Below are 144,179 nucleotides of genomic sequence, written 5' to 3'. Positions count from 1 at the left end.
TGCATATCCCAGCCTCTCTTTAGCAGCAGCTTCTTCCAGCTACTCCTGAGCTCACATTAGAAAGACATTTCTATGGCTCCCTATCTGTAGGAGGAATCTTAAAACACTGAGAAAACAATTATGTTCAGTGACATATGTGAGTAAAATAATTATAGCATGAATAAGATATGCTTGACATTATTGTCAATTATTTCAGCTAACCTCTGGGTATGCAAATGTGGACAATAGAGATGTGTTTGCAGGCATCTTTAATAAGTACTGCTTATGTCACAACTTTTCAGCCAAAATTTTGGTATTTGCTACCCAGATTTAAAACTTCTATGAATATAGTCCAAATCAGAGCATCCATTGTTTATACTTAAGATTCTTCTGTTAAGGTCTTTACAGAACAATGGGCAACAGGGATATGTAGTGAGTGGAGGTATTGCTAATGAGACTACTACTTATTACCAAGGCAGAGATTTTTAGACCTGTACTGAATTACCTGCCTCTTGGGGAAAATTCTTCACTCTGTCTCACACAGCTGATTTTGATCACATGTTCTGTGCTAGATCCATTTGCAAGTCTACCAAGATGTCATCTTGCACTTCCAAGAGGGGAAAAGACATATATTAATCTCTAGATGGATGGATCCATGGTGCAAGCCGGACAATTTTGCATTTAATTTCTTTTCCATCATGTCTGGGAGTTGGACCCAAATGGTGTTCTTTCAGCATGGTTTTCCTTTTCCTTTAGTCATATAAACTAGAATTTATGTTGCATTGAACGGGCTGATTGATCATTGGATCTAAATATCCAATAACTGATAAAGAAATCTGTTTATTTTTCTGACATATAATCTTGGCTCACTGGAAATAACAGACAAGTATTTAATTGTTATAAGAACTTCTATATATTTTCCTAAAAATAAATGATTTAAAAAAATACAGAATGCTGTACTTCACAAAGTGCCCTTGTAGAATAGAATGTATTTGAGTGGAAAACCTGCCCAGAGTTTTCCATAACACACCAAATTAAATACTAGCTCTGTCTGGAAAAAACTTACAGTGTGCCTAAGGCTGTTTTTAGTACTGCTCACATAGAAACATCACCCCATGCAACTTGCCATTGTAAGTCATGCAAAACTGATATTGCTCCCCAGGAATGCAGTCTCACAGCCTGTGCTGGTGGAGTAATTAATGGATGTCAGTCTGCACAGATAATTGGGATATTCCTGGATCTTTAGGCCTCTGGAGCAATGCTAGCCTCAAGTTGCATCTAGGAGAGATTCTAGTAATTCGCTGTCTCTTTGGCTATGGCAGAACTACAGAGGTCTATACACAAGAGATAACTTTTGGAGACTAGTGTTGCTAATGTATATATATCACATGTATCTGTCCTGAAGTTTTAGATGAAATGATTCTGCCATCTGATTTTATCCGTACAATAAGAGGTAGAACTAAAATAATTGCTCAATCATGACAGAAAAGCCCGAAGGTGATAATATCTGCCAATTTAATGTGAAAGTTGCCATGAGGAGTTCCTGGGTGACGTAGCGCTGGGATGGAAGTTCCCCCTCCCAACACTGAATATGAAAGCTACTGACGCTGAAGAAGGGCACAAAGAATAGCAGTGATGCAGTGTCTGGGCCATGAAGATTGAGCCTGTTGAAATTATTTTTATATAAATACATTAACACTAAGGAAATATCTGAACAGTGACTGACAGCTAGTGTGGTGCCAAGAGTCAAAAGTGGAGCTGAAGTGTGAGCCAGTGGCCAGCATCAATGCAAGGCAAAGGAGAGTTGATACAAACTTCAATTAATAAAGATAATTAATTAAAATAATAAAGTATAGAAATATAATTAACACCAATAATCGTTGTTTTATTGAAAACAGGCCTCATCACATAAATCTGATGTCATTCTCTGATGAGATTACAAGTTTGGTTGATAGAGATAACTGCATAGATGCAACACACTTAGACTTTGGTGACTCATAGAACTCAGCAGAACACAACATACTGATGAGAAAAACATTATGAGACATCTGTATAAGAGAGCTTGTGGTTGTGGTGAGCCAACCACAGTCTGGTTGCAAAGCTTCAGCAATCTGACATGCAGGAATCAGAAAATAAGAGGTTAATCACTGAGAGCAATGTACATTATTTAGCCATTTGGGGCACTTAGAACAAGATGCATTTTGATCCAGTCAAATGCAAAGTTTCACAGCTATCGATGAGGAACACAGGCCATACTTGCAGCAAAGAGGACTACATAGAAAGTAGTGAGTTGGGAAATAGTTAAGCAACTGAATATGTCTTCATTCTAGGAAAAGAAAAAAAAAAGCAAATAAGAAAATTTGACCTTTGGATACACCAAAAAAAGAGAACCGGGAGGTGGATTTTTACCTCTTCACACAACACCAGCAAAACTATCCTGGTTTAAAACTTGCATTTTTAAGGCCGCTGAAAATTGGAGTAAAGAGTCTAAAATAATTTAGTAAAATGTTTTACATATTTTTCATTAGCCAGTAAGACAACAGAGAGGTGACTTCATTACATTTTGTGTTTGTACACACAAAAGAAGAAATAGTGGGTATCAAAGGAGCCTTTCATCTAAAGGAGCAAATCATAACAAGAAGCAAGGTCTGAATGTGAAGCCATACAATTTTAAGCGAGCAATTAAGAACACATTTTAATGGGGAAAATTATAAATTGCTTGTGGAAAATACTGAGGAAATGGTAGATTCTGCAGACCTCCATATATAAAAATCATAACTAGATGCTAGTTGCTTTTCTGGAAAAAAAAAGAACCAAAAAAATCCCAAACAAATATAAATTTTCAGGCTAAATATAGGGGTAACTGGCCTTCATTAAACAAAATATCAAAGTAAATGATCTAATTGTCCTTTCCAGCCTTAAACCAAATAAATCTCTAAACAGAGACTGCTTTTTCTTTAAAAATTCACATGATTACTTCTGGTTTTCAGCCAGTTGAAAACATGCTTTATATTTTTCCGTCTTGTCTGGTTTTCCCATTCTGTCCTGCGTGTTTGAAGCAGATCAGTATAAATATTGATAAAACATATTTCCCACCAAAAAGGAGATTTTTCAGTCAATAATTTCCATTGGCCTTCATATATTTTTCTATATTTATGACTGGCTTTACAAAGTGCTGGGTTCCTCTCACCATTTCCAGGTGAAAACCAGAACACTTTGTCATTGAAGCATCCATGCAATTTTGTTTTGTATTTTTTTTCTTACCTGTATTTAATATTTTGTGAGTAATCAATGAAGTAAATGAACTTGACGTATGAAGTCGTTGTTTATTCCTATCTTTGCAGCCAGAAAGAGTTACATCAGTGCCATCTGCTAAAGTTTTTAATTTGTGTATCACATGATGGGCTCATATTAACGTGGAGCAGTTTCTCACTGCAGCACCGTATGTGGTGTCACATTTTTTGCATACCTCTATTGCTATGTGATACGTTAGCTTAACAGACAACTATGTGAATTTGTGCAAATTTGGATCCAAAACACAGGAAAGAAAATGGAGAAATTTAGTTGGCTTAACGGGATGGGACCTCCAGGACCAGTTTTACCCAGCATTTCTTATGTTATGTCTTGGTCCTTCCCATCATTTTCCCATCACGATGGGAAGGCGCAGTGCTGCTGGACCACGTGGCACTGCTTCATGTGGTCTGAACTGCTCGACAGAGCTCACACCCACGTAGCAAAAACTAAAGAAACAACATCCTTTTGTCTCACCAGCAAGGTCAAGGCTGGGTGTTTTTTGCGATACCGCCAAATAGAGTTGGTTTATCTCGCTGGGGAATTCTACTTTGGGAAAACAAAGGATGAAGTGATATTTTCTAATGAAAAGCATACACTCTGCTGCGACCTACAGGCCACAACCGGTATGCGTTTGCCAAGAAATGCCTATTTTTTTTAGCAAGAGATTTTTTTACTCGATTTTCTTCTCAGTGCTCTGCTGATTGTAATGGAGTTATTCCTGAATTGTTCAATATCAATGAAAAGAGAGCTAGGACCACTCTGTTTCCAAAACCCTTCCCTAACAACCGCCAACATGTTTTTCTCCATTTGTCTCCCACCCATGCTGAGCATTTACAGCTACTCTCTATCTTTCTAGTATTATATTCAAAAAGTAAAAAAAAAAAATTAAAAAAAAAAATCCTGCTCCATACATTTGCTTAAGGTATATATGAAACAAGTACACAGCAGAGTCACAGTCAGAGCTGCACACTTCATAACAACCTTCCTCCAAATGAAGTGAAGAACTCAGGGGGCCAAATTATATCTGAGGTGTCAGTTTGCAGTAACCTTGGGCACTTTCACTAGATCTTCCCCATCTGCCAACTTTGAGAAGATGATTTGTCAAATAGCCAAGACTGTATTTCAATTCCTGTACTACAGACTTGTAGTAAAAAAAAGCCAAGGGGCTTTGAGCTTGGAAACATCTCCACCCACGGGGAGCTCACAGCCCCTTGGTTTTGCTGATGACAGTCAAAACTCATTCCAGATCCCTGGTCAAAGCATCAGTCGTAATTATGGGAAAAATCAATTTGGGACCCCAAGGAGCAAGCCACAGGCTTTGCCCGGCTGGTAGTGGTCTGTCTCACCATATTTTCTTCCATTCACATCATTTTCTTGTTGGGGGATTGTTGCAACCATCAAATTACAAAGTAAAAGACAATGTGGTGACTACACCACAAATAATAAACAACCAAATCACCTAAAAGATGGTACACATCAGACATGGAAGCTGTGTTTTTCCAGTCTTTTAACATTTGTTTGTCACTCACTTATCCTTCGTGCTTTTGAACATCTCCCTTTGTACATGAACACTTCACGTGCTGTCAATGATTTGCTTGAATCATACACCTTTCCAAATAAGTACATTCCCCAGCACCTAATGGCAAGGTCAGAAACCAGAAGCAGTTTGTAAATCATTCACAGATCGACCAGAGAACAGAGCCTTGGAAAGAACTATTTGAACAGCTATAATATACTTAACAATATTGCAATAAAATGTTGATACTTGGAAATCAATAGGGTCTGACAGACTAAGTATAACTCTGTGGTCACAAATATGAGTTTAACTAACTTCAGAAATATTACCTAGGCTGGATGAAGATGAAAATTGGCCTTTTCCTTTATTGAGGGAAGAAAACAACAATTTCCTGCACTGTGGTCATGTAGAGATTTCACCTCTCTGCTGCCACACCGTTGTCCTGATAAGAACCCGTTTAATCTGCCTGACCCAGGGAACACTGATTCTGCTGATTCTCTGAAGGAAGTCAAGACATACAACATGCCTTCATCTCAGACGTGTCCAGAGCCCTGAACGAAGCAGCATGACAGGACGTGCACCAGAGCTGCAGTGAGGCATGAGTCAGCCTCCTCCAGCCATAAATCTAAGTCATTGCAAAACTCCCTTCCATTTATTCCATCTGATCCTCTCCCCTGATTAATTTTGCAATGGTGTAATTTTAAAAGAACAGTTACACTCTCTGAAGGAGGTACAGGATCTCTCGGGGAGTCTTGGAACAGTGTTGCCAACTCACATGATTTTTATCTCGAGTCTTATGATTTTTCAGCATTGTTTAGCTTTGGCTGCCAGAAGCGTGCAATGACATGAGAAACTCAGCTTAGTTCCTCTCTTGATTTTCATTAATAGTAATTTTCTAGACTTTATGATTGTACCCTAAAGACCCAGAAATCAGAACACAAAGAAAAAGGGGCCAATTTAGTAATTTTAACTGTGATTTTTAAGATTACTGTGCAGTTCATGAAAACCTGACTCAAGATATTTCTCTGTTAAAGTTGGCAGCACTGTTTGCTTTTCATCCTCACTAAACTGCCCCTTAATATTATTCTAATTTAACCGTCTAGGTTATTAAAAGAAATAGGGAATACAAACTCTCTGTATCTGGAGGCAGAACAGCAACTTGAGTCATATTTTTCAGGTGTTTGCAAAGGGCTTGTTGGTACTGGATGAGGAACGGGGCCATTGGGATGGTGAGGAGAAGGGAAGGAGTTAGGTCCTAACTAGAAAGGCAGAGAAGAAAAAGAGAAGATGAGTTTGCCCTCACTTAAGGAAATGCCCCTCCATAGAGCCTCCTGGAGGCAGAACAGCCTCTCTGGCTACTTCCTCCAGGATAAGACAAGATGGGTTGGAAAAAACCAAAGCCACCTCTGCAGAGCAGGTCCCCATGCACATGGCTGACTCTGCTTTTCCTCTGGTTTCCACAGGACTGCAACTAGAGCCAGCTCAGTGCCAATGACATGCTGTTCTTGGGGCAAAGAGGAGTCCGTATTTAACCAGCTTTGAACCCAGAGGGGCAAATGATATATATTCTTGTAGTTACTCAGCTTCCAAGCTGGGCTTCTCCTTAGTCTTTCCAGATGCCAGGGTCTGTATGCACAGTGGGTGCATCCACACTATTACTGCTTTTCAAAACATAAAAGCTTGGAAATAAATGGGGGGTGGTGGGTGTTAATTCTTTTCTCAGGCATTCAGGAAGGGTTTTGCTGAAGCCTATTGTGGCCAGACCATGTTGCTGACAGGGCCAAAATCTCTATGTCGTTAATACAGCAGCCAAGCTCCCATAAAGGGGAGCTTTGTTAGGGACAGCCTATTTTGACCCTGAAGAGGTATATTGGTTTTTAGGGGAGGGCAGGAAGTTGTGAACAAGTCACCTTTTCCTCTCTAAGAAGAGCTGCTTTGACAGCAGTTAGGCAATGGGGACCGTTGCTCAAAAAGGAAGTGCCTCTGCCCAAAAACATTGTGGCAGAATATTCTGTGGGTGTATGTTCCCTTGCTGAGCTGTAACACAGTCACTAGCTGGTGGCCACAACATGAGTCCTGTTATACTTGGCATCTTTCTGAAAGTGTTACCTACTGAAAGCATTTAATTAACTGATAATTTTAACCTTCAGAATAAATAAAACAAAAAGCAACTGTTTAGCTCTGATGACTTTAGAGAAAACCTCAAAAACATAACCCGGGCATCCCCTGCAGGCACTAAAGGCAAGTGGAAAGGTTGCCAGACTTGGTATTTTGCTTTCAGATACTGTGATTGTAAAGTCAACCTCCTAATTTTACAGGACCTGACATAATTTTTGCATGGGAGGAGGTATTAACAGCTTATCTGGGCATTATCTTTGAGAGAAAAATAATTTAGAAGATATTAGCTATCTTTGGATAGTAATGGGCCAGTGAAGAAAAATGTGTTTTGCTTAAGTGTTCATTACCATTGCAAGTTTCACTTGCTTTAAAACAACTTGCATATTAAGTAGCAATAATATAAGCCTCATTAGGGACTGCCCATATATCTGGCATTGAAAGGATACATAGCTCTGGTACTGTGAAAAAAATAGAGACTTGCACTGTAAGATGTTCCCGACCTTTTCCACTGGCAATCCCACCCTGTCAAACTCCTCATCCAGGTGAAGGCTTCCACTTCTGCTGCTGGGTTGACCTCCAGTGACTCCTTCTCTCCTTTATGAATAACTACTCACATATCTTTCCATCTGTCAAGTGGTATATTACTCTGTGAGTGAAAAATAGATTACTGGTATGTCCATTACTAGGTTGGACTACTAGCGAAATAAAGTGATACTCAAGGAAGATGAGTAAATGTATCAAAATGCAGCACTAAGGAAGCATTCATCCCAGTACAAATGGAGAATTATGCTCAGTTGTACTGAGCTTTGCCCCAGAGAGCAGGAGAGAGACCCGGAGAGCTGAGCCTTATAGCTTGATAATAAATATCATACTACTGGGATAAGGGTTTTGACAAATTGAACATGTAAATATGCAAATCTGAATTTATAAATTTGCACACAAAGATGTGGATTTCTAAGTGTACTGAATAATCTGAGAGTGTGGAGATATGACTGAGTAAAAAAAAAAAAAAATAATCAAAATTTGCTGTATTAATAGCCAGATCCAAACCAATAATGGAAGAATTTCACCCAAAACTGTAAGATGTATTCTACTTTTCATGCCTCTAAACAATGAATATTGGTATTTCCTGCAATCTGTAATACAAAATAACTTTAATTTCTTCCAAGCATGCATTTTTATGAAGTTAAAGACCTTGAAACACAGTCATACTAATAGTAATAAAAAACAAAATATGTACGATCCAGTTTATCATTATGCCTCAATTAGATGAGATTAGCTAATCATCCATCTTATTTTCCAAACATCTATATGCTCTTATTGTTTGTTTGTAGTTCTGGCAGACAAGCCTCAAAAGGATGAAAAACATGATTAAGGATTTATTTACATTTTCTTTAAATACCAGCAACATTATATTATGAATGACGCTTTTAATCACCTACTCAATTCTGTGTTTCTAATGTTGCCCATAAATTCTGAGCACTGATTTCTTTCTTGACAAAACATTACTGGGTTTATGTGCAAACCTACAGAGCCTGATCTAACCCTCATCAGAGTCAAGAATCAATGGCTCTTATAGACATCTGGGCATTCAACCAGGTCCCACTGGTGTCTTTTCAATCACTGGCAATCACATAAGAGCAACAGACAACTTGCAGCTTTATCTCAAAATCTAAAGTCACATTAAATCTATAGTTTTAAAGCCAGTCCTTGGAGAGGCAGAGGTGAATGCACTTGCTTTTGCAAAAAGCAGACCTACTCTTGTGGATGTTTTTTTATCAGTAGCTCTGAAATCAGTTTAAAGAGGAAGCATCCTTATCCCTAAATTTCAGATAGGCAAACTAAGCATGAAGTCACATGGCACGCCTGAGCAGATCCATCAGTTTAGCACTGCTAAATCTAGGAATACTGCTCCCTTTGCCATCCCTGCTCCTTCCTCCCCTCACACCCTGCTCTTGCCTGTGCAGGTCCAGCCTCCTCCTTGCACAGCCTGTCCTTCAAGAGACACCCCACTGAGCCAGTTCAGCCCACTAACACGGCAGAAAACTATCCACTTTTCCCACCTGGTTAGCAAGTTTGCAGCGGTTACCTTAAACCCACAGTTTTGCACCTCCAAAGCCAACTTATTGCAGAGGACTACCGTGATATTATCACAGCATTACGTAAAATTATCAGCATCAAAAGACTTGAGCCTGATTTTACCCCCACTCACACAAATGAAGAACCACACTAACACGTAAAAGAGCCATAAGTGAGAGGAGACTCATGGCGTCAAGATCCCTGCGCACCTCAAATTGCTCCTGCCTTTATGGGCTGGACACAGGACGTGCACTCAGCACCTTGGATACTGCCTCTGAGAGGGGAGGGGAAAAATCAAAGGCTGAGAACAAAGAAGGTCCATTCAGCAGCTGTTTCAATCCCATCTTTATTTTAACCATAGCCCCCAAGAACTAAGAGCTGGAAAGACTTATTAGGTCATCCTAGTCAACTGCCTGCCAAAACTCTGTAGGCAAAGCAAGTAGGCAGACAAAGGAACATGCTCCGTAGTATTTTCTTGAGGGCTTTTATCCAGCTTACATTTAAATGATTCAAGTAATGGGGATTCCATGATCGACCAGACTTTGCTGTTTGGAAAAACAAACTGACAGCCAGCTTACATTTCCTTCTGCTCACTTCATGCCATTCCTACTAGCTGTGCCTCCTTCTACCAACCAACAAAACTTTCCCTGTGCTTTTGGGGCAGCTTCCCTGCCCTTGCCATGCTGCACTCAGGGTGGGATGGATTGAGGGGAAAGGCTGACTCATGTGAAATGCTGCTTTAAGCACAAATTTATCTGCAAGATTTTGGGAGTATTTGCTCCTTGGCTGCTGGCATAAAACACAGCAGTCTTGGGAATGTCCTGAGAGGTTTAAAGCACAAACTGGTGATCTTAACAAACTAGATACCCTGCCCTGCCGGGTGTCTCCAATGTCTCTATTGACAGCTGAATTATACCCCTCCCTTGAGCTTTTATTTAAGCCATTCAGCCTTCTTTTAAGTGTCCCTCCATTTACAGCCCCCCGCCCCAACTGACATCCTTCCAATCTGTCCAAGGGAGCCTTTGTTCCCCCGACCCACTTCAGAGAAACGAAGCCCTTTGCAAATTGCAGACCATCCTTTCAATTATATTTCTATAGTAATGCTGGCACATTAGTTCCACTTATCCTTGGTTAATAGTTCAGCTTATATTCAAACAGTCATTAACATAAAATCAACACAGCAATTTTGTATGAATTCTCATATCATTAATCCATTTAAAGTGGATACACAGTTCACACTCCAAATTCACTTAATTATTGACTTAATAACATTTAAAGAGGCCATGGTCTTTGGCTCCATTGAAATGCAATCTTTTTTTTTTCTCTCTCTCTCTCCCTACTTTTATAGGTTTTCTGCAGAAGTGAATTTTACAAGGTTTGAGTAATGCTTGGACGCGTGTCACCTGTGTAAGAAACCCTCACCTAATTATAGGTTCAATCTCATGAGAAATAAATCTACAGAATCCATTGGCTGGTTGGCTCAGTTAGGGGAGAGAGGGGAAGTGTCCATGAAGGGCTGCCAAAAAGGGACCCCATTTGCCCAAACCCCTCTGCAGGAGGCAGCCCTGGGCATCCCAGACTGGAACATCCCAGGGAAGGATTCTTTCAGCCTCCTCCATTGCCATGGGCTGCAGGAAGCTCTCACATTGTCCTGCTCTGGTGGCAGTCATAAGCCCTGCTGAGGAAGGGGAGATAATTACATCTTCCTCTGTATCTGATATAATTAGCTCTCTAGCTCTGGCACGGACAGTGGATATATAATGATAATTTCTAAGCACTACACATGAAATTAATAGTTTCATCAAAATTGCCTACGGAGAAGCTTGTTTTCCTCCATAATTTGATCCAATACTTTTTTCTCACTCCTTCCCCATCCCTCTCTTTTCTCGCCTTGTCATCATCCATGGCGAATGATGTTGTTTGTGCTTCAGCTGCTGTTACAGGGCAAAAGCAATCAGCAAGCAGCAGGTCTTGCGTTTCACTTTGAAAAATGTCAGGTTAGGACTTGTCTGAATCCTCGCACAATTTGTGACGCTGTTGGAGGCCCTTCCCAGAGATTCGTCTTCCTCCAGTGGCTCCAGTGGGACTTGGGAGCACAAAGAAAGGTCTGGGGAGGATCAGAAAAACATCCGAGAGCCATGGGGAAGTGTGTGCATGGCTGACAGACCATTGTCCCTTCCAGCCTCCCTGTATGGTCTGGGTGCTTCCCTGAAGGACCCTGGTAACAGCAGAGGAGGGTGCCCAGCACCACACAGTGTCCCAGGCTGGATTCCACCTTGTTGTCATGCAAGGCAGGGCTATCAGTCTCAAGCAATAGGTAAGTTTGTGCTGGATATGTTGTTTGCCAAATGACCTTCACAACTACTTTGAGCCAGCCCTGTGATTATGGCAACTCATTTCATTACCTTAAAGCCACTTCTGTTTGCCCTGGCTACACGGCAAGCTGCATCTCACATACGGTCATATCCTAAACATCCGTTCTCCTCTCCAAGGTATCAAGGCAAGCCAGGCACCCCTGTGGCCTCTAGTACATTCATAGCACTATACTGGCAGGAAAACTTCATTATAGTAGACACAAGTGGAGACTAATTGCATTAGGCTTTCTGCTGGAGAAGGGTCATTGAAGCCTATAAGGCTGTTCTGCTTTTTGTAGAGAAGTGAATGCTTGGAGAATCATATCAGTGGAGAGGAGCCAAATTTTATAAATGTGCTCTTGCCACAGACATCAGCAAAAGCAGAATCAGATGCATAGTGCTGCAGGTTATAAGCAAAGTTTTTAATTTGGATATTGTAGTAAAGAAAGAGCAGAACATCCCAGGACAGACAATAACCATAGTGCTTTCTTCTTCTCAGCTGGGCCTTAGGGTGTTTCCCACATCTTCACCACGCTTAACACCGTTCCCTCATAATTCAGGCACATGGGAATTCCCAGGTAGTCTTTGCTCGAGACTGCCTTTAAAAGAATGGGTAGGTACTTGATAAAACTAAGCGCAGCTTTGCATCCATTTTATTGCTTGCTTTGTTATTGCTCTGAGAATAAATGTTGTTTGCTATTTGAGATTCAAGACTTATCTACACCACTGAAGCATTAATGTTTAATGTCTACTAATGCATCTACTTATTTTATAAGGTAAAACTGCAATTCTGCCTTTACTATAAAACAGAATAAAAACATTGAAAGGAGTTGTAAAACTTCCCCTGCAACTGTGACATTTCACAAATACTGGCAAACATCTCCCTGTTCTTCCTAAATTTGCCACAGATTTTTTTAAATGTTGTGTTTAGAAAACATTGTGTTTAGAAAACACAGTCCTCAAATAACAGCTTCTCTAAACAAGGTCCAGAGCCTGGTTTCAGTCATTACGCAAATCAGCACTCTCGCTGCAGGCATTTATTGTTCTTTGGGACCATGGTCCCTCTTGCAATTGCTGGGGAGATAAAGCAGTTGAACACTTTCTGTCCCTATCTGCACATGTAGATCACAACTCTTGGCAATTTGAAGGGTACGACAGGAGAAAGTCTACTGAAAATCACAGACTTGTCCTAAACAGCCAGATCCACTGTAGGATATTCATTATGTAGCCAGGTAGTACATAGTGTGCAGCACCCGGGGCACTGTGACTACAGCAAGGGCTGGACCTTGCAGTGGCCTTACGTCTTGGCCCTGCGGCTGAGCTTACTGCTCTACAGCACAGACATCATATGGGGGACTTGAGAACACAACAGGCTTTGTAACCAAAGTAGCTATATTTGTATTTGTATTTAAGAGGAAAAAAAAAAAAACAACAAACAAAAAAACAAACCTCAAACTGTTTAGGTACAACACATGAACAGGTCAGGGTGCAGAGCACACCCACAGTCTGCCCAACAAATCTGCATCATACAAATCCCTATGCTCAGACAGCACGTCCTCCGAGCTGCGGGTCGGTGCATGCGCTGCTGGCACAGCCGAGCCTTCCAGGCAGGCAGCCCTGCCAGCACTAATGGTCTCACTGCGCTGCTGCTCATCCTCAAACGCCCAACCTGGGACGTGCCTGGACAAACACGGCTGCTGAGCTCTAGCCTCAAGCCAGAAGGGACTCAGCAGTGAGAGTGGAAAAATACCTCTTTCCCACGTGTATCCATTCACTCCTACCAGATGCTGCTCCTTCCTCCGCATTCCTCTCCATACTATGCATGAGTTAATATAAACTAACTTGGAGGGCTGCCCTGCTTTGGAGATTCACATCATGCTTCCTGTTGGGCCCCTCGCCATCCTCATAAATATGTACTAAATCATGGTCATTATTCCCAGAATAGATCATGTAATAATCAAATCTGAAACAATGCAGTTAAATATTTTCTCCATCTTACCAGGTCCAGCTATTTGCTGTGGAGAAATACTGGAGAGAACAACTTAAGGTTAAGAGATCCCAGATTTAACACACACACACCCTTTCATGAAGACACTTAAGAGAAAGAAAATAATTGAGTCACAACTGGGCTCCTCTGGGGCATCTGCCAGCAATACTCAGCTGGAGGGATGTACCTGTGGACACCCCAACTATAGCCAACTCCTGTACACAGCTTCTCCCTTCCAAGGCGCTGCCTGAGAGGAACACTGAGATGCTCAGAAATACCAGTCTCAGAAATAAAAGTAATTTCCAGCAAGCTAGCTGTCTACATTGCCATTGACTTTAGCAGAATGAAGATTCAGTCTAGTTGCAGGCCTGGAGACCACAAGAAATTTCAGTGAGGCACAGCTACAAATCAGAGAATGAACACCAAGAATTGTCTTCGTGCCTGGAAGGTGGAAGTTATGCGGACACATTCAGACACACCCTGATGACATTTGCACATAGCAGGTATTAAAAGTATGACACTACTGCTTTGTCTTTCTTGCAGAAACAGAAAAGAGCAGCAATACTTTTCATATCTGTATGAAAACAACATAATCCTGATTACTGTATGTGCTTCTTGAGAGGTATGACACACCTATGCTTATATATTAATACAGATGAAAGAAAAATGAGAAAATTTTTTCATATCAATCAACAAGACAGTTTAGTATTTTATCCAGTGTATATTTTAGACAGATTAGTCTTTCTTAATGCTTGAACTTTCCCTCTTCCCACTTTTTGCAGTTAAGATGCCCAGCTAACTATTGAGACTTTTTCTATCTGTGCTGAACCATGCCTTCTCCCCTGAAAAAAACACCCAAAACCCCATGTCTAGGTCCTACTTCCCAGAAATGAGAATTCACCCTACTTTTTCTAGAATTATGTCTCTTTGGTAAGTCAGCTATTCCTGAAATCTTTAGATCCTCTCATGATTTTCATCTAGAGCTCTATGATCTACATAGTCCTGTTCATTTCCGCAGAGATAAATGAGGTACAGAAAGACTGAACTACTTGAATATGACATAAGAAAGTCTGTGTTAATGAAAGGACTTAAAGCCATATCCAACAAATCCTTGACAGTGCTCAGATCACTGGAATTTTATCTGTAAGAGCATTTTATTGCAGCCCTGGGTCACAAATGGACATTTTGTTTCATGAAGGATATATTCAGATTAATTTCTCTTCCACGTAAGAAAACACCAACATTTCAAAATCTCTTGCAATAGAAATTTTGGAGAAAATAGTTGCTTTGCATTTATCAAAACGTTTGGTTTCTGCATGAATTACTTAATTTTATTTTTGACAGTTTCCATGACAGTAGGAAAAAATATAATTTTAAATTCCCTCAGGGGGAATTGAAGTTTCTTGTTTTACTACTGCAGACCTAGACCATCCTGATACTGCTGTAATTTTTTTGTCCTTTTCGTTTTCCTCTACAACAACAAAAAAACAATTGACTAAACAACATGATTCCACAAATCTGATTCTGGTGAAATTCAGTCCCTGGTAGGAAGATAATCCATATGAACATCCCTATAGACAGTTCTGTCTTGTCAGAGGTACCAATCAAATGAAGAAGTAGATTTTGCTCTGCCCTTTTTGCTTGCAGAGCTGCATGTACTGCACGAGCACAGAGTTGCTGTAGCATCACTGCAGCATTGCTGCTTCTCTCCCACATTTTTCTCTTCCCCTCCTTTTGCTCCATCAACACAACTTCTCTGCAGTAGAATAAGGCTTGAGTCCATCAAACTGCAGTTCGTGCAGGATCCTAGAAGTGCTGAGTTTCTCAGATTGCAAACAAGGATTTCAAATGAGATATTTGCTGTAACACGAAGCAGATATAGTTTAAATTGACTTTTTGGAGATGAGCAGGGCTCTCAGCTACTCTTTAAAAAGGAAGGTACATCTAAATTGTTACATCACTTCTGCCGTGGGGTTCCACAGTATTCGTGACCAACCTTAGGGGTTTGGGTGGATTTTTTGTGCATCAGGTATGCATTGCTGTCCATATGGAGTTTTGTTGTAGGTTGCCACATACTTTGCTATTGTCTCTTCCTTCCCCCAAAGCCATTGAACATTCCTTTACCTCGTGTTTTATTTAGAAATTTGTGTGATTTTGTGTTTTATCAGTTTCAGGGGGAGGAGTAAAGTCAGCTTTATGGATTTTTTTTCAGAAAGTCCAAGAACAACTCTCAAAACCTCACAGTAATTGTTTGCAATTTGTCAGGGGCTATCATGTTTTATAGAAGATAGAACATACGTTCCTCCAGTTTGGGTCCTGAACTGAAACAAACTTCCCCCTGAGTAAGCTGCAACACCAAGTGCTGAAGTCTGAACACCAGAGAAGAAAAAAAGCCAGCACTGCAGTTCTGGTCATGCAGTAACCTGTGGCTGACAGCTTGTTTTCAATGTACTTATAGGGTCAGGGTAACGCTCCTCCTGTGTTATTCAGGAGTCAAAGATGGGAGGCAGATTTCTATCCTCAGTATCGAGATCCAAGGAAAGATCAAATGGAAAAAGACAACACCTACATAAAAAATAAAATACGTATATGAAAGGTTCAGAAAATACAGTGGTGCACAGCACTTTCCTTCTTGGATAAAGATTATACAATGATTATTTCCTTTCTTGACCCAATCTATTTTAACAGAGACCATGGCTCCACCTCAGCACGTGGCACATCAGGTGACAGGTTGGACCAACCCATCCCTGAGTGATCCTTCCAAGATCCATGCACTGAAGAGTCCTCCCCAGCCAACACAGAGGAAAAAAACAGCTGTTAGACCCTCCAGGGGCTGGGAACAAGCCACCCTTAGGACCAGAAACATTCGCATCTTGGAACTAGCAAGGGGAAGAGGTCTGCATGAAATGTTCTGTTTGTGCAGGTGAAAAGAAGCCTTGCTCTAGCTGAGAAGCCACCCATATTTTTTCAGCTGCACTCAGCATAATTTTATATTTGCATTTAAATCAGCACCCTTGTAACAGGGTGGAGTCCAGGTTTGAGAGCCAAGAATAACTTGGAAACATCTTTTGCCATGAGCCAAACTTTTCTTATTTGATATGGCCAGAAATATGGGAAATGGTTTAAGGGGGTTCTTGGAAGATGCTCAGTGTGAAGCATCCTTTGAGCTTGCATTCACACAACAGCTATGCACTGCTCACAACACCTGCTGCCTGGGGTGGGTGCCTTTACACCAGCAGCAGAGTGCCTGTCCTAGTGCAGCTTATTCCTCCAAGCCTAGGACTAGCTTGCATTAGGAAGGATGTGCTGGTACAACTTGACCACACACACCCCTAAGGAAAATACAGCTCACACCCATAAAAATTCATTTGTAGGGAAAGCTTCAGTTGATTCTCTGAGCAAACAAGCTATTACAGAAAAAGGATGTTGTTGGTGTATAAGTGTGTCTTTACTAAGGCTTTTCTCCAAAAGTAAAAAAAAAAAAAAAGTAGAAAAATCATATTTCTGTGAAGTAGTAAAGTAAGGGTCACCATTTAAGTAAGGATTTTTTAAAAAAGAAAATATATAACCTGATCATTTTTCACTTCATTGAAAGAAATCGTGGGCGGATACTTTATGAAACAGTTTTGAAGAAAGGTCACAAAAAGGTGATGGATAATTAGAGAGAAAAACTCATGTTTAAGTACAGCACAATCTTACTCAAGTAACTAAGGTAATATTAAATAACTCATAATACTATTATTTTATTATTTATAATACTTGATACAAACATGTGACAGATCTGAAATAGGAAATTACTAGTAATACAAAGCTCTAAACTCTGCATTAGCTGCAACCAGTACAGTGCTTGATTCCACTAACTGATGTTAATTGATTAAATGGATGCACTTCATCTTTAGATTTTATTACCAGCACATTCTGCCAGCTTATTACAATCCATTTTGGAAGATACCTGAAGATCATACCTGAATACCCTTCCATTTCATTCTCACTTTCATCCTCTGATTAATTATCTGGTTTCAGCAAACCCGGAGCGCGCGTGTCCCATTTCTCATGGAAAGATGGCCCCGTTGGCTGCCAGCCAGCTGCTGACAACCCAGCTTCCTTGCAGCAAGGGACTCCAGCACATCGACACATTTAAAACACGGCACATCCAACCTGACCAAGAGCAAATACTTTTTCTACTCGAGTCTCTGCCTTGATCAAGTGTTGCAGCACATAGAAGACCCCTTCAGTTCAAGTATTACTTTCCATTAAAGAATCTTTGAGCATTTTTTAATGAGGTCTTAATATACACCTTCTTAACAGTTTTGTATGTGTTTCAAAATTCTGTTTTAGTTAATATTAATATGCTTTTCCTCAGAAATTTACTCTGAGTTTTATGGTGCAATTCTCATTCTCTAGAGAATCTGCAGAGTTCCTATATGACGGGAACGGTGGTGGAGAAAACCCCAAGAATTTGGACAATGTGAAAATTGCAACTGCATTATTCATGTTAGAGACAAAAGAATTTATTCACCTAGAAGGGAAATATTCCCTGAGATAGCAGACAGTGGAACACCTAAATTATATTTTGCATAACATTAATCATGAAAACACATGTACTCAAGCACTCACATAATGAGCACTGTATTACAACCAAGTTACTAGAGGAATACAGGCCTATATTTGGGTTATTTGTCCCTAAGGACTTCACTCAGGGCTCATCTTGAGAACTCAGAATACGATCTGACCCATATATGCTATTAGAGTATTGCATGTAGCCCCGACTGGATTTCTGAATGCAAGGAAAAATGTGTTAGCACAATCCCTAGGATCTATATTCATGAGAGCAAGTGAGGTAGATAATATGCAGAGACCAGCAGTGCAGATAACAAGAAGAAAATGAAAATAAGTTCTGCAAGGGAGAAAAATGGACAATCTCTCACTCTGTCACTGTTTTGACAAGGCAGTATTCCAAGAAAAAAACAACCAAACAAACAAACTGTGCTGCTTGATTTTGAGTTATCCTAATGACTGGGGATGCTGTCATTACAGTGATTAGGTAAGGCTGAAGAATAAAACTGCAAAAGGTCTTTTTGTCATCACCATAGAACAGAAATTCAAGAAACTCATCCGCATAAGACACAAGCCTTTGTAGCCTGCTAAGGTCAGCAATTTTTGCAAATGATTGCCATGCATGTTAACACAGCATGAAGGCTATCTCCGAGCAAACAACTAAACTTTCCAACCTCCAAAAGCTCCAGAGGGGAGAATTACAACCTGCAGATGATGTCTTTGTTACAATCCATAGTCTCCAACAGAAAGTACATCTGGAGCCAACAACTGGGATTTGCTTTTACTACCAGTAACATAATTCCTCTATAACACAGTATAAATCAATGTCTAATTCTTTTTCAAACTGATGCCTGCTAAGGTTTGTCTCCTAGAAAATGGCTCTTCCAAGTTCCTGCTGCACTTATCTTATATACAGATCTCTATCTTATCTACTGCATGAGTCAAGAAGGGGAGGAGGCTTTCTTATCTTTGTCAACGGGGAAGAGCTTAATGAAAAAACCCCTATTGTTCTTCTGTGACAACCTGCTTTCAGCTTCCAGCGATGCTCTGATACCTGATGGCGATACACTGATACCCATTGCACTGCTACAAACATTTCTTTAGATCCAAATCACACATCTGAGTTATTCTACAAGAGTCCAGACAGCGTTTCACTGTATTTTTTCCTCCATCTTCTGTATTTCTGAGCATGCAGGTATCACTATATTGTAATCCTTAGCTGGAAAGTTTCTTTATTAAAGATTGTTAAGTATAATAAAGTTAACTATGTTTACACATGAAAGGTGATTCAGATTAAGACAGCATTCTTCATACTGTCATGGCTGTTTCTCAATAACTCCTTGTACAGACAGCTGTAATTCCAACACATCCTCTCCAGAGCAGACCTTTGAGGCATTCATTGAACTCAGAAGTTAATATCTCTGCTGCCATAGTTTCAGGAGAACTTGAAGACAATCTTTCTAAAGAAATGCATTAATAAGTTTAACACCTAAAGCAGAACCACCAAAAGACTGTTCTTGCTGAAGTGCTAGGAAGTATTTTGACATTGCTAATTTATTCCTGCAAGGAAAGGCAAGTAAGATATCCCAGCATATGTTGACTTTTATGTTTTTAAAAGTTTCACACACGGATTCATGCAGATAAGTTTTTCTTACTCTTCTTGAATTCGCAATCAATACGTCAGGTGTACCGAGGGCCACAGCCCTGATTGGCTTTGTTTTCCTTTATCAAAATGCAATTAAAATACTAATTCCATCTTCTCCTTCCATCAAATTTGTGAAAATAAACCATTTTCTTGCAATAAATTCCTAAAGATTTCATGACATGAGCAGCAGAGCATGGTAGAAGTGCATAATAAATCTGTCCAAATTCTAGCTGTGTCTAAAGGGTTTATAGAAAGCTCTCTATCCGTTTTTCACACTCCAAAATCTGAATTATAATTAATTTCAGGAATCAACCAACCTACCCTTACTTTAAAAATGTCAAACTGAGGAGTGCATTATGCGAGATTACAATTAATCAGAAGTGCAGGCGTGCACACACACACATATCTTCCCACTTAAATTCTTTGGCCAAAAAATATTACAGCAGCCTTGACAGATACTAAATGATCTTTTCAAATAATACTTGCTGGTGATAAATGTTACAGTTTTTCAGCCTCCTGCTAATACAGAGCTTTTCGGCAGAAAACAGGCATCATTTGACAACTCTTGCATTAACTCTAACGACATGCTGATGGCCATGACAGCTTTCTTTCTCTTGCATTCGCTGTCCCATCTGGAAAGAACTCCAGGGATAGAAGAGCCCAGCACGCTAAATTATATAAAAAGAATTACCAACATTCACAAAATATTAATGAAACATTAAACATAACTTTTTTAGGACAATGTTGTTATTTACTCATTTTCTTGCACAAATTAAATGAGTTATGAATAACTGTTGATGCTGTCTTTGGCCCTAGTTGTGCTTTCTAGTCTTACATTGCCCTGATGAAAGGTAAATGGGGCTTTCTCTGCCTTGGTCTAATACTCTTTAAAATAGGTGACTGCAACCCATGTTACCTGGATGTCCTCACAAAAAGCAACTTTGCATTCAGAGCGGAGCACTGATATGCTTTTACCTATATGACAGGAGTGAACACAAGGGACAGGCCTGTGTGGGCACCCAGGAGGCATTGCCTCTCTCAGGGCAGGGTCCTTTCCACGCCCTTCTTGCTCCTTCTCTGCCCTTCTGTGGCTAACCAGCCCTACATGCTGGGAGAGAGGAGATCCAGGTCTAGAACACCACCCATAGTTAAAAGCAAACCAAAATATGAGTGTTCATGAGCTTTCCCTCCCCTTCTCTGCAGCAATACCTGACCTTCCCTCTCCTCCTGTCTGGGCATCTCCCCAAATCTTCCTGCCTGGCAATCACACTAAGGAAAGGCATCTCCTTTCCCCTGCCTCAGCTCCCGAGATGCTAATGAAAAGGCTGGACATAGTCTCTACAAGGTAATAGTCCCAGAAATATCATTTTGGTTCACTGTCACCTGCAAGGGGCGAGGAAACAAAAATAACTGCTCCCTAATTTAATATGGACTTTAAATAAAAGCACCACCTCTTTCATTTATCTACCCGCAGAGCTATTTTTGTCCAGTTCACTGGGAGAATTGTTACATTCTGTTGTGCCTAAAATATTTTGCTTCTTTAATCACTGCACAGGGCTCCTACCTGCAGTAAATGAACTGAGCTGACAAGAGAAATTTATTACAGCCACCAGCCAGAGATCAAATTCTTCTCTCATCAATTATTTGGGCCACTATTGTTTCTAGCAGTTTCTCTTCTTAATAAAACTGATCACAGCTGAATGTTTGGCTGCTTCTGTAGGAAATGCCAAGACTTGTTATTTCATTATACATGTATTCTCCTTACTTGTATATTCTCTGGAAGGGTTTTATATATAAGTGATGAGCATTGTCTGGTTGACAAAGTATGACTAAAGTACAAGCCGAAGAGCTGGAAGATAAATTTGTTCTCGCAGTGCTGCCATTGATTTTCTATGAAACAATTAATAAAAAGCACTTTTCTTTTGCCCCTCTATCAGAGACAGGGCTGGTAGTTTGGTTTTGGCGAGGAGAGGAAAACATGTAAAGGAGAAAATCTGGGCAAAGCCATCCCCCTAGTCAAGCATTGAAAGGAGGACATGGCTTCTGTACAGCCCTCCAGGATAGGGCTGAGAGCACTGGACCATCTTGTCCCTAAGAAAGCTCTTCCACACTCTGGGAACCAAGTGAAGGGATTAAGTGATATGGACTTAGGTCTGCATTACTTTTTCCTTGTCTTGTAGGGCAGTTAGGACACCCTCTTCCAAAAACTCCCTTTGCAGTCCCCCACTCAGCCTCTAGAACAGCTCCAAGGGTCTGTGGATGGGAAAGCAGAGCCCACCATAGCAGAGACTAGGAGCAAAACAGGAGAGCTGAGAGTGATACTGCTCTGGCAGGGAAGATGCAACAGCACTAACCTGGGAAGGACTGGAGAGGAAACATGGGGGGAACTTCTGTTAACCCAGAAGGGGTGGAAAACCAAATCAGGAGTCACAGTTCTACAGCAAGAAGACCTGTGTGAGCTGGGAGCAGGGAGCTGGAGGCAAATGCATCCCTAGCCCCTTCATTGGGGGCTTTGGCAAGGTCATTATGCAGACAGGGACTTTCTCATTTCAAGAACCAGCCAACATGTTTCTAAGACCCAAGTTTCTAAGTTGCTGGATTGAAGGATTTATCACTGGAAACACAGGTGATGCATTTGGAGCCATCCTGACAGCTTCATGGAAACAGGAGATCTCTGTGGCATGTGGGGAGATGAGTAAGGCCTCCCTGCCACGGCAAACTTGGCACCAGTGGAAAGGCAGCAGCAAGGGAGCTGCTGGGAACAGGCCGATTTCCATATGTTTCTTTTTGAGCATGGCATCACCTCAGGAGGGATTAGTGTGTGAAGTCAGGGCTCTTCCCTAGGCTAACAAGAGTTCAGCATTTCATAAAAGAGATGCTGGCAGCTTTGGGGATCCTTGGCACGCAGATGCAAATCAACTTGCCACAGGAAGACTTGCTTGTCCTTGAATAAAGGGCTTCAGCATATTTCACACTGTGCACACAGGTGAGATGCTCCTGCTGGAGGACTAAAAACCATGCTCTCGCCTCCCTAGAATGAGAAGAGAAACCAATGAAAAGGAACTGAGAGCCCACAAAAGAACTGAAATAACAGAACATGGTAGGACGGTTATAAGCCTTCATTTTGGAGAGGTGCCATGACAAATTCTTGCCAGGGATGGGCACAGAGCAAGCTAAAGCAGCACAGAAGTAGAGAGGCCTGGTTGTATCTCAAGGACTCTCCTCATTCAGCCTAAAAGCAGCTTTTACAGCAGTTTTTCTAATGGCATTAAGGTAAACATCTCACAGCCACTGTAGCTCAAACTTCCTTCATGTATTTGCCCTGAAATCTAGTTCAGCAACCTTAACTAGGGATCACTTCAGCAGTCTCTAAAGGAACAAGTCTCCACAATCCATATGGAATCCTCCTTCCACTGTCTATACAACATATACTCAAAGGCAGTTGAGATGTATCAGTTAAAAAAGCAGGTGCTATAAAACTTTTTTTGCCCTGTGCTTGCAAGCCTCATCACCCAAGCAGCCAGGAGGAAAGACTTCTGTTGTGAGAGACAAAGCAGAGAAGGTGACACCAGTGGGAAGATTCAGGGCTGACCCATGAGGGCCCTTGGTGCTACACAGCTCTGCCAGGGCACGCGAGTTCAGAAAAACAGGATTCAAAAGCTAGGAGATTTAACATCTCTACCATTGAGTGAACTGAAATTTTATTCCCATAAGATGACTTTCAGGTCCTATTCATGTTTCTGAAGACAACTCTGGGCTGGAAGTGAAGCTTTTAATAACAGTGTAGATGCAACCCTGCTAGTAAATGCCATGTAGTGACTTAGTCTGCTAGTAAAGTCATCCGCATCCCTAGCGGTGTAGCACAAGATATTCTGAATCTCGGTTTCATGGATTGTAGGACTCTCCACACAAAGATGAGAGTATCTTATTTTAGACTTCTTGTTTGTAGAACCAGATTTCACAGTTGCCTTGTGACGTGAAGTGGAGAGAGAGGTTACAGTGATCTGCATGTCTGATTCCTGACAGAACATTTTTATATTTGAAAATACATCTTTCTGCAGCCCCAACCCAGGATTTCACTGAAGTCAGTGAAAAGTCTGATTTGAAGAAACTGTCATTCACTTGATCACCTAAATTTTCCTCCCACGTTTCTCAATCATAAAACTTACTCCCTTGTTTTCAGCTATGGTTCATGGAATTAGTTGTTTCAGAAGTCAAAGCCCAAAACACCTCCGAGCTCCAGGTTTCTTGTTTCTAACCAACTAGAAAAGCAAGGAAGAAGTAAAGGCAAGACTCAGCTCTCATTCACCCAGAACACAGAAGGTGGGCCTCCCCTTCGAGCAAGCTCACTTTGCCTGGCTGTGCACCTGCATGCACATAAGCAGTGCTAAGAGCAGTCAAATTAAGCTAGAGAAAAAGGTTTGTGCACATTGTCCACTGGCTCTGAAGATACATCCACTGAGTCTCATTTGCCCTGATTCAGAAGACTAGCTCCAAAACCACTGAAATGAATGGGGTCTTGCCATTCATAATGAGGACTTTTGGATTACCTCTGTTATCTTGCACAAGTCATTTCATCACCCTTTCATTCGCTTTATCACTTTGGAAAGTGAGAATAAAAGTCTTCCTCTACTGGACTGAATTACCTTTGAGATATCCCAGTTTGCCTTTAAGGATCCCAGTGGAAATTACCAGCTTGTCTTACTACAATTAGATCAGTCTAAGACCAGCAAAGCGCGTTGGAAGACCTCAACCTTGGAGGTCTAATTAGAACTCCAGGTTATAGTGGGAACAGAGTTCTTAATCTAGAATATGAAGAAATTGTCTTGAATCTACAATATAAATTGATTTAAGAGATAAATGAAAAATTAAATGATGTAATTACAAAGGTTAACAAACTCGAGGGAGTCATTAGACAAACTGTAAAAAGATCAGTTTTTAAAAAAAGAATCAAAGACAACGAAATTAAACTGTTTCCACTCAGTTTTCCTCATTTTCCTCAGCTGAGAAAACATTATAAGTCCATGTCAAACAAAAGTGTGAAATGGTAATTTCTACAACATTTATCTTTGAGTATTAGGTTTAAATGATGCTTTATAAAGTAAAGGCTTCTGACTATTTAACATGCTGTAGTGGAAAAGTATTTAAGATATTAAACATGACCTAAAATTATTATTGTAACTCATCATTTCCTAATCCCTTAACTCTTAGGGAGTATTTAAAATTATATAAGCTTTAGTAAACAAATAAATATACCATATAGGACACTAAAAATGAAGCAGACTACCTGAGAAGGAAATGTACATATTGCAAGTGAGGTTTAAGGGAGAGTTTTCCAAAGTACCCTGGTGAATTAAGAACCTAATTCTCTTTTATGGGAACGCTTTGGAGCTATGATAAAGGAAAGATTTTCTCCAGGAAAATTTTTAACTGAAGTTACATGGCAGAAGTACTTATTTTATGATTTTTATGACAACAAAAACACACAGTGTAAAAAGGCTCCTGCAGCTCCTGATTGCTTTTATTTCATTTCTCACCACAGAAGTGAAACAAGAGAATGAAAGGAAGATTATATTGCCAGGTTTCTCATTATTAATATTGAAGGAAATAGTTGCTTTAATGCATTTGATTACATCTTAATAATCACAGTTACCCAGTTCCTTTTCAAACATACCAAATTCTGTAACAGAAAAATATCTTTACACCAACCACGATCTGTTCGGTCCTGACCACTGACAAGTTGTGACAACTGCACTGAGCCTTCTGGGAGAGTGTAAATATAACCGGCTTTGCAGCCACATGAGTATCATCTGTCAACACGAGCGCGTTATCAAAGCTGCAAGGAAGGTAGGGCCATGCATTGCAGAATTTTCCTGATGTGCTTCGGGAATAATAAAAAGAGCAGCGCACATGCATATATAAGAAAAGGTTGCTCAGTAAAAGTGTGCAATGCAAGAACTGCTCTCTGAATCCCTGATGTTTCTAGGCTGTCCTCAGGGATATTCCTGGGAAAAAGTTCTTTTTAATACTGGTAGAGCTTGTTGAGGATAATTCTGCGCCTAAAGTGTGCCCAAATGCTGAGATTGGGCTCAAACTGTTAAAAACCCTGATCTTTAACAGAAAAATAAAATCACTGGAACATAATTGAAAAGTCCCAATCCTGAAATGGCCTTTCTTGGATTTGAGGTAAAGTGGGACTTGCAGGAGCTGCTTCCCTTCTCCTCTTTTTCTGTTTTATACCTCTCTCAAGCTTTCAGGTCTCTCATGAAGGGCTGACCAGCCAAGGCTTGCAGAAATTGCAGCGTGGCTTGTAAGATGCATCAGTCTTAGCCTTTTTTCTGCTTCCGAACAGAACCAAAATTCAGCATCAGAACTGAGACTCCTTTGTGAGGAGTCAGCGGTCACACAGAAAGAGCAAGAATGCAAATCCACCACCTGGCTTCCTTGGGAAAACATAGACCTTTCAGCAACAGCTGTGTCTGACCACAGCTTTGTCTCCTCTATCACTTAATGCCAAGTAAAAGAAATTAGAAGTTTGAGAATAGTTTCTTGAGTAAGACAGCCATGTCAAAGTCACATGCACAGGCTGATACACTGGGACTTGGCACCCTGATACCCTCTGGTGAGATATGACAAGGCAGAGAAGCAGAATTTCTTCTTCTCAGACTTTCTTGTTGCCTAAACCCTAAGAGCAGAGTCTCAGCTCCCTTCTTAGTCCCTCACAGGTGGTTGTCCAGAACAAGATCCAAGAGGGATGGAAACAAGGGAATTGTGAAAATTTGCAAAAAATATGCAGTGAGGGAGACACACGTGGAGGAACAGTAGCTCAGCGCTGCCCTGAGACTGCTGTAAAAGGATGCTGCAGATGGGAAGGGAATAATCTATTCTTCATGTGCATGGTAGGTTAGACAAGAAATAATGAGATAAAATTACAGCTAGGGAAATTTGGACATCAAGAAATACTTTCTAATGGTAAAGGCTGTTATGCTGTGGAACAGACAGCTTAGGGAGACTGGGGAATATATGGTGCTGGTGGTTTAAAGAAGCAGATGAACTAAATGACCTCCTGAGGTCCCTTCCAAGATCATTTTCTTTAGTTTAGGGTAAATAGTTTTAAATTTCTCCATAGACTCTTGCGCCTGTATGACCTCTAACTTCCCAGACTTAATGGATGTGCTTACATCTGAATTAGCAGTGTCTTCAGGTTTAAGAATAGTATATAAATCAAGTAGTAATAATTATAATATTTATTATGTAGTTTTGTCACAATTTTACACAATTAATCCAAGAATGTTATTAGGCATCTGGCTACGTGGCCTACATTTAGTCAAGAACATCAGTCATTCCAAATAATATTCTTCAACTGCTCCCAAACAACATTCACATGTTACAAGGCATCAGTCTGTATTTAACTGCCTCAAACACTTTAGTGTTAAACAGCTCAGTTTGTCAGAAACTGTTCAGCCAGACTAATGCCAACACACACTGTAAAAATTCTGTGAAAGAAGCAATTTTTGGGGGCAATTTAGTGACACCACTTATTTGATAAAAATCAGAACTTGAAGAGCAGGTCTATAAAGAAGCAATAAATGAAGCCATACAGACCTCCTGCATGCAAAAACCAAAGCAAGGCTCTGGTGATCACTACAAATCCAGTCTTACCACCCTTCGCACACACTGGCATCAACCCAGAAAAGCACTTAAATGCATGCTTAATTTTAAGCACACAGGTAGTGCCGTTTAAGCTAATGGAATCACTTAAGTGCTTTGTTGGACCAGGGCCAGTCTCCTCAGCATCTTGCAGTGTCAAGTACACAAAGCAAGGCCTTCATCTAATTGCATCAGACTTTAATTGACAAAAATCAAAGTAATGCAGCATTCAGACTGAACCCATCTCTCTAAGGCAGCTGTTATAATCACAGTGAGTAGGACAGGGTTTGTTTTTGCTCTCCCAGTGCCTGAAGTGTCCTGTTGTATTTGATCCACCATGCCTCATCTCTGGTATAAACTCTCTCTCAGCAACTCTTGTCCAAGTTTTACATCCAACATGCTCTCATTAAAACAATTGATTTGTTCACTTGCCCCAAATGATTATACTAGCTTCTCACATTATGCTGTTGTCTTTCATACCATGTATTTTCTATAATTTGCCATTATTTCCTCTTGATGTGCACTCACGCTTGGGCTGTGGACTCTTTTAGAAAGTGTTTTTACTTGTGCTTTGATACTCTTCATGCATCTGTGAAACTAAAAAAATATTCAGGAGAAACACTATTGAAAGTGTGACAAGTGAGGAAAGCAGATCATGTAATGGACAAGCTTAACATCTCCATAAACTGAAGAACAATACTCCTTAGGTATTCAATTTATTATTCAACTTCCAAGCAAAAGAATAGTGTGTACATAATGACCCATTAGCTTACACAGTCTCACCTCTACATAAGCTCCCATAACAGCAACATTTCAGTTCTGAAACAGTCCATTTCAGAAAAAAAAACCCAAGACATCTAATTCAGCATGGATATAGAACTTCTCATGACAGCATATTCCTATATACAGTTATGAAAGGGAAAGAAATTACACATCTGGGAATTTGTTATACTACCGAGTCTAGTTAATAGAATTACTGAAAAACAGTAGTTGAGAGCTTTGTTAGTAGTGTGAGTAGAGCATGGTGACAGCAAAGCACAAGTGTTCCTGCATCTGTATGACTCCACTCACATGATCAAGCCCTTTGTTTTAATTGCCTTTATCCAAGCACAAAATAAGTGCAGGGCTGAGCCACCAGCCAGAATCAAGATACAGCAACCAAAACCATTGGGAAAGAGGGGAAGAAGTTTTCAGAAATGCAAGGGGAGGTTTGTAACATCTTTTGTCATTGTATTTTTCCATTGTCACAATTAGAAAATAATCATCTTTCATCCATAGCTACTGAATAGACCTATGTCTGAAAGGCACATTTCCCTATCAGGCAGGGAAATAAGGAGGTGGGGAGGGTCACATAGTTGGACATTGCAATGGCAGTATCTTCATGGTAGAAATGTAACTGTGCCTTCAGAAATGCAACCACGTTTTCCTGTGCCTTCTTGCAGGAAGCAAATTTATGCAGATAAGAGCTCAGGAAGCAGTTTTTCATACCGCCTAGAAATGATATGCCACTGAATATTGACCATCCTCACAGCAGCTGAAGGAAGTGAAATACCCCAGAGCTGCAGCATCTCAACTCCATGCTGTGGTAGTACCTGTGGTGCAATCATCCTGTAACAGACAGGAAGGCAGAAATAATTCAAATAAGGGTAATATTTAACACAATAACACATTTAAGTTAGTATGTTTGCAAACACAATTCATATTCTTGCGTAACCTGAAGAAAAAAATGTCTCCCCTGTATCAGAGAAGTTGTGTTGAATTTCTAAGTTCTTACCCACTCCAGATTCCTGTTGAAAGTCATTGCAGCAAATTGGAAGATGTGAAATCTCAAAACCAGCTTGAAACAGCTCTTTCTGAAGTGCTTGTTAGCAACTTCGTGAAGAATTTTTTCTTTTGTAATGACCTTTTAGCATTTGATCTCTTGTATGCACTTATAAAACAGGTAAAAACTAGTGATCCTCAATGAATGCACTTAAACACACATGAATTTGGATACAGTAGCAATTTTGAAACTCCAGATTGCAGGTGTCCCTTCACATCTCACTGACAATACACAAAGTCATTGGGACCCTTCTGCAAGATAGGTATGTAATGCAAGAGCTTTCCAATTGCCTTTTGCAATTACCTCATGTGTAAGGATCACTTTCTAAAATGCATGGCCAAGACAAATGAGAGGATATAAAAATCAATTCAAGGAAAAACTGATTTTAAAGTGTCAACAAGACTATCTCTCAGCATTTACTCAGATCTTATATCAAAATGTGCAACTCCACAGGGGATCTCTCTACCAGGGTGTTTTCCCTAAAAAACACATCCTAGCTGAAAAAATATTCCAAACCCATTTTTCTCTTTTGTGCCTGTCCCACAGGAAAGGACTTGTAGCTATTAACTCAAAATTTAGCTTTTAATCATATCTGTTCAGAGCAGGGTTGAAGCTGTGATGCAATGCACAGCTTTCCTGCAAAGCATATGGTATTTGAAAAGCAAGTAGAAGGGAAAAACGACAGACAGGAAAAGGTTCAGACTTCTGTAGCCTCGGTTTTGCACTGTGTGGTAATTATACTGAAGAATTCATGACTCACTTTGGTGCACTACTGTGCGCTGCTAAATTAGAAGTTTGGCAAGGACACCAGACAAATGATGAAAGATATAATATTGGTTTCTCCAGCATAACCCATCACTATAGTCTCATGGTGTTTCAAAGGTCTTTTTTTTTAGCACTCTAAGAAAACAAGTTCTTTTTTAAACAAGAACAGCATATTGAATCAAAAATGTACTGTATGGTAGTTGGCAGAAATAGGTAAAATGCCACTTAAACCTCAGCCTTTCAGGTAGTTTAACTGTTCCCTAAAACTTACTTCCAAGTCTACACAGAGGATCTTACATAGAGATTATTTTAAACTGCTGTGCATTAAAGCATAGATGTGATGTGGAGATGAAGCTCTTCCGCTATATAACATTCATAAAGGAAGAAAGGGTTTTCTTCACACCAGTTTACAAATGTGTATTGTCAAAATAATTTACATAAAGGCTCCCTAGTCATTCGACAGCTGCAATAAGACCAAGCACACTGGAAGATGTACACATTGGGTAGTACTTAAATTAACTCTTAAAGACAAATCTTTTTCTCACAAGGACTGCAGTCAGCCTGGTGTTATGCAGCACATTGGAATTAATCCAGTTTTGCCAGATGCAGCCAATCCTCCATGTAATGTTGAACTAGTTATTCCAATTCGTAATGAGAAAGAATTGGTACCAGTCATAAGAAAGAGGCACCAGCATTAAACATTTGCTGTGTGACCCAGAATTAACTTTTCAATTTAGCCAGATACAAGCCAAATAAAAAGTCAGCTATCCAGTGGTGCAGGAATGGGAACTAACTTCTATTAGGCGTTTGCACATCTTTTCAAAAGACTTACGGTAACATGCAAGTGGTCATAAAGACTTTCATAGTTCACAGCAGTCAGAGGGTTTGAACATGGAGAAAGTGCTTAAAATGTTAGCAGAAATCCTATCTATGAAACTTGTCATTAACTTCAAGGCCCCCCTGCATAAACCTGGCAAACTCTCAGAAATAGTGGAGGCAATTATTAATATTAAAGTCTCCATATGCTAAACAACCACTGCTCTCTATATTATGTATTTTGTTTAAAGGCAAGCACAGAGATGGCAGTTATTTTTAACTCTTTTCAGTATACAGTACATCTGCTGTGGTTTTTTATTCCCATTAAAAATCAGAGTCATTTACTGATCTGGCTGTCATCCAGATTTCTACATGAAACACATGGACTAAGCACAAAATAATGCTGTTTTATGTGCATGGGTGCATGTGCTGTATTTATTATCTGCTACAATAATTAGAAATGCAGTTAAAAATGCTGGGGGGGCTTTGAAGGAACAGACTATCATACTTATCTTCTCATTTCCTCTAAGTCTCTGGGCTTAAAAACATTAAGAACAAGACAGTGAAGCCTTTCTTCATGTTTACATGCTGCTGTTGTGACATACAATCCCATTGACTCACTTGAGAAGGGGATGCTGAAGCTGGCTGTAAAAGGGACACAGATCAGGGTGTACCAGATACCTTGAACATAGCTTTAAAGAGCACACATCAAGAAAAGCCTCCAACAATAATGAGCTACTGAAATATCTGCCAACATGGACCTCGGCCAGTAAGTTAAGCAAATTAAAAGCTGCAATCACTTCTCTGACAATTCTCCAGCAAAACTTGTCCTGAGTTCTGTTTTTCACCAGGGAAGCAAAAGACGATCAGCATGCACTAAAGGTCAGTAGGTTCAGACTGAGACCAGCAAAGAGAGGAAATTAAAATGCTGCAAGGGCACCGCAGAGTGCCTTGCCAGCAGGCTTTTACGAGCTTGCTCCAAAGCCTGCTGAAGTCAACTGGACTCTTTGTAGATGCCACCAGCTTCAGGTCACATCCTGGTTCATTGCAGAGCTCCAGTGCCCTCCTCTCTGCTGATTTCAAAGGTGGCAACACAGCATTAGAGAAAAGAGGGACTCTTTCAGATAAGCAGTGAATTGAGGCTAGAGTGGTCAACACAACAACACTGGTCTTACTGAAACTTTGAGCTAAGTAGAGAAAATAAAGATATTCACTTGAATTTGAAAATTAATTTCAAGGTCATTGTCTTGGCAACCTTTCAGTACTTGTTTTCCATGCCTGCATGCACAGAGACCTATTTCTAACCAGGACTCTTATAAAATTAGCAGGCCTAAAACACAAACGGCCAGATGTTCAAAAAAGGTGAAATCCAAACTGTATATTTGATTTCTGATGTGATTACATAACCTGTCCAGGAGAAGACAAGCTGATATCCTGTGGCTTATGTAAGCGACCCAGATGGAGCTTTGCTTGCAAGGCAATTTCTGTTATTATTAGAAAATGCACATCTGGCTAGCCAGGCCATCCCAGCCACAGCCAGCCCCTAGCACATTTAAGTCCTAGCCCGTTGCCATTAGGAGAAACTCCTCAACAGGGTGAGTTACAAAGCTCATCTACCTTCTGTGGCAGATCAGGATGCAGAGATGCTATTGGGTTCCCTCACCCTAATCGGGGCAAGCACTTACCATGTGCCCACTCACCCCCCAGGAAGACGAGAAAGTACAGTTGTTTCAGATGTGCGGAATCTCAAATTTTTCCTCTTTAAAGGACAATGTGATCTTCTCTTACTATAATTTATTCCCCCAGCCTTTATGTGCTGGCTGCATATGGTACTAATTTCACACCCATTTTCAGATGATGCAATGAAATTAAATGACATGGCCATAGTCACATAGGGATGGCAGCATTAATGCAGACTCTGGGAAGAGCTCCTTGTATTTTGCTCTAAATATGGGTGTACCATTTCTTTCTCATATTGTGTTACTGCTCTATGGCTGTTAGACTTGCCAGACTGACAATACCATCTTATGTTACAAAACCTACAGTTCAATTTAATTTTAGTGTCCTCCAGAGGTTAAACTTCCATGGGAAATTATTGTTGGAGAAATATGGCTTGCATATGTTTGTGCCAGAAAGCAGTTTCTGTTGCTTTTCTTCACAACTGTGATTCCTGCCTTTTTTTTGGAATCATGACTCAGAAAGACTAAATAAAAGTTCAGCTTGGGTTTCAAGCATGCAAATGTGCATATTCAGCACCCAGGGCAAGTTTTCCCACTACTGGCATTAGCCTGCCCAAGTCAAAAGAATAGCACTTCTGGAGGATCCAGCTGACAACAATCAGAGTTGTCGCCTGCCCTTTGAATGCTGGGGTCTGTAGAGCAAAGAAAAGGAGAAAATAATTTTCCACAGAACCTTCTATTAAAAGACTTCAGAAGTGATTGTCACTTCTGTGTGTGTGTGTCACCTCTCTAAGCCTCAGTCTTTTTTTTCTCCTTGCTCTTTCTGCTGTTTGTTTCTCAGCCCTTCTGGCCATCAGGTGCCAGTAAGTGAAGAACTAAATTACTTTAGATGGCACTTACTGTGGGGTACAAAGAAGAGCACGTTCTTGCTGCCACCGCAATGAAGGAGTGGATGAGAAAGTGCTGCTGCTTTGGAACATAGCCTCTATAAATTGAATGGCAGAAAAGAGGCTACAGGGGCATAAAACCTGCCAATATTTCCCTCTGGGGTAATGCTATTTGTATTTCAGTGCCTTACAGCATCCTTACCCCTTCTGAACTATTTTGCAGCAATGCTGATGTCTCCCTTCTGAGAATAAGCCAAAATGCCAGACCAAGTATAGAGGGGGAGTTTCAGCCAGTTTCTTTGAGGTCCTTTATGAGGAAAACAGTTTGGGTCTGGCTGGACTCCTGAGATCCATTGGTTATTTCACTCCCATTTTGCCACAGGTTTATAACACCAAAACAGGTGGAAATTAGAGTGATTAAGCTCTGACTTTTGTGCTGCCTCTAACGGGTTCACTCTGGAGTGTGCTTGGGCATCTGTTACACACCGTACACCCGCAGCAAGCCTCATCCCTTACCCCAGTGCTGCTGTCCCTGTGCCTTGAGCATCAGCACAGAAGAAGCACATATGGAGCAGCTGCACAGCAGGACCTTTTGGCCCTAATTTATATGCTGATCTCCACATCAAGTTTTCAAGTAACAGCTACATGCCAAGAGTCTGGGAAATAGCATCTTCCTTAGTGCATAAAGTAACCCTATGGACTTTATTGGCAGTGGTAACTCATATATTCTACACATCTCCATAGCTGGCAGATGGGACAAGTCACACAGTCAGATGTCCACTGGAGACTCCCTAGGGAAAGCAGTTTCCTCCCCGTCCTCACACAGCCTTCACCTTACCATTATGCACACCCCGAAGTCCTGTCCAAACTCAAACATGTGCTAGTGTTTTGCCCTTTGCCATCTACAACCCCTTTGCCCCCTTCTGTCACTGTTGGTGGTACAAAGCAGAGCATCCAAGCAGTTCTTGACTACCCATAGCGCTATTTCTGTGTTATCACTAGAGATCAGAGGTACAAAGCACAGCCTACCTAATATTATTAGAAGAAACCTATAATTATCTTGTCTGGATTAAAGAACAATAAAATATATGAAAGAAAATAAAATAGCAAGTACAAAGCAAGTGTTCATATTGGACTGAGCGCCTACGTAAACAATGCTCAAAAGCTGCATCTCATACTCTGTTATTCCCTCATTTCATTATTTCTTCATGTCCTTCATTTTCAGTCCTCCTGTATAAGACATTTTGTTCTTTTGCTTCATAATTTTGTTCTTTAATTTATTTGTCCCTATTTCCTTTTGTTCTGCCTTTGATGTTTATCCTTTTAATGTTTCTTTCCAAAAGCTTTATTTTAAACCCTACCCATTTCAATGTGCTGTCTTTGAACCATTTTTGGATTTGCTGCTACTGTGCTCTTTATGCAATTTTTATTTTTCTTGCTTGTTTGCTATGTGCAGCATAGAAGCAGTCAGATACCAAGAATCTTATTGTATCACCTCACGTCTTAACTAAATACAAATATAAAGTTTAATTTTCACTTATTACTCCTAGCACTTGACTTACCGAGCTCGTTTCCATTTGTAGACTGGAATTCTAAAGTGGACCTTATGGATAACAAGTAAAAATCTGTGGCAGTACATTATATGAAGGTGTCCAATACTATTAATGTGGATCTTGCAGAACTTAGTCTAGCAGTGTTGACTCATAGTGAGTTGAGCAGGACCTCTATTCACATTGGCATTATGCACAAGGTCTCCACTATGAGCTGAGCAGGACTTCTACTCCTGGTGATGATATTATGTTCAAGGGCTTCACTAGCCTTCCAATTCAATCTGCTCAGTTCTTGAATATCAAACTGCCAAGCTGCAGATCCATGATCGGAGCTTCTGTTGGCTTCAGTGAGCAATCAATGAGGCCAGTTAGGTTTTGTTGCCACCTCAAGCTGAGGGGAACTGATCCAACTGCAACAGCCTCTTCCCAGTGACATCAAGGCAACAAGCTCCAGGGCATGGCACTACTCCTTTGGGGATCTCAAACATTAACCCTTTTTCAGAGTTTTCTGGCGACATCAGTACTGAAAGGAGTGACATCTATGCAAAAGGCACAGCCTGTGTGTCCCAACTAACCTTCCAGAAGAGCAGGGTCTATATTTGAAGGCAGCTGGAAAGGAGAGGCAGACACATACCTTCATGCAACAAAAGGTGAGCATAGAAGAGCTTTGTAGCCTCTGTTACTACAAGCCTCTTGCGCTCTTGAAACTATTAGCTCCAGTAGAAGTAGCAGATATGAAGAAAGATTCATATTTATGAGTCACCATATTACCATTTGTATGTATGACAGTCATGTCTAAAGGGTCCCAGCTGAGATCTGGGCCAACACTAGCCCTGCTTTACCTTGCTTTAATTGAGTTTCTAAAATACTTTAGAAGACAACAGCCACTGCATTGGCTTATACCTATTCTGCATGTTTTCCTATGAGAAAGAACAGAAATCAGAGTAGACAACCACGTACAGAACACTAATCTAAAAGATAACAGGAAAAGCTTTGCAAGGAGAGAATTCAATTCACTTTAACAAGAAAACGTTCACTTCTCAGTGACACCCAGAATGGCCAATGCTTGGTTTCTGCAGGCTCAGCATACAAAGGTCATGATATTTTGTCAGCAAAGAAAACAAAGGTGATGAGATGGGCTAGTCAATAATTGACTGAGTCTTGTTACTCACTGCAATCTCTATCTTGTCACCGTGTTCCTGCCTCAAAGTTTCAGTTAAAACTAGTGAATCACTTCACTTTAAAAGACTTCTTACCTTGAAAAAAAAGTCACCATCACTGACAACAACAACAAAGACTTCCTATCTGGTTTTGTCAAAGGTCACTCAGCAGTTAGGTCCATTTACACTGTGACTTCTATCAGCTCTGAAGAACACAGAACAAAGCACACACTAATATTCACACCTTTGGTTTCAAGAATTTCCATGGAAACCTTTTTTCCTCTTTAAGTTACCTCAATCTTCAAAAGAACCAGAGAAGGAAAAAGCCTGCACTTGAAACCACTTTCACTTTGCATGTCTGACATTCATGTTTGCAGCCCACCCGAGAGTTATAACCTTGACACATTTCTTGGCAACTGCCCAAAGTTTTTATCTTCCAGCAGAGAAGGTAAGCGAGCAACTGCTTTCACCACTGGCTTACAGGCACCATGCATATATATTTTATCCCCATCCTTCTTCTAACCTGTATACCACCCGAGGACACTGCTCTCTTGCTGTAGGCACTGTACAAACACAGAATAAAGGATAGGCCCTGCCTCAAAGCATTCCCCCTCTGAAGAGACAGAGCAGATAAATCAAGTCTTATTACTCCAACCTATATATGGAAATCAGTGCTGATGTCTCTCAACTAAATGACAACCCCAAAGGCCATTAGGTCTGACTTACAAGGGAGTCTATGGCAATTATGCTTCCAGCTTAGGCAACTAAACTGTCTCAAGTGTTTGAAGCCATCCCTTGGAGAAGCCCAAGGCATGACAAGAAATAAGAGAGCCAGAAATCAAACCTGCTCCCAGCACCCTGACACACTCCCATAGTCATAGATCATCCCTTTCTCATAACAGCACAGCTGCTTTACCATGAGGGCTACACACATCTTCTCACCTTCAACAGCAAATGCAAAATAACCATATTTAATCACTAGAATTTACTATTGCAGCGTATCAATGGAACAACCCAAGGAAGTGAGACAGTGTGAATAAACCCTTAGGGAAATAAAAAAAAAGTTTAGGACCAAAAGAACTGGAAATTGCTGACAACAAAATGGTTCCCAGAAAACCCCATCCTGCTGATAGCAGGGAGGGAGAGAGACACCAGAGACCCTCACTGCCTCCTGTGGCAAGCCAACAGTGGACTCCCCACATCTTCATCAAGGGAGAGGCCAAGCCAGCCCCAGGCCCACCTTAACTCCTGCTAGAATGATTTAATCCAGATCAAGGGTAGGTAGCAGGAACTGTGCAGAATGGGATTAAAGCTGCTTCCTTGGCAGGGAGAGGCCTGAACCATGGGGCAAGCAGCAATTCATGAGAAAGGAGATCTCATACCAAGCCAATAAATTTAAAAGAGTATGTATTTGTTAGGGACTAGGAATACAGAGGGTACATTTTTTTAATCTAAATTTTTTTACAAAATTATGTTTTCAATATGACCTACTAAGCAAAAATTCATGAGGTGGGAAAGAAGAAAGGCTACTAGAAACTCAGGCACCCTTTGCAAGCACCTACCTTTTGCATGTCTTTCTCTAAACTTGCAGTGAGTTTTATGGCAAGGCTTGATTAGACAACAAAAATATCATCAACTGTTGGGAAAAGAGGAATTTTTTTTTTTTTTTTGAAGTGACAACTATTGCACAGGAATCCTCCATGGTCAAAGTTTTTAGTGACTTTAATATCAAATCACCAGAATTTGATATGTGGTTGTGTCCAAACAGTGTCCAGGAAAACACTTTCAGGACAGGATGCAGGAAAAGAGGGGACTGGGGCAAAGAGGAGGTGCAAGGGGGTTCTCACAAAACTCTCATTAGACTCACTGGGCTTTGCACTTCCAGCCACATCACACTGTCCTTAGTGATACATGGTTGCTTAGATACACAAGGATACTACTAAGTTTAAGGGGTTTCGTGACTCAAGGACTCACTCAAAATACCAGTGTTTCAGACTTTCCTTGTAGAATATTCTTAAGAGATTTAGTTTTTTGTGGGGTTAGTCAGGAGTATGACTTATTCTCCAAAGAAGTGAGACCTAAAATATCATATTGTCGTATCTCTCCTGTAGTGACTTTTATTAATATATCTCAAAATGCTCTAGGGTATCCTTCCTATCAGATGAGGAAACAGAACTGAAGCAACTTTCCAGCATCACATAGCCAGGGAGCATCCAGGTTGGAGAGAGTCCTGGTGTCTCCTGGGGACAGAGTAATTCACAGCCTGTTAGGTTACACTGCCTAACTGTAAGACTCTTCCATGAAGGCTTTTTATTAGTATGTTAATTTCTATTTCAGGCTGTGGCATGCTTAAAATGTCTTTGTGGTTTTGCTCTCTTACTTCCTCAGGTTTTTAAAATTATCTGATTGAAAATTTAGCCAGCCAAGAGGAAAAAAGCTCAAGTCAAGAAGTCAAAACATCCATACAAATCAAAATTAGACAGCAACAAAAAAAGAATTCCCAGAAGTGTCTTCAATATACAATTAAACTGTTCATGTGTGCATGCATTCATGTCTTTATACGCACGCAAATGGCCTGTGTGCAACTGCAGCGTGCAGAAGCTTCCTGTGTGCGTGTGTGTAACTACATCTTGTTTTAGCATCAGGATACATTTTCTCCGGTCATAAATCAGATAGCTCCATCAGTTCCAATGAATCTGCAAAATTATTTTATGTGTAATCTAGCAAGCCATGTTTTATGCACTTTAAGAAGATTCATGCACTATTACCTGAACTCAGAAAGTCCACAAGGAATACAGGTTATTTGATCACAATTTTTTTTTAAAGTAACCAGTTGTTATAGGAAGATGAAATTACATTAATTCAAGTAGAACATGCTCTTATGTCGTACATCAAGATAACTTCTTTTGACTTAAATAATCATTTTCAGATAACACAGCCTCCTAACAGCTAATTTTCTTTATGACATCCTACCACTTCAGAAGGTAATTTTTCAGCCCCTCTGATGTAGCTATATGCAAGATTACTACACCACTTGAATGACTAGAGCAAATGTGATCCCTCCACAGGCCAATCACATTGCTCTAGCAACAATAACAGGGTTTGTTCTTGCATTGCCAGGCAGCTCTTTGTTCCAGCCAATGGAAGAATTAAACATTGTGGACCAGATCCTCAGCTGATATAATTAGATGGCATTTCATTGAAATCAAGGCCAGCTGATACCAGCTGAGGAGCTAACCCTTGATTCCGCAGCAGCAACAGCTGAGGAGTTACAAACAGGCAGGGAAGTGAAACAGGCTGTTTCATTGCTTTAATACAATAATGAGTTCTCTACTTTCAACACGTTCATCAAACAGACCCTTGTTTTTTAGATCATCCAGAATATTGTATCCCAAATTAAAGAATGGGAACACAAAGCAAAAGGCTGAAGCTGGGGCTTTCTGAAGTCAGTTGAGGCTCGTCATGCATTTCCAGGATGAGCCACCCTTTGCCCAGCTCTGACAATTTGACAGTACCAGCCAGCTCTGCCAGTAACAGGGGAAGCCAATCACATGTCCCTCCTTTCACCACTAATTAGCTCAAGCTCACAGCTCAATACCCCTCCAGTTGACCTTAGCAAAACCATAACAGGAAGGAATGGCTGACCACACTGCCTGTTTGATCTGGGGGAGGAGCTCTGGTCAAGGTTTGTTCAAAAAAAAAAAAAATCACTGACAAAATCCTGAGTTGGAAGGCAGCCAAGACAACATTAGTTTGATTTAAAAAAAATATATATATTTATTAGCACACCACTTCAAACAGGTATCACTAACCTTCATTCACCAACAAGAAGCTGGCTATGAAGTTAAACTTATGGAATCACCTTCTGTTCAGTATCAAGCATATTCCTTAGCAATAAAGGCTATTTTCACAGTGTGGGAGGTTAATATGCAGTACCCATTAGATTGCCAGTGTGATCAGTGTTTATAAGGCAAAGCATCAATAAATTGGGTCAGCACATGAATCTTCAGAGGGAAGAAAGAGGGAGAGCAGAAAGAACACCCTAGATAGCATCACCACAGGGGCCAGGCAAGGCATGTGATGCCCTCGGGACTTCCAGCATCATAGATTGATGTTTTCAGAAAGGAAAATCCATTTTTTTTCCCCATTAGAAGTAACAATGAAAATATTACTTTGATTGAAAATGTGCAACCAGGCCTGACTTACAGTTTGCCCTGCTGCATTCAAGCTTTACATCAGAAGGCTGTAAACTGTTATAACAGAAAATAATAGCTGGGTATGTTTACTCTCCCAAAACCATGCTTCATTTATTTACCTGAATACATTATCACATACACTGACCATTGTCACTGCTCAGTGAGGCAAGCAGACAAAAATGTGGAAAATAAACATCTACGCAGATTTCACCAGCAGATAAGTTATTAATTCCTGCATAAAACAATGAAGAAATACCAGTATATACGACAATAACTACTCCTGAATTCTTGATAGTATTATTAAATAAAAGCAAAAGGTACAACATGCAAAACACCTGCTTCATGCTAATTTGCAATATCAAATTAAAAAGCCTGTTAGAGCCAAAGCAATCTTGGCTTGTGATAGTAGTAATTCAATGCGAAATTTCCAACAACATTCAAATACTTCCAAGAAAACAGAGGAAAGATTTCAATTCAATGGCCAAAAAAAGAAAATAAGGAATTGATGTAAGGGATTTGTTTTCACTGAAGTTATTGAAATGAGCTGTATGCAAGAACTTATTAATGTCACAATATTCCATTAAGAACTTATTCTTTCCTCGTTTACATAATGCTAGCAATTATAGGGATATGCTGGTCCAAAACTCAGCACAACAGAAATTAAGAGCTGTTTGCCATGTACTGGAATTCCATATGAAGGCACAGAGTTTAGATGAGAAATATTTACATTTTTCTTATTGAGCCCAAGAGCTTGGAAAGTAAAATAATAAACAACTAACTTCTGAAACTACCTAAATCAGGCTTTATTACAAAGGCTCCATACACACAAGTTCTGTAGCTAAAGAGGAGTCTGGAAAGTCTGATGCTAGAGCCATGTAAGAATGTTCATGTAAGAATGGCACCAGCCCAGGTAACCCACAGGAAGATCACAACAGGAGCTGCCCTGCTTTGCTGCCCACATCTGGGTTACCAGCACTCTGCATCCTAAATCGCCAGAGAATGAGGGGTACTTCAGAACAGTACACTGAAAGACTCCACGGGTCTTTTTTAATAAGGCTTGCTAAAAGCAGGTGTTACTGCATATTTAGCAAACTGGGGTGAGACAGCCCTTGCCAGGCACCTCAAAGCGGTTAGCTGTAGGCCAGAGCCATAACTCCACTGCAGATCAGAGGAGATTCTCCAGATGGTCGCACCTGCCATTTCAACAGTTTGACTTCACTGGTATATGGGTGCAATTTACACCATAGAAACGCTCCCCCCAAAAGTATTAAGTGTAATCTTACAGAAGTGAGACTCAGTTCTTCTGAATCCTACAAAAAAACAAGGAAGGTGAGGAGGGAAAAAACACAGACAGATAAGACAGCTCTCCTTCATTCACATCTCCAGGGAACTTCGGTCCTGGCAAAATTTGACCGAAGGTCAGTTAGAGGGGAATGGGGTACATCGACCAGTCTCCCACCTTCAGACAAAACTCAAAAATTTGAAAAGCAAAAGGAACAAAAAGCTTATGGAAGAGAGTCAGGGAGATCCAGTTCACAGGCAGACACTATTTAGATGAAACCATTCTTCACTGGATAGCCAATATGCACCAAAGGTTATACTGATAAGAACATAAAAAAATAGTTTCAAGGAGTGTTACTTGTTCACAATACTGCTGTTTCACCTTTTGAAAACCATGTAATTAATTACATTTAGTTGCTTATATTTCAAAGCTACTCTCTCTTTCATTATATAACTCTTGTGTGTGGAGTTACAACACATTTGACAGAATGTTCTGTTACTGCAAAGTAATAGATGTATTCAAACTTTAAGAACTCATTTAAGTAACTTGCAACTTTCTTTTCATCATCACTATTAAGGCTCGCTCCCCAACTAATACCATAGCCTCCAGCTTTAGTAGGTCAAACACTAAGAAGAAAAAAAATCCATGTAGATACAACCTGTAACCTACAAACCCTACTGTGCCACTCTAAAGCAGCTAACACATCATATTATCTATCCTTACATGAAGTACTACAAGCAGCTCACCCACAACCCCTTAAAAAAGCCACAACAACTGAAATACAAGTGATACCTAAGGAACTGTGTACCCTGCATTCACCCTCTTGGAACACTCACTTTGGCTGTTCTCCTCCATCACTCTGCTCCCTGAGACAGAAGCTCTAGCTTCTACCTGCCTCCTTTTGCCTCCTTGAGCTTGATTGATAATCCAGCTCAGCTGACTTCACTAAAAGACAACACCAGAAGCTCAGCAGGAGAAAGGCTACAGCCACAGGCAGGCAAAAAAAAAAAAAAAAAAAGAAACCCCAAACCAAACAGATAGTCTATGTGCCATTCACACTGCACCCCCATCACATATCTTATCCCCTTACAGCAGCGGTGTGTTCCCCAGCTGAACCAAAACTGCAAGGCTCTTCCTGATGGACCTAAAATGTCAACTTGCTAAACTAGGTTAAAATAAACTGAACTTTAGCTTACTGCATAGAGATGAATCAAACTCAATTTCCCAAACAGAACTGCATGGACTTGCTATCGAGCAGCAGTGGGAGGCAATGGCACATGAGGAACCAGTGTCACTGTTCTCATAGTCAACTGACCAGATGCCCTTTGACTGAGCTGATCTTGAAGAAAAAGTGGAAAAAGATGGAAAGCCTTGCTTCTGGCTCCATAGCAAAATGTTTTGCTATGATTAAGTACACCTGTACTTGAAGGATCCAGGGCGACATAATAGCTTTCATGGGAATCAAAGTGCTGCACCTACAGTGAGCTGTACCTCTGAACCCTGGTACTAAGAAGTCCCGTAGGTAAGCAGGTCTTGCTCCTTCATAAAGGTACAGAGCAGTCCATCAGATCATGGCCCTGTTGGCTCTTTTTTGTCACCATTTTTTTTTTTCCCCATTGGAAAAGCAGAGACATCCCTCGTGCAAAACATGGTGATGCTGTAACAGTGCACAGAAGTGCTTCAGGGGAGTGCAGAGCACAAGGCTCTGCAGAAGCACCTACTGAGGGAACAGTGCTGGATGGAGCCCATGGGGGGTGGAAAATACTTTTTTGGGGGAAAGAAATACTTTAATGTTGCTTAATCCAGGGGAAAATAGGCCAGCATGATTAGCACTGAGATGATTCTGTGGAAAGGTGGTGGGGGTAGCAGAAGCACATGCCCTACTTCACTGCTACTGCTCTCCCGCTCAATGACTGAGCCCTGCTAAGGACCATAAAAACCAGGGGACTCTCCTGCCCAAAGACAAAATCAGCAGCCTGGAGCATCCCTGCCTGATAACCTGAAGACCACTGAAGTGGCTTGTCCCTTCCTCCAGACTTCCCTCAACCTTAGAGAACCATCAGCGGTGCTCCGTGGGCCCGGGGGCCGCCCTGGTCCCAGGACCACCAGCTCCGTTCAGCCTTCAGGGCACGCAGCTGACTGCGCAGCTAACGGCGGCGGGAGGGGGCCGATTACCCTGCAGCATGCTCGTGGATTATCACAGCCCACAGGATCTCGGATTAAAAATAAAGCCTGTTCCTCCGGAAGAAGCGGAGGAGAGAGCTTTCTGCGCTGACCTTGCTCCGCGAGGGGCTGGGCGTGAGGGGAAGCGGGCGGCCGGCTGCTCTCCAGCCCAGACAATGACAGAGCAGAATCGCTGCTCCCAGCCTGGGCGCACAGACCGTGCTTACACTTTGCAATGCTATTAGTGCAGATTCCTCTCTCTGCTACCACTTCTTAATTTTTTTTTTTTTTTTTTTTAAATTTTGCAAACCTTTGTGGAACAGACGCCCTCTCCTTGCCCCAGTTGGAGCTGCAGTAGAATGAAAAGGGGGGTGGGAAGGAGGGAGGAGAGGAGGGGAAAAAAAACCCCTTTTGGTTGAGGTTTTCCTGTTACTATCACTGTAGCGTTTATTTAGCCAATCTCCTAACTATGACGTGAGGAAGGCAGGAATCATGGCTCGCTCATAATATTTAACACACCCACTGAAAGCTGGAGCTGCAGAGCTACTAGTCCAACCAGTCTCCAGAATTCAGTGTAGCTGAAAGAGGTTTTCACTCTGCACCTGCCAAAGATCTCTCCCCCCTCTTCCCTTCTCTCCCCCCTTCTCTCTTCCTTTCTCTCTCTCTCTCTAAAAGGCAGATCTGTAAGACCCAGCAGAGATCAAAGACGGGACCTCTTTGCTAAAAAGAACCTCTACTGATTTATATTAGTTTCTTTCCTCTAATCCTTCCCCCCCCCTTTCTTTTTTTTTTTTTTTTTTTTTTTCTGTGCCATATTTAACCTTTATGTTGCAGTTGTGCCATCAGACAGTTTTGCAGCCAAAAAAAACCAACCCAAGCCAAAGCAAAAGCCCAGCTCGGATACAGCAGCCACCCAGACTTGATCTCAGTTGAACATACTAATCTCTCCCAAGCATTGGACGCAATGGATGAAGAAACTGGAACCGCTCTAAGAAAATTATTTTCCAGCCAATGTTCTTAAACAGTCTCAGAGAAGAGAGGGAGCAAGAGCGAGCGGGAGAGCGCTACTGCTGCATCACTGGTCAAATTCAAAGGAAGGGAGTCAGCGTTTCCAGCACAGCCAAATATTATGGATGATTTTTTTTCTTCTGTCGCCTTTCCGTACAGGTTTTCTTAATATTATTCTTCCCCCCTCCTCCTCCCCGTCTTTTTTTTTTTTTTTTTTTATAAATTACATTTAATCAGAGCTAGTGTCTGATGCCGGTTTCTCTTCCAGAACCAGTTTTCCCTATTTGTTGTGATCCCTGTAATAAAAAGAGAGAGAAATCGTGAACAGATGGCTTTATATATTGCAATGCCGTTGGCATTGTTTTCCTATTGATTTTAAAGGCTCGGTCCGGTGCTCCTGTCTTTATTTTTTTCCCCCTTTTATTTTTTTTCCCTCCCCCTCCTAAGTTCTTGATGATACTGAGAAATGAGGACCTATTGTTTTTAGTCTGTTTATTTCTCGGCGCCTATGGAGATAACTTTATTGACTTGATCGCTCGCTTCCCGATCCGAACGGAGAAAGCCAAAGCCCCGGGGTGGGGGCTGGAAGACCCACGCCCGCCCGGGCTTTTTCCGCGAAAGCGCTCCCGACCGACCCCGCCGCCTCCCCTCCCTCCCCCTCCCCCGGTAATTTATTAGCCGCCCCGGCCATGAAAATGCTCCTGGTCCGCAAGTTCCGGGTGCTGATCCTCATGGTGTTCCTCGTCGCCTGCACCATGCACATCATGATCGACCTGCTGCCGCGGCTGGAGCGGCGGGGGACCGAGGGCCGCCCCGGCTGCTCCTGCCCGCCGCCCGCCGCCGCGCCGCCCCGCGCCGCCCCGCGCTGGCCCAGCAAGCACACGCTGCGGATCCTGCAGGACTTCAGCGCCGAGCCGGGCTCCAACCTCTCCTCGCAGTCGCGGGAGGCGGCGGAGCGGGCGGCGGGCGGCGGAGCGGGCGGCGGAGCGGGCGGCGGCGGCGGAGCGGGCGGCGGCGGCGGCGGCGGGGGGGCGGCGGCGGCGGCGCGGACGCGGCGGCTGATCGGCCCCGGGGCACCGCGCCCGCCGCCGCCCGCCGCCGCCGCCCCGCTGGCCGCCCTCTTCCAGCACCCGCTGTACCGCGCCGCCCTGCCCCCGCTCGCCGACGGCGACCTCCTCTTCAATGTCAACAGCGACATCAGGTTCAACCCCCGGGCGGCCGAGCAGCCCGAGTGGTGAGTGCCGCGGCGGGGGGGGCGGGACGCCCGGCCCGGTTTGGCTCGGCGGGGCTGCGGGCCGGGCGTGCGGTTCGCCCCGGGGAGGCGGGGGGGTGTGCGGAGACCCGGCGGGGTGCCGGGCGGTCGGTGTGGAAACGTGGCGCGGCGCTTCCCGGGGCGGCTGCTGCCTTCCGCCGGCGGTGGGGGCTTTCCCCCGCGCCCGCAGCAGAACCGATGTAACGGCCGGTTCGGAGAAGCGGGGGGTTAAGCGGAGCGAGTCACCGGGAAAAGAGCAGTCCTACACAGGCTTGACCGGTGGTGTTCCTCCGACAACAACAACAACAACAAAAGCCATGAAATACAGAATAAACACAGGAGCAGGAGATGGCTGCAGCACTGGGGCCAGGGGGCCGTATGCCCCGGTGTCCCGTCTCCAGCTGTAGCCAGAGGCAGATGCTCCCAGAAAAGCAGCGCAAGAAGGAGGGGGAGCGCACAGTGAGCCTCCCTCGGCGGTACCTTCCTGGTCTCCCACTCAGAGGCGTAGGGGCTAAGCAGTGAGACCAGGCAGTGAGTAATACATTAACTTTTCTCAAAAGCGGGCTGTAGCATCACAAAGGCATTCATGCTAGCAGCTATTTCAGCCTTCGGGATCTGATCTGTGCTAGGTTTTTCATCCTCAATTAATTCCGAGTGTCCTAGCACCTCTGCTGCTCTCCAGCCTTCAAAGCAGTTAGTTGCCTCTGTGAATCGTATGCCCTGTTGGCTTGTAAGAAATGCTGAGAAATTTCAATGACTGAAAAATCAAAAGGCTTGTCTAATACAACAGCACCCTCTTCCAAACACACTGACATTGTAATGTTTAAACAGCTGCATTGTACCGTGCAAAAGCTCTGTCAAGCCACGGAGCAGCCAGCATGATCTAAACCTTTAGAAAGAGAGGATAAATATTTCTGATTTCCGCCCCATGAGCATGTGAATTGTCCAGGCCCTTTCCATCTAATAATCAAAACTGACTGTGAAGTGAAATAATCTGAAAAAGTTCTGGTTTCTCTGAGAGGGAAAAAAAAGAAAAAAGAGTCACAAATGTATGAACATCTGGAGATGACTAAAAACACAGAGGACTTCTGGATCGAAGATATGCGATAGTGTATTCAGTAGGTGAAGAGTGAAATTATCATTGATGTCCACAATGCAGCTGCCTGTTGTACATATTTTCTTTAGTGGCTGAAGCCAAAGTTCACAGAACTAACATGAGATTTAGGAGTTAAAAGTCATTTTTAACAATTCTTTTCTGTAATAGTATCCTACTGCTAGGAAAGAGGCAAAACCATCCAGAGTTATTCTTTAGCAAGCAGTTCAGAGTGATCCAGTTTCTTCTCATTCTCTCCATTTAAAAAAGAGCAGAAGAGAGAGTGGGAGCATTTTGTACAACAGGTCAGGTTACTGCTGTGCTCTCAGTTTCCAGACCCAGGTCCTTGTTAAATAAAGGTTCAGGATGATGCTGTTGTTTGGGTCAAACTTGTAAAAGATGTGTGCAACATAATACAACCTAAACACAATATAAAACTTGCAGCTCTGTGTTTCTGCTATATAAGGGCCTCTGCTAGTGCTCAGTGATGTCACTCTGACTTCCATGGACTTTAAATCAGGCATGATAAGTGGAGGTGAAAACCCATCTCCCCCTTGGCCCTGGGTGGGAGCAGGGTCCTGCTGTGCAGCTGGCACCGGGACAAACCTGGGACTGCTCCCACCTCTGAAGTGCTTTGCCTTTCCAAGTTGTTGCGTTTTGAAACTCTGTTTCTTGATGCCTGTTACAAACTGAACATGATTTCTTTCTCCTCATTTGTGGGTTTTTGTTGTGTTGTTCTTTTTTTTTGGTGGTAGGCAAAATGAAGATAATGAAGAATTTTTGCCAACTGGAGAAACCTCCATAGACTCCTACCCAAACTGGTTAAAATTCCACATTGGCATTAATCGGTACGAGTTGTATTCCAGACATAATCCTGCAATTGAGGCTTTACTACAAGACCTGGTCTCCCAAAAGATAACCAGTGTTGGTATGTTCAGATATATATAATATTTTTTCATTATTTGCTCATTGTTCAGGATCTCATTGCTGTTTGAATATTAATATTTTGCATGGCTTCTCTCTGGTGTGCCTACAACATTGCTTCCCGACTTCTGTGCTTGCTTTGCCTGTTAAACGTAAAGAGATATTGCCAGCTCTGTATTACCTGAATAATTGCAAAGTCTGCCAGCAAGGCAAACCCCATTCATTTTGGAGATCTTTTAGTCACGATCAGGCTGGAAAGTGCCCTATTTCGTTATTTATAATAAATATGATAATAAAAAAAAGGATGGCAAAACCCAGGTAGCATCTTGCACAAGTTAGATTTGTATTATTAGCTGCTTATTATTTAAAAGGCTGTGCCTGGCACCACTTGTCTTCCCCAGGAAGGCAGCTGACCTGCAGCCCTGCAGCGATGGCTGCGGGAGCATCCGACGCTGCGGGGCTCTGCGGCTCGGCAGAACTGCAGCTTCCCTGGGCACTGCACAGGGAGCTCTAGGCAAGCCAGCCTCCCGCTGAGCAGAGTTCAGCTCTGTTTATTCTGCTTGTAAATCCACGATGGGGATATGCCCATGTCAACCTTTGGCTCTGGTTAAACAAGGTGACGCAGTTTGGGGCTTTTCTCTAGGGCTGTTTAATGACAACGTTTGTCTCCTTGAATTTAGCTGTGTTGCTGCACAGGGAAAAAAAACCCCACAACCCCAAACGAAAGCCCTGGGATACTAAACAAATGCACACCCTGTGGTTTGCAGAGGTAGAGAGCTGCAGCACAGCCAGCGGTTTCCGTTGGCCGCGCAGAAAATGAAGTTACTTGCGCTGACCACAAAGTTGCTAAGTCCGTTTCAGAGGGATGAAATAGCAGGAGCTCTGTAAAAGTGCTGATGGTGTGTTGGCACCGTGGGATGAGGTCAGCAGGTCTTTAACCCTGCAAGGCAAAAATTCCCCTGGCTTCAGCAGGAAATGGCCTGGGCGAGAATAGCACGAGCAGCCCTAAGCTTTACATTTTCCATCGTGTGAATCACAGTGGCTGCTCAGCCAGGAGTAAGGGAGGGCCTCGGTCATCAACAGTGGGCTGATTTAGCTGATCCGAATGGCGTAGGTGTAAAATTCAGGATGCCACAGGAGAGCTTCACCTCTGTGAATTGAGCTGCCCGGTGGCTGTACTCAGCACACAGCTCTGCTCTGAGCTCTGCTGGGGCAGGGTTTTGAACAAAGCAGCTTTTGGTACCCAGGTGCCATCCCTGTTGGGTTCAAGGGTTCGGTGGTCACCTAGCTCATGAAAGATGACAAACACAGACTTGTTTATTAACCTGTAATGGGTTTTCTGTCCTCAAAACTCTGGATCGGAGTGATTCATTAAGGAGCTCAGGTTTGACAGTTCAGCCATGTATTTTGCCTTCTCTAGCTCAGATGTGACACTGCAGGTCGCAGCAGACACTGCCCGTGCTCCTCCAGCCTGTGCTGGAGGGTGACAAGGGCACTGTACAGACATGGCCAGAGTGATTTTCTCCTTACCACAGCCCTCACCTTTCCTGACCCCTCCTCTCCATACCAACCAATTTCTGGAATATTAGTGGCACGTGCGAATGGGGATTTATAACACGTGTTTATGTTGCTTTTTTTGAACCCATCCATCAAGGAGCAAAAGATGCAGTCTGTGCCTTTGCCTGTCCCCCATAGAGAGCAGCAGTGCCCCAGGCAGTGACCAGGCTGTCCCTAGCTCTGTAGAGGTGATGCTTAACCAAACCATCCCCTGGTTCATCTACTGAGGTTTACACAAAACTCATTGGCCATAGTGGTGTTTTGTACTGCATGGCTGCTAAGTGTATCGATCTCTGTTTACCTCTTCAACACTGTAGAGCTCAAGCCACGTTGTCTATGCAGGAGGAGAACAGTGTTTGCAGCAAACTTGGCAGCATTCGAGCCATGAAATCTGTCACTTCTGCAGAGCAAAGGGATGGTTAAGGTTATGTAGGGATGTAGCAACTGGTGGGAGAAAAAGGGCAGTAGGAATGAGAAACAGTAGTTTAGTACCCACTCTTCACTTGATCTTATGGGCTTGATCTTCACTTGTGCTTCTGGGCATGTTGCTTAACCTCTATGCTTCAGTGACCCTAGCAGCAAAATGGTTATAATAAAAAATAGGAGTGAAATCCTGACCCTGGTGACGTAAGTGGAAGTTTGGTCTTATACTTCCCTGGGGCCATGATTTCATCTAATATGTCATATAGATGTGTCATGAGGTTTCCATTAATTATGATTCTGATAGAGCTTTTAGATCGATGGGAGGAAAGGCCCATAGGACCACAGAGGAAGATTTATGATTGTTATTAGCAATTTTCTATGCGATTGTCTCTCTGTTTATATTTGAACAAGACTCTTCAGAGCATGATAAGGCTTCTTATGCCCCTAACAAGAACACAGAGCCATGGTTTATATCAATGATTCTGTATAATTCCCATAAACTAAAACATGAGGTACATTTGGTATTGGTATTGGTCACTGTGGGAACTGACAGGGAATGATTCCTATATGTAAATCCCAGTCTAGAATCAAGCATATGGAAATACAAGGGTACTTTTGTCAATGTAGAGGTGCCACGATCTGAATTTTGCTGGTAACATCCACTGCCTGCCCCTGTGGGGATTCAGGAGCTTTGTCAGGTTGAAAGCAAAAAAGAACATATTGTTAATATACTTTTTTAAAAAATGATTATTACGCACTGCAGCATCTCTATTTTATTGGAGTGTTTAAAAATATATGTTTTAAAATAATACTTGCCAGTTTTCAGCTTTACTGCAGAGCAGCAGCAGGAATTCAAAAGCATGTAAGCTGATTAATAAAGAGTAATATATTTGACCAAAGGACATTTATAGGGCTGTTACATTCTTTTGTATATTCCTGCATACCTTCTAATTTGTCTGGGGTTTTTTCCTTACGGTCAATTTTTGTTGTTTTGCTTTTTATTTTATGTTTTTTAAGGCAGCTGCAAAGATGCCAGGTTAGAAATATAAAATAAATGGAAACCTTCACAATGCCCAATGTTCAGGCTTCTTTCTGCAAGGAGGACAATTAAATATACAGGCTTACATGCATTAGATGAAATGGGATATTGCTTTATCCAGTTTCTTCCAAGTGTTCTGATTTGCTTTGGCTCTAATAGAATTAGGTGATTTGCTGTGCAGATTCTGGATACCTACAGTAATTAGATCCAAACTGCAGCTAAACAGCTTCCTTAGCCACATCGTAATTTCTCTGCTCAGCCTGCATTATTTATGGAGGACAGTGGTGACCAGATTGATCCCCTGCCGTCTATCAGAACTGCTCACACGACTCTGTAATGTGCAGTGTTATTTTAAAATGAAAACGGTGACAGAAGCAATTCCCAGGAGCAGGGAGCACCAAGGTGACATTTTCTTGATGTTAAAGTTTAAATGGAACAAATCCATGGATGGGAAGGAGCATTACATTCAGTTCCCACAGTGACACCTAGAGCTGGCCTTGAAAAGAACAGGGTTACCCAGAGCTTTCAAGCTGAGGATGTATTCTGTGCTCTGCTCAATATATATATTTCCTATTCGTTTTGTTCAGCATAAAGGAATAGCTCTTAATTTGATTTAATTCACTGAAAATTTCCTCTTGCCATAAATAGGAGCCTAGAGAGAATTGTTTTTCCACTGAGCACTGAAACCCAGTTTTCAGAAGCAGCACATGCACAAGCAATTGCACATTTCCTTTGCCTTTCATAACTGTTTATTGCATGCATAAATAACCGTAGTTAGCTATTTTCTTGCATATTTACAAGATGTCTGTGCATAATTGTGGCAGCACTGTCAGCAGTTTAACAACAAATATGGCCTCGTGCATTCTAGAGCCAGTGGGGTCTTGATCTTGCTTGTCCTGCTGTCCAGAGGTTCTGTGCTGTGGGATTGCCTGTGAGCAGAATAGGATTTTGTAATTCCTATGTTTAGTTGGGTTTTATGTTTTTAGTCTTTAAATTCTCTGATTGGAAAGGTTTGGAAACATTACCTGACTGAGTTAATTTCTGAACCTGCAATGCCTTCAGTTTGTACAGGCAGTAATTAGAAAGCAAGCATGCAAGATTACTCACGCAGTGAATAAATGCTGCAATTAACTAAGGTGGACTCTACTTCAAGTCAGGAAAAAAAAAAAAAAAGAAGAAAAAGGCAAGACGGTGAATATTGAACATAAATTCTGGCGCTAAAGGAAATTATAAAAATCTCATCCAAAGGAAGGGGGAAAGTGCTGTTGAGAACGCATGAAAAACATAATGAAATGTAGCACCATTGATTTACTGTATAAGAAAACAATGAATCTGCCAAGAGTCAACAGATTGATTTAATGTACAATTCCAGATGAAAGGAGGGGACTTTAAATGTACAACAAAGCCTCTGAATGATTTCACAGATCTCTTTCCCTCCAGAAGTCTTTTACTCTCTTGACTAAACCAAGAAAGGCCTTTAAAAACAAGTTAGTAGAATTTCTCGAATGAGAACAAATTAAGAGATGATGAGGGCTTGAATTTGTTTTGAAATATGTTCTTTACAGCTTGTACAGGTCCATGTCTCTAGCCTGGGGCAGAGTATTACTTGTTAAAGCCAATCAACACATTTATGTTAGATTTAAACTTGATCTATAAATAGGCACCCAAAATGGATCTGAACATCCTCCATTTCAGATGTTTACTGCATCCCAGGCTTTGACTGGATCTCACTTCTTGGGCATTAGCATTGCACAATTAAATACATTTTAAAATGTTTGTTGGATTCTGAACCAAAAGCCAGGTTCGGAGGTCCTGCTGGGACTCATTCTCCATCAGATGGCCGTATGGTCTAGACAAGCCAGTAGGATGAGGGCTATCATGCATCAAAACAGTGGAGCTGGAAAGACAGACCAATTCAAATTCCAAATCCTTTTGGGCCATATTCCTTTGGGCAACATTGTGTCTCTTTTAGGAATTAGTACCAGATGCTAGACAGAAACCCTGTACCATACAGTTATAAAAAGATGATTGACAGATGATAGGTAGTGCATCTTTTATACTGGATGGTGCCCATGGGTCAGGAAGGGAATTCAGGTCTTGTGTTGGTGAGGGGACAAGGCAGGGAAGTAGTAGACATGGCATGTGGCCATGACAACAGGCTCATAGAGGTAAATGGAGTAGAGATTTCTGGAGGCTTGATCCAAAATCTATCAGAAAAAACAGAAGGAATCCCACTAATTTCACAAGTCTTTGGACAATATTCTAATCCCACATACACTCAAGCAAAAAGATATCTCAGGGAATTACACTCGAGCAAAAAGATATCTCAGGGAATTTTTTGCAAAGTCTCCTGAAGTAGGAAGATTTTTGATCACAGCCAAAAGCCTGGGTTAACAGGAAGGGTTAATGCTGCTTTCCATTTTCCTTCTACTTTGGGGGAGAGAAGAGAGGCTCTGAGTTGCTGAAAGATAAAAAGTAATGATGGTATTGGGATTTGTTTTTAACACTGTGCCAGTACATCCAGGAGCTGTATGAGACTTGATTTGAGGTACCTGCTGGGAGCTAGTGGTTTTATAAAGTCTTTTACAGAGCTGTTCATGACCTGTGATGTTACAGTATATTCAGAAACCTTAAAAAAATAAGTGAATTCAGAGTGTGACTAGTGGTTCCCTTGGAGTCAGTATAGCCTTATGTTGCAAGGCCGCCTTAAAAATACCTAAGGCTGCGGATCATAGACATGACAGATTGCAATGGTGTAGCACCCTCTGATTTCTTGGAAAATTGTATATGCTGCTTCTGGGTATTATAAATTCTTCAGAAGTGTTCCTGTGAGCAGTAGGTGAAAGCACAAGAACATCTCCAGATGAGCAAACAGTGTTTGTTTCGGATAAGTTCCTGGAAGATGACAGGGCTCCCACTCTTTGGCCATAATGGCCAGAGGGACATGTTTAACTGAGGTCTGAGCAGGAAAGGGTGTTCCTGAAGGAATATAGCTCAGAAAATAAGAGGGAAGCCAGTACACAGATGTAACGCTAAATTAGGACAAGGGAAGTAATCTGACCTAGAGGTCTGAGTGAACCATCTCCAATGAGATCTGCTCTTTTCTGGCATTGCCACCCCCAAAATTTGGGCACCCTGGACTGTTCCCAAATCTGCTAAATTTAGAGGTGCATGAAGGGTCTTGTTGAGTTCAAAAGGGCAGTCTAAGGTCAGGTGTCTCACTCTCTGCAGGGATTGCAATGATAGACTCTGGCTAGTCTGGACTTGAAGGGTGGCTTTGAATCACCTCCAGCCTGGCCATCACATCTGCATCACTGAACAAGCAGCCAAAGTGGGAATATGCTAGTCCAGATGATGTGGGGGGAAGCCAACATGGATCTCTGGCACGGTTTGTTGTCCATGCTGCATGTGGCTTCCAGCATGCCCTGCTGTAAGGCACAATGGGACACCATTCCCACCAATGTCACCCTCTGTTTTGGGGAGATCCAAAGTTTACTCCTAGCACCAGTGGAGGGACAACATGCCAGCAAAACTTGTGTTTGGTTGAGGCTACTATTGTAACCAATTAAGGCAATACAATAAGATGGATCTAAAAAGACCAAGGGGATGCTTTTGTCTTCAGCTCAATTCCTTCTGACAGGAATCCAGGCCTTTGTTTCTCATGGAAGAATTATTATGAATTGTTAATCTTCTTCATACATTTCCCTGCATGGTGATGACACACTTGTTGGGTTCAGCTGCTAACAAAATCATTATCTGTCAAGTGGCTTCAATTTGCTGAGAAACCAGTCTTAGTGTATCTGAAACTTTGTGCTTAGAAAAGGGCATGCTGGAACATCTTTTTTTCTTCTTCATTGCATTGCTGTTATTTCCCAGATTCCTGGCTTCCCAGCCATATCTCAAAAGAGGGTCTATCCATTGCTTTTCTCTGATGGACTTACAGGATCTTTGGTATATTTTGGACATACATGTCTCACAGAGGAGAGGGAGCCAATATCTAAGCCCTGAGCTCCTCAGAATTGCATGAAGTATAAATTACATCAGTTTTGGAGAAGAAACATTTGGTCTTCATTTGGTGTGAGCAGTCTGCAAGCAGCTGTGTTGAGGCCAGTGGGCTGGGAAGTTGTGTCTGACAAACAGAAGGCATTTCTGTCCTTTGGCACTGAGGTTGATATTACTGACCTATATGGAGATAGCCCACTCAAACAGGGGTGCAAATACAGGTTGTGCCTTAATGAGCTGTGCAAATCCTGAGCCTTCAGCAGCGGCTGGGCAGGGAAGGTGGTGGGAACTGGTCCTGGGCATGGTCGTCTTTCCTACGGACATGGGGCAAGGGCAGCTCCAGCTGCCTGTTTGCTGTCCAGAATAACCAGGAGTGTTTCCAGAGTGCATAGCTGGGCTCTAATGGTCCTAGGGCAGCAGAGGTAGGTGTTTGGTCAGAAGATTGCTGCTTCTCATTGCCCTCAGGCTCCAGGCTGGGTATGAAAAGGCTTACTGCTCCTTCTTCCCTCAGGCGCAGATCAACTGACCTGTTCTGCACAAGAGAGGGAGTTTAATATGTGAAAGCCATGTGCTTCTGCTTTACCTGTTCAGTGCAAATTATTTAATGCCCTTTAATTTCTAATTATTTATTTGTTCCGTTGGGATAAACTGGAAATGCAAGAGAAGGCTGAGGTCAGCAAAACAGCAAGGCAGGAGGGATTTTATTCTTGGAGAAGTATAATTATACTGACCAGATTTGCATAGCACTTTGTTGCAAAAATATAGATTACAAGTGCTGAAAGAGAGCTGGTGACCTATCAGCAATATGTCACAGAGATGAATAATTAAAGGGATGTGCAGCTAATGGCATTGGTTAGAGAAAAAACATGTACAAGCTATATAGATGGAACAAGGGCAGCTCTAAGCCAAAATTTACAGATCAAGGTAACCTGACATTTATGTAGTTCTTCAGCTGCCATGGGTTTTGTCAGAACTGTAAAGAAAGGGATTGATTATCTGGTCATTTGTAGGAAGCATTTTTAAAGGGCTGACTCATCCACACAGACTACTGCCATGGCCTGCCTCTCCTAACACAGAAGTGAGTTAAGGAGTCAGGGTGTGGGTCATTTCATTTATTCAGAACAGTTTTGATTGAGATGGTAAAAAAGCAGCTGGTTTGCCAAAGTATATATTTATCTTTTTAAGTAGCCTTATCATCAAGTAAAATGCATTTTTATGAATTCTTATATATATATATAAAAATTGCTCTGACTTTAGAAACACTATAATCTGGCTGTTAACATGATATTGTCCAAATTGCTCAGACTGGTATGAATAAATGTCGGTGTTAAATTTCCATTAGCTCTCAGCTGGGAAGTGAGCACATCTAATGTTTGAGCAAAGATGGCCCTCAGTGTGAAGTGTGGACCATAGTCCTTGCTGTCTCCACGTGCCCTCTCCTACCCTTTCAGCAGAGCCAGCGACCGGCTCTGCACAGCTCTCCTCTCCTGTACAAACCACCTTGGGATCCTTTGAAGTTAATGGATGAGCTTGGATACATATCCATTGTGCATAGAGGAGATGGATTTACATATCTCTACTGCCCAGCAACAATTATTAGAATTGCAGCAGACATCAGACATTGCTATAGTTTCTTCTCATAGTTTTAATTAAGATGTCTACTGCGCATTGGACTGTAACATCCCAGCTGCAGTTATCTTTGAAAGCATCCCATCTCCTTTCCCAGTGTGTGTCCCTTGTTAAAAGGAACTCCAAAAGTGATGGAGATTCCATCGTGACTCCACTGAAGATGGAGAAAACAAGACTGCAATGGTCTGTTCAGTTAGAGTGCTTATGGAGCCCATAGTGGCCAGTTGAAGAAGACCAAAGACGTGTCAGGGAGTACAATCCATTTATAGTCCCGGTCGGCAGCTCAAAGCCCTCCCCTGTACTCTGCACCCCCTGAATAATCTGTTGTCCGGTTAGGATCACCCTACTTGGTGCTCAGATACTGCAGTGCTGAGTCTAATATAGAGCAAAACATAGGATTTTGTTTCAAGGAAGCTGAATGTAAGTAGATCCACATTGTAGGATTTTAAAGCGGTTTTGTTTTTCCCACAGCAATGAAATCAGGAGGCACCCAGCTGAAGCTGATCATGACGTTCCAGAACTACGGACAAGCGTTGTTCAAACCAATGAAGTAAGTAAAAAACAGTCTATGTTGTAAAGTGAAATTGTAGTGGATTATCCTGTTGCTATTTTCTAAGCCATTAAAAGTTTTCTGTAATATCTCTCAAGGTTAATGTGACTGGTTCCCTAGGCTTGCTGCTGAATGTAGAGCTTCAGGGTCTGTTGAGACCTTGCCCCGGTAGACTGGTCTTTGAAGAGATGCTGAGGAGGCTTCAGATACATTACAGTCTTCTCAGGAATGTTTTTCACTCTGATCTCTGTGAAATCTCCCATCATAAATACAGGATGTTTTCAGCATTTCTTGCTTATGTAAACTTACTCTGCAGGTCTGAGCTTTATCTAGAGTCAGTGCTTCTCTGGAATACGGCCAGACAAGAGAGATGGTTCAGAACAGCTTTGGAAAGATCTAAATAGTATTTGTCTGATAAATTATAATTTAATCTGTTGATTTATTGTTGTTTGTATTTAAAGGGTTGTATTAGTCATTTGGCCATGGCTATGCTGACTCTGTGAAAACGAGTTTATCTGAGTGGTACTGCAAGGTAATGAATCTAGAGAGAGAGGGAAGGACTAGGATGATGCAGCCTTGATTTGTGCCTGCCCAGATCCCATTGAGATGAGGGAAGTTATTCAGATACAAAGCAGATGTAAATGAGTTCTGAATCCTGACTTGTATGTTTGTGTTGTAATAAGGAAAATGACTCTGCTTACTGTAGAGGGTTTAGGAAAGACACTTGGCGCTGTGAAATGTTTAATGAAGCTACTCAGTATCTGTGTCAAGGGTACTACTAGAATAATAAATTCATTTCCCTCTTTTGTTCCCACTGTAGGGAAGTTCAGTTAATTTCCTCTAAGATGGTCCATAAAAGACTAAAGTAACCGAGAACGAGTGGTTTGGAATATGTCTTGGCATTGTGTTACAGCTGTAGTGGGGAGCACAGCTCAGGGGGTAGGAGACTGCAAAAATCCCTGTTTCACTATAGATTTTGCTGTAGACTGACCTCAGACAGGTACAGATTTGACTTGATCATATCTGACTTCCAGTAAGGCCAAATAATTGGTCCCACTTTCCTTCATCCCAAGTTTGAGCAGGAACCCTCCTTATGTGCGTTTGTCCTGGGAATCACAAGGAAATCCTATGAACTCCTGGGCAGCACAAGGAATTTTTGCAAAGGCCAGATACCTCTGTGTTATTTCCCAAATTGCACACAAATTTCTCGGTGTTTCTAGTGGATCACTGATTGCCTGGGAGAGGTCAGAGGAAGCACAGATATAATACTGACAAGTCAGAGGGAAGGCGGTATCAGAGAGCATCTACTCCAATATCTTCCCTTCCTCTCTCTGCCCTCTCCCCGAATGCTCAGATCATCAGTGCATGAGTCCATCCCCTATATCTGCAAGTTTGATGCATATAGACACAATTCTTAATTGTGTCTCGTCCCACACGTGAAATCAAGAACCAGGCAGGTTTGAGCAGCCTTGAAGCATTTGGCAGAATCATGGTTGCACATAGTGTATGATTTGTTCCTTCTCCATTTGCCCAGATGCAGATAATCTCAATCTTTATCATTGGTATGACATTGTAATTCTGGGAATGCTAATGAGGTCAAATCAAAATTTTACCGTTTCTCCTGTACTGTACACAGCCTCAGCAAGATGATGGATGACAATAGAGGTATAGCCACATTCCTGTGTAGAAGCAATTACTACCATCCACTAAAACAATAATGGAAAATGATGATGTCTTAAGCATTCCCTTTGCTTGATTTGAAGGGCAGCTACACCCTACTTTCTCACTGCTCTTTACACACACCACTGGAAAAAGCAGCATTAGAGCATTCAGCAGCTGTGTTCCCAGGCACCACACCTTACAATAGCAATGCTGCCGCGTTTGTGCTGAGCATCACTGAACACATTAGTGATTTTGAATAAGGATATTTGCAAGCATTCATCTTCATTCTGATAACAGTGAACAGGGTGCCAGATGCTCAGCTAGTGTAAATCTTCCTAGCTCCTTTGGCATCTGGTCCCATTGGCCTCTTTCACCAGCTTATGGACTGTTGTTGATGGAGTTCTTGGAGAGGTTTGCAGCAGCATTTCTTTATACAGACATAAGCAGCTCAGAACTACCAAAAAAAAAAAAAAAAAAGGCTTTAAAGTTATAAGACTTCTTCTTGTAGCACCTTCTTCAGGCCTTAGACCCCTCTAGGCTGCTTCTGGTACTCCCTCCTTTCTGTAGGGTACCCTTCTGATCCAGGCTTCACAAAGCTGCATGTGCCTTCCCGATGCAGGAGCTATAAGGAGCTCACAGATCAGGGCCAAATATCTCTTGTCATCAAGACTGGAGGCATAAAGGATGTTTTTTTCGAAGTAGTTTAATTTGAGGACCATAAAATATCATCTTGTAGGCTGGTTCTGAGATGAGCTCATTGAAAGAAGCCCTTGGTGGATAGGACATCTCCACATGGTGCATCCTACGTGTTTCAGTTGTTATGTGTTATCAGCTCCATTGTTTTTCAAAGCAGCAGAAATTATGCTCTTCTTTCTCCTGAGTTGATAAGCCTCTTCATACAAGCAACCTTTTTCATGAACCTCGGGTAACACAGCAATTAAATAGTAGTGAGTGTCCAGTTGCAAATGAAATTTGGGGCCTCAGTTTATTTCTTAGTGCTGGAGGGGGCAATATGAGTTGAATCTGTATGTTAAACTGAACTGAGCCACTGTTTTTTAGAGAATAGAGTTGACACCGATAGGATTGCAAACCTGATCCCAAGGAAGATTGATAATCTGGAGTTTTCCAGCCTGTTTGGTATCTGTAGTACTGAAAGCTGAATGGTGCGAGGTACACAGAGGGTAATATGTAGACATGAGGCCAGTCACTGCCTGGATTTGATTAATTTGAACTACCTGAAAAGCTGGTTTTGCTATACATAGCTGTAGCTAGTATCTTCCAAACCGGATTAATACCTGTTCAAGCAGGGTTGCGGCAGGTAAGGGAGACCATGCAAACCCTTCCCTGACACAGCTGGGCATCTGCTAGCGAAAGGGTGGGTCTCCAGACCTTTGGCAGTGACTTCTGCAGGGGAGTCACAGCAAAATGTACTCCCTGGCAAACTGCTTGAAATTCTGCAGAACTCATCTGACTTGCTCTGCCCTTTCCCAGCCTCCCAGTTCCATGATGAATATATCCAGGGAGCAAGCCAGCTCCAGAAAGGCCCAGGCAGGATTTGAAATTGGGAAACCAGAATCTGCCTTTGGCACCTCTTGAGCTCAGCATTTGACATTAACTGACAACTCTTCATCTGGTCATCGATTCAAGCTAGTGGAGCAAATGGGAGGAGGGAAGCTTAACAGTCAGGGAAATGTGATAGCAGTAAATAAAGCCTGATCAGCTGCAATTATTTTATTTATTTGTGGCTCTGCATCTTCATTTCTGAAATAATTGCCCATAAAGTATTGCAGAGAAAGCCAAATCTATTTATAAATCCTATGGCCTGGTGTAGATTCCTTTGCTAATTCCAAATGCATCATAGAAAAAGCGAGTATTTGCTAAAACTCCAGGGAAGATTTAATGTATTTGCAATGTATCTTACAGTTAATGTGTAGTTTTATTTAGCTCATAACAGTTCAATCATACAAAATTATTACCATATGGGACAGGAAAAAAATAGCAACCTCCCCTTCTCCCATGATTAGTGTGTCTAACCATACTAGTATTGTACAGCATAATAAAATTTATTTATGTGATCGCTGATATCTGCAGCTGCAGCTTTCTATATGACTTATCAGGTAGGGATGGTGTAGAGCCATAAATTTAAAAGGTTTTTGGCTTATTTGTCCAAAAGGAACATGCACTTTATAGTTTTATTTGGTTTCCCTTTGTTTCTGCTAGCTGATGGAGTTAAATAGCTGGCTCAGCAACAAAACCAACACACTATTTTTTTTCCTCCCAAGGCTCTGTTCGTGAAGGGTGAGATTCTGTTCCAGCAGAGCCAGTGTTAGGATTCCTATTGCATATGCTGGTGCCAGGATTTTGAGAGAGGCTTTTACAGTTCCTTATGGAAAAGTCGAATTGGATCTAATAGAAAATGATACCTTATTATTGTAGTTGTGAGAAAAGTGTCCTGTGGTATGTGTTTAAGAATGACATCTCTCATTCCCAGTTTTATAGACTGCTTTGTAGAAATGTGTGGAAAGGGTATTCATTATAAAATCTTTGAGGTTTCTTTGTTCCATTCAAAGAAATACTACTGTATCTAGTGCACTCTGGACTGAAACAGATAAAAGCCAGTTCTATTCCAACCTTAGCATTTGCTTGATATTTTTAACATCTTTTTTCTTTTCTTCTGTTTTTACAAGTCACAGTACAGGATTGGTAAGAGCCACATGGCTGTTTCATTCAGTAGCTGAAGTTCACAGTTAAAGTCTTTGATAAAGTAGAACCAATTAGCATCAGGGTGATATCAGGCCAGAAGAGACTTTTGGGGTCACGAAATCCAGTCTCCTTGAATCGCAGGCGATCATCTCGTGAAATCCCGTTCATTAACTGATCAAACACTGGTGACCATGTTGTTTGTAACTTTTGCCCCTGCTATCCCTCCTGAGACTTGCTGCTGTAGAAATAATACTACCCCCTGGGAGCATCTCCTGGTTCCTGCAACCTTCAGAGACATGACCCATTCCAGTACCAGCCACAAAATAAGCTGGTAGTCATGGTCTAGTGCAAAGCTAGTGCTCTACAGAAACAAAACAAGCACACCCACCTTTCAGCTTCTGTAATGTTCCTATAGCGTAAAGACACAGGCACTGTTAGCTGGGCTGAAATTTAGCAGCAAAGGTCAAGGGGAAGATAATATTTTTGTTTTGATTGGCAAAGCACAGCTTTTTACTGGCTTTTAAATGTCATACTTATAGTGTTCTTTAAGTTTCTCTTTGATTTCCTTTTAGGATTGCTCAACAAACAATGCATCCTTTGATAGGGGATATTAAATAGGCCAAACAATCCCTGTAATACAAACAACAGTTAATTGCTTTCATTTCCTACAGTAATATGCCCTTTCTGAAGCTTTGGTGTGACTGTTGTACCTGCGAAATGCAGCCTCCAGGCCTGATTATCATATCAGTTAGACTGGTGTAATTTTTCCAAATTGGTAGCATTGCTTCCAAGTCAGAGGAGTTGAAACGATCTTCAGAATCGGGGCCACTGGAAGATTGCTTTCCTTATTACATTGCATATCATGCTGTTTTGAGGAAATACATTTTGCAAACCTGTTGCATTTCAGCTGGCAGGCATCCAGTATAAACATACTGTTATAAGTCAACATAGCAATTAAATCAAATTGCAATGTTTTCTCTGAGCAGCTAGAGAAGTGAGATATGCATACAGTAGCTGCTATGCTAGAAGCCTTCCAGGATTAACACTTTGGCACACTGGAATGTGCTGCATGAAACTCGACTGAGCAGTTGCTGGTCAAAGTACAAACCCAGCCACTATGTTTGGTCACTGGGATTAAGCTGTGTTACTGTAACGGTCACTGGAGATCACTGGCTCTGCACAAGATGTGTTACTGGAGACCTAGGGTTGAATAAACTTATCAGAAAGGTTGAAGCTAGTCATCCCGAGGTTCAGTTTATGTAGGTGTGTTTTAAAACTGCAAGGAGTGCTGTGTCATTATGTCACGAAGAAGAAATGCTTTCTTTGTTGCTGGACATAAAAATCAGTAATCAGATATTCTGTGGACCTCATCCATGCAATTTTGGCCTTTTTAAGGGAATTCAAATCCTTACCTACCAAATCCCTGCTGAAATGTTTATCTGAGTGAGACTGACAGGACGATTTGATTGTACCTACATCAGGAATAAATCTGGAGTAAACTGGATGAATTGTATCACTTGATATTTAAAATATATGAGATCTGAATGTGGTCATAAATAAGGACAGTAGAGGTTGCCCTCTAGTATTTTACTTCTTTAACTTTTGGTATATCATGCATGAACCTTTTTTTTCTCTTTTATAACTAATTCTGTTCATCAGATCAGACTTCTTCAGTATTTCAGTGCAGATTGTGTTTTAGGACTCAGCAGTGCCTCTGGTCCAAACCTCATTTATGCAGATTGGAAAATTTGTGGTGACTTCAAGGGGAGCTGGATCAGGATTGAGGCTGACTGATGGCCCTGGACAGCAATGAAATCCAGTCTTCTGTCTGTCACTGTGCACTGCATCTCCCCTTGCCACAGCTCAGTGGCTGCTGGCTGAAATATTGATCAATCCCTTCCAACCCAGGAGAAATTTGTTCTCAAATTCTGCAAGCATGTTTATGAAATGACCCCAGAGTCAAAGTCTGCAAAGTCCAGGTAGCTCAAAGGTTGTCCATTTAGATTAGGATCTGTGGGGATCTGTGACAGTAGCATTTCACCATGCTGCCAGCCAGGAAGGGGAAAACAAGCCTCTTTCCCTCTCTTTTGGCACCAGGTCTGTTGTGCTCTCCCTGGCTGAGCTGCCCAGGTTATCCCCTGGAGCCAGGCAGGATGCCCTGAGCCACATTGGGACAATACGAGTCCCAGTGGAGGGAGGGAGCAGACCCTGGGGTTCAGCCCCATCCCACTTCCTGGCACTGGGAAGCTGCCATCCACTGCTGGTGAATTCCCTCCAAAATCCCTCTCCCCTGACTTCCCCATGGCATCTTCAGCTCCTGGCAGAAGACTTCACTCCGCAGCTCACAGAAACATCAGCCCCGTGGTCTTTGTGACTGGGGCTTTTTGCACAAATAATTCAAGCCTTGCATTTTACTTCAACTCATTTGTTGGGTTTTTTTCAGCAGATGATAATAGGATGCTCAATATCTATTTTTGTTCTTGTCTTACACAGACACAAATGGCCACAGGTACTGAATGTACCTGCCCCTTATCACTGTTTTAAGGGAGAGCTGAGTGGGTAGTCATATTTTACAGTAGTGAAGTGTCTCTGCTTGATTAGCCACCTTCTATCTATCTAAGTGATTATAGAATCTTGCTAATTAGTCTTTGTGAACAAAGACATGCTGGTGTTTGTTTTTTCTTTAAAAGCCAGTTGTTGCAGCAGATAACATTTTTTTTTTTAACCTGTTACCGCAGTGTATTAGGAAAGAAGCATCTTCAGTGTCTGATTTTAATCAAGCTACTTCTTCATTTTAATTTTCTACACACCAAGAAATGCAGTCCTGTGGTTTTGTCTTTTAATCAGAGGCCCACTTTCAGTTCCTCAGTTTCTTATTTCACACATTATACCCTGTATTGGCAGGGTGGAAAAGCAGCAAATGTTATCGAGGGAAGAGCTGGCATGAAATGCATAACCTGTATCTTACTGCTAAGGAACAGGGCTTGGCACACGGGGGACTCATTGGTGTAGTGGTGAGGTAAGATGTCCTTAGTAAATCTAAGAAAAAAAATTGTCCAGAATGTTTTCAGTGGGATATGCAGATACTGCTACCCTGAAATATTTCATGGGAATTTGTCTCCATTTCTCTACAATTTATATTCCTTAGACTAGGCTCAAGAGACTGAAATTCCATGAGGGAAAATGATTTGTGCAAGACTTGTGGTGTAAACCAGAGGCTGAAACTGTTTTCTCTCTGGAGCAGCATGTACAGCTTTATCCTGGAGACAATTTGCACCGTGCTCATCTCCCCCCACACTCTTCCCCACCTTGGAGGGAGTTATTTTTGGATGTTTTATGGAGCTAAATTGCTCCCCCTCTGCCCCTGGTCCTTATCTCACACAGTGATAGCTCTGGGGATCCCCACCACTTTGGAGGGTGCACATGGGGATTTGACCACTTGCCCCGAGATTTGTTTGAAGTTTGTTTGCTCTTATAACATCCAGCTTGTTAAAACCCTCAACATTTCTACAGGTTTCTTGAGTTAGGACTGCTGGCTATTGGAAGGGACAGAAGATAAGGAGCAGTGAAATGAAACAGCATGTCTAGTGCTGAGGACACACGTCCAACTTTGCTGGAGGTCACTGGTTCGGGCAACACAGTCCGGTGGTCAGTGACGATGCGAAAGCTGAGTGACTTTTGGGAAAGACCCACAACCAAAGTAACAGTGTCTTGCAGGTCAAAACAGGAGGATTTAGGCAAAGCTCAGAAGTTTAGGAGAGAGAGCACAGCGCATGGCCAAATTACCCAAATTACGCCCTTGGCATGGTGCTGTTGGTGATTCATTGCTGTAAACAAGCAAAAAAAGTGTGTGTAAAATAGCTGTAATAGCTGCTAATAACACAGCTTTAGGACACACTGGACATTTCTGACTTTTTTTAATTTATTTTCAGTGCCTGGTTCAATAGTGTTAGTACTTCTCTTGTTAACTTACAATTTTCCACCCTGCTGTAATGTTCTGCATGTGGGTAAATAAAAGTGAGAAAGCCTGAAAGACTCATTTGCATGTGAAGAAGTAGCAGAAACCCAGACTAAATAGTGTCTGCAAATGTGTGGGAGCTGGAGAGTAGGGGGGGACAGCAAAACTGTTGTAAATAGAAGCCATTTAAAGTGCTGGATTATGTGCTATGGATAATAAAATACCCCAAGCCAGCGTGTAAGCCAGATACTGTTCTCAGCAGCAGCATCTGACTGATCCTGTTAGCACTTCAAGCCCCTTTTGTAAACCTTGCTAATCGGTGGTCCAAATTCTTCATGCAGGGGTGGTCACCCAGTCAGAGGACAAATAATGCCATGACTGTGCTTGGAGAGCTGTAATAGTTAGCAGAAATATTGCATGCAGAGTTCAGATACATACAATCTGTATATGGATTTTAAACTGCTTTTATTAGCTGGCATAAAGCAGCAAAAGAAATGAAGATGTTAAATTAATCTGTAGATTTAAGGGGAAATTAGCAACGATTGGTATTGTTTCATTTAGTTTCCAGTATGACTGACTTGTATTTTTTTTTATTCTATCTAATGATACACAAGAAGAGAATTTCAACCCAACGTATTTGTGTTTCCCTGTATTTTGTGCCTGTTTGAATCACTGTGATACGATAGTCCAGCCAAAATTTTCAAACAAACCTCTTTTGCATCTGATTCTTTAGGGGTTTATTAAGCAGAAAATCTGATTCCCGGGGCATAAAACCCAGAGGTTTTTCAGCCTTTCATGTTGCAAGCGCAGGTTTTGTGTCAGGGCCCTGTGAGCCTCAGCCAGGAGGAGGGGAGAGCGATGCTGTGGTTCGAACGCCAGCTCTGCCTCCTGGGGATGATGATGGCAGAGACGACTTAAAACAAAATCCTGTTTTTCTCCACAAAATTGAGATGTGGGGCTGAGGGTTATTGCTGGCAGAAGGACAGGGTGCAGCAAGGAGGATTTGTGCCAGCCCTGGGCAAGGTGGGGGCAGCAGCTGCCCCCTTCGGCATGGACCTAGTGCCACCATGAGTCTCCATGTCTCCCCCCATTCACAGCAGCAGTCACCTTGACATCTCAGGGCTCCAACACCAGCAAAATGGGGTACCCAAGGAGGACAGAGCCTGCTTTTCCCATTGCCTGCCTAGTTTTCCTATTCCTGGAGCCAGCTCCAAGTTGAAACCATCTTTTTATGCAGCCTCCTGACCTCAGGTACAAGAGCTGGATAACTGGGAATTTAGCCCAAAACATACCCTTTTTTGCTCTGCCTGACCTACTTGTCGCTGCCCATGAGGAGCCGCGGGGGTTTCTGTTCCTCTTGTGCCTTTGCTTTGGAGAGTCAAGCTTTTGTGCTGCTGATTGTATCACGGTGCCTTGAAGTTATCTTGGCGTGCACTGGATATTTTGGTACAGAAGCTGCTTTTTATGTACTTCTGTAGCACTCAGGGCACTAATGCTTTGCCTGAAGCAGCAGCGAAGCCTTCACGTTCGTGCTGCGGTACGGCAGGGCAGTGCCAATCCGGAGAGAGTCGGTGGCTCCGGGTGGTGTGAGCACAGCTGGGGTCCTGCTCCATTAGCTGTCGGCGAGGCCATGCGGAAGAGATGGGTTTTGCAGCGTATCCAGGCCACCTATTCAAATCCAGGCTCTTTTGGCACCCATGAAATTGTCTGACAACTTGTGAGCAGGCACCGTGCCATGCAAGCAGATGGGCATGAATGTCGTGGCAGCCAAGAGCCTGGGATGTTCATCTGGCAGAGGGGAGTGAGAGCAGAGCTCCTCGGTGCTTGTGTCCGAATGCCTGTCCCTCCTCAAGTCACCAGGGGAAGGGCAGGCATGGTGATGCGGTGTCTGGTTTGGGCGCGGGGTGTTTTACAGCAGAGATGATACCTCCCACATTATCCCCCTGGTTCCTGCCACTCTGTCACTGAGGAAGAGGTAGTTTCTGAGATGCTTTCAGACAGAGCTCCCTGTTTTGCTGGGGCCAGCCAGCACCCGTCACTGTCCTGTGCCCTCGAGACTCACCTTGAAGGCAACAGCGCAGCAGGTTTTTTTTTAACTACCTCTGCTAGGTGGTTTTCTGTGAGAGGCTGGTTCTTGCCAGAAGTGAATCCTGAGATAAAAGGATTAAAACATCCTCTTCGAGGCTTTACAGAAATTGTCACGAGGGCTTACTTTAAAACATAACTCCAGGGAAGGCCTTAATGCTTCTTGCCCCAAGGGGCAGCTTTTCTCACACAGGCATGCATTCCATAATGATTGACACATGATTAATTAACTGTTATTAATTAACCCCATAATCTGAAGGGATGGAGGGAGGAATTCCTTGCAGGCCTGGATCCTGTCATTTCTTTGAACACACGAGCCCCCTGTTCTGCTGCATTCCCAGACCCATCTGTCTTTGGGACCAAAGAAGCTCATAAAGAAGGCAGGACTAATGAACAACATTTTATAGCCCCCCTTCAACCACCTTCATTTCCTGACAGCCGCAGTTCAAACATGATTTGCAGGAGTGAGACTATTTGTATCTATTACTGTGAGTTTAGAGGAAGAGAAACATGAAAAAAAAAAAAATTGGTTGTTGCCTTTCAGCCTTTCCTTGTTCCCTGCTGTGTAGGATATGATGCTGTGAAGGATACGGAATCCATCTGTAATATAACACTGGCTGTGCGTGTGGATGATCACACACCTCCTTTTAGGCTGGCCATGCTAGGAAAGCCCAAAGTTAGGGCAGAAAACCATTCTTGCCTCTCCATTTTAGCTCCAGCATGATGATCTCCCCACTGCCTAGAACAACAGCAGAAGGGACAAATTCCTCCTGTGCTGACTTTAGCTGGGCTTTGCTGGTGTCCTTGAAGACTTTATTTTGCTCTAATCATTTTGAGCCAGCCCGTATCTTCTGCCAGTTCTGCCCGGTGGCCTCTAACAATCTCATATGTCAGGCAGCAGCATGATTATAGCTTTATTTAACTTAGTCTGCGTTCGCCTTTCAAGGAGCAACAATGCAGCAATTCTGTAGACTAAATGTGGCCTAAGAAAAGAAATTGTCCTGTTTATCCACAAACACCAGATTCTTGGGGTGATGCCAATGTCTCTAAGACATCAGTGGTGCTGATAAGCCAATAGTCATAATCACTGATCAGTGTTTTGCTGATGTTTTGGCAAGGTTTTGTGTCCAATATTGTTGACCCTACACTTTTCCTATTATGTACTGCATCCTTTGGCAGGAGAGAGACCTTCTCAGAGATCAGAATGGTACCCATATTGCAGGAGGTGCCTAAAACCCATTATGTTTGACATGGCTTATTCCTTTTATTCAGGGTCATATATCAGGGTTCATCCCTCCCATGCAATTTCAGGCACAGCAGTATTAATCCTGCCATTTTGCATCTCTGCAATTGGGAACGGCCTCTGGTTGCTGACATCTGAATTACATTTTTAACAACAATTTCCTTTGTTATATAAAATGAAGCCAAAACAAACACTGGTATTGGAAGCTCACTTTCTGGTTTAAATAACACAGACCTTTAAATGGATGAGGTCTATGAATCATTTTTGTGTAGATTCTGGTTTTGGGTTGTTTACTTGCTTGTTTGTAACGGATTTTGTTCTTTTTTTTTTTCCTTGGCAATGTAAGTCTATCACTTTTGATGCAGTAGGACAGTTTGGAAAAGCTCCCTGGTCCCTCTTATCTAACTGTACTGTTATTAGATTATTGGATTCTCTCTTCTCTCTCTTCCCTTAAAAATTCACTCACTAAAAGGGTGAAATTGCAGTGTATTGAATTGCCTGATATTGCACTGATTATTTAGTGCAATATCTTCTCGATTTTAATAGCTACAGGCCTTGAAACTATTTTGGTGTTACCAAAGACATTTAATATCTGTGAACTTACGGAATGTATTTTCTGGCACTCAGCAATGACTCCAAAGCCCCAAAGAATTACACTCAACAGCCCTGAATTTCAAAGCCTGACATCACTGCGAGCAAGGAATACAAATCCATCAACAGGAGCAGGATTTTAATTGCTTTTGAATGATTCTATAGAAACCTAAAATTGCTTTGTGGGATGAAAAAAAAAATCCCCACTTTTATCAGTGAAGAGGTTTTAATTCTGGTGAATAAAATAAGTGGTTCCTGTAATAATACAAGATTTTTTCCCTCAGACTGTGTAGCTGTTCCTTCAGACCCTGCCTGCTGGGATTTTATCCTTAAGCAGTGAGACATCACAGTTCATCAGATATTATATGTGGCAATTGCCAAACCAGGAGAGGCTCTTTGGTGGCTGGAAGATTTGTTCTTCTATTATGTTAGCTGTTAAAAAATGAGACCACCTGCATTCTTTTGCAATGTGACCTTCTCTAGCTGGTCATATGCTGTGTTTTCTCTGTGATCTGATCTGATTTTAAGGGTAATCAAAAGGCCAACAGTGCTTTAAAACTCAGTAATACCTTGACTCTTGCTTTACAGTTCTCTTTTTTTTTTTTCTCTTCTTTTCATGAAAGGAATGAAAACCTCTGCAGACATTTCTACATCTGGCTTAGCTTCTGGTTAAATGAATCCTCAGGGAGTGCTGGAAAATATTACTTCTCCTGTTTAGAAGAGAAGTAAATGAGTCATATTCTCCAAAATAGTTTTCAAGAAAAGGGGTATCAGTTGTTTGTATTTTCCTCTTTAACAGATCTGGTGAATAATTTAAAATGGACTGCATCACAAGAGAAACAACCAGAGTGTGAATATTTCCATTGCCTTGGCAAATGGCAAGTGCCTTTGCAGCTGGCAGGTATCAAGGTCGTGTGCATTGCTGAGCCCGCCCCAGGGATGGGGCCAGTTGTGATGGTCCCTTCCATGATGCGGGGTCAAGTAATGCAGCTGTCCCTCGGACTGGTGTGGGGATGGAACCAGGCATCCTCATTGTGTGAAGGTCGAGGAGAGCATCATGTCCCCTACCCTGGGCAGGTTTGCAGACAGAGCAGGAGGTTTTTCCTGCTCCTCCATCCCCTGGGTGGACTGTAAGAGGGGTCACATTGATCTTCGGGCATCTGGGGCTATCGAGTCTCTGCAGGCACAGTAGAAGGACTCTTCTGGATTTCAAAGGGAACCAAATCTGGCCTCTAGTTTTACCTCAGCATTTCTGTTTGTGAATCAGCTGGAGCAATCCCCTTCCCCTGACCTAAAATATTCAGGATGCCTGAGGAAAGAGTCACAGAAAAGGAGATATTCAGGGTCCCCAAACTGGAGACCACAGTGGAGATGGGGAGCCTGTCCCATCTCCTGCCTCCCCACATGGCTCCTCACCAGAGAAACCATTTCTGAAACCCTGAACAAGCCTCAGCCCAGCTCAGGGCATGAAAAAGGCTCTTTATACCCTGTCACCACCCAAACCAATATCACTGATGTAGCTAAACCTTTCCAAAGGCTCTCAAGGACATTAGCAGGCATCTCTCAAGTGGAGCCATAATAGCATCTAATACTGGTCTGCAATAACATTTCCTTAACCAGGTATTAAAACCATTATTGAGCTTGTTTTGGGGAGAAAACAAAAAAAAAGAAAAAAAAGGACAATCTAATATTTTATATTTCAGTTAGCATTATGCTTACGAAAAGGAGATTGGTTGCAGCATCTGAAATTCTGAACTAGTATTTTTCCTGTCATTTGAAGCATGTTGATACTAACATGCATTAAGGTACAGAAAGCCTTCCTATTGAGGGCTTTAAAATATTTTTAATTATTTTCAGAAATAAACCTAGCCGTTATTGTATTTTTGAAGGACAATTATTTTGTCCTTTCTTGCATAACTACACATTTTAAAATACATTTTTAAATAATTATTTTTAAATAATTTTTCTTCAAATCAACCATAACAAACCAGACAAATCTCTTCAGAATTAATTTTCCACCTAGCTGAAGAAATTAGCTATTGCTTTCTCCCTCCCACCTCGAAGCTGTGCTAGAATGGTTACCTGGATACCCTGCCTGTAAAGGATGTATGTGCTGAAGCAATTTAAATAGCCTGATTTGTCATCTAACTGCAGACATCATTAGCAAAGCATTATTTGGCTGGAACGTTGTAGCTGAACATGGATAACTCCTCTGTGTTGAGGAGAGATTTAATTTAACCGCCTTGTGACCAAGTATTACCTGTCTTGAGTGTGGAGCAGCAGCAAGTCTACTGTGAGGAATGCCAGCTGTATCTGGGTGGGAAATTATTTCCCTGTGGTGTATAGCTATTGGAAATGTATCCTGCATCAGGATGAAAATAGGCTCTTTCAAATATGTTGTTTCAGAATATACTGATTTGTTTATTTTGGAGCAAGGAGATAATTTTTGTATGATGGGGAAGAGGGAAGGGAAGGAAATATAAGCCTGGCTTTTGCTTTGTTCCCTGTAATTTTTCTCCTTGTCACAATCCCCATTTCAATTTATTCCTCTGGTTATTGTCTCTATTTTTAAAATGGCAATTCCATCAGGATGGAAGGACCCTCATAAACAGGTTTTTTAAAAGAAGCTGGTGAAATTACAATGATGACTTGAAATTAATTTTACTGCATATGATAGCGTGTAAAGCAGAAAATGGTGGTGTCCTCTGATAAATGCTGCATGTCAGAAGGTAGAAATAGTAATTTCCCTGGAATCTCACTATTGAGCTTGGTCAGGGAGGTAGTCTGTGCATAACAATAAAAAAACGTGTGAAAACAAATCTGGGCTTTAAAGAAGAGGATTTTATTAGTTCTCAGGCCACTTTTTAGGTCTGGACTGAACCTAACATACCATTTTAAGGGTTTAATCAAAATCGGGTTATTTGTTGTTGATTACAATATGGTCTGGAAAACAGCTAGAGTCTGGAGATTTGTCAGGTAGGTTCAATAGACCTGGATCCTCCCATCTAAGCTAATTCTGCAGCTACAGCTGAACTGCAGGAGCACTACGATTGCATAGCTGCCAGTTACATATTCCTGAACATACTTCTTGGCAAATCAACTCCCAAATCATGTTCAGGAATCATAGTCTTAAATGAAGCATGGTTGCAAAATATTCTACTGATCTATGGTGCAAGTCCTTTTCCTTTAGTCATAATTGACGTTACAAAATATTTCATGGCTCTGTCATTAGTATTCCCAGTTGGCTCAATCTACAATTTATTTCATGCTGTAAAAATGATAAGAATTTTCTACTGATTAGCAGCAACAGTAGGGCATGTTTCTAGATTTATCAACATGGGGTTTTTTTTGGTGGGTAAGGAATCTTTTGACTTTGAATTAAAATGTGTCTAGACACTCCTTTTCCATTACAAGTCTAGCAAAATGAAGATACTTTTGAGGTAGTAATTAAATTCTTTCAGTGACATACAGTCTGGTATGCACAGGGCTTCAGTATAATGAATATATTTATTTCCAGGAAATCTACAGTATTTTCCTTGCCATTTGTAGGACTCAGCATATAAATAATGCAGACCATGCTGTGCTGCTTTTCAGTTCATCCCAGGAAATTATGCCATTAAAAATGCCACGGTTCTTTCAGACACACACACAGACACAGCAGGTAAAGAGAATATTCATGTGATGAACAGTGACAGAAGCAGCATCAGCTGATACATAACCCTGAAAAGCACACCTCAGACGATGAAATTGTTTGCAGTAATTATAGCATGGAATGAGACTGTTATTTAACTTAACATCATGGGAGTCAAACTATGATCCATCAAAGTGGGCTCTGAATTTGTAATCCAGGGTTAGGACTTGGAGGGGCAAAATAAGGTGAAGTGAAATGAAGAGCTCTGGAGCCTCCCCTGCCACCCCAAACATACACAGTCGATAAGTGAAATGAAAACGAAACTTCATTTGAGCAGTTTTGAAATAAAAGGTCCCTGTAAATTCCTCACAGACTTAGGGTTTTTTTGTTGATATTTGAAATCTGCAGTTCAGATGTTAAAATATCTCCTCTGCAAAAATAGCTGTCGCTCTTGCAGTGTTCAGACAGCAGAGATCATCCAGTGTATAAAAGCACAGACATGTCCCTTTGCTCAGTAACGTAAGACTGTTTTGTCTGTTTAAGAAGGAAAATTTACCATCTACCGTTCGTAGGCATTACTTATGCATAAGCAGAGCTTTAGTATGTGTTGTAAATGGAAATAAAGTACATGATGTGCCTGGAAGGAGTTTATCTAACTATTTATGGGCTGATCACATTTTAAGCTACAACTGACTAGGTTATTTTTAGTTAAATAATGTTACAGTAGTAGTTCGTTTATAAAGAAGCAAGAAAATTCTCCTGCAGTGCACAGATCTCTCTCGCTGGGTCTCATTTCAAACCGTAATGACCCCACGCTCAGAGTCCCTGGAGGAGATGCTGAATCTCTAATGCCATGGGGCTGCCTGTCCAATTGTGGATCAATATGTTGCAGCTCAAAGACGCTTTAAACTCCCACAAAGCAGCTCTGTGTCTATGTGCCTTTCCTTCTTCCCTCCCAGCTCTGTGCAGGGCACTTGGATGGGTTTTGACAACTTGCAGCCACCCACTCTGGTTTGGAAGTGGACCGTGCCTGATCTCTGACAACCCAGGTTAGGTTTTGCCATCCCTTAAAGGCGGTACCCATGTGGGGTGCATGTGTTTACCCAGTGGTTTTGGAAGGGTTTAGTTTTCAGAGTTGGAGTTAGGTGTAACTGGTACAAAAGGAGTTAATTCAACTGAGCACGAGGTTCATGTGTGAAAAGTTATTGCTGGATCTCTTGGAATAGTTCAAAAAGCCAAAAAAATCTCACTGTCTTTGAAAAAAATGCCTCAATCTGCTTTCTTGTCTTTATTTTCATGATAAAAATCAACAATTTCAGGCAGTTGCTCTTTGATATGCCTTCAGAAAACTTTAGAGATGCAGATGTAAAACATAGCTACAGCACATCATTAGAATGAGTGACTATTCCTTCTTTCTAATAAAAAAGGAATGCAAAACCATTAAGACTCATGAGATAATAAGGCAGAAGCATATAATTTAATATGGTCATCTATTTGGAAATGCACATTGTGCATAAATAATCAGACTTATCAGCGGGGAATCCACAGACATCTAGCAAGTAAGTTGTTTTGCAATTGCCTTCTGACCTGTAGATAAGTGGAAACAATGTCTTCATTAAACTTACAAAACTGAATATTAATCATTAGCAAAACCAGCACTGCAAGATGCAAGGGAAGTCTTGCTATGTCCCCAGGAGCTGTGTGCATGTACCTAATGGCAGGATTAACTATTAAGGTCATATCAAAAATAGATCAGCTATGTGGTCACAGTGCTTACTGGCCTGCTACAAAGGCAATCGGATTTAGGATGTAGTTTAAAGACATATTGTATTCTGGGGGAGGAGAAGGGGTATCTGGAAATATGTCCTAAAAGGTTTGATTTCACAGGTCGTATCCAGTAAAGAGTCTTTTAGTGGGGATGAGCTGGGTTTTTAGTGGGGATGAACGTTGTATGCGATGCTCTTTCTTAAAGACAGACTCGCCTCATCGCTCCCCCATCCCTTCCAACAAGCTATGAGGCAACCTGTCCTGGTAGAGAGCTTTTGGAATGTTTTCCAACCCTGCCTCAGACTGCTTTAGCCTGGTTGAGCCTGTGCAGGTTTCTCCAGTGCCTTCTGATAGCACTCAGCCAGGACACTAGTATCTGCCAGGTGTGGTTTGTTCTCTTTTCCTCTTATTTTCTCGTCTGTGCATAAAAGATTAAGAACAATTGAGTGTTTAGTTTTTATAGGACTTTACGGAAGGTGATTTTAGATTTTCAGCATTCCTACTGCTCTGTTCTCTGCTCCCTGTTAGTGGAGGTGGACCAGAGCTGGGTGGTGGGAGCAGGAGGTAGGTGGTGATGCCCTGAGATTCCCAGGGCAGTCCATCTCACACTCTCAGACTGCACAGTAGTTATGTAGGTGAAATCCCTAATTTAAATAATGTGATTTATGTGGTGGGGTGGCAGCAGTGTATACGATGCTGGAAATCAGAGAGTGAGGCTAATATTTTTAAAGATGTGACTAAAAGATCTATATATATTAGAAAATGGAACGGCATGTTTAATACTTCTTTGCACCTTTGGGTCATTTTGCAGGTATTCCTATAGGCAAACAGTGAACCCACTTTGTTTCCTTTGTTTTCCTCTTCTACATGTTACAACCAATAAGCCGATTCAGTCAGAAAGTAGTCTGACTGTCTGTAACTAATCCTGTAATACTTCCCTGACATTCATATTGCTGTTGAGCATTTCTGTCAGTACGATCATTGCCTGTGAACCGAATGGAAAACAGTGCCCAGAAAAAAAAAAGAAAAAAAAAACACACAAAAACCCAAACAGCTTTCATTCTTATCAATGTTTGTGATAAAATGAAGATCTTCACTCAACTTTATTGGAATTTACGCAGGCATTTGCTAATAGCAGTCTACTGGAAATTGCTAAGGAGGGAACTTGAGGGACCTGTAATAAAACACAAGAAGATGGCTTGTGTATTCTTTTTTATCCAAGATCTCAGTCCTGACAGTGTCAGACACACAGTGTGCTTTGGACGGAGTTGAAATTCCAATATTAATTTAATACTTTTCTCCTCCTGCTCTTGCTTAATCCTGCAATATCAGCCTTGATATTAGCAAGATCTGTGGAAGATGTCATGGACATATTTAAACTAAGCACTGAAAACAGAGGTTGTGTCTTCTGTTCCTCAGATCTAGGCATAGACAAGAACAGTGTGTTTGCTGTCACAGATGTCTCGTTTAATTGTTCACTTTAATCTGTATCTGCTCCACACTCCACTGAAGTCAATGGGAGGCTTTTCCCATGACTTTTCTGGCCTTTAAATTTGAGCCTGGGCAGGTTGGGTCTCAGTTTCTGAACTGGCTCTGTCCTTCCTGATTCACTTCACCTTGAACTCAATGGGAGACCTTTCACTGAACAGAAAGAAAGTTGGATCAGACCCAGAGAAACACTGTAAGTGCTGAAGGACTGAGATAATGAAGTAAAATGATTAAATCATGCAGTCACTTTGCTCCCCAATATACTTATCCTCACAGTTCATATTTAAAGGTAGGAAAACTGAAATACAAGCGTCCTTGGGTTTAGGAAAAACACAGTCGTCTCTTTGAAATGAGACTCCCACAAAACTCCTGTGGGCTATGCACACACATACCTGTCGCACTGTACAGTAGATAAGCTTCATATTTTGTAGACATCTAAGCACAGTTAAAAATTCAAGAAGAGGTAACCAGGCATGCACTGTTAGAGAAAAGCAGCTGCATGTCATAGATCAACTCCATAAAAAATAATAAAATTTTGGTAACAATGTCATTTCTCTAAAGGTTTTACTCCACATCTTTTACAGATTTTTCCTCCCTTCTTTTGTCCTCTACACTTGTCTCTTTTTTTCTTGTGCTGATTTTTCTAAGCTCTGCTTTTGTTATCAACCCTCGCATACTTTATTGTAATCTCCCCTTATCTTACCACGCAACCTCAACATAGGTAGGCTTTTAAGTTTAAATTAGCCGAAACTAATTTCTGAGTCTTGTGAAGAGGAGGACACCTGTTTCACATTGAACACTAACTCAGCTGAGCCTCGCCAGTGAAAAGTGTTCCCCTCTGTACGCCTGTACGCACACACAGATACATACACACACATACCCTCCTTTATCTTCACTCCAGGTTTGAGTGGATGCATTTTTGTGATCCACCAAGCATGAATATTTCTCTGCACCTTGAGCATGGGAGTTCACCGAGCGCATTGAACTTGATGGGAGATATTTATATAAAACAGCAGTTGCCCTGAGCAGTGAAGCCAGTGAGAGTCTTTCTTCCCTTATAGTGCCACAGAACAATTCCCCTAACATCCTTCTGCTCTTTATTTTTTCATGTGGGATATTTTTCAGATAGATTTCAATAGGTCTTTTTCTACTTAAGAAGAGCAGGTTAGGCCAATACTGAGCCCTTTTGAAATCCTGCATCTACTATCCTTTTAAGTGATGCTCCTCAAAAACTCCACCTCCATTTTTTTCCTAAAAGGCTCTGTCTATAACTAGGATTAAAGGAGGAGAGGGATAATGCTCTGTGGAGAGTGGGGACTGTGCTTGCAGCCCCCAGCAGCAGCGATGATGTGGAGGCCAGGAGGTTAAAATCCTCCTTCTCAGTGGAGATGTAGAAGAGGGAAGAGATGCTCATACAACTTGATGCAACACAGTGACTCCCCATGGGCTGCAGAGCGTTAACCCACCCTTTATCCAGACAGTTGCAAGCTAAAAGGACCCTGATGTGTAATTTCCAATGTAATTTGTGACTCATGTGGTGCCCTTAATATAAAGCGCAGATTAGTGGTGGGGGTTTCCAGCCTGGCAGCTGGGAAGTTTAGAAAGAAAGTAAAGTTTTTTAGAGTTTTGAAAAGCAGCACAAATAATCTGTGAGGTGGCTGCAGAAAAGGGCTCCTAACCCAGTACACTCTTACTTATGTAATAAATGAACACCCAAGGTTGAGAAAGATACAGTTAGTTAATTCAGATGTAGCCGGAAAGTGAAACATTTTTGTTAATACTGAGATGGTCCATGGATTCTTTCTTCTTGAAAAGTTAGAGCATCCTCTAACTGAGGATGAGAAATGCTGTTCCCAAGTACTCGAGAGGTTTAGGAGCTTAGTGGAGTATTTGTGCTTCTAAATCACCTTGGCAGCTGAGGATCAGAAAGTAACTACTTGAGAAATGCTCCAAAGGCGAAGTGGTAATGTCAGCACATTCCTGAACATGTAACACTTTGCAGACAGGAATAACTCAGGTGGGACATGTGTCTGTCGGGGGAAATCGGCCTCAGAGATGTGTTGACCAGCCACTGTTTCTTCAGTGGGATGGGGCCAGTGCCCATGCACAGCTGGGGAATGGTGGTGAGCAACAAAGTGCTGTTCTGTATTCCTCCGTTAGCCAAAATTCTGGTTGGGAAGAAAACACACTAAAAAATTTGAAGTTCACTTTGAACTGCAGAACCAGCTTAGGGCAAAGAATGTTAGATACCCTTCACAGAGACTGTGTTTGCTGACAGGAGAAGTAGTAATGAGACAGGAGTAAAAATAAATAAAAAAAAGAGAGGTTGCATAGTTTGCTTTATTAGAGGAATGAAATACCTCACCATATCAAAGCAATTCCCATTTTGTAACCACAAAGTAGTCTGAAACAGGCAATTACACTTTCTTTCCAGCTCAGAGAGGCACGTCACCCTTTGCCACACATTAAGGAATGTTAATAGCAGCGGTAAGGCGAGTTCAGGGGTGCGTGTGCTTTATTGGGAAATCACACCTCCAAGGAATTAGAAACACTGAGCCCAGGGGAGCGATTATCTCGAAGTAACCACATGCTGCTGTCCTCAATGGCATAATTATGGAAGATTCTCAGGATCTGGGATTGAAACAAGCTTGAGAAGTAAAACTTGCTCTTCTCCTGGTACATGTGCCCCTCTGAACAGCAGAAGGACGGGGCACCAAGTACATCCTCTGGACCCCCATGGTGGGCACTCCTGGGGGGACTGGTGTGAGTGGCTTGAGCTGAGCTCTCCGCTGGCACTCAGAAAATCTGGAGTTTGCAGGAGCAAATTGCACAAGATGCTTCACTGTTCTGATCCCCTGTTTCTCATTTTGTACTGGATGTGAGAACAGTATCCAGACTTTGAGATCCATAGCTGGCAAAAGCAGCTCACTGTACAAATGAGAATTTCATGCTCTTTTTTTATGTATTGGTCTACACATATACACCATGTAGGCTCCATCTTCTTAATGATTTTGATGCTAATTATTTATCTGCAAAATCTTGGGCACTTTGCTCAGTACAATTCAGTATCCAGTAGCTCTTGAATGTTAAACTGTAAATAAAAAGCCAGAAGTTTTGACTTCTGCATGGGTAGGTGGAAAGGGAGGAGGGAGCATGCCATAAGTTAGCATGGTTAATCCTTTGGGGTCCTTGGGAAAGTGGAGATCCCCTATACAAATGCAGATATATAGGTCACCCATAACACAAACCAGTGAAATTTCAAAGGATTTTTCACTTTCATAGCTGATGCCTGAGCATCCTTTTATTTATTCTTCCAAGCCACAATAAAATGACAGTCTCATTGTATGGCTAATAGGGAGGTGTGATTGTATTAGGTTTTGTCCCTATTATATGATCTTAAGAACAGCAAACATTTCATTTGAGAAAGAAAGGAGAAATTCAAACTCTGAACTACAAACTGAAAGAGGAGCCTGTACCAAATGGCCTGAATACAGAGTGCAAACACTGTGGTGCTTCTAGTTGTGTCAATATTCATTCCAACTTCGTCCACTTGGGCTGGAGAGGAAACTGTTGGGTGTGTGTTGCTCATACATACTGCCTGTGGCCTTTCAGCCCCTTCCACAACCTGGAACATGAAAGCTCAGAAAAGTTGTCTGAGTTTTTCTAGATCTCTTTGTATTTCCTTGTGTGGGGCAGGAGACACACTGAAAGCCAGGATTTGGGTAATTTCTGGTTAGTCTGGCAATATAAATAAGAAAAGTAATTATTTTTTTGTTTAGTGGGGTTGCAGTGCTTTGCATGGTGCAGTTATTCCGGTACAAGGAGTCTTGAGCACAACTAAGACCTGCAGACCTCAGTGCCAACTTGAGAGGTGACATCTGGGAACTACCAAAACCCATGGACAAATTGACAGTACTTTTAGCAGAATGATACATTTTTTTCCCAAAGTAGTTGTTGTGGGTGGAAGAAGAAGAAATATAAAACAACTGCGAGTCTGGAAGTAGATGGGGTGAGTGGCCAGAGCTGCTGTGGGGATCTGGTGCTTATCACTGGCTTGTTCTTGTGAAGTGCTGAGCACAAAAGAGCTCCAAGGAAGTATTAAGTCTATGCTTGTCTGTCAGGGACACACATAGTTCACTGGCTATATGTCTGCCTCAAGTTAAGCATGTGCTTAATGAGGCTAGAGTGCTTTGCTTAAGGCGGAGCTGAATCCTTAATAGCTCTATGTTTTGCAACTTTTGCTGAAAAATGGGGCTAGTATTTTCCTGCTTCCTGGGAGATTTTGAGGACAAGCTTACTAGCATTCATAGTTCTCATAATGATGGGAAGGAAACTCGTGAATAAAAAGGAACAAGTTATGTATCAATACATCAGATTCACAGTAATTACTTTTTCCAACCTATTTTGAACCGAAACCTATTGTGAACCTTGGAATTTCAATTGTACATACATAACGTACAGTGAAAAGAAAAAATCCAGCAAGCTGAAAGAAATTTGAGCTCTGCTATGCTTCTAATATGTTTAATGTTATTGTTCCGTTAAATCCCTACCCTTAATGACCCCAGACATATTAAATAACGTTCTCAGGGCTGAAGAAATTCTTCAGACTTCTAATTTTACACATACTTTTTCTTCTGTGCTCTCAGAGCTCTACAAATGTTATATATTGAAAAACCTTTGTAGAAAATACTCTGCAGTCTTTTTCCTGAAGAAAGGCTGAAGGTACCTGGGCTCACGCTGAGGTCTGTTTACACTGCCTGTTTTTCAAAAATAGTTTTTGCAGCTGTATCATTTTTCATGTTTGCAATTTACGGCTAGCAGACAATGTACAACAGAGCCTCAGAGAGATAAATCAGGGGGAAAGATGACAGATATCATGGGCTCGGCATGGCAAAAATGCTCAAACCACTTGTTTAAGAGCACAAAGGAATCCACGCCATACAGGGGCAGAAAATATTCATAGTGATATAGTTTCTTAATGAAGATACTTTAAAGAAAGATACAAAATATCATTGTAGCATGTCATTAATGATGTCTTCTGCTTATTTAATTGTAATGAGGCTTTTTCCTCCCTGCTGTGGCAACAGAATTGACCCTATTAATGTTGGCACTGGGAACTCTTTTGTTGTGCTGTCAAGTACCTCTTAATCTTTCAACTCCTGTATGTCAAGTCAGGTTTCTATCTCAAAGATGAATCAAACCTTATTTCTGGGTTAAGAATTTTTTTTATCTGCAAAGTAAATTAGTGACAGGAGCTTCCCAGAGCTTGCCTTTCTCTTAATACCGTGACTCATGTGTTTTTCTATACAAGCCCTGCTTTTTCTGGATGGTAGAAAAAATTTTCTAGCCAACAGGCACTGCCAGCTAGCCACTGTGGCATCAACATTCATCTATTCTTCATCCCACATCCCCTCTTCCCACAAACACCCTAAAAGAGGGAGAGGAAGATGAACTTGCAGCAGGTCCACACACTTGCACACCTGCGCCGTCAGCATACCAGTATGGATTACATGCACAGAGGGTAGGCTTCTTTAAATGAAGGTATGAAGACCTGAGCTTCAAATTTTGGAAATACACGCTTTGATCCTCACTACTGGCCAAAAACCAGCCGTGTGTGTCATTACTTACAACAGAAACAGCCATGCACACAGCCTGCTGTTTTGCTAATCATTAGGCCTAGCATAAAGGACACAGCCAGCATAAAGATGAACCAATAACCAAATTGTATGTGATACAAAAGGGTCAGTACATGGGTGAGCGCTGGGGGTACAAACAAGTCAGTCAGATTATACATAATTGACATCAATCCCACTGACCCCAACAACGACACCGCACGACCAACAACGGGTGGAATAAATGGTGAAATGCAGTCTCCTATAGAAGGGATGGGAGACAACCGAGTCAACAAGCCAAATACATAAGACCAAGGAAGCCACAGACTGAATCTCTACACAGCCCGCGTTTACAAAGGCCAGACCTGACTGGAGCCCAGTCCCAGGGAGGCGGGAGGTCCTTCCCCAACAGGGAACTCTGCACAGGGCATCCACCTCACACACAGACACTGCCCTGCCTGCAGGTGGTCCCAGCTTTTATCCCTCAGTGGGACACCTGACCTTGGGTTACTGACTGCAGGACACTGGGGCTCATTTACCCAATGGCTCTGTCTGCCAGGCCCCACCCTGGAGGGAAGCCTAAAGGGAAACTCACCCCCCCTTTGGGAAGGGCTGTGGGAATCACCCATATGTCAGCCTTAATTTGGGGCTGGGGGTTCAAACCCCAGCATTTCACCTGCAAAAGTCTTTGTGAAAAGATATTTATTTCAGTTACCCCCACATTCAGCATTGCTGTTTTTTGGTAACTGAGGTCAGCCTCTATCTCGTAACACTGGAAAAACTCACCTCACTTCAAGTATTTTATACTTGCTTGCTCTCTAACACTGTGCCTGCCTCTTAAATTTGAGATGTTTGTGGGATGCAGGGGAATTTCAGGCAAATATAAAGAGTGATGCTACTTGTATGGTCACATTGTGCCCAGTACAGCAGGCAGTATTAAATATTGATGTATATGTTGGATTATACATTAAGTGTACCTATGTACATCCATCTGGAGTTTGGTAGCACTAGAGCTCATCTCTCTGGTTTTGTGTGGCTTACCTGCTTTGTAACAGCATTTCATTTTGCCTTTTTTTTTTTTTTCAGCCATCTTCTAAATAACAACAATAAATCAAAAATACTAAATAATTAATAATAAATATAAACAACCTGTGAATCTGAGATCCGACCAGGCTGAGTGCAGCCCCAGCACAGGGACCCCATCTCTTTAGCTGCATTCCCTGGGAGCAGGAAGGGGACCACTGGCTGTCATGCTGAAAAGCGCGGGTGGGGAAGACATCCTGACAAATGTGCTTACGCTAATATTTTTTTTTCCATTTGCTTTTCCCATGGTGACAGGCAGCTACATACTAGGCAGAGCTGGAAGTAATATTCTGAATTGCTGAAGGAAATTTTCCCAGTTGATCAAACTCTTATGTGTTTTGTGCTGATCAAAGATTCTCTTCATGTCTTATGTATCTGAAAGCGCAGAAGAATGAATGGAAAAAAGAGCTATTCTTCTGTGCTGGTAGACAATGAAATGATGATTGGTGAGATTATGCCTTGACTTTACTGTCAGCACAATGTCACTGAAGGCAATGGTATAAAGAGGGTACGTTTTGAGATATTAATACCAAATCCAGATCACTAGAAGGAGCAGAAGAGCCCCAAAGAAGAGGAAAATGTCAGAGTTTATTATTATTTTTATATTTTAATGGAGACTAAAATGAATCTTTCATATTCTTGGATCATATTAGTTACCTTGATTATTCATCCCTTCATATCCTATCTGCTTGTGTAGTCAGGAGTGGTAACTCATGTTTTGCTCAGGCAAAAATCTGCTTTTATTTATATATGTATCTATCTCTCATATATATATCTACATCTTGTGCATGGGACAACAGGTACCTTTCACTGGTGCTGCTTCATTGTCTTCTAGAAACAGTGCTGGTTTTAAGTTCTAAGCTTAAAGTGGGTGGCTTTGGGTTGGTTGCATTTTTAATGAATTAAAATAAATTAATTTTCTTAGTAAAGAAGGGGCCTCTGAGCTGAGGACTCTGGAATCTAAGGGCATTAGGGATTAATTCCCAGGTCTTGACTTGGGGATACCCTTTTCAGGAATGGGAGGTAGTTGTTCTGGCATGTCTATCACATGTATTACTTCCTTGGAAAGGCACTCAGATCTGCTACTGTAAGTCTTTCTGTGATGGTTTTGCCTTGACCGTGGAGCGAGAGGAAAAGAGAGACTAGAAATTAGCAGAATAGTAAGGCCAGCACATGGGGACAAGGAGGATAGGTCTGTAGCCATGGGAATATGAAAGGACATTTTGAAGATCACATTATAGCAATGTCTGTCAAGAATGATTTAGATCTAGCTGATCTTGCCCTGGAGCCAGGGGATGGGTTAGGTCACCTCCTGAGCCTTTTTTTCTTTGACTCCACAACTGGAAATGGAAAGAAAACTCACCTTCATATGTTTCCCTGTGGATTTTCTCTTCCACTTCCCCCCACTATCCTCCTGTGTCAGGTAACAAGATAATTATATATAGAAATGCTCTTTCAGAAGCTTATTGTCATTCTCTGCATCAGAAGTTTATGATTTATATTAAGCTAACTGGTCCTTCAGAATGTGCTGTTGTCAAGCTCTCTTCATCTGCTCTGGAGAAAGGCACTCCGGGGCTGGCATGCAATAGCATGATCTCGGTATTTATCCTTTTGGCAGTTTGCTAATTATTCCTATTGCTATCACATCCCTGTGCAAATTTCTGTCTTTCTGCCACGGTAAATATTCTCTCATTTTTTCTAGCTGCAGAACTGCTAGTTAAATAGGAGAAGCCTGAGTATCCTGCAGAGGCCCATATTGTCATTTGGATGATAGCGATGGAACGGGCCAAACATCCTTTCTGTACCACTTAAATTGCATGTCTTTGCATTCCTGGATTGGCCACTCATTTTCTGGACCGTATTCTACTCCTGTAAATTGCTCATGTCATTCCTGGGAGTGCTGTTTGTAGCAGAATGCTTTGATAAAGCCAAAGCCATCAGCTGCCAAGACTCCATAAGGAGTCAGGAATAGGCACCAGATATCTTTGCTACTGTAGATGTAGCTGCATTAGCAATATCATTTATCTTCCTAAGGACTTACTAATCCACTAAAATGTATTATAAAATTAAGTGGCCTTTTTTCCACCGGTTCTAACTGATGCCAAATGCCCTCCTGGATGATACAACTCTGCATGCAAAATCTAAGTACCCTCCTAAGGACTGCAGCTGCCTCAAAGGCTTTTTTTTTTTTTTTTCCACGGGCTGCTTCCTTCACTTAGAATAATAAGCTTTAGATTATCTCAGGGCACTCTAGATCCCCCTGCTGCACAATCCAATTTGACATAAGGATTGTGGGGGGCAGGGAGAAAATCTTGCAAGCAGACACCGGACTTTCAGTCTGAGTTTTCCACTGGTACAAAGAAGTTCATGGATGAGGACTGGGGAGATTTCATGCCTGTCTGTGTTGGCAGAAAGGCTCTCTGCACTTGATGGAGCGTTTGTGCTTCTGTTGCTTACCAGAGCAAGGGGCTGCCTGCAAAGCTCCACCGCGGTGCTTCCAAATGCACAAAGTCCTCAAGTCCCTCCCAGGCCACAAAGCAATTGAAACAGCAGAAGACTGCTGAGTGGAAGCCTTTCACTCTTGTGTTAACTATGTTTTATCATTTAGGTAACACTCTATATTAACTGTTGAGCCTGCAGCTCAGCTCCAAGACAGGTATTTACACATCTTAAATATTCCATGGGAAGAGAAGAAAGCTACTTTCCAAAGGAGAAGAATACCAACCTATAGCTGTGGGTAGATCCAGATAATCTCCAGTTATCTGTTCCAATAGCCAAATTATGGTCTTATCAATGTCAGTCGTGTCCCTGCCAATGCAATTACCATGCCTCATTGGCCTGTTACATCTCTTTGTGATTTTACTGCTGCCGAATTTTCCTGGCCCGAAAGGGTCAGGGTCTCCGTCTGCAAAATGGTGTAACCCAAGCAAACCTGCTCCCTGCTGCAGCAAAGCTCATTGTTGTGATCCATAATCATCCCTAATCCCTGTGGTTGATTCCCCTGATTACATGTCAGAACTGGAGTGCAATCTATTTAAAAGGAGCAGTTTTCAAATCAGTGGCACGTCCTTTCATTAGTTAAGGTATGCGGGTTTGACACGAAAGGTGTCTCTGAAATGTCTCTGGACTGCAGCATAGGAAGACAGCATGTGCCTGTGAGGATAACACTTGACTCAGATTGGGCTGTTTGCCCCATTTTCTAGCTTTTTGGCTGCTGTACAGATAATTGGACCCCTCCAGAGCAGAGGAAGTCTGGCATTGAGGCAGGATTCTTTCGAGTAATACATGACCCTGGTGGGTATTAATCCTGGTAATTTAGGCAGGTGTATGCAAGTGATCCTGGAAACTAAATATAGATTTCCATGTTAAAGGTTTAGTTTCTATAATGGCGTTTTCTGAAATGCCAGAGAGTCTGCAGATCTTGCAGTCTCACTGTGGTGATGACGCTCATTAAAATGGCAGGAAGAAAAGAAAAAAAGAAATTATTAGTGTTGGGTTTGGGGGATCAACTATTTGGCCAAAAAAATGTTTGCAGAAACATTTAAGAAAAGCTTGAGGCTTTGCAATTATTTCTGCACACAGATCACTATGTTGGTTTATCCAACTACTGCTGAACAGGTCCCAACCATAGCTAGGATAGAGCTGGCTGACCAGATTTATTCCTGACTCTGTTCATTTATCAGAGTAGCTTTACTTCCTGCATTTGTAAGCGTGACTTGCTTTTCTAGCCACAAGATCAGATCACAGTTGCACCTCATCTTGTGTCAGTGCAAATAAATGTGTCCCTGTCCTGTTTAAAATCATTATTTTCTTCCCGTGTTTTCTCCGAGTTGTGCCATGGCAGGGAAATTTTCATGGGCTTTGATTTCCCTTAGTTCCTACTTCTCCTCTACTCGTGTTACTGTGCTGATTTGTCTTTTCCTTATGCTGTAATTGGTCTGGTGCCACAGTGTAATTTTTAACTGTGTGCAGTATCAACAGACCTCCATCTGTCTCTCCTCCAGAGCTTCCCAGCCTGCCGTTATAAATATCTGCCAAATCCTTCTCCAAAGAGAGGATCACCAGATTCCAACTGTTTGCAAAATAAGAGCCCCCGCCAGAAATCCTCTCCCACCGTCTGCAACCTGTGCAGAACCTGTGTCCTCTGTTGTGAGATGTTATCCTGGCACTGAGGAGCTCTGACCATTGCTTTAATTTATTGTCCCTCAGAAGTGTACGCTTCTGCAGAGCGTTCAGCATATTGTTCTGTTTGCTCAAATATCTCATTATGCATGTCATTTTATTAAAAAATAATAGCCATCAGGTAATAAAACCAAAATATCTTGAAAGTTGGGGTTTTTTTCCCCTTTATTTAAAACATGCTGTGGGATGGATCAGTTCCAGTGTTGTTTTATAAGATATTTTACTTGACCTGAAAGGGAGTCAGAGTACATCCCCCTTTCCCAGCCTGTCACTTAGGGACTGAGGGCCAGTTACCACGATCTAAAGCCACAGTAACCGATAGGACCTGCTGACTGTGTATTCACACTGCTGAGAGCAGAGTTTGATCTTCCACCTCTCTATACGTATACATCAAAATAGATCATTAGCAGAATTAGCACTAAACAAGGCAACGCATTTATTGGATTATGCACGCTGAAAAATAGCAACTTTTTTTAATGTGGATAAAATAAAACCATGTATAAAGACATTTAGATAAAGTAAAATATAGATTACAATGTAGGTGCCCTTTTAACACTGTTAAAGCCATTCTCATAACAGTACATTGATTCCATTGATTCAAAGCTGTGTTAGGCTCATGTGGCTTTTTAAATTCAGTTGTGTACCTTAGGCTATGATCATCTCACATGTTAGCATTTGCTGCTGGAACGGCAGCTTAGTGTGGCTGAGAAATTACCAACGAGTCTGTTTAGGTGCTGCTGCAGACATCAAAACGTATGTTTGAATAAAACTCTTGCCAGCTAAAATCAGATCCAAGGAACAATATTCCTGTTCTACCTATGGGATATTGGAGTAAGTCAGCAGAAAGGATTTTTCAAGGTTATTTCAGGAGAGGGTTTCACGTTTTGATCTGCTACATCTTAGTTCTGCAGAGCTTTGCAAGGGAACATAAGGAATGTAAAGCATCTTGCGGGGTTGATAAATCGTCCTTCCAGTCTACATTCAGAATAACCCAATATTTCCAAGAGACAGAAAAGCAGGTACCACACTTATTTGACATGGGCATGGACCATGGGGACTGTTGCTGGAGTGTTTTTCTGTGGATAAGTAGAGGAAAGCACCTGAAGGACCAAAGCAACTTGGGAGTTTGTTTCATGATGTATAGTCAGGTTCAAAAACCACTGGTATTTCCATTGTCTAGGTTGCGCTGCAGATTTGACGTTCATTTTTGAAGGTTTTAGGACAATCAAGTTCATGATTTTCTAGGAGGGTGTGCTAGCACTTAATAATACATTATGACAGGAGAGAAGTATGTACAAACAAGTCGAAGCCTGCAGGACAGCTATACTTAACTCCCAAATGAATAATATCCCCAGCCATTGCCAGGGGTGGCAGCGAGCAACTAGAAAAGTGAAACTAGAGAGACCAGAATACCCCAGCGGTGATGTACTGACTGCCTGGCGTGTCGAGCAGGCAGCGCGAAGGAGCTGGTCTGGGGGTATAGCTGTGCTTGCAAGATTGAGATCTATCCCTTATTTAAGTCTGATTTTCTGGAGCAAGATTTTCTTGTAAAGGAACAGCCATGATTTGTTTAAAGTCTTTAGGAGATAAAAAGCAGATGGCATTGATTAGCTAATTAGTAATATTTTCTGCAACTTATCAGCTGTGCTGATATGTGTAAAGTTTGCAAAAGCTTGGGATGAATCTTTCTCTCTTTGATTTGTTGAAGAAATCGACTATTTTAAAATCTGGAGGGGAGGGAGAGTTATATACAAATGTGTAATTTTCTGCCTAACAGAAATATGTTAATCTTTTCCTTTGAATTTATATTCAGGACTCATTTCTTATTTTTGAGGGAAATATGCACAACGAGGTTGCAGCTCTCTTAGCTCTTGTCTTGATTGCATAGTGTATTGTGTAATGTGCTTTCTGGCTCTCCTCTATTCCTTTTTGTGGGCATTCTTCCTCCTCTTTTGCATTTATTATGGAGACAAAGCAAAATATTATTTTTTATTTTATGCCAGGCTCACTTTTAGCTTGTCTCCCTGTGAATCCTTTTCAGCCACAGCAGTGCCCTATCAGGACTTCTGCTGAGTGTTGGCCACCTGTAAAATCAGACTCATGTTTTGCTCAGCATAGAAGAGGTATCTCCATGACCACTACTAAGGTAGTGGTGTTTTGTCCAGAGCATCACTGGGGTGTTGGAGTCCCCTCTGACCTTGAGTTACATTGGAAACAACTCAAATATCTTGAAGTTGTCTCTATCATGGCAACTGTTCATCATTTGGGGTGAGATAGAGTACCTCACTAAGATGTTAATATAAAGAAGAATGCCCGAGAAAAGATATCAGCCTTTCCGACCCTGCTGGTTGTGTAGCAAAATCTTCATGTAGCATGAGAGTCATCTGCTTTCTTCAGCAAGGTGGAATCAGGAGGCCTCGCAGTCAGTAGTCATGGTGGTCTTTATGGGAATGAGCATGGGTGGACACAGCTTTGGATTCCCAGCAAGCTCCGTAATTAGGGCACACTTCAAATTCTCTGGAGGCTTGAGCTCTGCACCAGCACCACTCTAAAGCCTTTCACACAACAAGGTCTCGGTGCAGAAACTGTATTTTAATTGCCAGTGTGCAGCATGGGTGACACACAAGCTGTCAGCTGGCCACCTGTGACAGTGGAGAATGAGAAAGAGCTTTGTTTTCCTATTCTGTGGAGCTGTCCTCCCTTGCAGATGCTCCGCAGAACAGCTTGGCAGTGCTTAACTCCCATTTAAGACTTCAAAACAGAGCATGATGCAGGTTGAGGTGGGGCCTAGACATTGTGCTGGTCAACTGCCTGAGTTGTGCTCCATTCAAAAGCCATCAGGACTGGAAACTGCCTAAAGAGAGACAGATTTGTGCCTCTTATATAGAGCTTTCTATTTTCCATGGGGTTCGGTGTTGAAGCTTTAGCCAAAAGTATGACATTTTTTTATTAGTTCTTAAACTGAAGAAACAACAAATTCTGCATCCTCTCTGGAGCACGGTCTTGTTAATGTTCTTTGAAACACGACATGTGTCATGGCCGTCAAACTGCAATGATCCCATTTCTTCTGAAATGAGAAAAATATGTCACTTTTGGCTCTAAGTGATACAAAAGGAGAGTCATATTTTAGATAGGAGCTGCATGGCTGCCAAAGATGAAAGAAAAATGTTATTACTTTTGGAAATTTCATAATTACAGTTAATGATAATTTAATGAAATGACATTGTCTTCACCACTATCACTAATGAAATGTTTGAGAGTGATAAAACAGATCTTGTTAAATAGAGCGAGAGTCTTGATTGGAATAGCTTTGTGACAGCAGCCTGCATGCACAAGTCTTATTTCTGGTTTTTGTTACAGTAGTTTAAAGAAGTAGATAAAAGAAAGGCAACATGACAAATAATGCATACATGAAGTATTTAAAGGCCTTCCATTGAGCAAACAATACTGAACTGCTGAATAACATGCTGATGACTGAGTACTGCTCCTTAGAAATGCTAACCCTTCATTAAAACACTTGCCTTGTTTTTCTTTGCAGACAAACCAGAGAACAAGAAACCCCACCTGACTTTTTTTATTTCTCAGACTATGAAAGACATAATGCAGAAATAGCAGCATTTCATTTGGACAGGCAAGTAAACCAGATTTGCATTAAAAGAAAAGTGGAAATACTGTGATAAGTTTCTGCACTTGGCCAGCCCTGTAACTGAATTACTTTTAAAAAAGGAGAAAATGGAACAAAGGTGAGCAAATGCCATGAATAAATGAAATGGCAGATGATGAAAGGGTAGATTAATAATTAGGAAATGTGACTTGCTCTGGGAATGAGAAACCTGGCAATAAGTAATTCTCAAAAAGAAAGAGAAATCATATTGAAGAGAAGACGAGAAATTAATTTCCCCTGTGATCTTGAAGTGCATATGGAGAGGGTCTGTCTCCTGGGGAGTATGTCGCATAAGTGTGATGGGAGTCTGGCTCACCCCAATTAGCTCCAGGGCATGCAAATCCAGGCAAGACATGGGGAATGGTGTGAGTATTCAGAGAGGAATAATTGAGATGGGGAGGGAGTTCTGCTTTCACAGCAAAAAGCTGGGACTGTCCCATATCAGGAGCATATTTAGGCCATAAGTTAGAGGGAAGGGGAGTGCAGTGGTGGTCATCCCATGCTCCTGTTAGCTGAAAATGTCTCCCCAGGCAGAGTTAGTGCAGGGTTACTGCAGTCCTCTCAGCCTACCCACATTAGGAGTGGGAATTAATAATTAACAATGAATTAACCTTACGGCTAGAAACCATGGCATTTCACTGGCTGAGTTAGAACTGAAGCATCTTGCACACCCTGAAGTGCCAAGAAATGTCCTTTCAAAAGCTTGAAGCTTTGGGGCCACAAATTATTTGGGGGTATGTGTAGTATTGCTGCCTCCTGGGTTGATGGTTAGGATAAGGAAACCTATCAACGGGTGGCACAGGGTAGATTTGCCATTAAAAGCCATCCTGGTCAGATCCTTCAGGGATCTTCTATATTTTATTGTTGTTGATGTTGGTGTTGATCCCTTCTGTTTTAGATTTTATATTGCCGTTTTAAGCAGATGGTGCTGCAGGAAAAAAAACATTAATGGAGTTCCTACGGGGAGGTGCGTTAAATATCTACACGCTAAGCAGAAAAAGCAGTTGCTACTCAATGCAGAAAACCTTATCAGCAGACGGCGGACATAAAAATCCCACCTATGGGGAGGCTTTGTATGGGGACTTCGCTCTTTTACTGTATCTAATAGCAATGCTTCATATGCTTCATAGGAAGTTTTTAATGATTTATTAAGTCAGGGGAGTTTGGGGTAGAGAAAGGCTCTTCATCCAGCCTTCGCCCATGGGAAGATTTTTAGTCTCAGGGAGATTGGTTAGGTTGGTGTAAGGGTATTAAAACAGAGAAGAGCAAGAGCAAATAAATCAAACAAACACTAAGACCGTCAGAAATAAAAAATACTATTAGATGGTGTTTATGGAAGAAAGAGACTGAAATCCCATTCCTCAAGTCACTTAAAAAATTGGTGAGCAAAATGCATGTTATAGCAATCCTGAAGTAGCACAAAGTCAAAAATAAGTTTCTACTGTCTCTTATTTCTGGAATTCTATGTATCTTCATTTTTAAAATCTAACAATGTGTTCCCGTACTCTTCTGTATTTTGCATCTGCTCCACTCTGTAGGCAAGTCAGAGGTGATCATATTCAGGACATAATTTATAATATAGTATGCAAAGAATTATCCAGTTTAAACTTGATGATTTTTTTTATTCCTTGAAGACCCCAGATAAATGTGCCTTCAGAGTATAATGAACCTCCCTAAAACATACCACTATCATTATATTTTAATCCTTTACATAAACTCTTTATTTCCTTTCTCTTCCAGGATCCTGGATTTCCGTCGCGTGCCACCGGTTGCGGGTAGACTGGTTAACATGACGAGAGAAATACGAGATGTTACTCGTGACAAGAAACTGTGGAGAACGTTTTTCATTTCACCAGGTAGTCTTGGAAATAACACTATATTCTTTCTGTCCCGCCAAACACGTACTTAAGGGAACGATGTGTAGATTGCTTAATTGCTCAGATACTTCTAATAGAACTGTCTTCTAGACCTTTGAATAAAAATAAATGTGGAGACATAGCCTACAACGAAGACTTTATTGTTTTGAATTGAGTGCCTTTTCCCCTTGACAAATTATCCGCAGAGACAGGCTTTTATGTTCACAAAAGCAATGTATTCAACAAATGTTTTATGTAGAGCAATTTCTAAAGCAATTTCTTCTGTTGCTCTCAATTTACCCAAACCCTTATTATTTAGCCCGTTAGTTATTTAGACTTTTTTTCTACTGCAATGTGATCCGTCACTTCTGTTGGTCAGATGCATTTATTTCTTGGTTTTGACTGGAGGACCAAAGCCTAATTTTCTCAGAGTCATGTACTTCAGTTTTTATTACAACAGGAGTTTGAAAAAAGGCAAGCAAATAGATGTGTAACCTATCCAGCTTCCATCTCAAGTTCTCTGCTGGATAGAGGCCAGAGTAGAAGTGACATGAATTGTTCCCAGTACTTGTTCTTGCTTTGAGGGCTGACCCCAGGAACCAATACCACTCTCCCTAACTCATCACTCTTTCACAACATCCAGTGGCCCCAGCAAGGATGGAGCACCACGGGGTGGGAATTTTACAAACACAGGGTAAAACCATGCCCTGCTCACCAGAATAGGTGGAGATGGATAAAAGGTGGGAGAAAGGGTATCATTCTCTGTTTAGCATCTGGGATGCTGAGGTGGAGAAGTAAGGCTCTGCGTTAAGGCACAAAAATACATGCTTAAGTATGCACTTAGTGAAGGAATATATAGGGAAACGTTCAATTTAAAGCATGTAGCTGTGTTCAAGTGAGCTTATTGCGTGCAAATGTGCTTTGATGAACTCAGGCTGTGACTTGTGTAACAGATGATCTGGAGCAGAAATCTCTGGAGATCTCCCTTGCTCTGTGTGTGATTGGCCAGAAGTTGTTTACCCCAGATCCCTAAAGTCAAGATCCAAAGACTTAATTACAGTTTCTCCCAATGTAGCTGTAATTTATTGCCGTTAGCTCGAAAGCAGAGCACTGTCACTGTAGAGCTTTCTCTCATAAAATGTTCATCACACTTTTGTGATCACCAATAAAGTCATTATTATGGATGTTATTTTTAGCTTCATATTTATGTTGAGCTCTGCAGGACACAGCTGAGCAGACATTTATTTCAGTAACTTCACTTGTAAAATACATTACATAATTACAAAAGGTTTCATCTTACTCCACGTTCTGAGTGCTCCAATTTTACATGTACAGTCGTGGTGACAGTGGTGGCAGTACATGGCGACAGTGTTCACCAAACCTGATGCGCAGACATTTCTGCGTGCTCCAGATAGACACTTCTGCTTCAGCTGCTTTCTCTCCCTCTCCCTCTCCCTCTCTGTCTCTGCATTTTTTTCCCTTGATTTTTTGTAAGCAAGCAATCACACACAAAAGATGGCAGAAAAATCTTGTGACTGTTTATGTGCATGAGGTACTTTGGCTCGTTTAAAATATAAGCCATTTTATTCCCACTTTAGCAACATGGATTAGTAGGTTTGCTTGCTTTTTAGTCTTCCCAGGTTATGTATCAAGGCTTAGGGGTGAATTGAGTCATTTCTGAGAATTACAAAACTGTACTGAAGTACTGAGCAGCTTACAGCAGCCAGAGCATGGCAATGTGAAGTTAAGGCTGCCGGTTTGGATGAAGATCTTTATCTTGTCATTATGAAATTCCAGACAACCAAGGGATGATCCAAGCATAATCCTTTATTCAAATTTATTTAGAGTCCGCTGATAAATTCAATTAAAATATTTGATTAACTATGAATCAGGCTTTTCTGGAGAATAAAATGATGAAGCAATTAATTTTTTTTTCAATTTTACATTTCCTAAATCAATATACTTTGTTTAAATCATGCTGGTTACTGTCAGAGTTCTTCCCGACAAGTCCCCAGTTTAATTAGTCAGATTCTCATTAACATATGCCCAACCTCTGTTTTGTATTTCATGCTGACCTTAAAAGGCAGGCATTAATTAATGCTTAATGAAAAAGTAATAAAGGTCCTAAATTAAGCATTTAGAAACAAATTCACAAACCTAGCAGACAACTCAAGCAGCAGACTGAGGGCAGAAAAGGAAAAAGAGGATAGTGCTGGGATGAGCCCTGTGGCCTGGGAAGGTGAGGATGGAGAGGGAACAGGGCACCTGGGGAAGACTGGAAGAGACTCTGGCAGATGAGGTGCAGCAAAATCAGTTGGTTTGGGGGGAAGACTGGTTGCAAAGCTGAGAAATTGAGATGTGACATATAGGTACTTGCAAGAACCAATCTGCGCACCCACATTAAGCTATCAAGGCCCCTCTGGAACTGCCTTTCATGTGGCAGTGTCTGCATCTCCATCTCCAGGAGTGCTCAGTGACAATGGTCATGGGGACACATGGTGTCTGCTGGCAGTGTATCCCCTCTCCATGCACCCATATACGTCTCTTAAAATTACATGAGCACTAAATGTAATTATTTTATAGAAAGCTCTTCGCCTCAGGCTGGGAGATCACTCTTTGTGGTGGAAGCCCTCAGAAGGTAAATATTGATGATGCTCATCAACACACTGTTATTCCCTGGACCAGTGCAGAGATGTGTTGGAAGAAACCTCGCTGCATTTCCATGCCTGGGCCATCTCACTTATCCCATCAGGCATGGAAATCAGGGCCAGGAAGCTTCAGACAGTTGTAGCATCAGACCTCGCTGCAGAGTGCCATCCCTTCCTCCACTGGAAAGTGGAAATGGCTGCGAACAGACAGGTCAGTCGATACATTAGGCTGCATTCAGAGAGAAAGCAGATTGCAGGAAAGTGCACTTCCAGGCAGTTTGGACTAAACATGAGAAATGGAATTAGGTCAGTAATTATTTAAATTAATTTTATATCCTTTGCAGTAGGGCAGACCGCAATAGCCCTGCTACTCTTACAAATGAATGGTAATTTGCTAGGAAAAAAGAGACATATTAATGATGTCAGCCTTCGTTTTGGAAGTAATTGAGGCAGCAGCTTAAAGAAATCAATGTTCCACAGCTAGTGAGCACTATGTTTTTGTTCATATTAATCAATTCCAAGGGATTATGGATTTTTTTCCCCTCTCAGCAAACAATAGCAATTCTGAGTTACCTATTATTTTGAGCAGGTAAAAGAAAGATCTTTTCATGCATTGCTTTAGTAAATATTCAGGATTATTTCCAGTACTCCAATTGCACAGGCTTGCTAAATGTCCTCTATTAACAGTCATGCAAATCTCAATAAAAGAATTGCTCTGCCAAGCAATTTGCCTTAAGGTATCTCCACTTGTCCTTTTTCTTCCTGAGAAGAATTATTGTTCAGCTACCAGGATGACACAAAGAAAATGTGCAGATAAGTACACAGACACTCTGATTCTTAATTGTAATTAGTTGGAGTTTCGATCACCAGACCATGATTTTTGCATGGATTTCATTATGAATTGTATCCATTCATCCTCAGATAATGAAACTCAGACATTTGCACCACCACCCAGGATTCTCTCGCCTCTCTAGTGCTTTGGGGAAACAATCTTATTTTTAACGAATAAGGAGTTTGCATGTTTCAAATTCCCAGTATTTGAATGTTTGAGCACGTATAAACATCCCTCCCTTTCTGGTTTGCCAGCACTGCTGCTGCTTCCATTTCTACCCACTCTGCAGGAGCACAAATTCCTGGCAGTTGCTTCTTTTGCAGGTGTTAGGGACAGGGGTCTGTACAGAAACGCCCGTATCAGATGGGAGAGGAACATACGGGCTGGGCAGTTTTGATGGGAGAAGGACCACGCTCCAATAGACCTCAACTCTCCTTTCCCTCTTATTTTTTGATAAGCCAAACTGTGAGATTGCCAGCAAAGCACTGGGCTTGTGTCTCTCGCTGGAATTTCACCCTCAGCCTGCTGTGCAGAATGTGGGTCACCTACTTAGGTTTCAAAGACAGAAGCTTGGTACTGCACCTTGTAGTCTTAAATGAGAACTGTGTTTTTCTCTGTTTGGTACCTTCATTTTTTCTGCATTTTTAAGAAACCTTAAAAATGAATGTTTCTCCACATAATTCAGGCTGCTTCATCTCACTGCCTGTATATAAGAACTAGGGTAGACATACCAGGATTTCTATTCCGTATCAATCAAAGCAGTTAATTTTTTTAACAATAACTTGAGATAAAACATCCTTTCACCTCCACTACCCCCAGGAATCAGAAAGGAGCCATGGAGAGTATGCACCACAGGTCTGAGCCCATAGGGAGAATAACAGCTGGCAGAAAAACCTTTGCCATTGGAAGTAACTTCTCTCTGGGAAATACACTCGTAGTTTTACTGCAAGTTTGTTGTCTTAATGACAGGAAACATCCTGCCATTGCTCAGAGGACTGGACTCCCCTTGCAGGCAATGGGGGCTCTGTAGGAAAATCATTAGCTGGAGGAGCCCTGCAGGAATGGGGATGAGCAGCCTGGCGTGGTGCAGGCAGCACACGTGCTAGCTGTGTCACCGCAGCAGCAAATGCCATAGCTGCTATAGCCCCCAAGCTTTCCTGAAGATTTATCTGGATACAAATGTGTGATTACTGTCAAATGATTAGTCCCAGTTGCTTTTGTTGACAATACAGAGCAGGGTTTCATTGTTCCCAAAGTTAAATTCAGAAGCAAACTATTAAACACAGTATTTATCTTCCCACTGTGCAAAATGCTGTGTTTAGTATAATTCCTTTTTTGAAAGGTCAGGTTTACGTAGTGAGCAACAGAGGCTGTGACAGCACAGCGGGGGCATTGGTGGGCCTTTTGCTCTTTACAAAACTGTTACAGCAGCAGATAACCAGGCATCGGCTTCCCACTGCCAGGTGGAAGTCAAGTCACAGAAACCTGGAAGATAAATTATCTCACGTGATCAAGACGACTCTGCGTGGGTTCCCTCCCTCCACAGATGAGTGGGTGATGCTGACACAGCTGAATTGAACCACAAGCCCCACTGCACCTTCAAACTTGTGGAAACATAAGCCCTTGCTGCAGCGCAGAGGAGAACCCTACCTTCTCACTGAAGCAGCAGGCGCCCGAGAAATAAGTGATCTCTTTGTATCTCCTAACTCTTTTGTGCTAGCCTACAGCAAGCAGCATCTGTATGTGATTTCTTGTAAACCAACCCTTGTGGCAGCCTGGAACCCCTTGAAATATTTTGTCTGCAATAAATCACAGATGTTTTTCCCCAGTTGTTATTGGCTGAAAATATCCCAGTCTTGCTAACAGCCCAGTATGATCCTCCTGTCTGCAGGCGGTCTGCAGCTGGCAGTGCTGCCCACAGGTACTTGGACAACTCTTCACTTTCATCCTGAATTATGGAAGAGGTTCACAGGGAGGCATGAAGCCCTCCTGGTTTTGCCAGGATGATCAAAGGCAAAGCTGAGGCACCTGTGTTAGCCCTGCAAAAGCTATGCCAAGTCCATGCTGTGATAGCATTTTTGAAAAGGAAACCTGTGAGAGATTATAGACTGCGGGGCACCATGCCCAGGGTTTGCTTTAGGTTGGGTTTGTCTAGATGTTGACTTTACACTTGATTTTAAACTAATGAAATGAGTCTGAAGGAGGGCCACTGAGATAGTCCTGGAACTGGTGCATCTGGTGTACAAGGAGAAGCTGAGGGTTTCAGATTTTTTTAATCTGAAGAAGCTGGCCTGAAGCTGTAGTTTGGACTAGAAGCTTCCAGAGTCCTTTCCAACCTGAGTTTCCTTAACTATGATTGCTCTTGGTTTTTAAAACTTCACTCTCAGTGCTATGAGTTACATTACTGAGTTGCTTAAAAGGAAAAATGAGTGAGGTTTCTGTTTAGAAGTTAGAAGGCATATCCTGTGATGAGCAGCACCAAGATTCATGCTGGTGTTCGTAGGAAATAGCTGAGTGCTGTATTGGCCAAGGACATGGTCACTTCTTAGCTCATAGGAAGTCTCAAACTACTGTTCCTTTAATTAAAATGTTAAGGGACTAAGTATGCCTTCTATGTGAGGAAAAGCTTTTAAAATAGTTTCTAAGAATGGATATTCTGCCGGTAAAACACTTTAAATTACAAAATTAAAAGTATAGACATGCTGAGTGCTCCCTTCCTTCCTTTTTTAATTTCTGTTCTTCATTTTCTCTTCCCTGAAGTACTTTCAGTAATTGTCAACAAGGCTTTTGACCACAGGGTAAATATTTCTGGACTGAGTCAGGATGTATTTAACTGGTTTAAGCCAACCCCGTGAATGTAAATATACAGTTTGGGTTGGAGTTGTTCCTGAGCACAGATAGATGGGTGGCCCTTATGAGTCAGTCACAGCAGAGGGCTTCAAAAAGCCTGTCTCCAGAGTAAAGTAATCACGGCTTAACGGACAAATCTGATGGCCATTAATAGAGGCTTGGAAATGAAGAGCTGGGACAAACTGTCAAGTAGTAACACATCAGCCTTATAGTCCAATTATTTGGTGTAATTCCATGCTTAGCAATTAGTCCCAGATAATGCACCTAATTCTTACAATCAAAAGCATCACGAGTCCTTATGGCTTTTCCATATTTTCATACTCCTCTTTCCCCAGTTGCGGCTCCATGCTCTGTTTCTCCCTCCCTCCTGTTACCTCTGTAGCACCAGGGCCAGAATTGCTCCCTGTCCTCTTGACTCATTGTCTCTGGCGGTGTACCATCTCCACTGGGTTCTTTGCCAGCCATAGGTTGGATCTGGACCAGGAGGACATCATGGCCATGTGCAGGGCAGTGTGCTACAGGGCATCTCTGTGGTGTAAACCCACCAGTTCACCTTTCCGAGCCACGGGGTCTCCTGTGGCAGGCAGAAAATCATCTCCCTCTATTCACCAGCCCTTCCTGCCTCATTTATACTGAGCCTGCCCAAAGGGAAAGTAGCTCACAAGCAATATTTGAATTTAGAGGCCTTGTGGGGAATTAGGAAGCAATGTGACTTCTCAGATTCATGCTTTACCATAAGGAAAGGGCATAGTCTTCCTCTAATGGCACTTTATGTGCATAAAGCAATATCAAAAGAGTTGTAGCACACAGACAAGAAGATCAGCAGTGTGCTTCTATTCTTGTTCATAGTCCAGCATTGGTGGGCTTTGGGGATGAGCTGCTCTCTCCCACTTCCAGTGAATTCACATGGGAAGGGAGTTCTTGTAAAGAGGTGGGAGTTCCTGTTGGTACAGAAATGTGTAGTGGCAGCTTTGGGGAGATCTTAAGGCAACACACACTCCAAAACCAAAAGATTCAATTTTCTGTGGTTGTTGGAGTAACGTGATGTGTGGAGGCAGAAATCTGTGTTTGGGATGTGTACTGACAGAGTTACATCTGTGCTATTTCCACCTTACACACACACGCCCACATGAGTCTTCATGGTAAATAATTCTCCTTAGTAAAACTGCCAGTTCTTCTCAAACCAGCAAGTAAATGAATGAAATGTTGTTGTCTGTTCTTAAAGAAACGAGCCAAGATTTTGAAAGGTGATTTTATTTTGGGCACATGCCACTTGTTCAGCTGTGGGATTTGGGGTTCCAGCCTGGGGTAACAAGTATATCCCAAACGATGTATCAGTCTGGGAAAATGAAAGGAGAAGGGAAAGGATTAAAAAAATATATAAAATTTGGGTTTTTTGAATATAAATAGACTGGAAATAGTCACAGAGAGCTTAGCATAGGGCATGATCCCAGCCACTGAAATGAATGTCTTTCTAGTGGTTTTAGTGGAAGAAAACTATGTGCGGTAACAGGGTTTTGGGTCTGAGATTTATTTCTGCTCATGCATACATCACTGCTTTTATGAATTTTTGAACGCTAATTTAAGAGTAGGTTTTGAAACTATTTTCCTTTATTTGCCAGCCAACAACATCTGCTTCTATGGGGAATGCTCCTACTACTGCTCAACAGAGCACGCCCTGTGTGGAAAACCAGATCAGATTGAAGGGTCTCTGGCAGCTTTCCTACCTGATTTATCTTTAGCTAAAAGGAAAACCTGGAGAAACCCTTGGAGACGTTCTTACCACAAGCGGAAGAAAGCAGAGTGAGTAGTGGGGAGCAAAGGGTTTGCCAGCTGCAAAGGGCCATAGAAGAATAAAACAGTGCTGCAGTTACTGCCCTTGCGTGATCTAAAGCACTGAGGCTTAGGAGAGCATCTGCATTTCTTCAGCGGGTCCAGCTCCTGGGAAGGGACAGAGTACTTAAACTTGTAAGGAGCTCCAGCTTATGGTCCTGAACCTGAAAGGACCTTCGGTGGCATAATTCCCTCATGGGACACGTACCTCCGGTGGCTTTGACAGGATGCAACCAGACCTGTCTAAGCCCTATCAGAGGGAGAAAGATTCACTGCTATCAGCAGCCCTAAACAAATCTCAGATGTTCTCATCATATGACTGATGGTGAAGCTGGTCTCCTAAATCTTGAAGTTATTAGCCAGATAGTTTTCAATCTTGTGATTTTCTTCCTTTTTCATCAGTCACAATCTTTATCAGTTGCCTGCATTAGTAGAAGCAGACTGAAGAATTTGCTGCCTGTACTTGACCTTGCCCTCAGTCAAATGTGATACAACTAGATTTTTGCAAAATAACTTTTTTTTTTAAATACTCAGTAAGCTTTGTATGTCATGTAAAATATCAAAATACTGGCTTTTCCAGATGGGAAGTTGATCCAGATTATTGTGAAGAGGTTAAACAAACACCCCCGTATGACAGTGGGACCAGAATTCTGGATATAATGGATATGACAGTTTTTGATTTCCTGATGGGTATGTTTCATCTCTTTCAAAAATTAAATGCAACATTTAATTAGAATAAGAACCATTTCTTTCTATACCACTCTGCTTAGCTCAGCAGTTTGCCAAAGCATGGTTGAAGCTGCATTTACTGTATGTGCCATTCTAGATGATTATGAGAAAATGCAGATTTACATGGTCGTATATTCCCATCAGTGCAGATTAAAGGAACAAGGATGTTCAGAAATGCAGAGTGATGATGAACACACATCAGGCTAGTCCACTTCTCAACAGTTAAGGGCTTCACAGTTTGCTTTAGTGAGTGCTTTACTATTGTAATGTATGGCCCCTGGATGCATATGCAAGGACTGTTCATTACTGGCTCTCTGTTTTCAACCTGCAGTAGTATTCACTGTTGCTTGCTCTATAAACTGTCAGAGCAGGGAAAAAAAAAGAGATATTGCTTTGTCACAGAGCCAACTGTGGTGTGTATAAGGAAGTTTTTTTCTGTTTATGTAATCTGGTCAAAATAAAATAATTATTAACAAGCAGGTAATAGTGACCTCTTCCAAACCTACTCAGAGGTTAACACTGAGACATTCTCATACAAAACCTGTTCTGCTGCAGCTAATATACCTGTAAGGTGCCAACATACATACTTAATCCTTGGGCACATGCCAGCACAGACATATCCTCTGCCATTGCCACTACTGATATTTCTGCAAGAGACTGCATAAGGAGAGGCCAGAATAACAGCTCAGGCTCACCATATGTGGCATCTATAAGAGGCTTAAGACCTCTGCCATGAAGACAAAATTCATAGCTTGACACCAATACTCTGCACATTGACCTTAAAAAGCAGACTGCACGTCTGCCTGTCGTAGGTGCCCAAAGAGAACTGTTCAGCCATACCACTGGAGTAGCATCCTGATCCATACGTTAGAGCCCTGATGTCATTTTGGCTTTCCAGGCAGACAGAAATTTGGACAAAGTTCTTAATCAAGGTCAAACAGAATGTTTTGTCTCAGTTCAAAAAGTTTAATACGATATTAGTAAAGCCACGTGGATTAATATCTCTGCTCGGAGCTTGCATTCTCCCCTCCCTAAGCTAAGCCTCACACCAGCATGGGTACCGTGGCTGCTTTGCACACCAAGCTGACCCAGGGCTGGAGCAGCAGGGCTCGTTTGCACTGATGAAGCTCAGGCTTAGGATGTGGCTACCTCACGGATGGCCAGGATCCCCAGACAGCTGAGATGCCATGGCACTTAAGAGCGATTTCCTTGGCATGTGCTGGGAGGGCTTGCTGGAGGGTGGGGGGGTTGGCTTTATGTCCTAGTGGGTCCTCTAGAGGTTAAGTATAAAAGCTACAGGGAGCTTGAAAAGTTCCCAGAGACTTAACAGCCCATCTTCCAGTATCCAGGGCTTGCATAGTAGAAGCAAATGAGCTTAGGAGATATGTTGCTTTCTCTGCCCTGCACAGCCATCATGTTTGTGGAGCACTGGGCTTCTTGCTGAACCGTGGCTTTTGTATTGCCCTGGCCTGCAGGCTCAGCAGCAAGCCAGAGTGGGAACAGTCTTTTTTTTCTCTTTGTTCCATAGGTAACATGGATCGACATCACTATGAAACCTTTGAGAAGTTTGGAAATGAAACATTTATTATCCACTTAGATAATGGAAGAGGGTAAAAACCTTTAATAATCTTTCTGGGGGGAAAAAAAAAAGAAAATGTCTTTAAAACAACCTTTGTCATGTTCTTGCTCTTACCTTTAAACAGGTTTGGAAAATATTCCCACGATGAACTTTCCATTTTGGTGCCTTTAAACCAGTGCTGCAGGTATGTTTCAACTCCTGAGTTGTTTCCCATTTTATACAGATGTATCCACATCTGTAATAGGATCTATAGCATCTATAAATAGGAGAGAAATGTTGAAGTGATTCTTCTATTGCATACCGTGGTGTGGAGATGATCTTGCCCAGAGAGGCCGACATGAGCTAGCCCTGAGCATTGGCACCAGCACGTTAAGTGCTTTGTTGAGATCAGAGCTCGCAGGAGCGTGGCTGTGAGCTGTTGTGAGAGGCTTTATTGAGACAAAATATACATCCCGTGGAAGTCAGTGGCAAATCTTAGCTCGGCTTGTTCAAGTGCTTCACAACATCTTTCCCCAGTGCCCACGGCCAGGATTTTCAGAGGGAACAGGTGCCATTTACAGTTTCAGTTTTGCACAACTGGGACACGGGGTGAGTGCTGTGTCTGCAGAGGCTCTGGGCATCCCTGCAGGCTGAGCTAGCAGGAGCCTCTGCTGCCATCGCCCACGCCCCAGCTCAATGCCACGTGCATCATGCGTGTCATTGCCAAGGTGGACGTGACCCTCTGAATGATGCACCAGATCCAGCTGGTGACTTACCCAGCTGAGGAACATGAAGGCTGTTTGCACTTCACTGTAGAGCTCTGCTCCAAAACCTCTCCACCTCTAAGGGCTCCCAAAGATCGCTGGCCAGGTGACAATGCCAGCTGCTCATTAGGATTGTGACAGTGCCTGGTTCTCATCGTTTCAGATCACATAATAAGGTTTTTACACTATTATCGCTGTGCTGACTATAAGCCTTTAGCTCTGTCAAGATCAGTAATGATTAAAATACTGATTTGCATTTTTTTTTCTCCTTTTTCTCTTAGAATAAGGAAGTCTACCTATCTGCGATTACAGTTGTTAGCCAAGGAGGAATACAAACTCAGTCTCTTGATGAAGGAATCTTTACAAAAAGATAAAATAGCTCCCATCCTCTACCAGCCTCACTTGGAGGCGATGGACAGACGGCTGCGGATTGTCCTCAAGGCTGTTAGTGACTGTATAGAAAAGGATGGTTATGACAATGTGGTTGAAAATGACTTTAACACTGATGTTAACACTGTTACGACCGAGAGGTAGTAAAATCGCAAGACTACGTTTTTACCAGTCAAGTAAAGAAGATTCAAAGAGGAAAAAAAAAATAAATAAAAGAAGTCTTGCAAAAGACTGTGTATGCCACTTTGTGAATTCAGTGAATTCAGAAATGAGATATAATTGTTCCCAAAGTAGGTAAAGTTTAGACTCTGCAAAGGATTAGTTCATTAAGAAAAATAAGTCTAATGTGATGCTTTTCATTAGTTCCTAAAGAGAGATTATGAAAAGGTTCAGAAAATACTCAGATCATTGACAGACAACAGTCTGATAGCAAAACACCTCCTGTCCTTTTTGTATAGAAAGGAGGCCTTTACTTAATATTTTGTATTTATATATGGTATATCTATGAAACCCCAGACCTACCTACCAAATTTAACTAAGAGGGACGGCATAGTTTTGTGACTCACACTTTATTTGTGGTGACAGTCCACTTAGTATTTTGTGTTAACCCTTTAAGTGCTCTAATCCACTGTATCTTATTTAAATTGAATGCTTTTTTTCCCCCAGCTACTCAGCATTTAAAGGGTTAAGGCATTATGAACTCTTAACGGCAAAAAATAATAATAATTATAATAATAATACAGTGGTTACCAGAAGGGAATTTCACTACTTGTGCATTGACAGGAATACTTGAATGTTGGTTTTACAAAGTGATGTAAAATGACAAGTTGTACTATTTGTCCATAAGGAGGTGGCAGCTCTTATCTTTCTAGACTATCATAGCTGAGCTGCTACTTTTCAACTTTGCTTTTGATAGTTTTGTGTAAATATATACATATATGGGTAAAAAGCTGCTTTCAGCAGCTCTAGGCTTACTTTTGCAGCATTTTTGTGGAATTGTTTGCAACGTGGTAAAAGTGCAATAAAGATATGGCAAAATGTGTAACATCACGTCTAAATGGATTCATTTTTCACTGGAAATCTTGTTCAGAGCAAAGCTGTGCACACCAGCCAAATATTCCAGAAGTAGTTGTTTAAATTGTCATCCCCTTTTGTAGCAACAGCAAATTCAGATAAAGTAGAAAATTGGTGATTAATATACATTACAACTCTGACGAAGACCATGCTGTTGAAAATGTCTAATCGTTCATATGCTTTGACTATCATTTCAGCATCCCTTCCTCTTGCAATTATAGCTGTAGAAACAAGCTGTAGAGCAACACCTCTAAAACATTATGGCTTAACACACTGCCCAGAGGACTTAGATACATCAGTACCTCTGACTTGGTGAGCAAAACCCAGAACCAGAAACCAGAACCCTTGCACAACCCAGAAAATCTCAGCTTAAATTATCTAGAAACATGGTATTCTTAACCAAATCATTATGAGTCATGTTCAGCTGAGTTCATGTGATACGTGTGAAGACTTTCAGACCAAAAGCAAGCTATAAATTGAACAAGTGGCTGTATTTGACTTGTGAAAACATGGTGTGGTACAGAAGGAATCCCTTGTTGATCTTTTGGGTGAGGAGAGAACTTATGACAATATCATTGCAACTATAATTCAAAGCTGTCATTTGTTTCATTTTATGTCTTTCTTCTCAGGGATTTATAAACATATACTTTAAAAGCTTGTAGCAAGATAGACTAAAATGTAGGCATTTCAGCATATTAAAATTATGAATGAGAGAAAGAGCTGTTATATAGTCTCATTCACTTCTTAGGTTGATATATTATCACTAAAAAATATATATATCTTACTATTTTACTGCCCGTTTCAAATTCCCATGACTCTCACATACATGGCATACAAAGACAACAGAACATCTCAGATTATACAACTGCTGGTGATCTTGGAAAATTTCTGTGTTACCCCATGGCTTCTTTTCACTTTTCAAGACCAACCTGTGGTAGCAAGGATGTCCTCTGTAAGGCAGCACTTGCACTGTAGTCCTCTCCTCATTAGCCAAAAAATCCAAACCACAGCACTCAAAAAAGGTGAAATGGGTGATATTATCCTTGCTTTATCCTCAATGCCTGGCTGTGGTTTTCCTGCAGGTGCAGATTTTTCTCACTAAGAGATTGTGCTGGGACAGAAGACAGGGGCTATAAAATCACTACAGCTCTGCTTTCTGCTTCTGGGGTCAGGTCAGGTCAGTCAGGGGCTCTGGGTGTGCAAACCTGGTTGGTTTTTTGGGGTTTTTTTGGAAAGCAGAACTTGGCAGCCTCTTAGCTCAGAGAAGAATAGATACAGTGAAGGTCTTTGTTCTTTAGAAGCTCCGTTGTAGGTCAGGAGCTCCTAAAAGGGTGGTTCAAGCTGAAGGTCTCTGCAGAAGGGGGCCTGGTACTGTCAGTGATATAAACTTACTGTTATGAACCTGATTCTGAATTTCTATAAGCACAATAAGTAGTATTTAAATGGAGTAATTTTAAAAAGGTCACTCATCCTTGTCATATTGTAACCCAGTCTCCAGTTTCTTTCCTGAACTGTGTTACAGCTTTCTAGACCTGTTATTCTTGATTCCAGTCCTAATTAGACATACAGGAAAGCTGAAAGGGAGGCTTTGCTTTGGCATGAGACATGCAAGCATCTTGGAAGAAGGGAGATATTGGCTAAGATGCTGGAAGAGGTTTCCTCTGTGCCTCTGATGAGAAATAGGGGTGAATTACCCACATCTGAGCAGTGCAGGGTTCAGGCCGTGAATGGCAAGAGCTGAGTTCAGGCCCTTCATGCGGCCGGGGGAGCTGAGGACACAGGGCTGATCTGATCTGGAGGATATTGCGAGAAGTGGAAGGGCTGATTAATTTAACAATCTGTGGAGTTGCTTCTCGGTATCTATCAGGAATCTAGTGTGTTTGCATCCATGCTGCCAGGTAGCTAGAGCTTTGACTCACAAATTTTCTAGGTATTTGGGAAGGGGAAGGAATTATTGCCTTGTTTCGCTCTTTCTTTTCTACATGGACAGAAGTGAGAAGTGAGTGGGCATGAGATGGGAAACTGGAGTCAGGGAGTGAACTTTCGGCTCTGCCTTTCAGCTTTTGGGGCTAACGCAGCCTTGAGAGCAGCTCTGTACAGCTCAGAGAGGGGAAACCTCTGCTTTTGGGGTGCATCTGTCTTGCCCCAAGACAGAGCTAGCAGCTGGCCTGAATTTCTTTTGAAAACTTAATGGGTTTCTGAGAGTCTTTGGGGAAAGAGCGTTGCTCTTCCCGGGTGAAATGCATCCTTTTACAGTCAATGAGGGCTTTCTGAGCTATCTCAGCAGTGGGTTCCATCTGAGGGTGCCTTTGCACAGGGACAGCTTGTTACTGATGGTTCTTTCAGGGAGGGCACAGTGGGTTTGGCATGCAGAGGCCATGCATTTCAGCACACGTGCATGACAGCAGATTACCACAGTGCAAGACGATGACTCTGAAAGGGCTGTCACTGCGTATTAGGTCAGTAATCCATGAACTGAGGAGGATTAGCATGATGCAGTGTAACATCTCTTTAGGAGTCCTACATATCTATCAGACAAAAAGATTCACTCTAAGAAGATAAATAAATGTCAGAATCCAATTGGTTTGTCTCCAAATCTCAAAAATGGATGTAGCAACAGCACCTAGACAATGGCATACCAAGAAATCTGCAGTAGTCTATCATGGGCATAATGTGGTGAGCACAATAAATATAGTATGCACAGTAAATAACAGATAAAAATAGATAATATACTTCTAAAAGCACCTAATTACAACTGTATCTGACAACCTAGAACAGCTTACTGTTTTTTTCCTAATTCAGATGAGAGCCTTATTTTGTTTTGCTGTTTTTCTATTATTTAAGCATCAAAGGAAATTCACACAAATTAAAGAAAAAAACCTCTTATTGTTTGAATTGGATACCACTGCTGTGATCAGCAGTACCAGGCAAAGCCCATGATGTATATACAAGCTGTAAGCCTGAAGCAGATTGCAGTGTAAGCAACAGCAGGAAGCACTGTGTAGGAGGAGGGAACCTGGGATTTCAGCCTGACTGTTGCCTTTGGGTGCTGAACTGAAAATGAACTTGTCTTACGTGGACATTAAAGGAAGGAGTGTCTGAAGGGTATTCTGGCTCCTGCTAGTAGATCTGTACATGGTACCTATAGGTCCAAGGGGGACGTCCTGCTCTCTTCCATTGCAGCAATGCCATCATCCCCTTAACACATCCAAACTCCACCTGAAGACTGTCCCTGCATCAAGGCTTTTCTGGCCCCAGCCTAAAAGTGCTGAGTTTCTAGCTTGGAGCTTGACATATACTAGAGCCTTGATAATTTGCATCCTGATGGAGCAAACTTTTTTCCAGTACTGAATGTCTGGCCACAAAATTAATTTTCCAGAAATTATTCCAGGTGTTTTCTTCTATGGACTTCCTTGCCAGTAGTTGTTTACTAAAATATTCGGGGCTCAATATGCAGAAATGAACATGCACAAGGAAGATTCTTTTTAAACTGTAAATTGAGTGTTTGAGGGAAATGTTAAGTTGCCTGGGACAAGTTTTCACATGGAATTTCAAGTTATTACCAGTTAGAAGCTGCTGGATTTTTTGAGATTTTTTTTTTATGCTAAAAGTGATTCATAGGTAGCCTCCAGACATAACTCAGTCTGTGACCAGATCAAACTGAATTATCTGCTTGCTACATTTGCATCAGTAAATTACCAATCCAATGCTTTTGGGGGATGTCTAGAAAAAAAATTAAAATTAATTCAGCTTGGTGGGTCAAAAGACCTGAGAACTGAGGTCAGAGCAACTCTGGTCATGTGTAAAAATGAAGAATAAGCAAAAAGGAGGCTGTTGATTTGGCAGAACCAGTACCTTTTCCTCTAATGAGAGCAATTTTCCTCTAATGTCAGATAAGAAGTTTGTGTCTAGAGATTGTCTTCAAGAGCTGCTAGAATACATGCTATCTGCTGCTCCATTTTTTTTAGAGATATTAAACACTTTCCAAGGTTTTCCATTTATGCATCTTTGATGTAGTTAACATGAAGTAATGGGATTTCTGAGCAGAATGGGGGGAATGCCCACATTAGTATTCAATCCATTATGTGAAGACTTACGTGCCGGGAGATCAGTTCCTCTCTTTCAAATGACCTTCATACACAATCAGCCCCTGTCCCTGTCAGAAGTAGCAAGTGTTATGCCTTAAATCTTGCTCAGATACAGGCCCAAACCCAGCAACTTGCAGATGGAATTGGCAGCTTGAGCTAAAGTGGAATATCTCGAAATTGGAGGTGTCAGATCAGCTCACTCTCCACTTCTATGGCTGTGGGAATCTGGGTCACGTTGTGTCTTGGCCACAGTAATGGATGACATTAGGATCCCTACATAAATTCCTCTGCCACTTCTTCTAGAAAGGTGCTCACTGATTGATAGACATATGTACAAAACCACCTACATGCTTGAGTTGACCTTGACATAACTTCAAAATACATCCCAGGGTGACTTAAGATAGATCCTACCTGAAAGACAGACAATTTAAAATCTCATCCCTCCAACTGCTGGTGCTGTACCAACACCAGACATGTGGTAGAGGTGATTGCTTGGAGTCTGCTGAAATACAGTCATCTCCGCACAGCTACATTGCTCTCTGGAGCACCTGGATGCCTGCAGAAGGTGCCATAAATCAAGCAAGGACTACAATCTGCGTGCATCTTCTGAATCCTCATGCACAGCCAAATGGCAAATGAAAGTTAAAGCTGTTGGCAAAATATAAGCAATGCAGCTAAGGAAGCCCAAGGGGGGGTGGTGGTGGGTGGGAACGGGAACCTGAAATGACAAAGGCAAGTTGATGGACAAATCCTTTCTTGCAGACATCGATACATAAACCAGGAGCAGCACTTATGCTCTGATCTCAGGCTGAGCTTTGGAAATGGAGGACAAATCCTCTTCTGATTTGTAAACTAAGCAAATCAGGCTATCCAAAATTGCAAGCAGGTTTCCTTCTAGCATATACTCCTTAGTCCTTCACCATAACAATTGATGCAGCCTCTTAGAGTAGCACCAGGAATCTTTGCCACAGGCAGCACTTTAGAAATAGTGATGATAAAAGGCTTTTCTGGTTAGTTCATTGACTGAAGTTCACATCATTTTCCAAACCAAATCAGAACTCTTTCTGCTGATTTTTAAGCAACTCCTTCCTAATCAGTGAAGTCAGTGAGAGTTGTACAGAAGCAGAATTTAGGCCCATTATCTTCTTTCACTGCCCCATTTACAGATGAATAGTCTCTCTGACTTTCTCATGGCTTTCTTAGCTATGTTTAAATAATTTATTATTTAATCTATATATTCTATATTCTATGTAATACATAATTTATTATTTTATCTATATTTCTAGCTGTTTGCTTCAGTGATTTGCACTGGATTTGCATTTTTAATGGATTTTTTTTAGCCTGGATGAACTCAAAAATGCATTATTTATAAACTGAGGCATCTATAGCCAAGTCTTTGCATTGTAATTGGAGCTTTGTTTAAATGCTGTCGGTGGCCTTTAGATTCAACAGTTTGCAGCAAGTTTCTTTATGTTGGTCATGCTTACAGAGCCCTCACTTTGTGACATATCTTCTAGACTTCTATAGCTGATAATTCCTGTGAAGTCACTTACTTCTCCAGAGCCTATTCATAAAAGACTGACCAAGTGCTTTACCCTCACTGTCCATCCGAGGGCTATATTTGAGGGCATATTCTGCACTATCTGTACCTGCACAGATGAAGACCCTGCCTATGTATGTGTAGAAAAGGCTTATTAAACTTTGGTCCTTAAATTCAGTATAGCATACCTCTTCTTTTCTTCACCAGGAGGGACTGCAAGTGTTGTTGGCACAATCAATCCACTTGTCTGGTGTAAGAAAAAAACAATTCTTATTGATCCAGTACCTACAGATCCTCCTGGCTCCACCTGTTATCTGTAAGTTGCACTGAAACTGGTGTTTTGGTCCTTCAGCATTGCTCTAACACCACAGTGTTTGGAGGCAGTGGTTCTGCCATGGTAGCTGTTATGCCTTTTTTTCTCCATATATTGGCAACAGATGAAGTAAAAAATGTAACTAGAAGTTCATCTGTCTGAGCCCCCCTGATTCCTTGCTGTCCTAAAGGCTCTTAACAGCACTTAAGCTGTTGGCTATCTTCAGGCTTGATCCAGGGAGTAGAAGGAAGCTCTTCTCTCTGAAGAAGCCAAGATAAGGTTAGAAAAACAGTGCCATGACTCATGTTTGAATGACAGATCCAGTGGAAAAATAGTTTTTGTAGTGTTCAGGATGTGTGGTCCCCACACTGGATTTTTTTCACCTCTTAAATAGGCAATGGCAGAGCCATCCCACAAAGCCTGAAATGATGAGTATTTTCTTGTTAGAAGACCTAATGTAGTGAAGTTGATGGCAACCTTCCCAGTGGTTTCAAGTTTCTTTGGATCCAGCCCGGAGCACCTGCAGAGGGCCAGTGGTACAGAGCTGCTCTCCTGAGCTTCTGAGAAACACCCTGGAAATAAGGATGTTAAAAATTAAAAGAGCTTAACAGTTGTAACGGGTTTTATTTGACCTCGTGGTTGTATATGTGGCTCCTGGTTGAAGAGTAACCCCTTGGCTATTTACATGGGGCTCAGCTTTGCAACAGGTCAGCTTTGCAACAATAAATAAATGTCATTTACCAAGGAGGGAGGCTAAGAAATCTGAAGAAAAATATATGGACTCTACAGTCCTGCATAGTCTGCAAAGAAGATAGAAACCATCTGGCAGACTGCTGCAGATTTATGAGAGCATCTCACACATCCTCTTATTAGAGCACCCAACCTCAAGCTTGTCATGCTTGACGAGCATTTTAACAGGTTCAGACACTTACTTACCAGGTCTCTACACTTTGCACTCCAGACTGGATGACTCAGATGTGCTGGAGACTCGCAGGTGTGTTGCCTGTCTAACAGCATCCCGCAGCCCATTCCTCACATATTCCCCTGTGTTGGTAGAAATTGTGGTGAACTGACTGGTTAGGCACCACTTCAGCCAGGCAACAAGCTTCTTGTTCATTCATTAGCCTCTTCAGACCCATCTGTAGCAATTAATCTAAACCAGCACATCACTGAGCTGTGGGTTGTCTGTGCTGTTTGGGCATCTGAGGCCCATTGGTCTGTTTTCAGCCTTCAGTGCAAAGCTGCAGAGAGGCACCAGGAACAGCCGTCTCTCACTGCCACAGACCATTGCATTTGTCCACATGAAGTCGGAACCCAAATAAGTTTTAAAAGTTATATAACACAAAGAAACATGTTTAAATAAGACCACTATTTAAATAAAGCAAAGGCATTAAGAGGTCAGCAACGCAGTTAAAGAGCAGCTCCTACTTCCACAGCTTTTGTGCTGCATTGGCACAATCTGCACTCCCTCTTCCCCTATTGCAAGGCACAAGTGGGTGCCTAGCTTTTGCTGTAAATGAAGTCATTAAGAAGACTGCAACAATCACCCTGGTTACAAATCACATCTGCTTAGGAGCATCACTTGAAGGAAAATATCGGCTATATCAATCTGTAAGCAGGTGATGGGTCTGGTGATACCGAACATGTCAAAACCTCTGAGCTGGCCTCATCGCAGCATTCAGAGGCGCTGGTGCACATCGCCCAGTTGGGGAGCAGGTTTTGGCAGACTGTGGAAGGGATATGTGTCACTTAGATGTAATTAATGGTGCAAGGATACACCCTGTAGGTGCTCTCCTGATGGCTTTCTAGCACCTGATTTACTTCGGCAAACAATACATTTTTAGATCTATCCTCTGAGTCATTGAAGGGGGCATAAAAGCTCATGACTTGGTTCGCTTGAGCAAGAAAAGGTGCTTTCTTTTCAGGGAAGGATCATGTCTGAGTTCCAGATACTTGAGCCGAGCCTGATGTATGTTGTCCATGTTTGTTGCTGCTGCTTTAGACTTTGCTCGTGCATGAAACCATGACGTGGCAAAATGTGTTTGGAAGTACAGCTAGCAGCCCCGTGGCTCCTGCAGCATGGCTCCGGGGGAGGCTGGATAACCTCCTTCTCCTGCGTTTCTCAAGGCAACTGCCCAAAAGCATTTTTTTCTCTCTTTCAGGGAATGTACTATGGGGACCTGCATTTTCTTCTTTCTCTGCAACATGTTGTAATTTATAGGATGAGATTTGTGATAATTGAGTTCAGCGCTGAATGCTGAGCCTTCTCCATATCCCCTGGGGTTTTCCTGGGAACAAGATGGATTGCCCAGTATGCTTCAGGCAGAAAATAATGAATGAATAAATAAATACATGAATAACAGCATGCCTCATTTTGCCTATCTCTTAGAGAGAGAGGAAGCTAATTCTTTAAGTATCAGGAATGTGCTCATTATGCAAAAATGGCAGAGCAGATGCACATATTCATAATAAGTATATTAAAAATCTCATTTTAGCTCCTAGAGGACAAGTGCAAGTGCAAAATTGGGTGCAATTATATTTATCTTCCCACCTATGGTGCACTCTCATTTGAATATGTATTTGTTTGAGCTGGTTGTATCTGGAAGCATGGAGTTTCCTGTGATTGAAAAAGCAAATTATTATGACTACCAGCCTATGATACTTCATATCAGAGTCTGGATCCAAGGTCCCCTGAAGTCACTAAAAAGGTGCTTTTTGAGTCCAGCTGGTTTTGCATTCAGGCAAGGGCTGGTCTCTTGTGCAGCCAGTGCTAAGTGTGTGTTAATAGCAGCACAAAAGAGCAGAGGATCCAAGTGGGGCTGTTCATCATAACTATCATTTAATCAAACTAAAATGATGAACTGATAATTGGATGTCCTTGCAAGGACTGCACAGAGACAGAGCCTTGGGTAGAGTCCCTTTCATATACAGAAATAAATCAGACAAATAGTCTGCTTTGGGCAAAGATATTAATCTTTCACATGAGCATGAACAATAGTGGAAGTAAGTGTTGCTCATGAGACCATTGGTCTGTGCCTGACTGCTGTAATATGCTTGCTGCTTGTGAATGAAAGAAGCCACTCTTTCCTACCCTTAACGTAGCATTAAAGAGTGTGGAAGTTCTACATGCCCAGGTTTATTAGAAGGCTGTGATAGTGAAAACCTGACTGGGTCTAAGGCAACTTCTCCAATAGAGAATTCATACGCTTTCATTTCAGCAACATAAAATAGAGATATAAGAATAAACCCAAACATGGACAGGGACACTGGGAAGAGACCTGGAGAATGGTACCACCCAAGCAATGAAGATGGACAAAGTTTTCTACTGGAAATTCAACAGCAGAAGTATCCTACAATATATTAAAAATTCTTTCTAATTAACAGTAAAAGTGGGATTTGTGTTCTTCTGAAGTACCAATCCCTGCACTATCTAGGAAAGCGTAACCATTTTCTAAAAATTAAACAAAGTAAGTTATGAAAAATAGCACTCCAAAGACCAAAAGTCAGATTGAATAGTAAGGAAAGAGTTTTTTATTTCACAGGGGAAAAAGTAACAAGAACAAGAAGAAAATGCTGAAAATGTTCATAAACACAACTATTTCCTAAAAAGTGGCCTTACAACATTTTAACTGAAAAATGTTATTCTTCTGTTCCTGCTTATTCCTGCCCAGCCTGCTTGGCTTGAGGCTGTAGTAAGGGTATTGCTGCCACGGATAGAGCCTCTGGCACTTCCCAGCACTGCTCTAAGCAACTGGCATCTCTCACAGGTGGTTTTACTCAGCCAATGCAGCACGCACATAGCAAAGTATGTATTTTGTCTGAGGATTATTTTTCTCCCCTTTTGACTAATCCCGTTACTCTGATTCCACTGGAGAAGGCAAAGCCTAAGAAGTAGCACTTCCATGTCAGGATCAAAGCAGAGAGCAGCAGGGTTTCCCACATCCCCTTTCTTCTGCAGGAGCACAGTGCGTAACCTCAGAGAAAGCTCTGTCTCTCCTGCACAGATGAATTCTTCTCTTACAGACAATTATTTTGCCAGAGGAATGGAGCTGCTGCCTGCCTGTTCCAGGGTGCTATGTAATATATATCAGCTGAAAATCTGCTTTTCAAGCTTTGGTGAGCCGGGATTAATTGCAAACAGTTCGGCACTGCAGGTTCCCACTTGGCTCCATTTTTCCAGTCACATATTACGTGTAATCTGAAGCCAGTGCTTTTTCCATATTTCTTTTGCAGTACTAACCATAATTCTCTTACTTTTTTCCTCTCTCTTTCAAGCAAATAAATTAATAACTACATTTGCTCTTCCATTAGCCCTAAAATAAGTGCAACTCCATAATTTGGGTTGTGATGTCTTCAATTTTATAAGAAGTGTAGAGTTAAAAGATAAAAGCAGTGTCTGTGCCTCTAATTTTATTTCTGAAATGAGTGTTAAAACTAGGACGATGCATACCAATAAGACTACAGCAAGAATGCTAGTTAATAATATTAAGAGAAGAATCGCTATTGAATTATTCTTGGGTTATCGTAAGTATATCCAAAAATAACATAAGACAATATTAGTTGCAATTCTTAGCAGAGCAACCTGTGTGGAATAGGAAGAAAATAAAATGCTGTGCTTCTGGGACTATTTTTATTTCTATAAAGAAGACTTTTGCAAGTGCTTTCATCCTCTCCAACATACAAGAGAAAAGGTTGTCTGCTTTCCAAGATTTAATGAGCAACACTTCTGAATACTGCTATGGATTTACAAGCAGTTTAATGAATATGGTGCCAATGGAAAGCTGCCGTCATCCAAACTGAATGAAAATATGGTTTAAATAACAGAAAATCTAACATTCAAGATTGTGACTGAGGAATATAAAAGTTGGGTCTTGTCACAGGACTATGAGGATAACACAGAAGAGCACTTTCAAGGTATTTAATTGGGTCTAGTTCTGCCCCATAAGGTGCCTAACGATTTGGGTCAAGCCCTGTGCATGGTTCCTGTTGGGTCTGCTGGGCCAAATCCTGATCTCTCTTGATTTGCACACTGGCATAAAACCAGATGGGATTTGTCAGAAGGGAGAAGTCACGGTGGCAGATATCCAAAAGAGTCTGCTGCCCTTTACGAAAGGTGAAAGGAGGAGAGGGGGGTGCAGCTGAAAGCAGTCTTCTGAAAGAAAATGAAACAAGATATATTTCTTTTTGCAAACTACTCTTGATTTCCTTACTTAGATGGAAACAAAGTCAGCAACACAAAGAAAGACTGTGACATTTAGCTGAACAAACAGCAAGATGAACTAAGCTGCTAATTATACCTCCTATATGAAGACAAAAGACATTTTCCAAAATAACTAAATATTGTGCATTTATCCATAATTAGGACAGGATAGTGCCAGAGAGGAACATGAAGGTAAGAAGACAAAGAAAGGGAGAGAGGTTTTTTTATAGCTATTTTTTAAAAAAAAAATGTTAAAATTGCCACCAGAAATATGCTGAAAAAGACAAGTTTGTGGGCAGAAGCACCACAGAATGAGGAAGAAATGCCACAGGAAGGAAGAAGAGTAATTCTAGGAGTAAACAGCTACTTTTAGAAAATGCCATCTGTCCTGAATATGAGTTTGCCATATACTGTGACTCAAAAGTCTTTTTCCATTGAATTCCCAGCTCGCACTTTGTTAAAAGTTGAAAAACCTTAACCTGAATCAGGTAAGGTCACATCCCACGATTAATGTGTACTTTCATCTAGAGCTAAAAGTTCATGGGTAGGAGATTCTCCAGTTCCAGAATTCATCTCAATTCCTCCTGTGATCTCCTGGTGTCACTGCATTTTTTTCTCCTTAATTCATCCATCTATGGAAACTTGCAGGACCTGTCTGCCTTGGGAAGTGCATGGGTTAATCTGTTCTCACTTGCTAACGCATATGGAAGACAAAGCAGTACATAAACACCAGGAGTCATCATCGCAGTATATGCTAAAAATTTGATATTGCTTAAGATCCCAGTTGGCAGGACATGGACGACAGGCATAGAATGGGTCACCTCCGTCTTTTGCATGTAAAAGAGCCTGAGATGTCTAAAAAGCACAGAGAAATGAACTATTTTAGGTAATGGAAGGAAAAAGACATTAATAAGCAGCTTTGCAAGCCACTTATACTCTATCTTCTAATTATCCACAAACATCGGAGGTGGGAAAGTTGTCTTCTGAAATATGTTATTCTCCATCAAAGATTATTTTCTTCAGGGCTTTCTGTGATATCAGTAGGAAATCAGAAAATGAGAGGGAAAACAATTAATAGATATAAACATCAATCAGGCTGGAAAACAGACCAAATGGATTTGATCCTTTGAGGGAATGAGGCAGGCTTTCATCACTAAGTCCTAGGCAGCTCCTAAAGGATGAAGTACTGAGCAGCAAAGGAAAAAAAAAAAAAAAGACAGATCCAGTTGAGGATTACATGGGAACAAGCTTAGGCAGAAACTGTCCCCAAATGGCCTTGTTAGGGAGAGAGGCTTTTCCCTACATTTTCCCCAGAAAGACTTCCCTTTGGATAATAAAACTGTGCTGGGGACAAAACCAAGCAGGAACACACCACACAAAGATTTGTCTTGGGTCCAAACAACAACAGTTCCCTCTTCCAGATGCAACATGGGGGGCTGTCACTGTCCCATCTGCCTTTGTACAAAGGACCCTGAACTGTTAATGCCTCTCTTCAGCTATCTGAGCCAGCAACAAAGGATGAGAGTGCCTAAGAGAAGTATGCCGTGTCAAAAGTCTCATAGTTAATTCTGACTTTGTGTAGTTTTTAATAGCACCCTTTGGTGCTATGATGGGGGGAAAAACGCATTCATCAGCAAAAAATGAAAAGGCGGACAAAAATGCTGATTTTGGCTAGAAAATCAAGCAGCAGGTGCTGATCCACAGTGTTCGAGGTAGCACTGACCTTGTCTGTAGGTTGCTGAGCGTGGTATAGCACATGTGGGACATGGGGCCTGACTGATTCCTCTTACTCTGGTTTCACTGTGCTGCAACTCCAGTGATTTCTATGAATTTTCCACCTGATTTATTCAGCCATACATGAGATTACATTTTTTTCTTCATTTCTCTATGTAGTCTCAGCTTTTTTCTTCATTTCTCTATGTAGTCTCAGCTAGTCCTGCTCTGGAGCTCTGCTAGTGAGCAGCACTTTCACCTACAAGTGGCTCTCTGACTTTAAGAGGATTACTAGTGCAGAGAAAGTCGTCTTTATGTTGAAGTACTGGATATTGCAACACAGTCTTGCATTAAGTGAATAATGAGCTGAGCATGCTGAGTTTGCCAACTCCAGCTGGAAATACTCTTTATGCTAGTGCTGCTTTGGTGGGCTGGTGGCCCCCAATTTGGACATTCAATGTCAAATGTCCATGGAAATTCTCCGATTGTTTCCTATCAACCCCCCACACTTACCTCTTCCTGCAGAACTCAGATATGAACATACAGCATCCACACTATTGCATAGATGTGGACAGGGGCATGTAACACACACACGCTTTACTATTTTATAAACACTGCTTATGCCCTTCTCCAATCCCCTGCACAGACGTGTAAAACCACAGTCTGCTTTGAACATCAGTGTACAGAAGAAATTATATATTTCAGCATGGGTAGAAAGGAGGGAAACTTCAGGGACTCAGACTGCTCTCAATTAGCAGTTATCTCCAGCAGCTTGTCTGATTAATGACTGCACCTCACACTGTGCCTATATAATAGGTGCAGGAAAGGTGCTTTAAAAGTGCTTTGCTTCTAATTATTGTGGAGACTGAAACAGTGGGTATCTCTTGTTAGAGTAAACATCTTCATCCTTCCCCTAGCTCAGATCTATGCAAGTGCCAACACTGGGCCTGGGTGAGCAGGTGGGAGCATAGTGGGTATGAGCTGGCTGGTGCCAGCAGGAGCCTGAACATGATGGACCTGAATAAAGTTATGTGCTTCCACCAGCACTAAGCATCCTCACTTCACGGGACTTCATACCCTGCACCAGAGTTTTTCTGCCTTCATGGACCGGAGTCCAGCTCTTTTGGAGGTGATCCTCCAAGTACAACGGCACCAATCTGTCACACCAAGCACAAGCCTTCCCAGAGCCAGAGAGCTGCTACATGTTGGTGCTCAAGCACTAGTACTTACAACATAACATGTCAGACCCAGCTTGTGACTGAACTGTAGTCCCATTCCCTTTTCTGCCACAGTCAGTGACTTTGGACAAATTAATCTATTGTGTCTTTGCAGCTGAGCTAAATCAAGTATGCACATACTTGTGTCCTGGGGTAGCTTAGATGAAGTGTGAACAGCCCTATTGTACAACTGGACCTAAACTGCTGTGACTTGATGTCTGCCCCAACTTCTCAAGAGCTTGTCCACTCAGTTCCTGGCTTACAGTGACCTACAATTTGCTACAACTCTTTCCCAGTGAGTTGCAGGAAAACCTTGTCTCTGTTTCCAAGGGAATGCATTGGAAGATCATTGAAAACTTAGACAACTTCAGCCTGCATCCTTACTCCATGGGGACAAAGTGAGCAGCACAAGTGAATCTCTCTTAGCCTGCAGGAATCAGCAAGCCCAGGCTCAGCACCCACCAAAGCTGAGCAAAGTGAGACCTTCTGATGTGAGCAGGAGGCAAGGACTTGGAGTCATCTTTTTGTTTGGTCTGCTGAGAAAATAAGCTTATACTCAGTGGATCATTTTCTCCATGTCAAGTCTAGTTTAGCATCTACAGAGCTCTTGCTCATAACCGACATATCAACAGTTCTTTGAGGTTGGTTTAGGTATTAGGACACGCTGATGCAACAACTATCTGGCCAGACCAGTCTGCTGAACTGTTTTCAGTAATGGCTCTGGCATGGCAGGGAGAGATGAGAATGACATCCTCTCCACCAAGCAGCTTCTTTGCTTTGGGCATAAAGGTACAGGTAATAATAGTCACTAGCCAAGAATCTGGAGATCTTTTCAGAAAAGTTGCTCTACCAGCACCAAACCCATGACTGTACTATGAACAGAAATGCAACAACATTTCCCAATCACAGCTAAATTACATGAAAATTACAATCAATTCACCGCTATCTGGGTGACCCTATTCTAATCCTTGCTTCCCTCTCCTTTTCACTAAGTTCACTTAATCGCACATTCACTGCAAAGTAAAGAAAGGTTTTAAAGTACATTTACCTTGTAAAAATATCAAATCTTCTTTAGAAACGAGCACTGGTGAATTATGAATGAAGGCATGCAGTGCTGAAAGTCCCTACTTATACATTTTTAAATGTAGCCTTTCACTTCTGATAATACTTTTAAAAACCCACTGGACGGAAGCTTACAGTCTATTGCAAAATCCAGCCATATTCTTTGCCACCACGTTCCCCGATCTGAAGAAGTCCCAGCTGCTTCAGTAATGCTGCCTCCCTTGCAGCCTGGAGAAGGGGCCAGCAGGTCTGAGCAAAGGTCACTTCAAAGGGCAGGAGAGGAAGAATTCACTGTAAATAGAAATTATACACTGAGAAGAAAATGTAAAGATTAAATTATACATAAATAAAACCCCACAAAAAAAAAATCATACAGGCAAATTTCCAGCACCAGAACTCTTATTTTGATGCTTGGCTGGGCAGGATGGTGGCTGGTGTGGACGTACCCAACCCCACTAAGGGACATCCACAGGCAAGTCTGCCCAGCTTCCCAGACCTGGGCACAGACTCAGATTTGACGCCTCCATCCCCAGCAGTGGCACATTGACCTGTCAGGTATTGGAGAGGACATGTTACCTTGGAGGACACCGTGAACTGCTGAAACGTGTGGAAACAAACCTTTCAGTGCTGCTTCTGAGCTCAGGTGTAACATTCTGCCAACACAGCTGTATCGCACCCGGATGGCAGCTGGGTCAGAGCCAGTGCTGGACGTCCTCAAATACTCATGGGTGCTGAATGTCCTTAAAAACTTCGCAAGGCTCTCCTTTGTAAGCATTGTTGTTTTATTCTGCAGAGTAAGAGACCTACCAAACTTGAGATAAGAAGCAACTAAATTTAAGTTACATGAACAAAGAGGGAGAAGAAAATCCCCAGCTTATCCTTTCCGCTCACACACTGTCTCTATCAATCTTTCTTCAGAGACAATTTTCATTACTTCGGAGTTAAAGGCCAGGAGGGGACCTTAGACCTGATCTTCCTTGTGTCAGCGTTTCACCAGGTATCCCCAAACTGAGCCCAGTAATTATCTGACCAAAGCAGTTACCTGGAAGGCAACTACAGTTGATTTGAAGCCATGAGAAAATGGCAAAGTGACCTGCTTACCTTGGCAGCTTTTCCTGATGCCCTCCATTTCACGTGGGTGCCTTGTCTCCAGTCTGAATGTATCACTTTTTTGCTATGCTCTTTTTCACCATGTTGCATATATCCTGCAGTCACTTTTCCTTGCAACTTTCCCATCAGCTAAGCTCTTTCAAACTGGCACTGCCAGTTTCTTCTGAGCTCCCATCAACACTCCCAACCCTTCAGCACATGAACAGTCTCGTCATCAGTATCACAGTTTCTTGATCAGAAACAAAATGACCTTATACTATCTACCTACTCTCCACTCCAGCAATCAGACCATATCTAGGCAATTACCAACTTTGTAAACTTAGGCCTTATCTAGAAAATCTGGTTTCTATTTGTTTAGCATTAATTATAGTCCTGTCCATGCATTTTATCTTCATAAGATTCACCATCCACCTCTTGGATGACAAGACGTCCCACCAGCAGGAATGGCTGGCCCCATTCTAGTACTGACATAGCAATAGCATCCTTCTAGTCCTTGATTTTAGAGCATTCAAGCTAACAAAAAATAAATTCTCATGGGTCAGAGATTTACTTGGCCAATTCTTCTGAGATGCTTAGTGGCAAGAATAATTAAGTCTGTTTTTTTCACTAGCAGATGATGCCTAACATTTTCCTAGCTGGATGGACCAGGTCATACCAGCCAAGCTCATGTGAGAAGAGAGCTGCTTTCCAAATACAGAAGGTATCTATTGGTTACCTCTCCCTTTCCCATGGCTGTGTCAGCTCCAGTATCTCTACCTTATATTCAGCTTGTGATGTTGCTAGGATATGCTTTTGCTTAAAAACAAATGCCTTACTTTCCTTAACCATTCCTGCTCTGAATTTTTGGATATATATCTCCCTCTCACGTTCATTGTCTGGACCAAATGATCTCCCATTTGTGTTGGCTGCTGCCCATTCATACACACACTCTTTCTCATGTGGTGTATGTTGCTTTTTTCACTCTAGCTGGTACATTTATTTCATCAGTGAATTGAAAGTAATCTTTCATCTCAAATTGCTGTCTTCTGTCTCAAGTGGAGTTTTTGCATTATTTTTTTGCATTTTAAGAATTGGCATGTTTGGTTCTCATTTTCTTTCCTTTTTTTTTTTCAGTCAGTTCCACTTGACATCGATCAGATTTGTGGAATATCTCCTTTCCAGCATGGCATATACACTACTGGTTTTGTTCACTAAACATTTGTAGTCAGTAACCTGTGGTTCAGAGCTGTAAATACCCAAAAGCATTAAACCAGGTCTCTTACTCAGGTCTGTGATTTTTCCCAGTCTGACCTCCAAAACGCTGTGCATTTACCGACACAGACTCCTGGATTTAAAAAAAAAAAAAAAAAAGAAAGTAGTAGTAAATAGAAGGTAGAAACTAAAGGTAGAAACTTTCTAAAGGTAGAAACTTAATGCACCAGGTTTTAGGAGGAAATATGCATATACCATATGGATCTGGCACCCATCACAACATTTAAAGGAATTACCAGCAGTGCAGTGTTCCCAGTCATTGGCAATATGCCCTCCTATAAATGCAATTTAAGAAATCTCTGCCCAGAAAAAGGGAGAGACCCCAATGAAAGCAGACTGCAGTCTTTTCTCGAATTTTTTATCAGACTGCACCATCTAGAGGGCGGCAGCAGCATCATGCAGCTCCTGCTATGAACCACTCCTGGAGGGGTACCAGCGCTGCAAAGATACTTCTGTATCCCACTGCATAGAAAATATTTCTATATCCCCACTGTCTCCTTGCTACTGCTGTCGATATGCGCAAAGGCAAGGGGCTGTATGTACCACAGCAGGATGAAATACTTCCAGGGACATGACCCTGACCGAGGTAAATCTTCCCTGTCCTCATCAGCATCAGACTCTTTCTTTGTCCCTTTGTTATTATGGTCAACCTCTAACCAGTAAGGAGCCTTTACACAATATAATACATACAGACCTCTTTCATTTCTTCTGCTTACATATTTTCTTAGATACATATTGTCAACGTCTCTGCATGAAAGTTCACTGTGATCGAGTAGACAACCCTCTGAAGCCAGCAGTTGCATGTGTGCCCTTATTAAATTCACATTAAGCTTGATAGTGACCTCTTATTTGGCAGGAGAAGTATTTCCTGGTTTGCTGTGTGACAACTGATTTATCAAACCATTAATCAGTTCATTATTAGGTTATTAGCACATACTACTGTATTAATCAATGCACCATTCAGAGGAGGGTGAATGTTTTTGCTAGGTTACGTAGTGATCCATGAAATCTTAGTTAGAACTGAGGTAATCTGTGAAGCAAAAAGCCACTCTTAAACACTGTTACAGCTAGAGAATATTTTGAAGAGGAAAAACTTGTTTCCAGTCCTGGACCACTTAGCTAGAAAGGCAGGTATCTAGTGGTACAATGGGAAAATATTTTTCTTATTGACTTGTTGCATTATTGGTCAATGGCTGTTAGGTGCTCTACAGCTGGGGGATGACTGGAATGCTGCTACAAATGGCAGAGGATGACTCAGGGAGCAGTGAAGCTTGACAGTGCCACCAATCTCTGCATCCAAAGAGCAGGTCCATGTGATGTCTCAGACATCCATCAGAGATGTGTCCAGGCTCAGCTTTCCCATCAGATAATAAATAAATCACTAATAAAATTAATTAAATAATATTCTGAACTACTGCAAAAACTGTTTGAAATAGGCATAGAGATTGCAGCAAGAAACTGCCTGATGCACAAATACCTACACACAGGCAATGTCTTTCCGTAATTCTCATTTTTAATGCAGCCAGCCTAACAGCAAGAGGTTGGGGAACTGGGAAGAAAATGTACAAACTAAACAGCCAGAACAGTGATGGTCACCCTCATTTTGCAGTTTAATAATTCTTAGCATCATCCTCATCTTTGCAGGACCTTGACCCTTCTCCTCTCCTCAGGGAGCAGAGCACAGAAGCTGAGATAAATCTTTAAACGAGTTTTGCACAAAAAGTCCCTGCTGCTTGCCTGTCCAGCGGGCAAAGGCATGAATATGTACCATGCAGTTTTTTAGGCAGCTGTACTTGAAAATAGCCTCTCTAACCGTGTCAGTTCTGCTCCTGTGTAATGAAACCAAGTAGGCGGCATCTGGAGTCTTTCCCTTCAAGGCATTAAGGGGGATTTGATCCCAAGCAGCGAACAGCAGTTGACCCTGAAGAAATATACAGCGAGGGAGCCTCCACTCTTCTCAGACTGGCATACCCTGTGCTGTCCCCTTAGTCAGACCCACACAAGCCTGTTTGGGTCACCCTGATAAGCACAGGGGACAAAGCTGGCGGGGAGCCCTGCCCTGCCCTGCGTGGGGCAGAGGGAAGCAAAAGGGCAGCAGGCTCTGCGCTCCCTCGCCAGCTCCCCACAGCCTGCCAGGCCCCGGTGCTCCTCTGGGAGTGTCCTGATGTCATGGCCCAGGACACAGCTGAACCCTTGTTGGGGACATTTTTGTGGTGACAACCTGCCCCAGCATCACAATACTGCCAGTTTCTGGTGCACTTTGACATTTCAAGTTGAAGCCAAATTGCTGTTGACAACCTCATGTAATGCAGGTCTTACTGTGATTTCATTAGCTCCACCGGATTAGTTGCCTCAGAATGGACAAGTTAGTTATTTCTTCTGAGTATCGAGCATTTTCAGCAGTTCAGCCACTTTGAATCATGTTAAATAACCCCTGAGTGGATAATCAGTTATACATGTCATGTTTTGCCTTCTGAGGGATCTGCGGATTGCCTTTCCTATTGCGAATGGAAGGGACCAGGAACTTCTTGGTATGAAGCTGCTGAATTTGTCCCCACAACCCCTGGTTCCTATCCCAACATATCACCATTTGCCTCCCATCACTTCTCCCATCATAGCACAGTTTATGCACCACTGCATGGGGGAGCCGATGCCAGAGCAGGGAAGCAGAATGAGAAAACCTTTCAGCTGGGTAGTCCTACACAAAGGTGTTGTCCATTCCTTCGGCACCCCAAGAAGATTCATAGTTTTCCCGATCTACTTCTCACCTGATAACAAAATACACTGACAAGCTGCAAGACAGATGTGTCCGTGAGACTCAGATTGCTCAAACAGCTTTATGCTGTCCTAAGGAATACTGGGGACATCCCTTGAAATCTGTGAAGGGAACGGTTGCTCTTCTTTGCTTCCAAATAAAGATTAAGTTCTAAATCGCCCAAATCAGATATGAATGCTTTGGGGTTGGAGCCAGGCGACAAGCTTCAGATCCAGACTCCAGCAACCAAAAATAACCTTGGGAAACAATCTTCTAAACTCCAAGTTATAATCAAGAACATGTCCATCCCCACCCGTATTCCAGGGGAATGAATCTAAATACATCTCTGGCTCTCTGCTTGATGCTGTTCAACCCCATACCAAACAAATAAACATAAATAGTTGCAAAGCCTTTTTTTAGAAGAAAGTTTCCCCAGAAAAGCTAGCAAGAGATATATAGGCCCTTAACCACAAGAAGACTGAGATGAATTCTTCATGCTCCAAATTTAGAGTTATTGGGATCCAAGATTTCTATTGAGTTTTATTTCAAAATGCAAATAAAGAGTTCATGATTCAGACAGCCATTCCATAATCTTTTCATCCCAGTCTCTGATTTTTACTTATTAAATAAAATGAACAAAAATATGTGTTCTCTCTCAAGCTTAGTTATTGCAGAATAGCTCAAAAGTATATTGCATGACCCATAAAACTCCCATGCTCCAGTTTTCTCAACTGCCAGCACACAGTGGTGCACTGCCAGCAGATATCTCTGCTGTATGTGCCAGAATAGGATCCTCCACTTACTGTAAGTGATAATTTGGCTGCTTTGCATCCCACTTCCTAGAAATCCTAATTCTACCCCAATGTATTTTGTCAATACTGATTAATCTCTCCACATCTGAGCAATTTTTGAGATTATTTCTGTTTATAAGCTGCTTCTGCAGTACAAATTGCCTTTAGCAGCCCAGAGCCTGACGTCAGGTAAGAGGCTGCTTCAGGTCTTTCCCAAGTATGCTGAAAAAATAACAGCAAGCACCACCGAGCCTAGCTAAGTCAGCAAAGAGCTATACTTACTCTCCTGCTGTCGGACACTGCATTGGAACAGGCAGCTCATGTAGTAGGGTTACTTCTACTGCAGATCACCACTTCTCATTTTAGCATGGGCACGGTTTGGTTAAGATAAAACTGGAAACTTAGAGCAAAATATCCAAGACTCTCTTGTATCATTGCTTCGTCTCAGATTGATGCCCTGTGTAGGGCAGCAGCAGTACGTGCTTTGGAGGGTCAGCACACTCCTGAACTGTCTCTGAGCATTTAAAATTCCTTTTTGTGATCATGCCTATCTTTTTTCTATTGAAGGGGAAGAAGAAGAAGAAGGAAAAAAAAAAAAAAAAAAAAAAAAGGCAATTTGTCAAGACTCCCAGGCAGCTATAAAGACAGAATGGTTGAAATCATCCCTAAGCCTCCACCCACTGGCCACTCCTTTATGGGCCAGTCTACAAATTGTAACAGTGAAATTCCTACTTGAGGCTATCATTAACAACAGGATCTGCAATTAAATACAGATACATTCCTTGTTGTTTCCTGGGTCATGTCACCACCCACATAACTCCTCCACGTCTGCTCCTGTTCACCCCAAGCAGCTGCTGCAGTGCCAATTGATACAAGCCCTTTGCTCATGGCTCTCTTTTACAAGTACAATGTCGGGCTGTTTGGGGGCCCTTGGAGTTGTGGCTGCAGACTGTTGCGTGGACAACAAACAGGGCACAAACCTAACTCTGTTGCTTGTGATGCTTCATGCTCCAGAATACCTCTTATAATTCCATTTTCACCATATGGCTGGATTGCAGCTCTAAGGAGAGATGTGCTTTGTTCACTTTGAGGACCATTCACTAGTATTAGAGCAGATGAGCACATAAGCAGCTGGTTTTAGGAATATCTTTTGCATGGTAGAAGTGCTGACTTCGCTCCCCTGTGATTTCTGAAATCCTATTTGTTAGCTTTTGAGCATACAGCCATATACAGAGTCCCTGAATCCTTGAAGTTTCATAAATTGTTGTTTGCCTAGGAATTCACACCAGCAGTTAAAAACATGTAAGTCATCTTATATTATTTCCCCAAAAGCCTTCTATCCAGAACTCAAGAACTAGGACCAATATTTCTAAATTCTGAAGTCCTGAGAATTATTCATAGAAACTGATGAACAACTTGGAAGATACTAAAGAAAAATAAACCACAGATACTCATTGACTGAGAGGTATGCTTGTAAATAACCACCCTTTTGCTTACACACCTAGTCTAACACACTGCTGCAAAAATAGGTTAGTCAGAAAATACACAGAGTTTGACTCTCAAATAAGGAAATCTTCAATTCTCTATCAAGATATGTGGTTTATTGAGAACTCACCTATATAAGCACTACACACTAGATGAATGGGAAGAAGCTGAGATTCCCTTAAAATACGCAGCTTCTTAAAGGCTTCATTTTGTTAAATTCACCTGTCTAAAGAAAGGCAGCCTCATGCTGAGTATAAGGAAAGGGAGAAAGTTTTAGCCCTGTAAGTTGGCTTCAGACACTTTTAAATTCTGAAGATATTTCAAACTGATCAAACTAAAATGGTGATGAAGACAAGTAATCTAAGGTCAAAACATAATGAGAAGAAGCAGAAACAAAGCTAGTTTATATTTTTATATATATTCTTTTATCACACTTAGCCCATTCAAACGTAAAATATGACTTCACAAAAAGACACACAGCAAAGCTCCCAGCCTTCCTAAAGTCAGCAGAACCAATGATTAGCATTACACTACATATATTTTCACCTGAAACTACTAATGGTGTGAATGCACTTCAGGTGGCAGAGATCAAAGCTTATTTCTCTTTAGACTCTGCTGTATGCATTGGAAAGCCTCTCATAAGATGAAAAGAATGGAAAAGCAAAAAGGGAGCTTACACCTTCTTTAAGGAGCTATCAGCAGAAACCTCAAAATACAATGTTAGCTGACGGTTCTCTGCTGAGAGTTGCTTTCATGTGATAGATAGCCAAATACTTGAAGGATGATAAATGATGAACTGTGAATGATTATTCTAATTCAGAAGAAGAGAAGAAGGCTTATGTCTGGCAGCAAGGAAAATGTAATCAGATGTCCCTGACACATTAACTGTCAAGTGTTTATCCAGGAATGAAGTTGAGTAGTTTAACTGGTATTATCAAAACATGAATTTTTTTCAGAATTAAGAAAAGCCTTGACAATTGAACTTACAGGGAGAAATACATCAGATCTATGAGTTAGGAGGGGTGAGTTATCTGAAAAATAAATCATACTGGTAATGGGGAAATATTATTACCACTTGGTAACTAAGAGATGGAAATCTTGCAAAGTGTGATCCTATTTTAAAGTTGGGTATTGTGGAAAACTGAAATATCCTAGGAGGTTTATGCAGTTACAAGCTGCACTTTATTGAGATATTAGAAGGGATTACGCCTGAAGGGAAACTGGTAGATGGAGAACCTGGAGAGGGGTAATCCTGAAGCTCAGTTACGAATGGAGATGGTGTCCCTGCTTACCATCCCCTTCTTCAGCAACAGTGCTCACTCAGGGGCCAGTTTCCAGTTACTTTTGTCCTGCCAGTTTGATCTGTGTTTTTTTGGAATTGTTCATGCAGCTCCCACAAAACTTCTGCGTGGGTGAGAATTATGAGTAAGTGAACTGGAATGAATTACTACTTTCAAGTGAAAATAAAATCAACAAAACATAACAGTGCTGCCTCTCCCTACTCCTTCTGTTCCCCAGAGTGCAGGATTTGTAATGCTAAAGGTGCCAACAGTATGCAGAAAGAGGCAGTAAATGACCATCAGCTGCTCAGCCTGCCTGTGCCCTACAACTGTGGGTCCCAGCTCAATACACACCACTAAACATCACAGCCTTGTGCAAGGGAAGAGTCAGGGGATTCTTGATTCAAATGCCCCGTTGATTCAGACTTGATACAAACAGTCCCTGAAGGGTCACGGTTTTTCACAGCGACTGTCTCTGGTGGTTGGAGACACAGACAACACAGACAAGCTCTGCATGTGCTCCAGCAGCTCAGAGCCCACCTCCTCATCCATTAAGAAGCTGGTGACTTGCATCACCATGGGCGGTTTACCTTTGCACTTACAGGACCACATGCATTCAGTCAGCTTGGGCAAAGCTTACTTGCACCTTGTATTTGCTTGCCTTGTATTTGTCTGTCTTGCAATATCGGATAACAAAAACTCCTTGATTTGCTGACTCTGAGCTGTGTGCGAGGCAGATGGGAGAGACAGGTTTAAACAATTTTGAATTTGCTGTGTTGTGGATCTGTCAAGTGCTTGTGTGACTCCCTTAAACCAAGGAACATGTGGTAGAGAGCAGACAAAGCACCACAGACACTGGCCAGGTCCTCCAGCCTCCAAGTAGCTCCCAAGCATCTAAATATTGCAATTTGTGACTGGGTAAAATGAGGCTGTTCTGTCATTTAGCTTCACAGCAGTAGGACAGCCACATTGCCTATGGGATATTTGATAGGCATCTCAGAGTCTTGTTGGTGCCACAACAGTAGACCTTAGCTTGGCTGGGAATTAGCTTCTTTGCTTCAGTGTTGCTCCTCCACGCCTGGCTGACTGTTGTCTTTTCTCCTCTGGAATAAATATGATGGCTGAAAATAAATGTGTGGGATAACTTGTGCCAGTTTCCACAATTCAACAGCACATGGACATTTGTGTGAAAGTGTGAGCCAGGATGTTTGTGTTCATTTTCCTAATTCTCTCAACAAAATGGTTTTATAAATAATCAGGCCTTAATTGTGTGATTCCAGTTAATGCAGAGGGAGTTAATTAACATCTGGAACAAGTTTCCTGGCCCAAGCTATTAGCTGTGTCTGGTGCAGAATTCAAACAATGTACGAAATGGGACCTATAGCCAAATGATTTTGAACATAGCTGAAATGAGAAATGACCCAAGATGGATGAAGCATGTCAGCTGCGCCAAGATAATGTCCGTTTTAGGTAAGCAAGTATGGACTGAGTCAAGGCATGATTGTTGTGCCGGTCCAAGAAGTGCACTCTGTGGCAAAGAATAGGCATCATCTCTCAATTTATCCCCTCTTCAAACCCTCCAGCTCTTCCTATTTGTCTCCAAAAGCCTCATGGATCAGTGATTCCAGAGACGTTCACAGCTGGGGGAGGAACAACCCCACAAATATGAAGGCCAGATCTCCTGTGCAACCTTGCACATCTCTACTGTGTATCTACTACTACTCTATCTCATCTATCTGTGAAGTCAAAGAGTAGGATTTAATTTGGTGCCACTGGGAAGGAGAATACCAAACCACAAGCAAGCAAACTCTGAATCTCTGCCTCATGTATCTGTATCAAATAAGGAAACTGGGATGTGGCCTTTTAACTGACAGCATCCCTCTTGCAGAAAGGTGCTGGGCAAACCGAGGACAGAAAGCAAAATTTTGAAAATCCTTTTAGGTGAATCAAAACCATTTTTTCCATCCTAAACTGAGTTTTTTAAAAAATTCTTTGTAAATCTTTTTACTTCTCTTCCCATCACTTTTGGTTTTAAGTAGAAAATAGGATTTTAAAAAATCAAGAATTTTGCTTAATAAATATCTAAAAGGTAGTTATTTGCCCATGTTCTCCCTCCACTGTCTTTGAAGCCATGACCCATGGGAGCAAATGAGAAATAATATATTATAGTGCTAATTTGTGTGATACTACTCACAGTCAAGCCTCAAACATCAGTGTGAAGAGCTCCACCAGGAAACCCAGCACTCCCAGAAGCTAGTCTCACAGACCTGCAGACTTTCTCCACAGCTCCTGGCTTCTCACCCACTCAGTGGTTGTCACTTCACTTGTTTGAGAGCTTCTCACTAGGAAAGAATTTGCTATGCTCTGGGAAATGGAGATGATGTTAGAAAAAAGAACAGTCTGTTGTGTTGGAGTGTTATGGAGTGGAGTACCAAGTCTGCACACCATGAAGATAAGAAAGTACCATCTAAACTCCTCCCTGGCACAAAGGGAAATATAGTCCATCTTGGTGACAATGTGGTCATAGGGCTTTACAAGACTATGTAAAGCCCTCAACCTAGCCAGCTGAAATTTCTGATAAAAAACATTCTTTTGACCAATAGTCACAACCCAGGACAAGGCAGGAGAAATGCCTTTTCACCCTGAAAACCCTTATTTTCTTGTTTTTTGGTACCAGATCACACTGAGCATCTCCAGAAATTGATTTTCACATATAATTTGTCAATCTCCATATCTAGCTAGGGCAGGGATAATATATCTGAGGTAGCTTATATAGTTGCTTTGTTATTACCACCTCTAATATGATGAATTGTTATTGAGGGCTTCTTATCCATGTTCCTGTTTTGGTAGAAACCCATTCTGTGTTTTATGCATGAGTTCTACACTGCTGCAGCTAGAAGGCATGCAGATGAGGAATGCCTCTCTGAGTAATCCTTTTGCTAGGAAACATAAATGATTCTTGCTGAACTTGAGCAAAAAACCCACAAATTGTGGTGCATATTGTACCCCCATGAAGTTCCATATATGAACACAAGAGAAAAGCAGAAGGGAAAGCAATTAAACTGATGGCCATGGGTGAAGCAGAGAACAATTTAGGATGAAATGGAGGTGAAATTCAGTGTAGCAAGACTCATTGCTTTCCTAGAAATGAGGGTGACTGAGTTGAATGTCAGAAGATCCCTTATATGGGGTATCAGATGCCTTGACAGCCAAGTACCCAGCCGAGTCTGGGGAACTCTCCTTCTCCTTATCTCATATCACAGTAACTGGGAGAGTAGTTACCAACACCTTCCTTTCTCCACCTTCTTTGTTTGCCAGAGCTACAGATCTCACACTGATATGAAATTAGTTTACTGGTGGCACAGCCTACCATTGAATGATCCAAAGCCTGCTGAAGGCCACTATTTGTCTCTACTGATTTAAACAGAGAGAGGGCAGATTTAGATTAAATACAAGCAAGAAATTCTTTACAATGAGGGTGGTGAGACACTGGAACAGGTTGCCCAGAGAAGTTGTGGATGCCCCGTCACTGGATGTGTTCAAGGTCAGGTTGGACGGGGCTTGATCTAGTGAAAGATGCCCCTGCCCATGGGTTGGACTAGATGATTTTTAAGAGGTCCCCTCCAACCCAAACCATTCCATGATTCTGTGATAAATTTAAAAGGTTTGGGATAAAGTCCTAAACTGCAACCAACTCTGATTCCCAAGTCCATGAGAGAGCAGGAGAAGCTGTGTTGCTGGGAAACATTAGTCCACACCAGTAAGAGGGCTGGGATGTCAGTGTGCAGTCCTACACACTGTTATGAGGAGTTATAATGATTAGTAATTCAGGCCTGTTCAGATTTATGACTGGTCTGAATTTCATGTACAATTTTAATAATCTGTGTCATAATTACAAAAATTGCAAATAACTTTTTAATATCAATGTTTAAAAAAATAAGCAAATCTTTCACAGCATTTTTATTGCCTATTTACAATCTCAAATCAAATGGTTTACAACTTTGTGTTCAGAAAATATACAGCATAAGAAAACACTACCCTGGCAAAATTATGCTTTTATGATAATGACAGGGATGAGTTATAGTTACTCTAGTTAAACTATAACTGCTTCACAGATGCTAGGAAAATTCTATTGCACAACATGTTTTGCCACCCATAAGCATGGCACCTGCTAGCTCCACCATGCTACATATAAGAGCATGTTACCATTTCTTTATGAATATTATTTTCAAGGATCATAATTGGACCATAAATATTCACTTGGGGATAAAATATCAGTATGTAGGCTTTAAAAAATACCTTAAGAAATACTCAGCCAGTTTTGCATATCTAGATTTCAAAAGCAAGTTTATGAGAGATAATGTATAACTTGTTTCTGATACTGTAGATTCAAAAACGGTCTGCATTCTTCTTATGGTCCATATGAATTTGCAGCAGGTGAATTTAGTGATATTTACAGAGCCGGAAGCTAAATCCTCCAGCCCACTGCTGGCTATCAGGAAATAATAATATTTATCCAGAGATTATGTGTTACACAAATGGCAATGGCAGGAGTTTCCTATGCGTCTTGCCAAGCTGCCCCTGCACCCACACATGGTTCCACTCACTCCTGAGATGCTGCTCAAGGACACCAGCACTAGCTGTTATGACCCAGCTCCATCTGCAAATTTAGTCTCACAAACCAGCCGCTGAGACAGAAATGTAATCTAAGTGTTAATTTCCACTGAAATGTGTGAGGAATACAGTGGCCATGAGCTCTTGCACAGAGTAGAACTCACCACCAGCCATAATGCACGTTACATGTGCTACACATCAGCAAGCTGATTACACTCACCACAGGAGAAAATACAGGAACTGAGGTAAATAACATTACTAAATGTATCATACTACAATCATTTGCTCTAATTCCCATTACAGAAAACTTTACCTGTTATATCCTGTCAGTAAACATGTGAGGATTTTGGTCCAAGTGTATTGTGTGACTTTCTTAGCAAGTCAGTTTTCATAAATAGAATATGAAGAACTGAAAAGAGGGCACTAATAGGTTATATAAAATGAGTCAACTAAACCAGTTCTGCTTTTTAAAAATTGTTATAAATCAGAAACAAGACTGAATTACTGTAATTTCAGTTAGGTAAAACACCTCCAAAGGGAAGAACCACTGCTAAAAATCAAAGTAGACATTTACTTGTTTCAAAGAACATGGTTGTCAGTGAAGGAAAATCTCCCCAATAGTCTGTGGCCCTAGTTCTTCTTTACTTTAAACCTTCTCAGTCCAGCTGGACAGAGTATGAATGAAAATCAGACATTATATATTTCATTCTCCACCACTGAATCGGCTCTGTCTTGCTCAATATTAAAGCCCTGTAAAAGCCTTAGGCAGCAGTAGCTGACCCTTTGTATTAAGACCTTGTCTGCAGTGGGTGCCTCATGCATATGCCTCTTGATGTATTTTAGAGTGGAGATAATTTTTTATTTTGGGTATCATCTGCTCTGTCTTCAACTTCCCAAGAAAATATTTTTTCATGCCATGTATTTCCCCCTACTCCTGCTATAGTGTATTGTTATATTCCACAGAAAAATCGTTCTTATGTCCATCTTTGTCAGAACTCTAGGAGTCACTTAAGCATCATTTTAAAGGGCTCTTTATCACTCAGATGGATTTTCCCCTAATTGTATCCTTTAATTCCAAAAGGGGTTTGAGGACATACTTTGTATGAAAGATGCTATAGAAAACAAAAGTTGCATTGCTAGTGGTTCTACTTTTATATTTCCTTCCAGATAACTGTCTGCACACCAATTTGCTTTTTCTTTTCCAATCCCATTTCCTCCTGGGGCTAGTTCCTGGGACAGAGCTGTCTTCAAATAATTTAATTATCATGTGGCATACACCTTTTTAGTCCCCCCCCTGAAATGGTGCACGATGCCTTTGGTTTACATCACTTGTTGGAAAACACTCCAAAGCATTGAAAAACTATTAAATTGTTACAGTATTGGATGCCAACACACAGGGCTATTAGTCTAATTCATCCTTCAGATCAAAGCCCACACAGGCAGCTCTCCTGCCTACAGCTATTTTCCTTTTACTTTCCTGCTTGACAGTAGTCCCTCATATCCCTCTGTTCTACTTTCTTTGAACGTACACATTTTCCTTTAGTCATGGAAATATAATTTATGTCTATTATACTGTATTATAGATTGCAGATCAGGACAAGCGTGCATTACTGCCTGGAACGTCTGTTTACTGTACGTCGGGTTTCTAAAAATAAATAAATAAGAAAGCCACCCTGCTTCACTGGGGAGAGAAAAATACAAAGGGGGAGGACTGGGGGCTGGGGGGAGCTGCACTCTGTTCTCAAAGTTTAATTTCCAAGTAGAGACCTTGAAGCATGATTTATTAACATCATGCTGTTTGCTTTTGTCACGTTGTGGATGTGGCGGGGGGAGCGCTGGCCCCTCTCCAGCCCAGACCACCCAGCGAGCTGAGCGGAGCTACCGGTGGTGCACACCCCGGTTCAAAGGTTCACCCCCAATTCACCAGCTCCATCAGTCATCAGCCGCCTGGCTCTGCCACCCCATTGGAGGCAACAGCAATAACAACAATAACACCCCCCCCCCACCCCCACCCCCCCCCCCCGAAAAATAATAACCTAACAGACGGGCTGTCTGGGACGCGAGAATTGCAAAAACAATCCCCACCCCATCACGGAGAGTATGTGTGCACAGAGGAGAGGGAGCGTGAGGAGGGGGGAGAGAGGGAACGAGACAGACAGAGGGGAGGGAAGAAGGGAGGAGGGAGTCCAAGCTCTGAGAAACATCACTCCATCTCTCTCACTCCACAGGAGCTGAGCAAGGAGCAGGACGATGTTTGACAACACGCAGTACCCCTATAACTGCTTTAATTATGATGGGGATGATTATCCTACCTGTAGTTCTGATGAAGAGAAAAAATTCACCAGACCAGCGTACAGGTAAGATGAAGTTTTGTCAAGTCCCCCCATCTCTGGGGAGGTTTCTGAGCTCTGGGATGGTGGGATCACAGCTCTCAGGGGAGTGTGGGACCTCTCCCCACGTATGCACAGTGGGTCTGGCCCCGGCGTAGTCACCACAGCAGGCAGATTCCCCCCCCGTCCACGTTTGAAGTGTTCATGATTTGTTTCCTACCGTGTGGGGTCACAGCAACTCTGGCATGCCGTTAAGTCACCAGATCTCAGATGGTCTCCTCCGACCTCCAGGAGCCCTGGGAGAAGGGGAATGAAATGTGCAGCATTCCAGTAGCTGAATCGGATGCAGATAATCCCCGGTGCGGTGGGAAGATGCGCGCTGTAGATGTTCAGAGGGGCACCTAAGGTCCTTCCCACGAGCAGGCAAGGTCTCCGGTGACAGTGTCTCTGAGCCTGGTCTGTCTCACTGCAGTCTTCCAGCACAGGGAAACTTTTTTTGATGGGGTTAGAGAGGTGGGTGATCTTTCTGTAATCCTCCAGTATCTAAGCACTCGGCGCAGAGTGCCAGGGCAAACAGCCTGGTCGAGACTCAATTGCCTGGAAATAACGCCTCCATATCACCCCAGGGGCTCAGGGCAGAGAGGCAGCAACCACGCTCCGGGTTTCTCCCTGGGACGCCTTGGGTCAGGACACAGATCCACCAGGAGAACTTTTGGGAGCAGGATATGAGTACACATGTACTCATGTGGTCCTAAAAACTGAGTATGTGAGTCAGGCAATGGTGTAACAGCAAGTTTTCCTTTTTTCAGCTACATTGCCTTAATTGCAATGGCCATCCAGCAAAGTCCTTCAAATAAAGTCACCCTCTCTGGCATTTATGACTTTATAATGAAGAAATTTCCTTACTACAGATCAAATCAAAGAGCCTGGCAGAACTCCATCCGACATAACTTGTCGCTTAACAGTTGTTTTGTAAAGGTAAGATCAGTAACTGTATATTTACATTCACACTGTGCATGACTTAAAAAAATATATGCAGGAATAATCTCATCACTGGGAAAGAAAGGAAGCAAACAGCTGAGCTGCGAATCACTTAAAATCTCTTTTGAGTTGTCAATTATAGAGATAAAGAGTATATCCTTGTCTGATGCGTGCTAATAGGTAACAAATTGAAGAGAATGAAGTTTACATCCTATTCATATAATGAAAGAGAATAGGCTTTAAAGTCTTGTCATGTGTGTTTACACCATTCTTGAATGTAAATGAATGCAGATGTTAAGCAGCAGCATCTGTAACACATAGAAATACTGAACTGCCTTTAAATAAATACAGGTTCCCAGAACAGAAGGGAATGAGAAGGGGAAAGGAAACTATTGGAGCTTTGCGACGGGTTGTGAATCCATGCTGGATCTCTTTGAAAATGGGAATTACAGGCGAAGACGGAGGAGGAGGAACGTGAAAAAGGAACATAAGGAGCAGAGACCAAGCAGAGGGAAAAGTCCTTCATCCCCTGATATGTCTTCTATGGACTCTGCGTTAAACAACATTTCCTCTTCTGAAAGTAAACATGAAAGAATTCAATCGGGCCCAAGACTACTGGAGCCTCGTGGGTTTGTTCCAAACAGCATGACCAACAGGCAGAGCCTAACCAATTCCTCCTTAGCAAAATCGGATTCTGAAATTAAATTCAGCATCGATTACATCCTTTCAGCCCCTGACCCTTTGCCTGTCCTGAGATCTCAGTATAATATGCAAGACAATACATATCATCTACTGGAGGCCCAGCAAATTAATCTGCAGTTCTGGACAATGTGATGTTATTTATTCATGGTAATGAAGTCTGAGCTACAGTGTATTCAGCAGCCTCACGTCACTGAGAATCAGTCTCCTCTCTCCTCGTTTGCTTCCTGAGCAGTACTCAGAAAGGGTTACCAATTCACCAGCTGACACTCTGTCTGTACCCAAAGAACTTTACTAAGATTAAAGCATAAATAACAGTTACCAATATCAGTTTTCACTATGCTGATATTAATGAAATTCTAGCTTTGTTTTCTAAACTGTCTCAGACATCATTTAACACCACAAAGAATTTCCCTTCTCAAGCAGAATCCAACAGAAAAGAGACTTGCTTATCACCCATTGCTTTATTAAAGACAAAGTGAATTTGATTTCACTTTCACTGGTGGAAACTGGGATTAATTCCACTGAAGTATATAGGTCAGAACTTAAGCTGATCTAAACCAGTGTAATTCTGTTGACTTACACTGGCTGAGAATGTAAGGGTGGGGGCTTTGTTTTCTTAAAAGGAATCACAGAAAATCACTCTGTTTTCCCTTGGTTTTTATTTTAACATCATGTTTCAAACTGTTGTGCAGCTTTAATTCATCCTTAATTAGAAAATGTAGTTATTAATAAGTGTTTAAAGTATATTTTTGTTGATATTCAGGGCAGAGTTGTTTAAACTGTTGAAGTGAAGTTGTATTTAAAATAATTCCAAGAAAGCTAATTGCAAGGCTGTTGAACCCTGGTTGACTTTGATGGGTAACGTGAAAGAGGCATAGGGCCTCTTAATGCCTTGGTTTAAAAAAATCAACCCTCCCCCTTGTACTATCAGAAAGCTTCCTGACATGCTGCAGGAAAGTCCTTGAATTTATTTCATTTAGCAAGTGTGAAGGGAGACCCGGCTTTGCAAGAAGCTGTATCTAGTGTTGACCAAAGCCAGAATTCCACCTACCTGCTTTGAGACAAGTTGTACATTCCTATTAAATAGATTTTTATTGATCCTTCTTGGAAGCAATTACCAAAGTGGTACTTGATATGATTTCAGCAAAGCTGGTGAGATTTATAATTTACAGATAGCAATGTTAGATCATGAGCTCCATTTCTGAAGAAATACATTTAATTACCATTTACATACGGTGGGGTATTTCAGGACAGAACCTGATGGATAATGATGAACTGTACCAAGCATTTAAGAACTTGCTTTTATACAACTTGTTCACAATGAATTGCTTCCCAGTACCTAGCAGCAGCATTAGGAAAGACTCCACAAAATCTTGGGTTTGGCTTGGCTACTAAAATCTTCACTTACTGCAGATAATAGAAAAAAAAGTCAAGGATTCTTCTGGTGGTTTTTAAGCAATTATATACAGAGATATAAAATTATCTTTGCAACATGAACTAAAGGTAAATGAAGGTATATGAGATAAGATTAAGCAAAATTGTGCTAGAGGTATGCTCAGGCATGACTTGAATTTTTATGCAGAAGCTTTGACATTTCACTAAGTTATTTTACATTGTGTCTAATATATACTGTACATTTATACTATATATTCTTATATATTGTTATTGAGAAAGGGAGCAATATCACTGCACTTATATGTTGTAAAAATGCATGATGTATGTTGTCATGATGCTGAAACTCCTGCCATATACTTAAAAACTTACCATCAGTAGTATTTCACACTGATTGGTAATAAATGCTCATTTTTTGGAAAACTATAAAACTTGCTGTCTTCAGGCATTTCCATAGCATGCAAAAGTCTTTGCGTCTTCTTCAGAAAAGACAAAATGGAAAATCATGTCAGTTACGCCACTGCGTGTCCTCAAAACTTTGAAGGGATGATTTCTTGTGACCAAATTCTGCCTTCATATAGGAGCTTTCAATTCTCTGTGAATTGATGGGTTTTGTGGGAGATTATCTGAAAGCAAAATTTGACTCTAGACCTGATTGATCTGTTTACATTGATGTTAGAAAAAGAAGAAAACCTCTAGGGTCACTGGGCAGATGGATTCTCATTTGAAGAGGGACAAGAATTTGCTCCTTCAGTATTTATGTTCAGTGGTAAATAGATGTGGGAAGAGCACGTCCTCATTTCGTATGTCAATGTATGCATGCACTCACATGTAGGTTGGTATGTGTGCACCTCTAGGATCCTACCTACGTTTATATATTGATGCGTTATATGCAGATTTTTTTTCTTGATTGTTTTAAACATGGCAATGCTGCTGTTAGGCTGATAGTTATAGTACACATCTGCAGTATATTTGAAATATATATTTTTTGCTCTGAAATGTGCAAATATGATTCTTACTATGTGTTCTTTGTTAATGCTGTTAGCAAAAGGTAACTCAATGACAGCAAAAGTTCCTACTAAGCATACACCACCTTACCCAGGTGAGCACAGTGGGCTGCTGAGACCAATGGAGATACAGTTATGGCTACTAAGCCATATAGGAAAGGCAGAAATACACCCAAGTGGATTTACAGCAGAGATCCAAAACCATTTTCAGTAAGATGAATTAATATTCACAAATAGCCATGTCATTTGCTCACAGTAAAGTGCCTGCTAGGAGAGACTGTCATACTTGAGTTTCCCTAACATATAATCAAAGAAATTTGTGTACAAATAGGTGTTAACATTTGTTTTGCAAAGGATATCAATCATATTTCAAAAAATGAAGGGACATATTTCAATTTACCCAGTATATTATATTCTGACGACTCCAGAAAGGTTTCCAGCACTTAAAGTGAATGGCATTTAATATAGAACAACATAACAGGGGTGAGGGCTAGACGTGACCTTATTCAAATGTCGTAGCCATTACAAAGCCATTCCCAATGTAATTATAATTAAATACTTTATGCCTTTCTTGCAAATCCTCTGATTGATCATTGATATTAACATTAATATTGTATTACCCCCGAGCAAATGTCTCCCACACAAGTGTTATGGATCACCAGGTTTCCATTAACAAAGTTGTGAGCTATTGCCGTATGCTGGTCGTGGATAAATTTACGTAAATTACCTTTTCTCAGTGAAGGGGGGAAAAAGTCCAGGTTTTTTTCTTTTTATCCCTGCACTCTGAGTCTAGAGATATTTTTTCAGCTCCATCACAGCCTGCCAGCCACTTACAAAAAGCCATAACAAAAGAAAAAAGAAAATCTCACAGGAACATCCCTCTTTGCCCTGTGTTGAAGCAGGTGAATATACTCCAGACGTAGCTGGTTTGGTACACGGGTTAAAAGCTGAGCTGAAGCAGGGCTCAGCAGTGCAGGGCAGGGGTCTGCACCCCACCAAGGCTGTCACCAGGATGGTAAGGCTGTGCACAGCAGCCAAAGTGAGAAAAGGTATTGGTGTTTGGCTCAACTCCTCATCTCGAGGGGTCTTCTTGACTGCAAAGAGACACCCAGAATGAGGCATGGGCTTCCTAACCCCAGAAGATGTGCTTCCCTTTGGGGGCTCACACTGCCTGTCCCAAGCCTGGGATGAGGCAGGAGGTGGGTGAGGGAGAGCAACTCCTCCCTGCCAGGTTAGTGGTCAAGGCAGAGGAAGAATAATCCTTCTTCTTCTAGGATCATTAATACCTTTGCAAAGGAAAGATGAAAGGTTTCTTTCTGTGGAGAAGCTAGGCTCGGCATCACTGAGGGACCCTGGCGTGGTTTATTTATTTATCCTTTTAAAGGAAGGCTTCCCATGATAAGACAAAGATTTTGATGGAGCTACGCCAGGTTATTCTGCAGCTATTTGACTTTAATGATTTAATTTCTTAGGCTTTTGTCATTGGTGTCACAGAAGTGTTTTTTGCACAGCAAGATGATGCCCTGCCTCAGATTGAAATTCAAAGCACTTGAGCAAGAATGAGGCACTTTTTTATTCCACCACAAGTGAAGAGAGGCCAGATAACACCCAGTACAGGCCAGTGGTTGACCTCACCTACGGGAACCTCTGCCTCAGCAGAATCTCCTCCTCATTATGGGAGCGTTAATGCAAATTACGATAGCTGAAAACAAACCTTTTCTTTGTCAGTAAAGCCAAGTTCCCCTATTTTTCTGCCAATCAGATAGATCTTATTAGTTGAGACCCGTATAAACAGAAGCTGTGTTCAAAGAGCATTTGAAGGTCAAACTATGCTGGAAAGCTGGCTCTCCCCATGCCTTTGCTTTGTTGTGCTCCATCTTGTTGCTTGGATTGCCACAACCTTCCTCAGCCACGCAGCAGGTTGGTCCTCAGCTACCTCGCAGAGCAATCTGCATGCTCTCTCAAAGTTGAATTAACATTTTAGCACCATTTTCAGGTCACAAAGGGTTTTCCTTTTGGGTAGCGATTACCTATTCAGGTCCAAATCTTGTGTGTCCTTTCCACTCTGCTACACATCTTCCAGTAGTACAGAGCTGGCTGGGACTCTGGATTGTACAGTGCAAAGGCCTATGGGGTTGTGTACCAAGCCTCTGTACTGTAATTCAAATGCAGCATCTCCCCAGTGTCCCACCACACTCAAGCTGAGGCAAAAGATGGAACCTAGCCCACATGCCCCCAAGCAAACAGGGCTTTAATCATCACCTCTAGCAGTATAACATGGATCCCTGTCCGTGATCACCACTTCAGATCCCGAATCCAAGATACGAAAATCCTGCGCTGCTCATTCCAGCTGGCCTCTTCCCTCTCTGGCTCCTCTGGGGCATGTTCTCCTCCCTGCTGTGTGGGTTTAAATCCTCACAAATCCATTAACTTTGGTACAATTACTTCTGGAACTGAAATAGCACATGTGAAACTTATACCAATGTCTCTCTTCACACAGTCTGCCAAACTGTGCCAGCAACTCATCTCCCAGATAGCATTCTCAGAGCAACAAACAGTCCTGCCTTTTTATTTTGCCTCGGCATCCAGCTTCTGACTGCTTTCTCCAGAACACGGGTACCATATGCACTGCAGTGCACAAAGAACCTAGTACATACCCTCTGTCTCTCTTTTACTGGGAATGTCTTTCTTATTGCGCTTAGGGTCATTAAATTAAAGAAAAGGGTAGGTCCAAGTCCTATGGAACTTGCACTGGAATTTTTTTACCCAGAGAGCTAACATAAAATTACAAAGTAAGTTGTGCTCCCTCCCACCCTAGCTACAACAGTTGGAGGCAAATCCAACTGTGAGAATTTTGCCTGAGAAAGAACTGCCGGATTTCTCCCACTGTGAAATCCAGCTGTTAATTCAAACAGAAGGGATGGACCTGACCAGATAGGCCAGCTGGCTTGTTTCCATCCTGAAGTCCATTGTGTTCCACAAGTTCCTAAATTTATGGTCATGAAGGTCTTCCAAGCCCTGTAACAAAGTATGACATGCAATGTTTTTGTTATGGAATGTGGGCTGCAAAGGAAAAACAAGGTTTGAATTTATCTTTCAAATTAAGATCCTGGAATCTCTCAGGATAAACAGGCTAAATTAAGAATCAAAACACACCATGTTTCTCACCATAACTATGAAACTGAAAATAGCACTTGCAGAGTACTGTCAGAGAAGAAAACTAGAAGTTGCAGTAAGCCCAACCAAATTTTTTTTTGTCATGACTGTTTCTCTGTGTGTTCATTGTCACTTCATAGCAGGGGTTGGCAGTGAGCAGCAACAGGAACAACCTTTCATCTTTTGGGCGTTGTTGTTCTGCTGCTGGAGTATTTAAGAAAAAAGTTTTGCACTTCAAAATTGGGCTGCCAGTCTCCATCATCAGCATTTACATTAGGCATGTACTATCTTGTCTTGCTCTGAGCTAGTTGGAAATAAGATACTGAAAGGCTCTTTGACTTGCCAGCCTGTATGTGTAGCTCAGTGCAGCTTTCTCATTGCTATGACTCTACAAACTAACTGTTCTGCCCAAAAGCCTCTCCCTCTTAGGTCTTTGGTGAAGATGTGATGAAGACTTCATAGGCTTGGAAGTCTGTTCAATTTTCATAGTGATATCAGTGGTTCTAATGTAAAAACTAGGCTTCCTGAAATTTGCACAGCTACAAAAATGCTACTCTTCCCTCCGTCATTAAAGCCTTTTGTTAGTACTAGCACTTGGCCTTACAGCCCCATGTATGCGGATCTAACTGTCCCTCTGTAGCTGCAGTTTCCATAGCTGCTAATGGTGAAAAACTGTCATGTTTTCCTTTGTCTGGGAAAAAAAAATAGGATAGAATCAACTTTTCTCTTGAGCCCAAAGGCTCTGCTGACCATTAGCCATCTGTCCCAAGCAAGATCTGCTCTAGCTGAAAATCCTTTTTGAGGTTTCATGCCACAGATATTTATTCCTACAGCAAAATTGTTCCCCATCTTCCCCTCTTTGCCTCGAGGCATTATGCTGTGCTAGTATTGACTGCAACCAGCATCCTCTGCTGCCATCTTCTCCTTCCATCATGGCCTCTCTGAGACTGGGAAAAAGAAGCAGTACTTTCCATAAAAGTGAATGTGGAAAATAACAGGTGCAATGAGCTGTG

General features: G+C 41.8%; 2 protein-coding genes across 2 annotated transcripts; both read left to right on the top strand.

Moving 5' to 3' along the window:
• The first annotated feature begins 44,314 nt into the window (after positions 1-44,314).
• FAM20C (FAM20C golgi associated secretory pathway kinase) lies at positions 44,315-104,366 on the top strand. Its single transcript, XM_074919072.1, has 10 exons — positions 44,315-45,741; positions 47,608-47,780; positions 56,898-56,976; positions 90,520-90,612; positions 92,386-92,501; positions 100,454-100,634; positions 101,245-101,354; positions 102,922-103,003; positions 103,097-103,156; positions 103,997-104,366. The coding sequence occupies exons 1-10, from the start codon at positions 45,197-45,199 to the stop codon at positions 104,247-104,249; spliced, it is 1,692 nt and encodes a 563-aa protein (XP_074775173.1). The 5' UTR covers positions 44,315-45,196; the 3' UTR covers positions 104,250-104,366.
• Positions 104,367-135,848: 31,482 nt separating this feature from the next.
• FOXL3 (forkhead box L3) lies at positions 135,849-137,743 on the top strand. The gene is made up of 3 exons (XM_074919611.1): positions 135,849-135,955; positions 136,738-136,906; positions 137,261-137,743. Exons 1-3 carry the CDS (start codon positions 135,849-135,851, stop codon positions 137,741-137,743), a joined length of 759 nt encoding a protein of 252 aa, XP_074775712.1.
• Positions 137,744-144,179: the final 6,436 nt, after the last annotated feature.

The sequence above is a fragment of the Athene noctua genome, chromosome 15 (assembly GCF_965140245.1).
Source record: "Athene noctua chromosome 15, bAthNoc1.hap1.1, whole genome shotgun sequence".
Lineage (NCBI taxonomy): Eukaryota > Metazoa > Chordata > Aves > Strigiformes > Strigidae > Athene > Athene noctua.
The sequence above is the reverse complement of the archived record's forward strand: the minus strand, read 5'-3'. Positions and strand labels throughout refer to the sequence as shown.

Excerpts from the sequence above, each read along its gene's own strand:
- FOXL3 (XM_074919611.1), top strand. The coding sequence starts at position 135,849 with ATGTTTGACAACACGCAGTACCCCTATAACTGCTTTAATTATGATGGG. Across the intron at positions 135,956-136,737 it reads TTCACCAGACCAGCGTACAG|CTACATTGCCTTAATTGCAA; the intron begins GTAAGATGAAGT and ends TCCTTTTTTCAG. Across the intron at positions 136,907-137,260 it reads TTAACAGTTGTTTTGTAAAG|GTTCCCAGAACAGAAGGGAA; the intron begins GTAAGATCAGTA and ends AAATAAATACAG.
- FAM20C (XM_074919072.1), top strand. The coding sequence starts at position 45,197 with ATGAAAATGCTCCTGGTCCGCAAGTTCCGGGTGCTGATCCTCATGGTG. Across the intron at positions 56,977-90,519 it reads GCGTTGTTCAAACCAATGAA|ACAAACCAGAGAACAAGAAA; the intron begins GTAAGTAAAAAA and ends TTTTCTTTGCAG. Across the intron at positions 101,355-102,921 it reads AGTTTTTGATTTCCTGATGG|GTAACATGGATCGACATCAC; the intron begins GTATGTTTCATC and ends TTTGTTCCATAG.